The following is a 141,851-nucleotide window of genomic DNA, read 5'->3' as shown; positions in this document are numbered from 1 at the left end:
TCTGCTCCTTTGGCCCAAACAAGTAGGCTCTGGTCAGCATACATCATCGTTTCAAGATCATTCAAGCCCCCAGGAAATACCTGACAGACTTCGATCACAAGGGTCAGAACCGCTCCTGCTTACAGGTGACTCTGACCTTGCTCCTGTAATCAGATCTCAGTCCTGCCTTATCCAGCGGTGACCACAAGCTTCCTTATTCATCCTCCTTGTGGCGGTCCGAATGGGCACCGCCCCTCTAGACTCCTGTGTTTGATTGGTTGGTCACAGGGGAGTGGCACTTTTCAGAGGTGTGGTTTGTGGGAGTAGGTGTGACCTTGTTAGAGGAAGTGTGTCACTGGGGGTGGGCTTAGAGGTTTCAAATGCTCAAACCAGGCTCAGTATCTCTCTCTTCTTGCTGCCTCCTGATCTGGATGTAGAACCCTAGGTTCCTTCTCCAGCACCATGTCTGCCACGTGCCACCATGCTTCCCACCATGACGATAGTGGACTAAATTAAAGCAATTTAAATGTTTTCCTTATAAGAATTGCCATGGTCATGGTGTCTCTTCACAGCAATAAAACCCTAAGACACTCCATGTCTGACGAATACTGTGGCTTTCCAAGAAGTTCCTGAGTAATTCCTGGCATCTCTTTGAAGGTGCCCCCTCTCAGTGCATGGTAGGAAACATATGCTGAGGCATTCCCTAAGGGAACCGATGAAATGTTATCTCTATGGCTCGACACATGCCTAGATGCAGGTGGACAAGGCGGAATAATAGCAATCCATTGATCACCCAACCCCTCTCTGCCAGCCCAGTTGCCTTGAGATTTCAAGGCAGTTTGTACACCCCTCCATGTGGGTCCTTGCTTATGTATGGGTCTTTGATTAATTCAAGAGTAGCTAAAGAGTGGGCCAGCAAGATGGCTGACTCAGTGAGTAAAAGCACTTGCCACTGAGCCTGGTGGTCAGTTCTATCCCTAGGAAGAACCAGTTCCTGCAAGTTGGCTTCTCATTTCTGCACATGTGCAGTGGCTCCACCAACCCTTGCAATAAGTACATGTCAGAAAATAAAATCACAATAGAATGTATGGAGCTTTCAACAGGGTGTTGGCTTGGGAACGGCCAGAGCCCCAACAACTAAAGATGTGCAACTGTCCTTTGGAAAGTCGCAGCTAAAAAGAGACTGAATCTGAGCCGGAGAGATGGCTCAGCGGTTAAGAGCACTGGCTGCTCTTCCAGAGGTCCTGAGTTCAATTCCCAGCAACCACATGGTGGCTCACAACCATCTGTAATGAGATCTGATGCCCTCTTCTGGTGTGTCTGAAGACAGCTACAGTGTACTCACAGAAAAGAAAAGAAAAGAGAAAAGAAAAGAAAAGGCTGAATCCAGGAACTCAACAGCTGGGACCTTAGACAAAAGGACCCACACAAGGACCCCCGAGCTGCTTTGGAGGAGGGTAAAGGAATAGCAGATGTCCAGACTCTGCCTTTGGACCTCTCATGAAAACTCAAGTCCTGATCAGGTGGGGCGCTGTGGCAAAGCCTGGTGGGTAACTCTGTTTCTCCCTTTCTGAGTGAAGAAACTACGTCCCAGGGAAAGGTTACTTTGTTCCAATAACAGCATCAGTGTAAGCAACAGAGAGAGAGTCTAAGCTCTTGGGCCAGCTTTCTTCCCGAAGCCCTCCCTGCAGCTCCAGAGCTCCACTCTAACAATGCTGGGTCCTGAGCCTGATCAGACTCAGCTGCCAGAGGGCCCCATTGGCCAGGAGCTCTAGAGGAGGCTGCAAGAACCTGGGAGCCCGGCAGCAAACCTTAGCCCGAGGCTTATGGGCTCTCTGTGGCAACAGCTCCAAGACAGAAAGTCTCAGGCAGTGTAAAGTGTATGTACTGACGCCCTGTGAGCCCCCCTTTCTTCAATTACCCCCAAATCTATTGCTGACACCATCATGTACGTTTGGGAAGAAATATTTTTAAACTGAACATCCAAGAAATCTGGCTTTCACCATCAGGCTTCTGGGACCTCAGACATTGTCCCTTTTGGATACCAGAGGGAAAAGGACGGACTTTCCCTTCCCCTGGTGGAAATCTCTAGAGATGGCTCCTTCTTGGCAGCCCAGCTGCCTGGAATTCACCAGTGGGCTGAGCTACTCAAGTCCACCAAGTGAGGTGGTTCCCTGAGCTGTGTTAACCTGGGTCTTCCAGGCAGCGGCTAGCGGTCCCAACTGGCAGAACACTCCCCTCGGTTACCAACAACTTGAAAACCACATGTGATTTTCCATAGTCCAGGCTCCCTGGGCCTGGCCGCTGAGCGAGCAGAGTCAGTGCTGAATTCCTTCCACTCACCGCAGGGCAGACAGTGGGCCCAGCTGTGGGGAGACTCTCCGGAATGGGGGGTCACCACATTGAGGCAGGGCAGGCATCCAGCCCTGATGAGTAATTCTGAAGCCTCTGGTCTGGGAAGAGGACATGTGACAGTTTAGTGTAACAATCAGCCCAGTGTGAAGCCAGAGGGGAGGAGACCCCTCAAAATGGGGTCCGCGGACAAAATGAGCATTTGCTACCCCCACACACCTTCATCAAAATTAACTTCAGACAGCTTAGGATGGCCAATATTTCTTGCCCTGGATAGAAATCTTGGTTGCAAACAAGCTTTGGCCCTGTGTACAACGAGAAAGTCACTGAGGATGAAATTCCAAAGGAAACAGAACACTGGAAAAGAATCCGCATCTCTCAGGCCAGGTCAGAGAGTGAACGAACACTCCTGTGGCTTTAGGAACCAGCTGTGGCCTCAGACCAACCTGCTGTGAAGTCACTCTTTGCAACATTATACTCTTTGTTTGTCTGGGACAGGGTGTTGCTATGTAGTCCAGGCTATCCTCCGGTCTCAGCCTCCTGAGTGTAGAGACTATAGATGAGTCAGTGACTTCATCTCTGGGTCTCAACTTCTCTCTTCTGTGAAATGGGCAAAATGACACTATTAAAACTCTATGTCGGGGGGTTGGGGATTTAGCTCAGTGGTAGAGCACTTGCCTAGCAAGCTCAAGGCCCTGGGTTCGGTCCCCAGCTCCAGAAAAACAAAAACAAAGACAAAAAAACCAAAAAACAAGTCTATGTCAGGAGGGGTTAGGGGGATGTTGGCCGGGAAACCAGGAAAGGGAATAACAATCGAAATGTATATAAGAAATACTCAAGTTAATAAAGATAAAAAAAAAGAAAAAGAAAAAGAAAAAAACCTCTATGTCATGGTTCCAGGTTTTATGGAGACACATCTGGATACACTATTAAATCTCTGTCATGGTTCCAGGTGTCATGGAGACACATCTGGACACTTGTGCCTAAAAACAATAATTTTTTTGTTTTACTTTTTTATTTTGAAGACTTGCTATGTGTGTGTCACACATCTTGTAGTTCCTGGAAAGACCCAAAGTCCAGAAGGGACCGTGTCTGAGGTCCTGGAGCCTAGACGTTGAAAACCAGGTTTCTTGGACCTCCATTCAAAATATGCTTCTTCCCAAGTGTACATGGTGATGTTAACCAGTACCACTAGGGAGGCAGGGGGATCTCTGAGTTCAAGACCAGCCTGGTCTAAAGTTCCAGGACAGCCAGGGCTACACAGAAAAACTTTGTGTCTAAATAAATAAATACATGTTTATTTGTTTTTATGTGTATGAGTGTTTTGCCGTATGTGTGTCTGTGCCTGCCCCAGTAACGCTTTCACAAAGGGAAGCTGCATTTTTTAAGGTTAATTTGATTCTATTTCCTTCTTAAATGTCTAGCTTATTGAGAAAACATTTACCCAGCATGCAAAAGGACCTGGGTTCTAGACCTACTCCCCAGAGAAACAACCCCCCTTCAAAACCCAAAGAATAAAAGTGAGCTCAAAGGGCTGAGAGATGGCTCAGTGGTTAAGAGCGCTGGCTGCCCCTCCAGAGGTCCTGAGTTCAGTTCCCAGCAACCACATGGTGGCTCACAACCATCTGTAATGGGATCTGATGCCTTCTTCTGGCATGCAGGTGAACGTGCAGATAGAGTATTCATACATAAAATAAATAAATCTTTTTTTCTTTGGTTCTTTTTTTCAGAGCTGGGGACCGAACCCAGGGCCTTGCGCTTCCTAGGCAAGCGCTCTACCACTGAGCTAAATCCCCAACCCCTTAAATAAATCTTTTTTTTTAAAAAATTAAACAAAGGTGACTCGAGAAATGACTCTGTGGTTAAGAGGACTAACAGCTATTCCAGAGGACCTGGGTTCTATTTCCTCACATGGCAACTCACAGTCACCTCTAACTCAAGTCTCAGGACTACCTTCTTCTGGCCTCCAGGAGGGACCAGGTGCACATGTGGTGCACAGACTACATGAAAGCTGAATAACCATACAATATACACAAAAATAAAAAGTCTTGGGGATGGAAAGATGGCTCAGTGGTTAAGAGCACTCACTGGCTGCTCTTCCAGAGGACCTGGGTTCAATTCCCACACCAGATGGCACTCACAACCATCTGTAACTCCAGTTCTAGGGGAGCTGACACCTTCATACAAACGTGCATGCAGACAAAATATCAATGCACATAAAACAAAAGTAAATAAGTCATAAAAAAGACCAAAGCCAGGCATGGTAATGCATACCTTTAATCCCGGCACTTTCTTTCTTTTTTTTTTACTGAACCCAGGGCCTTGCGCTTCCTAGGCAAGCGCTCTACCACTGAGCTAAATCCCCAACCCCAATCCCGGCACTTTCAAGTCAAAAGGAGGCAGATCCCTGTGACTCTGAGGACTCTAAGGCCCAGGACAACCAGGGCTACGCAGAGATCCGGTCTCAAAAAGAAACAAACAAAAAATCAACTAAAATATACCAAGTAGTTTTTGTTTTCTGTCTCTTTTCCCCTCTCCTCCTCTCTATCCCACTCCTTCCTTCCTTCCTTCCTTTCTTCCTTCCTTCCTTCCTTCCTTCCTTCTTTAAAAAGGTTTTTATCATATATATGAGTGCTCTATCTACACATACACCTGCATGCCAGAAGAGAGCATCAGACCCAGACTCCGTTTTAGATGATGAACCACCATGTTGTCCCTGGGAACTGAACTCAGGACCTCTGGGAGGGCAGCCAATGCTCTTAACCACTGAGCCATCTCCCCAGCACTCTTTCTTCCTTCCTTCCTTCCTTCCTTTCTTTCTTTCTTTCTTTCTTTCTTTCTTTCTTTCTTTCTTTCTTTCTTTCTTTCTTTCTTTCTCATGTAGCCCATAGCTGGCCTTAAACACGCTCTTGTAGATGAAGATTATTTTAGATTTGTGATCCTGCATCCTCCATTTCTCCTGTGGCAGAATCACTCCTGGTTTTGCAGTGATGGAAATTAAATTCAGGAGAGAGAGAGAGAGAGAGAGAAAGAGAGATTTTGAGTTTTTGTATTGTTTGTTTGTTTTGGTTTTGGTTTTGGTTTTGAGACTGGGTGTCTCTGTGTAGCCCTGGCTGTCCTGGAACTCACTGTGTAGGCCAGGCTGGCCTCAAACTCACAGACAACCACCTGCCTGTGCCTCCCTAGTGCTGGGATTAAAGGTTTACGCCACCACCGCCCGACTACTTTGCTGTTTCTTTAACCTCAATATATAGCTTCTCTCTCACACAAGAATCAGTTGCTTATAATCCAGTCATTTTCACAACATCCAAGTCTGCAGAAACTTTCTTTAAGAATACTTTGTAGCAAGGTGTGGTGGCTGGCACCTATAATCCCAGCATTTAGTAGGGGAGACAAAAAGAAGCAAGAGTTTGGGGCTAGTCTGTACTACAGAGCAAAACTGTCTAGCTCTCCCCTGCTCTCCCAAACCAGCCAACCCACCAGTCAGGAGACAAGCAGCAAAACCTTCCACCACTCTCTAGACACATAGAGTGCCATGTTCATCCCACTGATGCTATTGGCTTTTAATCACAACTGTCTCATGGCCATGGCCAGCTATGAAATGGGAAACACAGCACAGCTTTTTTCTGATGTCCTGGGCTATCTCTAAAAAAGGAAGTTGACAGATACCAAGGAATAATTAACAGACTCTGCTACACGCGATATTCCTGCTTTTGCGTCTATTAAGATCCCTGAACTCTAAGGATGCTATATATATTAACTGGGGGAGGTGGCAGTGTCTGATGAGGAGGGTGTGAGCTGCAAACCCGGGGAGCAGAAATCAGAGGTGGAATCTGCAGCTGTGACGTGTGCATGGGGGTGGGGTAGAGGGACTCATGTCCCTGCCTGTTTGCCAAAAGCCCAGCCAAGCAAAACATGAAGTGGGCAGCCAGCTCCAGCCAGGGAGACACCCTGCAGGTACCCAGCCCAGCTCCCCAGCTCGTGCCAGCATTGAGAGAGAATATTTGCCAGAATACTGGGGTGCCCCAGTTCTAATGCCAGGACCTATAGCTGTCTGGTTACCATCTCTAACCTCTCCTTCCAGCCAAAGAGTTGTTCACACACAAACACCCATTTCCTCAGCCCCAGGGCTGTTCTTCATAGCCCAGCCAGTGCATCTCCTGTCAGAGCTGGGGTCGTCCTAGGTTTCCAAGTGCCTCCTTTATCTTCTTCATTCTGAGGCAAGGGGTCCCCAAAGTATCATTTGATCTGTTCGTTATTTCCTCTTCCTCCTCCTCATCTTCTTCCTCCTCCTCTTCCTCCTCCTCCTCATCTTCTTCCTCCTCCTCTTCCTCCTCCTCCTCATCTTCTTCCTCCTCCTCATCTTCTTCCTCCTCCTCCTCCTCCTCTTCCTCCTCCTCCTCTTCCTCCTCCTCCTCTTCCTCCTCCTCCTCTTCCTCCTCCTCATCTTCTTCCTCCTCCTCCTCTTCCTCCTCCTCCTCATCTTCTTCTTCCTCCTCCTCTTCCTCCTCCTCCTCTTCTTCCATTCTGAGGGTTGAACCCAGGGCCTGGCAAACATTAGACAAACACTTCGCCCTTCACCAGTCCCCACTGTTTTCTTCCTTTCTCATTCCTGTGGGAACACTCCTGCCACAGAGAGGACCACCCAGGCTCCCCCCAGACAACTCTTGTTCTCCATGTCTAGGCTGGACTTCATTCTGACTCCCCATCAGGGCCAGCTGCCCTCTCCCTCGGCATTGAGGAATCTGGGTCACCACTCCTAAGGTCCGCTGCCTCCCTGGGCCCGCTGCCTCCCACTACTGCGGCTGTTTGGAGTCAGTATCATGGCTGATTCAATTGCTTGTCCCATGTCTCTCTTTCCATCCCCAACTTCAGGCCATTACAAAAGCTTGTGTGCCTCCACACAGTGGAGGAAGTCCCACTCTAAGAGCTCTTAAGACAACCCTGTCCTCTATCTTGACCTCCATTTAGCCCTGAGTGGCTGGCACTGATACTTTTCTGCAATAGTTGTTCTGGTCTACTGCCTTTGAACCTCATCCCTGAAGGTCTAGACCTGCCGACTTTCATGAATTACCTACTCAAAGCCCTCTGGACTTTACCCTTTCTGCAGGGTAAAGAAGTAAGACCTGTAGAACTATCCATGAAGGCTCTCAACAGGAGAGGAGAAAATGGCTGCAGTCTGACAAGACCGACACAGACTTCCTGGAAGAAAGGCTGAGTGGGGCCTGCAAAGAAAGGGTACCCTTGGGGGTTGGGGGAGAGAATTTTGTTTTCTTTAAACACAGAAACGTTATATGAATGTTTCTGTTTTAATCCCAGGTGTGTGTGTGTGGGGGGGGGCTGTTTCAGATTGTCCACAGCAGCTGACTATGATGCGCCTCATGCTCTAGCAGGGGTGTGGTTTTGACAGCTGCAGATAGTTTCTGCAAGTGTGTGATGTTTGCCATTCTGGGAACTCTTGAGAGGATACATAAATGCCAGGGCCCTGAGAGGGGGTGGTGGCTGCTACTGCTGCTATTCCTCCTCCTCCTCTTCCTCCTTCTCCTCTTCCTCCTCTCCCCTCCTCCTCCCCTCCCTTCCCCTCCTCCTCCACCTTCTCTCTCTCCTCCCTCTCCTCCTGCTCCTAGTTGCTGGTTGCTGGTTGGAGATATCCTGACAATGAAGATCTGAAGTGGAAACTTAAGGGTTCTTTGGAAAGTTGGTTGGATGGTGTCTTGCCCGGGCAAACACATGGAGGAACGTTTAGCTGAAGCAGACACAAGTGAAAGGTTGTCCTGCTAAAGCAGGTGCGTGAAAGGACACGTAATGAAGGATTCTTCGCTAACAACACTCATGTATCGGTCTGCCTTACATTGTGTAGTTAGGCCGTGTGCTGCAGTTTGTTCTGTGGGCTTAGGCAGACTGGCAGAGTGGTGTCAGCTGAGGTGGATGCACGTGCTGAGGCAAGACCTGTGGAGGACATGTTATGTTTGGAGAGATAGGACTCAACAGACAGTGATGAAGGCTAAGCTAGGCTTGCTTATAGAGCTAGTTGTGCCATGGGTCTCGAGTCTTCACTGATCTACACTTCTCTCAAAGAGGCACAGCCCAGAACGTTTCCTGGCGTGCCCTCTGTGTCCCTCCTGCTGACTCGAGACAAGGCTGAGGTCATGTCACTGCTGTTGCTAACCTGACTCTACCAAACTGGACTGCTGAGCTTTGCAAGTGGATCGAGCCCACTTCCTGCTAGCCTGTGAACCAAACTGCCGATTTCCAGACAACACAGACCAGAGTTGCTTCAAAGAACCTGTCTAAACAGGTCCTCTTATCCCTTCTCTCCTACTTCTGGTGGGTGGTGGGCTACAAGGGAGGTTGGAAGGGGTAAGGGTACAGTAGGGTGACAGGGAAGGGAACCCATAAACTAACCCAAAGTCCAGGAGGTTACAGGAGGGGGCCAAAGAAGGAGTGAAGGTGGGTGGGAGGGGACATAGGGAGAAGTCAGCCTGAGCTCCGGTCTTCACTGGGCTGGGACAGAAGGCACTGGAGGGGCCTTCGCAGAGCAGAGAAACGGGGACGATGCAGACATTCAGCCACAAGAAATGGTCAAAGAGTTGACTGAGCCAATAGATCTTGGAAGCAGTAAATAGGATCCCAGAGAGAGAGGAGGAGGGGAGAGAAGGGAGAAGACGCCTCACCCCTAGTCTATCTCCAAGACAGTTGAAATACTGCAAACTCTTGGTGAGAGAGGGGGAGCAGACTTCTCTTAGTGGGAGGGGGGGTGAGTCCACCCCAACCAGTTTCGAAAGAAGAATTCATTCGTGTGTGGCAGGTGACCACGTGGCCTGACCCCTCCCCATGCCCCTTCCCATGCCTAGGGGTACAGAAATGGACACTGGTGACCACATCCTGAATGGTTCTGGATTGCTGGTGTCAGTAGCTGGATAGCTGGTCTTCCTTACCACCCTACAGGGCCTGGGATCCCTGCCAGCTAGGTTGACACCAAGAAAGGCTGTGGTCATGGGCTCAGTGCTTTCCTGGTAGGAAGCGGGGATGGGGCCAGGGAGCCTCTAGTGGTCGATTCCCTTTCCCCCTCACCGACATACAGGTGCCATGCAGTCTGTCTGTCTTGGCCAGTGCCTAGCTCAAGTATACACATTCATCAGGCCAGAGCCGGGGGCGCAGCATTTCCACCTTGTGGAAGCCCCTCTGCCTCCTTCCTGGCTGGGAAGTGCTGGGAACAGATCGTGCTGGCTCTGAGGACGATGGCTCTTCAAAAGACTTCTGTTGCGCAAGCACTGTGCGCTCACTGTAGAAAAATTAAAAAAACACGCCAGGACAAATAGCAAAACCACTGATATGTGTTATCAGAGTACAGGCTGCCCCTCCCCCTACCAGAGAGAACAACTGTAATCTCCCAGAGGTTTGTAAACTTGTTTAGACCTCGAGACACCTGAAGGGCCCAGCGTCGGGGGGGGGGGGGGGTGAGGTGGGGGGGGCGGTGTTCACATTCCATCAGTCAGGAAGCTTGCTCTCTCTCTCTCCAACCCCTCCCTAGCAAGATGCAGGCACTGATGTCACTCCCAGTGACAGGACATTAAAGAGGTGACATGCATGGTGTGGAGTGTTTGAGCCGTCTGGCAGCGAGCGCTAGTCAGGCTGATCTCATTATGTAGATGTGCACACCCTTAGAAACATTTTATTGTGGAAACTTCAGTCATCTGCACAAGCCGACTGCAGCCTGGGCGCGTGCGCCTGCCAATCCACTCATGGACCACCTGCTCTGCTGTGCTTCGATGAGCTCTCCTCCGAGGGCATCATGTGATTCCACCAAAGAGTCCTCCCTCCCTTCCCCCCCCCCCCAGCTCTCTTGAATCCCCAAGTGCTCTTGCACTTTGCATTTACAGTTTATTTGAATCAGGATCTATGTAAGACTCCATAGGCTGGGATTACCATGTCTGCCTCCCCTCATTTTTCTCTCTTGAACTTTTCATTGCATCTAGGCTGCTTCTCCAGAACTTTCCCAACGCCTGGACTTCGCTAACTTCTTCCTACACCAAACATCTGAAACAAACTCAGTGGTATTTGCAGTGACGACAGTTCCATTCCCAAACTCGGAATGTTGAAAACTCAACTTGACATTTCCCTGAGTGGTTTCGTTCTGGTTTTGAACACCCCGGCCTGTTACAGTCTTGTAGGGGTGCCTTCTTCCTTTTCCCTTGGCCTCTGGGGTACCAGAGGGCAAGGCTGAGCTAAAGAAAGTGGCCTGGACTCACTGTTCTGAGGTACATGCTCAGCCCTCCACACCTCACCTCATTGTAACCAAGGGATGTCCATGTGCACAGTGCAATCCCTGTCTGTCAGTTTAGCTTGCATTTGAGCCCCTGTGGGACTCTCAGGACTTTGTTCTGTGAATGAGAGAACTAGAGTTTGAGCTGTCATTTAACTTGAGTGACAAGCAAAATGACACCTTTAAGTAGATAGAAAACAAAGGGATAGCTTCTGTCAGGAGGCTCCCTGTCTCCTCAATTTCCAGCAGAACTTGGTGACACCTCAGGGATGGGTTATGGTATAGTTTTCAGGTAGCCCGCCAACTCTAGTCAGCTTATTATCCCCACCCTCCTCTTGGTGCTTCTGTATATCTTCTTTGCTTGTCCCTTGTCTCGGTGGGAACTTGCACTCAGTCCTTTCACATCTTCTGTACCTGCGTCCCCTCCTTTGCAGATCTTCTTGCCCCTGGTGCTTCCTTAGAGCTGTAGACCTCACTGCTCCAAGGTTGTGACTCATCTAGCAAGGCATCTTCGTCAGGGTTTCCATTGCTGTAAAGAGACACCATGACCAAGACAACTCTTATAAAGGATGACATTTCATTAGGGCTGGTTTACAGGTTGTGATGTGGAGTCCATTATCATCATGGAGATAGCATGGCGGATTCCAGGAAGGCAAAGCACTGGAGGAGCTGAGAGCTTTTCATCTTGTTCTGAAGGCAGACAGGAGAAGCCTACTGTCTTCCAGGCAGCTAGGAGGAGGGTCTCAAAGCCCACCTGGACAGTGACATATTTCCTCCAACAAGGACACACAACCAGCTACTGCCTGGGCCAAGCGTATTCAAAGCACCACCCAAGGTGACCCTCATCCCCTGCCCCTGATAAGCCTGTAGCTCTCAGGAGCGCAGCCCTCACTCCACCCGAGGCTCTCTACTCACAGGTGCTGGCAGCTCCAGCCTTTCTGCTGCTGGAGAAAATCTCTGCCTCTTTCCCTCTCGGCCAGAGGGAAATCACAGCATAGTCAGAAGCCTGCATTCCTCCCCAGGGGCAGGACAGTGGTCTGTTGGCGTGGTCTGCCTGCTCCTACATGTTATCTCTTCATGTTCAAACTAAAAGGGGTCAGTTCTGGCTTTGAGCCTGTCTTAGTCAGGGTTTCTATTCCTGCACAAGCATCATGACCAAGAGGCAAGTTGGGGAGGAAAGGGTTTATTCAGCTCACACATTCACATTGCTGTTCATTACCAAAGGAAGTCAGGACTGGAGCTCAAGCAGGTCAGGAAGCAGGAGTTGATGCAGAGGCCATGGAGGGATGTTACTTACTGTCTTGCTTCCCTGGGTTTGCTCAGCTTGCTTTCTTATAGAACCCAAAACCACTAGCCCAAGGTCAGCACCATCCACAATAGGCTGGGTCCTCCCACCTTGATCACTAATTGAGAAAGTGCCTTACAGCTGGATCTCATGAAGGCATTTCCAGAACTGAGGCTCCTTTTTCTGTGATAACTCCAGCTTGTGTCAAGTTGACACACAAAACCAGCCAGTACAGAGCCTCTGCTTGAAAACCCCCCTCCTTCAGAGTGAAAGCCAAAGTTCCTCTAGTGACAAACAGAGCCATGTGATCTGACTACTTTTGCCCCTCGTCCCTGCGGCTCTGCTCCAGCTGCCAGGGCACTTCCTTCTTGAACATGCAGAGCACAGCTTCACCTCACTATTTCCTGCCAAGAACAGGCCAGCAGGAGCACCGCTCAACCTTCAGCCTCTGTGCATGTGCTCTCCCCTGGTTTTGGGTTTTGGATACACCCAGTTCTGTGAGTTTCTGCTCTGTTCCTGCTCAGCAGGAGCTGGCGTCAGTGCTGGGAGCTATGATTCTTGTCTGTATGGCTCTTTCTTTCTTTCTTTCTTTCTTTCTTTCTTTCTTTCTTTCTTTCTTTCTTTCTTTCTGGCTTCTTGTTACTCATAAATGGACCAGCCTCCTGACATGGCTGTTGTAAGCCCTTGTCAATGTGGACCTTGTCCACAGGGTCACACTGTCACTTCTGTATTCTGTTGGCCAAAGCAAATTTCAAAAGGAGCCGTTGAGATGGCTCAGTTAGTAAAGGCACTTTCCTCCAAGCCTGACAACCTGGGTTAGATACCTGGGTCCCACAAGGTGGGGAGAAATGACATCAGATAAGCAACGGCAAGCCTCTACCTCTTTCCTTTTTTTTTTTTTTTTTTTTTTTTTTTTTTTTTTTTCTCGGAGCTGGGGACCGAACCCAGGGCCTTGCGCTTCCTAGGCAAGCGCTCTACCACTGAGCTAAATCCCCAACCCCCCCTTTCCAATTTTTTATCTCCAACTCTCCCACCTGCCCTAAACTCCAGTAACTAGTCCTATTTAGCCACTGCCAAACACCCCTGACCTGAAGTAGTGACCACAAGCCCTAGCTCCTCCCTAGAGACCTCACATGGTTCTACTCTCTCCTAAGCATAGCAAAGTCTGACCTCCTCCTCGACAGCTCCTCCCTCTTTCTTTCTGCCCATCAATTGGCCCATGGCTTTCTTTACTGACAGATCAAGAACGAATTGGGGAACAGGATCTTAGCATCAGAACTGCCTCCTACACGTGTATACATATACACATATAGGCATGTGTGTTTAAGTCATGCTTCTGCCTCTCTGGCCGCAGGAACCTCGGAAACATTATTTTAGCTCTAGACCTGCAGCACTAGCAACACTGTGAGGACGTGATTGTGAAGCAGGTGTAGTTTACACCTTCCCTTAGAGCACCCTGGAAGCAGAGGCAGGAGGGTTGGGAGTCCTAGCCCCTGAGCCACACAGTAAGACTTTGTCAAAACAACAACAGTAGGGGCTGGAGAGACAGCTCAGCGGTTAAGAGCACTTACTGCTCTTGCAGAGAAATGAGGTTCAGTTCTCAGCACCCACATGACATAGGTGGCTGTAACTACAGTTCCAGAGGATCAAACATCTTCTTTTACCCTCTGAAGGCAGTGCATGCCCATGTTGAATAAACATACTCTTACACACATTCAGAAAAGCTATAAAAATAAAAGCAAGGTGAGTGGTGGTGGTGCAAGCCTTTAATCCCAGCACTCAGGAGGCAGAAGGTGGATCCTGAATTCAAGGCCAGCCTGGTCTACAGAGCCCATTCCAGGGCAGCCCAGGCTATGCAGAGAAATCTTCTCTAGAAAAATCAATAACCAATAGATAGATAGATGATTGATAGATAAATGATAGATAGATAGATAGATAGATAGATAGATAGATAGAGATAGATAGATAGACAGACTAAAACCACCACCACCAAAGTGCAGATGGGTCTTAACAAATCTTCTAGTTTACAGTTTACTGTGTTCAGTTGAAATTACAGTTTGAATTTGCATCTTTCCCCAGACAACTGAGGTGCTGAATCTGATAGAGCAGCAATGACCACTTGACCAGGAGGTGACCCAGCCACTGACCTGCAGTGTGCTGGGCTCCTTTGCTTTGGTGGTCTGTAGGGCTAAGTGTAACAAATCACTTCCTACCCGGAAGATTTCCAGGTTGTCACAGGCTTGCCTTGCATTGTCCCACCACTGGTCAAGGATCCTCTACGACCAATTCAACTGATTCAGAAAGAAAATAAGAATCCGACAAGTCGGGGCTGGGGATTTAGCTCAGTGGTAGAGTGCTTACCTAGGAAGTGCAAGGCCCTGGGTTCGGTCCCCAGCTCCGAAAAAAAGAACCAAAAAAAAAAAAAAAAAAAGTCTGCTCAGGGTCGTCTCCCCTTGAAGTGGGTTGGCGCCAACATGTCAGAATGATTAAATTACTCTTGCTTTTGCACCAATCACTGCCTCGGTGAGTCTCATTCAAGAGGTCCCAGAAGAGGTTCAATTTGGACCTCACACTGCAAAGCTTCCTGCTTGCTGGTTTCCCTTTTTCCTTGACTTGGCTTGGCGCTACTCAGGACTTTCCACCCATCTACACCGTGGATCAGAAATCAGGAAAGGTGGCCAGATCTTCTAACTCTGTGTCAATAAACCAGAGTTCTCCCTCCCTAATCACGGTAAATGAGAAAATAAGTAAACGACCCTGGGTCTGATTGCTCAAGAATGAAAAATAGTGTTAGCTTCCGAGGCCGTGTGAATGAAATCATCTGTGGATTTTTGTTCGTTTGAGGCGGAGCCTCACCATGTAGACTTAGCTGGACTAGAACTCTCTATCTAGACCAAGTTGTCCTCGAACGAAGAGATAGGCCTGCCTCTGCCTCCTGAGTGTTAGCATTAAAGGTGTCTGCCACCACACTTGCTGTCTTAGTTTGAGTTTTATGGCTGTGAAGAGTCACCATGACCAAGGAACCTCTTATAAAGCCAAACACTTAATTGGGGCTGGTTTACAGTTTCAGAGGTTCAGTCCAGTATCATCACGGTGGGAAGCAGTGTGCAAGCAGACATGGGTTCTACATCTTGATCGGAAGCAGCAGGAGACTGAAATTCTACACTGGGTGGAGTTTAAGCATAGGAGAGCTCAAAGCCCACCCCCACAGTGCCATACCTATTCCAACAAGGCCACACCACCTAATAGTGTCATTCCCTGTGGGCCAAGCATTCATACACGTGAGTCTATGGGGACCATTCCTATTCAAACCACTGCACATGGCCGTCTTTGGAACTAGGGTATGCAAGCACCCTTGTCTTTATCTCCTTCTAAGCCCTTGAGGCACTCCCTTATTGCCAGCTATGCCTGGGTTGGATAGACAGACCCAAAGAGCCTTCGTTTTAAGGGTACTTTCTTTTGCTATCATCCTCTGGCTAAATCCCTAGGCAGAAAGTGGTCTCTGTGCTTTTTGACTTCCACGACTCCCATATTGCAATGGGGTCCCATACTGGTCACTGTTCCAACTGCTCACTGGGCTCTTGCATGGTACCCGGCCAGAAGGAAAGACACAAATCTTCCTTAAAAGGCAGCAACTGTTTCTCCCAAATAAAACATCTATATTTGTTACATAACCACCCAGGTCCTGGCAAGCACCAGCCCCAGCCCCAGTGCTAGAACATCAACTGCCAAATATCCAAATCTAAGCCAGGCATGGCAGCGCACGCCCATAATCCCAGCAGTGAGGAAGCTGAGGTGGGGGTATTGGAAGTTTGAGGCCAGTCTGGACTAAGGCCTGTTTCAAACAATAAAATTACACAAATCTTAAGGTTCTGACAAGTCAGAGAAGGTGGGAAAGCTATCCCCAGGGTAACGGATTGAAAAGCACCCCACCACCACCACCACCAACACACACACACACACACACACACACACACACACACACACTCACATCTATGTCATCCCAGAACTTTTTTGGAATAAGAATCCTTGTTGATATAATTAGGGGAAGAACCTTGAGATGATGGCCTCCTGAATTTGAGCAATGTTTTTTGACCAGTGTCATTCTAAGGAAAGAGGAGGGCTCATAGAAGAGCCCAGAGGGAAGGCAGCCACTAAAGTGATAGCAGAGGCACTGACCAGAGGAGGCAGACAGGTGTCTCAACTGCAGACTTAGGAACTTGACCCCGCTGACACCTGGTTTGGTTCTTTGTTTGTTTGTTCTTACATTCTGGCCTTGAAAATTAGGATAGAATTTGTTTCTGTTGATCCAATTTGTGACCATGTTACAGCAGCCATGGGAAAGGCACTCCAGAAATGAACGACTACAATGTATCAAAGAGCTTGAAGGTCCAGGCCAGTACTCCTGAGGGGCCCACCATCTCCACCCACCCTTTCCAGCAGCATCATGAGTTTAACCACAAGCCTTCCAAGTGTTGCTGGCAAGTGGCCTTTAGAGCGAAAGGGATGAAGACAGGAAGGGCAGATGCTGGAGCAGAGCGGACTCCCAGCCCTCAGCCTCTGAATGAGCCTCACACAGGTGCAAACTACACCAAAGCAGAAACCGAAGAGAGGCGCTGCTGGGGTGGGGCAGGGGCAGAGGTGTGCTGTGGGCTGTCTAGCTTTGGGAAGGTTTCCGACTGAGTAGTTCCCTCTTTCCCAACACAGGTTGGAGAGTTGGAGAGAGGGCAGCAAGCCTCAGGGCCATTGAAGGAGGCCAGCCATGAGGTAGACTGTGTAGGCTCTCTATGTGGGTGTCTCCAAGAGTAGAACGAACTGGAAGCTTGAAACTTAGATGGGAACCCCTGAGCTAACTCTACTAGAATAGACCACCCAAATCCTTCTGATGTCAGTGTTTCCCAAGAGGCACAAGAGCAGCCTGGGGGTTCTGGAGAGCGAAGGCCAGAGACTCCCCACACTCAGGTCAGGTCTCTGCCCCTGCCTATACCTGGCTGTTGCTGGGGTAATGTCGGGCGGAGCATACCTGGCTGTTGCCAGGTAACTGTGGGGTGGAGCTTAGAATGCTAACAGCCTGGGCCTGTCTCCTGAGGCCACCTGCTCTCAGTTAAGGAACTTTTGGGGGCCTTTTCCTCAGTAGGTCTGAAGGCATACACAGCATTCTTTCTACTTAGGGTTAGGCGCTCTAGGCTCATCCAGGCGATTGTGCCACATTTCCCTTTTATCTTAAGGACACCTAGTATTGGAGACAAACAGGAGTTGGCACACCTCGCTGCTGCCCCTGAGGCAGGCCCCTCCATTCTCAGACTTACTCCACCACTACCTTCCTACAATGACTGCCACAGGAGGACTGTGTGGAACTCGAGGAATGAAACCAAAAGACAGTTTCTACATGGGGATCTGAAGTCTCCATTCTATGGAGTCTTTGTTATCATCCAAGAACTACCCTCCGGGAAGGGCGACTCTAGTCAAGCACATCTTAGCAACACTGGGGCCCAGGCCTACCTGGTAACTACACATTCTGCTGCGAGTTCTGCTGCAAAAGCTATCCCCAGTACCACCATAGTCACAAACAGGTCCCTCGGCAGTCCAAGAGAGATCCTTTCCCTTCTCCACCTACCACAGGATTCCAGACCTGCCCTTTAGCCCGCTCGGGGACTCTCATAGGCACACAGCCACTAGAGTACACTTACCACCCAGAGCCGGTCCAACCTACTCTCAAAATGGAGTTCCTCCATTGGAATGCTGACAGCACAGTTATGCCGCCACCTTGCCAGACCAAAAATTTAAAGTGATATGTGGCTTCACTTGCCATTCTTTCCCTCCAGTATTCCCAAGTTGGTCCTGCTCCTTAGATCGCAAAAATATTCCAATGGGGCTGGAGAGATAGCTTAGGAGTTAAGAGCACTTGCTGCTCTTGCAGAGGGCCTGGGTTCAGTTCCCAAACATCCTTACCCCAGTTCAAGGAGATCAGACACTCTTCAGATTTCTACCCGCACCAGGCATACACATGGTGTACATACATACATTCAGACAAAACAGTTAAGTACACCATTTAAAAAATTTATTTTTAAGGGACTAGAGAGATGGCTTATCGGTTAAGAACACTTGTTCTTGCAGAGGAACTGAATTAGATTCCCCGCATTCGCAGGGGCAGCGGCTCACAACTATTCCTAACTCAAGTTCCAAGAATCTGATACTTTGTCACTCAGCGGGCACCAAGCAAGCACGTGGTGGACAGCTACACACGCAAGTAAAACGCGTAGACACATAAAATAAAAATAAATACATCTAATAAATATTTTTTTAAAGATTTATTTATTTATTTTATGCATATAAGTACACTGTAGCTGTCTTCAGACACCAGAAGAGGGCATCAGATCTCATTTACAGATGGTTGTGAGCCACCATGTGGTTGCTGGGATTTGAACTCAGGACCTCTGGAAGAGCAGTCCGTGCTCTTAACCACTGAGCCATCTCTCCAGCCCCTAATAAATATTTTTTAAAGTGAAAAAAAAAATCGAGTGTCACCAGTAGAGTTTTTGGTTTCCTTCTCAGATTTCAATGTTTGATCCATCTGGAACTTACTTAACACTAAACAGTTTGTGAGGGGGCCAATTCCTATTTTCCAAATGGACCGCCAGCTGTCCCAGTGCCGTTCGTTAGATTGGAAAACTTTCTCACATTCCACCAGCTCACACGCAGACTACTCAGACTTACATATCGGCTGCCCTCTGTATACCCAGGGGAAGCCGCGTGGGCGCCCCGTCACCAGCAGAGGCAGCAGAGGGCTGGACCAGAACTTCGCCTTTGACCCAGGATAAGACCCCGCCCCGAAAGAAGAAAAGTGCCCGCCCAGTAGAAGGCGAAGCCCCGCCTACGGACCCAGGCTCCTCCGAGGTCTGAGAAACCAATGGGGCTTTCTCCGAGAGTAGTTCAAAACAGAAGAGTCCTCGGGCATTATTTGCATAGAACTGGGGCATCCGGAGGGAATCTAAAGCATCTTAGAGGGCGGCTCGTTTGCATAGAGCAAACACCACTTCCTCTCTCCGCAGTCTTCCTCCCTCTCCTTCCGCCTTCTTTCCTGACCCTGCCTTCCTTCGTTCTGCGGCCTCCCGTGCTTCCTGAGTCGGTGTCCAGATGCTTCCGAAGCGACGGCGGCGGGTGCGAGCAGGGTCCCCACACAGCGCTTTAGCCTCTTCCACGCCTCCAGCGGCGCGCTTCCCGGGTGTAGCCATCTACCTTGCGGAGCCGCGAATGGGCCGCAGCCGCCGGGCCTTCCTCACTCGCCTGGCGCGGTCCAAAGGCTTCCGCATCCTAGATGTTTACAGGTGTGCGGCTCCCGCCAGGGCCCGACGGTGGGGGGGGGATGCCAGCCTCGTGGGGTGCTGGTGTATTTATGCCCGTCACCCCAGTGCATGGACTTAACTGTGGCCCAGGGCGAGAGCTGGCGCGCAGCTGCTGCGACAGCAAGCAGCACCTGCGGCTTTGGGTTCCAAGCCAGCCTTGGTACTTCGCGGTTGCGGTATGGTTCTCCAACCCGGAGTTCCTCTTTTTGAAAGGATGCCATCGAGTCAGAGGCTTTTTAAAGAGCCATACAAGGAGGGATGGTTAGTAAGCAATATTTGCTAGCTGCCTTCCCTCCCAGTGAGCTAGCGGTCAAGGATGTCCTGGGTTTGCAGAGGACACCAACTGGCTCCAGTAGAGAACATGCCTAGGGCAGTGGGATAACTTTGAGATTGAGGAGATTAGAGGAATTTGAAGCCTGTGTTCCTGTAGCTGGCTGGCTTGTTTGGAACTCTGCTCTCCACAAATGAAACATTCCTAAAGACTAGTGTACCTGAAGACTCACTTAAATGAGTAGAGATAACAATTTGGATTGCACGTGGCTCTGCATTTTTACCACAGCCTGACAAGATGGTTTGCATTGATTTTTCCAATGTAAAGAAAATATAAATGCTACCCTTTCCAAGGGCATACAGCTAGAGTCCGCCTACTGGGGTTTGAATAAATAGGGCAAGAGTCTCCTGTCTTAAAATCTTAGCAGCGTGGGATGCCTGTCTGCAGTCCTGGTGCAAGGGTGCTAGCATTCTAGCCTGGCCTACAGAGCAAGTCTCCAAACATCGATTAGCATTGTGATCAGAACCACCTGGCCCTGGGCACTAAGGCACCTGAGGCAGAGGGTGGAGGATACAGAATCTCAGTGGCTTGTGAGTGAGGCTGGAGGAAGAACCTGTTGGACCCAAGTGGACAGGTGTTCATCCATCAAGGAGGGGCTGGGAATGCTTTCTGGAAAGAAACAACAAAGAACAAAGTCTTGGGATGGGAGCAGAAAGAACAGCTAGGGCCCTGGGTTTCATTCTCCTCTCCTTCCAGCTCAGAGGTGACACATGTGGTGATGGAGGGGACCTCAGCCAAGGAGGCCATCTGCTGGCAGAAGGACATGAATGCTCTTCTCCCAGACTGCCCGCAGCCGGCTCTGCTAGATATTAGCTGGTTTACAGAGAGCATGGCAGCAGGACAGCCTGTCCCTGAGGAGGTCCAGCACCGCCTGGAGGTGAGCTAGTGAAGGACTAGCTCAGCTGGAACAGATGACACAATAGCAGGTCCTTGGTATCCTCAGGAGGAGGTAGGGAGTGAGGACTCTCCCAAGACTGCAGGGGGGCCTGGGGAAAGCAGTAGAGACCCCAGCAAGGATTTGGGGACTGGACCATCCCACCTTCTGGTCTAATCATTTGGGACCACTCTTAGTAGAATTAGTTTCTTCCTTAGTGAGTACTTGGGGTGAACTGAGTTGACAGAAGCCTGTCCTTGGGATGCTCTGGAGTCAGGCTGCTAGGAGACAGGAGGCAAACTCCCTCACTTTTGAGACCCCCCATCCCTATCCCATATATGTAGAGTTGGGGGGCAGAGTACAAACCAGTGCTGCGGCTTCCTGATGACCTGTGCCTTGTCTTTTTTTTTTTTTTCTTCAGGTAGCTGAGCCCAGGAAGGAACCCCCCATCTCAGTGACGATACCAGCTTATGCCTGTCAGCGCCCCTCGCCTCTCACACCCCATAACACTCTCCTCTCAGTAAGCTGCATCTATGAACATGGGGACATGGGTGGAGCTGGTTGGTAGCTGAAAGGCGGAGGCAAGGTACCTCATCCCATAACCAAGGGCCCTCCCTGCAGGAGGCTCTGGAGACACTGGCGGAGGCAGCGGGCTTCGAAGGCAAAGAGGGCCGTTTTCTCACCTTCTACAGAGCAGCCTCCATGCTCAAGTCCCTACCCTACCCTGTCACATCTTTGAGCCAGCTGCATGGACTGCCTTACTTTGGGGAACATTCCTTTAGAGTAATCCAGGTAGGTGTTTGTTGGGGTGAGCGGGTAGACTGGGGAGTCCTGGACCCGGTGGAACAGCAGGAGACTTAGTTCGAAGCCGGGTCTGAAGGCATGACAGCCACAGGAAGCCGCTGCATGGCCATGGTAAGTCTCAGCACAGATTCCCAGTGTGGGAATTGTTCCCCTGCCCTAGGGCGGATGAGTGACTCACCGATAGCAATCCCAGGATGTCTGGGGTGGCATCAGAAAGCACCCTGGAATGGTTTTTGAGGACCTAACGTTGAACCAGCCTTTTAGATATTTTTCCTTGAAGAACCCATAATGGCAAAAGCTGCTTTCAGATGAAGACATACATGTTTCTAACGGGAAACGTGGGTCTATCCTGTGTGAGGAGTGAACCATACCACAGGTTCCGTTACTCTGGCCCTGAGGAGCTTCGTAGCTGGAGTCCCTGCTACACCAGCTGCTTCTTAAAGCTCTGGTTACCTCCCTGGGCACAGTCTCCATTTCCAAGTCTGGCTGGTCCCTAACACGACAAAGCCCCTCTCTGCAGGGTACGGAGGAAGCTGCCTCAGCCTTGGGCTCAGAGTTTTGTTTTGTTTCCTGTCTCAGGAGCTGCTAGAACATGGAACGTGTGAGGAGGTGGAACAAATCCGTTGCTCAGAAAGGCACCAGACCATGAAGGTGCGAGTCAGGGGAGGGGACAGGACTTTGGCAGGGGTTCACAGCACAACCCACAGGAGCAGCCAGCAGAGACCTTTTCACCATGCCCTGGGGTCATAGATGGTCACTAAGGAATGGCAGCTAAACTGACACCTGATAGGCAGCAGGGTGGAGACATGTAGACAGAGCATAGGGAAATTTCTACATCACTCAGCACCATCTGTTTGTTTGGTTTTTGTTTTGTTTTTTTTTTTGACGGAATATTCTCAAATGTAATAAAGTGCTCACTGAGCCTGGCGGTGGTGGAACAGGCCTTTAATTCCCAGCCCTAGCCAGGGCAGAGGCAGGCGGATCTCTGTGAATTCTAAATCCAGCTTGGTCTACAGAGTTCCAGGACAGCCAGGGCTACAAGAAAGAAACCCTGCCTCAAAAGACAAAAACCACCACCACCGTCAAAATGAAAAAGAGCACACTGAACAAAACGTGTTCAGTAGGATTTGTGTGTGCACGCATGTGCATGTTGCAATCACCTTGCATCACCGGTTGCTGGTCTTGGGTACCATTCTCAGCCCTGTGGCCTGCCTGTCTGCATGAGGCACTTGTGCCTGTGCCTACTCACTGCTACCCGGATACGAAGGCCACCGGGCGCCTTGCTTTTCTCTGCTCTGACATCTTGCCTCTCCTTTTGTAGCCGGAGATTGTCAGGTGAGTGGCCTGAGATCTGTGACAGTGAAATGTGGCCCTCCTGGGAGGTGGTATTGTGGGACAGGGTGACAGGAAGGACTTGATAGAGAGTCCTCTAGTCCGGAGGCCTGGCTGTGGCTACGCTGGGTAGATCAGACATGGGGCTGGAGCTGAGGTGACCTTGATGTTGGCATAATTAAGAAAAAGGTTTCTTCATCAGCCCTAGCCCTAGCCCTAGCCCCAGCCCCAGCCCCAGCCCCAGCCCCAGCCCCAGCCCCAGCCCCAGCCCCAGCGAGGGTTTCCTGGGCAGAAGGGAGCACTAGAAGATGTTGGAGGTGTCTCTTCTCCATTCTGCTTCCTGGACTCCTCAAAGTCCTAGAAAACATCCATGCCAGCAGAAAATAGAATATACCTGTAATTAGAAGGTTTTTTTTGTTCTTTGTTTTTCAGAGTAGGGGGCTGAGATTTCTCACACTGAAGCTGAGAGAGGCCTCCAGCTAAAAGCCACCTGTCTCTGCTTCCCCAGTGCTGAGATTCTAGGCGTGGGGCCTGCCCACTTTTAAAAACAATGTATTTGTTCTCTTGGTATTTTACGTATTTTTAGATTTAATATTTAAAAATCGGTTTGTTTATGTATTTATCAGGGGGAAAGCACGCCGCCGCGGCACACATGTGGAGTGTAGAGGATAGCTTGCAAGGGGTTGTTTTTGGTTTTGGAGGACTGCATCTCTCATAGCTCAGGCTGGGCTGAACCACATTCTGTAGCTGAGGCCACCTTCCTCCTGCCTTCACCTCCCAGATGCTGAGATACTAGAATGCACCATCGTATTCAAATGTCAGGCTTTTTCGTAGGTTTATTCTTTAAATTACATATATGCATGCTCACGTGCTGACTGAGGTGGGCCCAGGTGACATCTCCTGGAGATAGGGGCAGTTGCAAGCTACCTGAGGTGGTGCTGGGGTTTAAACTCGAGCCCTCTGCATGAGTAGTACTTGGTCCTCACCACTGAGTCATCTCTGCAGCCCTAGATTCAGATTTTTGTTTTGGTTTTGTTTTTTCAAGACAGGGTTTCTCTGTGTAGCCCTGGCTGTCCTGGGACCCACTCTGTAGACCAGACTGGCCTCAAAAGTCAGAGATCTACCTTCCTTCTGCCTCCCAAGTCCTGGAGATTAAAGGCACCACCACCCCAGTCAGCTAGTACCAGGTTTTGAAAGCCAGGTTCTGTAGACTGCAGCGACAGTTTCACAGAGTTCAGAGTCAGGGAAACAGGCCTGAGACGGCTCTTTTACTCTCTGCTTGTCTACATGGCTGCTTCGTTTTGTTTGTTTGTGATTGGGGCCTTCCATAGTTCAAGGCTATGCTGGGATTCGAGCTCTTCCTGCACCTGTCTCCTATGTGCTGGGATTATAGGTGTGCACAGCCACACCTGGTCTCTCTCTTCTTCTTTTTTTTTTTTAAGATTTATTTGTTTATTTAATGTATATGAGTATACAGTAGCTGTCTTAGACACACCAGATCCCATTACAGATGGTTGTGAGCCACCATGTGGTTGCTGGGATTTGAACTCAGGACCTCTGGAAAAACAGTCAGTGCTCTTAACCGCTGAGCCATCTCTCCAGCCCTGGTCTCTCTCTTCTTGACACACATCTGTAACATCCACTGCTAGGAGATGTGTCCACAAAAGGGTTTGGATTTTGTATAGCCTTCACTGCTGTGGGGGCTGTCCTTAGTCTCGTTCAAGAGTCTCTGGTTGACCCAAGGAAGGCATGCTTAGTCCAGGACTCCATGGACCAGCTGGCCTTTGAACCTTGAGAGCAACCCACTGGGGTAGGTACAGGCTAGGCCTCTAGTGTTTATCTTGAAACCACCTCACTTTCACTCTTCCTTGGCTTTGCTGTGGAAGAAACACACAAGCAAGCTCCACTGTGGTAGGGTTTCCCCGGCAAGTAAGAACCTGGTGGTGAGCCTGTATATTAGAGTAACTCTTTGGGGTCTGTTGTAAGCACAGGCTGGGCTTGTGCGTTAAGGAGACAGACTTTTTATAAAGGTAAAGAGAGAGCTTACTGAAGTTTTTTTTGGTAGTTGGGCAGCAGAAATATGCTGTCCCTAGTAGGGCTACTCTCAGACTTTGTGGTTTCAGTCCCCTGCGAGAGTAGTCTGACTCAGGATTGAGTCCTTGTCCTGTGGCATTGGGCATGAAGATAACACCCTCAGGGGCATCTTTCTGTGGACTTTGCTCTTGACCCATCCATTCCTCCTCCTCCTTCTTCTACATAGCTCTTCACCCACATCTTCGGGGTTGGGGTGAAGACTGCTAGCCGGTGGTACCAGGAAGGGCTACGAACCCTGGATGAGCTCAGAGAGCAGCCCCAGAGACTGACCCAGCAGCAGAAAGCAGGTGAGCTTCCCAGAGCTGCCTGGACCTGGAAAGCTACACAATGAAGCCCTTAGCTCTAGGGTGGAACACGCCCGATAGCCTGAGTGCAGGGCAGTGGCTGGCGTGATATGTGGTTTTGTGCAGGCTCCACTGTGAGTGGAAAGAACACAGACCTTGTGTTCAAGTCTGCTCCTCCATTTGCTAGGTCTGTAACCACGGCTTTAAGACTAACCTCTCAGAGTCGTGGTTGCCTTCTCTGGGAAACACAGAGAAAGGAGAGCATGGGATTCCTAAGACCCTCCGAAGCTGGCCAGTGACGAGCGCACGTGCTGTCCGTATAAGCTGCTGGGTTGAGCCAGGGGTCTTGGCTGGAGACTGTGCTGAAAGGCACCATGGCTTACCGGTGCCTCCCCAGGGTGCTCCTGCTTCAGTTGCCTCTCCCCAGGGCAAGGCAGACAGGATAGCCAGCAGCCTTTCCTAAGGACTTCTGTCTGTGCCATTCCTAACACCCAAACCTCCTTAGTGGTGCCCCTTTCACAGGCAAGGAGACAGAGTCGGCCAGAGGAGAGGCGGCCAGCAGTACCCCATCTCCTTCCCGTTTTTTTTTTTAATTTTTTAATTTTTTATTTTTTTTACCACATCTCACTAATCTGGAGACTCTGGAACCTTCAAAGGGCTGGCTGCATCCTGCCTGTATTAACTCCATTGTCGCATGTAGTTCTGTGAAAGAATGTTTTGTTTGTTTTGTTGGACTGTTGGGGACTGAAGCTAGGGCCTTATAAGGCGCGTATTAACAAGCTCTCTGCCCCAGCCCTCTGGTATGTAGCCCCGGCTGGCCTGAAACTCTATCTATAGACCATGCTGGTCTCAAACTCACTCACTGCAGTTTTGTAAGATCCTGTGTTGTAGGGGAGTTGGACACAGGGGAATCTTGTTTTCTTCATTTGCATGTGATTCTACAGCTGTCTCAAAATAAGGATTTTGAAAGGAGAAGTAGGCTATTTGCAGGATCTCACTCTACTCTGGCCCCAACCTTTCTCTCCGTGCCTCTGTCTTTTCCATAGCTGTGGTAGCTGCTCTGTGCTGGGGGTGGGGCTCCATGGGGATCACAGGCTGTAGTATTACCCACAGGGCTGCAGTATTACCAGGACCTGAGCACCCCAGTTAGCCGGGCAGAGGCCGAGGTTCTGCAGCAGTTGGTAGAGGCAGCCGTGAGGGAGATCCTGCCTGGAGCCACTGTCACACTGACTGGCGGTTTCCGAAGGTAAGAGGGCCTATCCGTACCTTCCGAGTGTACTCCAGGCTCCTTCCTAAGGGAGGGACTTGAGTGGTGGACACGGTCAGGGTGGCCGTTCCTCTCACTTAACGTGACTTTATGTTGAGGGCTGAGAATCAGACTGTCTGTTTCAGGGGGAAGTTACAAGGTCATGACGTGGACTTCCTTATCACCCACCCTGAGGAGGGCCAAGAAGTAGGGCTGCTGCCCAGAGTGATGAGGTGCCTTCAGAGCCAGGTGAGGGCCTCCAGTGCCCTGCCCAGGAGTGACCACTGAGTGGCCCTCCGCCCTCCCAGAACCGTGGCACACCAGGCCACACCTGCCTCCCTTCTCCCAGGGACTTGTGCTGTACCACCAGTACCATCGCAGCCACTTAGCGGACTCTGCCCACATCCTGCGGCAGAGGTCCACCATGGATGCTTTTGAGAGGAGTTTCTGCATCTTGCGCTTGCCACAGTCCCAACAGGCAGCTTTAGAGGGGCCCCTGCATCCCTGCCCAACCTGGAAAGCTGTGAGGGTAGATCTTGTGGTCACTCCCAACAGCCAGTTCCCCTTTGCTCTTCTTGGCTGGACTGGCTCCCAGGTAAGTCGGGTGTTTCTTCTGGGGCCTGGGACTGTGGTGGACCAGCCCTGCTAAAGGAAGTTGTCCCTTCCCTCTCTCCTCAGTTTTTTGAGAGGGAGCTACGGCGATTCAGCCGGCAAGAGAAGGGGCTGTGCCTTAATAGCCACGGGCTGTTTGATCCTGAGCGGGTAAGTCTCCAGGAACTAGGGTAAGAAACAGTCCCCATAACCCTAATCTAGTCCACAGTCTCAAATATGGTGCATACCGCCAGGTAACATGACATGGTCATGGCTGCACGGCACACAATAACATGACCTGGGCCGCTAACGTTCTTCTTGTCCTTTGCAGAAGACATTTTTCCACGCAACTTCTGAGGAAGATGTTTTCAGGTTCCTGGGTCTCAAGTATCTTCCTCCAGAGCAGAGAAATGCCTGAGATGAAAAATGCCTGTTGGCTGCCATACCTGTCCACGAGAAGATGAGGGGCTGTCTCTTTCTTGACCAGGAATGTTTCTAGACAGGAGCACCGCCACCCCACGGCCTCACCTGTGCAAATGGGATTTTTTATTTTTTACCTCATCGGTTGAGTGTGACCCCGAGTCAGCTCAGTTTTCAGCCTCCATTCTCCTCACAGTCAGGTGCTCTTAGCAGTTCATGTACATCACGAACCTGTGGCAGAGTCTGAAGTCTTGGTTCTGGTCCAGCTGTGGTTGCAGTGTCTGCTGCAGAGTACCTGGTTCCGTGTGCCAGAAAACAGACATATGTCCCTGCCCCGGGCTTGGGCTGATATGGGAAGTATAATTCTGGCAATGAGGTGTTGCAGAAGAAGCCTGCCTGAGTGCCGTGTTGCACTAGAAGGTGGCCTAGGTCAGCAACATCCAGTGCTGGCAGCGCCACCCGCAGACCTGGGTACTTGTACCAGACTTCATAAGCAGCACAGCTCAGGAATTGGCCCCACAGGTGTCTTCCCTCACACTCCCGCCTAGGCTGAGCCTGACTTGCCTTTACCCACAATCCCTTGTGCATCCAGAGCCCCAGCAATGCCTTCTGGGAGGGCTGGTTCCTAGAATAGACTGTAGCCCAGTCTGGCAGCAGAGTACTAAAACTTAGCCACATCAGGGGGCAGCCGCACAGTGTTCTTCCTGTCCTGAGATTGTGAGGTGCGGGTTCCCTGGTCCTGTTTCTTAAAGACGTGTCACTCCGCCGCTCCGGACAGCGCTGCAGCAGTTCCAAACCTGCAGTCCTCACTCAGGTCCTGTGGCTCTGGTGTTTCTGTCGTCTCTTCTAGTCTCAGCTGTACTCCTCCCTTCCCCCACTTTCTCAGTTCACTTCTGGTCCCTGTTTGCAGGCTCTTTGTGACCAACTTCTTCACCTTCTCTGAGCCGGAAGCACTAAAGCGGGCTGGTCACAGTGTCCTCATATCCCTTTGCCCTTGCCTTACTATACACCTAGTGCCCACTGTCCCTGCCTCCTTCAGGACCTGACAGGTAAGGGCCTCCTAGACCCACCAGCAGATTAGCAAGAATTTTAAAAATTAGCATTCAATAAAGTGGATTCTTTTGGAGTCTAGTTTTATGAGTTTTCACACACACACATGCACACACTCACTCATTTGGCTTTGTCCTTACAAGCATGTCGTAGATGTGCAACTGAACTTTACATAAACTGTTGCTGGCCTCTCTCTTGGCCAGTGCTTCTGAGGTTCCTGCATTTGTTGCGTGGATCAAGCTTGTCTCCTGTTGCTACACTCGGTGAATGTTCCACTGTCTACTAGGCTCTGGGAGGCTCACACCGGTGTGACTGTAACCAGAGCTGCTACAGGCGTGTGTCTCAGTGTCCTCTGTGTGAACACTGCTGCAATAGTTAAGGAACCTGGGTAAGATACCCTGACAAAAGCAAATCAAGGGAGAAACAGTTTACTATGGCTCACAGTTCAAGGTCCAGCTCGTCACGGCCTGGAAGGCATGGAGCTTGAGGGAGCTGGCCACACAGTCCCCTTGCCAGGAAGCAGAGATTAACGTGCACTTAGTCTTTTCTATGCACCAGTAGGCGGAAGAGTGAATCACCCACACTCAGGGTGGGTCTGCCCACCTCAGTTACACTAATGTAGATAATCCCTCAGAGGCACAACTGGAGAGCTTGTTTTCTAGCTGATTCTAAATCCTGTCAAGTTGACAATATTAAACATCACAAATACATTTTCATTTCTTTTGGGTAAACAGGTATGGGATTATTGGATCATATGTATATTAGGGTTCTCTAAGAGGAAAAAGAACTATAGAAAAAATATGGGAATTTACACATGTGTGTATGTAAGTTATTCAGCTAGTCCAACAATGACTATCTACCAATGGCAAGTCCAAGGATCCATAGTTGTGCAGTACACATGGCTGGATGTCTCGGCTGGTCTTTAGTACATGCTGGAATCGCAAAGAAGTGGGTGCTGATGCCAGCGAAGGAATGGACTGCCAGCCAGAGTGAGAGCAAGCAGGCAAGGAGAGCTTTCTTCCATGTCCTTTATATAAGCCGCGAGCAGATGGTTTAGCCCAGGTTAAAGGTGGATCTTCCCACCACAAAAGATCTGGAATTAAAAATGGTCTTTTTTTTTTCTTTATTTCGGAGCTGGGGACCAAACCCAGGGCCTTGCGCTTGCTAGGCAAGCGCTCTACCGCTGAGCTAAATCCCCAACCCCAAAAATGGTCTTTCCATTTCAAATGATTAAGAAAAAAAAAATCCCACACAGGTGTTTCCAACTTGGGCTTTAGTTAATTCCAGAAGTGGTGAGGTTGACAACTGAAAATAGCCTTCAGAAGTTCGCCCCTTGTCAACTTGACACAGGTAATATTCCTTTTATGACATGCTTGAATTTCCAAATGAAAACAATAACCAGGCCATAATTATGCCTAACATAGTATACATACCTCCTGTACAATTACAAATGCATTATCTATTTAACCGTGTCATAACTATGCCAAACAAAATAACTATCCCTTATACAACGGCAGACACATTATAAATTTTCGAACAAGTGTCAGTGTCCTTTAGGGAACCTTCTTTTGGAATCTCAAAACTTAGATATATATAACCACTGATATTCTCTCTCTTTTTTTTAAGACTTATTTATTATATATGAGTACACTGCAACTGTCTTCAGACACACCAGAAGAGGGCATCAGATCTCATTACAGATGGTTGTGAGCCACCATGTGGTTGCTGGGAACTGAACTCAGGACCTCTGGAAGAGCAGTCGGGGCTCTTAACCACTGAGCCACCTCTCCAGCCCCCCCCACCCCTTATTCTCTTAATTGATGTTGCATTACATTATGAAGAAAACACAAATATCTGTACAAACACACTCTTAACAAAATATAACAGAAACACTTGTCAATTATAAACCTCGTTTCTGCAATTGGTCACATGGCCTTAGCTGGTATTTATAAGTACATTCCTCTACTACCTGTATTTCCTGTGTTTAATAATAAATATTATCCTGTATTTCCTCTGTCTTCAGCAAGCACCTCAGTAGGTCTTGGATCTCTTTCTGGAGGAGCGGCCCATACCTTCATTCCTGAAGGGTCTGTGCCCTCAGTCATCCTGCCTGGGTTAGGTTGTAGCTTCCTGTTAACATTCATCACTGGACATGGTAGCACCAAGAGACTCCATACACCAATAGTCTCCAGTGTAGAGAAGCATTCCAATTTCCTCATGGTAATCTGGATAAGTCATAACTCCTAACACTGTCATTCCTTTCTTACATAGCCTGCTGGCTTAAGGGCTTAAGAAACCCAAATTGGACAGAGGAAGTCTGAGCTTCCAGTTCAATAGAATCTTAGACAGGCTCTTGACAGGAGCACTTCCCCCTCAGGAACCAAAACTTCTAGGCCAGCAGAACTTAAAGTCATGGGAACGGGGGCTGGAGAGATGGCTCAGTGGTTAAGAGCACTGACTGCTCTCCCAGAGGTCCTGAGTTCAAATCCCAGCAACCACATGGTGGCTCACAACCATCTGTAATGGGATCTGATGCCCTCTTCTGGTGTGTCTGAAGACAGCGACAGTGTACTCCTATACAAAGTAAATAAATAAAATCTTTTTAAAAAATATTAAAAAAAAAAGTCATGGGAACGGGAAGAAAAATTTTCCTAGTGGGTCACTAAGGGTGACAGTGAGTGGAACTGTTCCCTTTTCCATCCCTTGACTCTGGACTCATGGGTCCTGGCTATGGGGGAAACTGTACCATATATGGGACACTGATTCGAAGCATATACTGCCTTCTGGAGAACCCTATCACAGCTCTCCAGGCTGCTGCCACCTAATAAACACTGAAACAGTGTCTTCAAAAGGCCATTCCATATTTCTACCAAGTAGCTGTTTCAGGATAGTGGGGAACATGGCAAGACCAGTGGAGTCTGAGATCAGGAGCTCACAGTCACACTTCTCTGGTTATAAAGTGAGCTCCTTGATTGGAAGCAATACCGCGTGGTATACCATGATGGTGGATAAGGCATTATATAAATCCGTAGATAGTATATTTAACAGAAGCATCACATCCTGGAAAGGCAAATCCATAACCAGAATAAGGATCTTCTCCAGGAATGACAAAGCATTGTCCTTTCCACAGAGGAAGTGGTACAGTGCAGTCAACCTGCCACCAGATTGCTGGCCAGCACCCAGGGGAAAGGTGCCACATCTGAGCCTCAGCGTTTGTCTTAGTTGTTGGCAGATCTGAATCCATATTGTTGAGCCCATCTCTGCCACCATGACCACTTTGTTCAGGGGCCCATTGGGCAATGATAGGATGGCTTAATAGGGCTTCCATTGCTGTGAAGAGACACCATGACCATGGCAACTCTTATAAGGGAAAACATTCTATTGAGGATGAGTTACATACAGTTCAGAGGTTTAGCCCATTACCATCATGGTGAGGAGCATGATGCTGGAGAGGGAGCTGAGATTTCTACATCTGGATTGGCAGGCAGCAGGGAGAGAAAGTGACACTGAGCCTGGCTTGAGTATCTAAACCTCAAAGCCTACATCCCCAGTGACATACTTCCTCCAACAAGGCCACACCTATTCCAACAAGGCCGAACCTCCTAAAAGTACCACTCCCTATGGGCCTATATGGGCCCATTTTCATTCAAACCACCACAGCTAAGAGACTGACTGTTCACAGAACTCCTCTTATCTACTTGATTATTGAACTCCTTATCTGTAGTTACCCTTTGATGAACACTTACATACAACACAAGTGTCTTCACATAATTTGTCCATTTGGAGAGATCTATGCACACACTTCTTCTCCAGATGCCTTTCTCACCAATTCTCCAATCATATTCTTCCCAAGTCCCTGTCCACCCAACTAATCTATTAGCTACAGGCCATGAGTCAGTGAACAATCCCGCATCTGGCCATTTCTCCTGTATACTGTCTGCATAGTGTGAAGAAACCATCCATAAATAAGGCCCTTATCTCTTCCATAGTCAAGTGATTTAGCACACCCCATAAGGCTAAATAGGTTCATGTGTAGCAACAGACAGCATTGCATGGGGAGTAGAAAACCATTTGGACAACTTCTTCATATAACTTGTTTGTGCCTTTAGGATCTACTCCGGTCTAGTCATATATATGCCACTTCCGTTTAATAATGGACCGCTGCTGTGTATGTCCGACTTTATGCCCAGCTCATAATGGACAGTTCAGGTTGCATGGCAACTTGATAGCCCATTGCCAAGCAGTCAGTTTCCACTAAGGCCCAAGAGCTGTCTCTTAAGAGGAAACTAATTGTCTGCAGATGAGGACAGAGCCTTGCTCCAAAATCCTAAAGGTCTCTTCAGTGATTCACCTATAGGAGCCTGCCAAAGGCTCCAGACAGCATCCTTCTGCCACGGCCACCTCACGTATCATCGGGTCAGCTGGATCACATGGTCCAAGTGGTAGAGCATTCTGCACAGCAGCCCCGACTTGTTGAAGAGCCTTCTGTTCCAGGCCCTACACAGAGCCAGCAGCTTTTCCAGTCATTTAGCATACACGCCTGAGTGAGGAATGTGCTATCTCCAGAATCAAAAAAGACCCATTAAACATGTCCCCCCCCTCCCTTGGTGGTGGGAGGGGCCAAGTGCAATAACATAGCCTTCACCTCGGAGGGAATACCTCTACATGTCTCACACCTCTGGACTCCAAAGAATTTCACTGAGGTAGTGAAAACTTGAATTTTGGTTGGATTTATTTCTCATCTTCTGATGTATAAAATGTGTTACCAACAAGTCCAAAGTGGTTGCCTTGTTCGCTTGACCAAACCAGCATCATGTCATCAATAGAGTGTACCAATGTGATATTTTTCTGGAATAGACAATCAAGATCCCTTCAAACTGTTATGACACTGGGCTGGAAAGTTAATAAACCCTTATGGTAAAACTGTAAAGGTATACTGCTGGCCTTCCCAACTGAAAGAAAATTGTTCCTTGTGGCCCTTATGAACAGGTACTGAGAAAAAGTCTTTTGCTAGATCAATGGCTGCATACCATGTACCAGGAGATGCGTTCATTTGACAAGTAGGACATCACACCTGGTGCAGCAGTTGCAGTAGAAGTCACTGTTGTGGGCTGGAGAGATGGCTCAGTGGTTAAGAGCACTGACTGCTCTTCCAGAGGTCCTGAGTTCAAATCCCAGCAACCACATGGTGGCTCACAACCATCTGTAATGAGATCTGATGCCCTCTTCTGGTGTGTCTGAAGACAGCAACAGTGCACTTATATATAATAAATAAACAAATCTTAAAAAAAAAAAGAAGTCACTGTTGTGTGTAATTTTAAAATATGGCACTCTTGCTCCAGCTAGTCAGCCCCCACAGCTAACTGAAGCCTTTCCGAGATCCTGGCTAAGCTCTGAAAACAGCTATAGCCGTGTTGCCAACTGGCTTTTTCCTGAGACCACCGCCCATTCCTCTGGCTGGTTTGCTAAGCTGCTCAGCAACTGTCCTAAGAACACGTGAAGCTAATGTAGCTGAGACCACCCTGGGGTTGGGGATTTAGCTCAGTGGTAGAGCGCTTGCCTAGTAAGCGCAAGGCCCTGGGTTCGGTCCCCAGCTCCGAAAAAAAAAAAAAGAAAAAAAGAAAGAAAAAAAGAGACCACCCTGCGGCTGCGCCCTCTCTCTTGCCCGCCTGAATTGTCTCGAATGGAAAACACCAGATGATCTTAATATTAAAATCAGCCAGATGTCACAACCACTGGGCTTGGAATCTATTGTCCTAAACTCATCAACTATTCTATGTTGGAACTCTTCCGGTGGTGGAGGCTGCCACCGGGTCTAACCTGAGCTAACCAGGCTATATGGTGCCCATGCTCCTCTCTCCACCGCTTGGCTGGAAAAGGCTTTCTCAATATCATATCCTCCTCTTCCTCTCTGGGACCCAGAAAACCTGCCTCAATATCTTCACCCAGCGATTGGTTTCTGCTGTCTTGATTTAGCTAATCAAACAATTAGGGAAACTCCCCCTACATCACTACTTGATTGAGTTGTCAGCAGTCAAGTGTCACTCTCCACGACAGGAGCCTTCTGTCTTTTGTACTGGCCAGATATACCCTGCATCTTTCCAGTCCTTGATGGTGGCACTGATTTCTGGCAATCCTGCAGGGATGTAACACTGTTTTGGCAGGGACAATTCTAAAGGCTTCCGTTTAGCCTTTCCAACCGTAACAGATAGCCCACTCCACAAGTCCAAGAGCCAATATGAGAATCCTGGCAACTTTTACACACATCTATCTCAAGTATACATCGTGGGGCAAACACGAAGACATTCAAAGCACTCAGGAGGAGATAACCATAGTTCAGTCACTGACTGGACCTCCTGAGTAGGACTTCAGCTACATCCATTAATCATCTGAACTCTGTAAGCGCCTATTTAACTGGAGGGCCACAGGGTTTCTTGGAGTTTCAGAACCAGTATCCCACAGACACAGGAAAGTCTGATTGTTTCTTTTCCCCCAGCGTATAGTTACCTTTACATAGGTCCCTCTGAGGAATGACTAGAGAAAACCTAACAATAAAACCCTAATGTATTTTATCAAGGCCCTTCCGTAGGAAACTGGCCATCTCTTCATTCAATGGGTTCTATGTTTGCAGACTGGTTCAAGTCTGGAAGTTGGTTCATGGACCAAGATTCCCTTCTGCCACAATCCAATGGAGACTTTCTTCCATTTGTCTGAGACTCTTTACACTTATACAGATCAAACAAAAATGCAGTAAGCTTCTGTGATAGTTTGTATATCCTTGGCTTAGGCAGTGGCACTCTTAGGAGGTGTGGCCTTGTTGGAGTAAGTGTGTCACTGTGGGCATGGGCTTAAGCCCTAGTTGCATGGAATTGAGTCTTCCACTAGCAGCCTTCCAATGAAGATGTAGATCCCTCAGCTCTGCCTGCACCATGCCTGCCTGGATGCTGCTATGCTCCCTCCCACCTTGATGGTAATGGACTGAGCCTGTAAGCCTCAAATATATGTTGTCCTTTATAAGACTTGCCTTGGACATGATGTCTATTCACAGTAGTAAAACCCTAACTAAGACACTTACTTTAACTGCCAACACCCTCTGAGGCTGGGATTGGATTTTCTTTATAATTTATCCGGACTTACAATGAAGGCTTTAGTTTGATTTTCTGCAACTTGAGCTCTGTGGCTGTTGAGAAGAGTCTGTTCCAGGGCACACTTAGAAGTGTTTAGACTGCTTATGTGCATCTGGAGCTGGTCAGTTTTACCATTGAGTTCATTATTATTTTTCACTGCATTCCAAGATGATAGAAGTCGGTTGTCTTAGTGTTGTCTTGCTGTGAAGAGACACTATGACCATGGTGGGTAATGAAGAAATATGTGTCAGTCTGACCTTATCCGACCACCCGGCTCCCCGCCCCTCCCCCCTTTCCCAGGGACTTTCCGAGGCCAGGTGCAGAGCGGGATGAGGAAATTGGCCAATTAAGCCAAAAACAGCCCCTTGAGTGAACCAACCAATGCCTGAAGAGATCCTTTGTTCTGTATTCCACCAATCAGAGTAAGCCAGCTAGCCCTGTTGCTGAGGTCAGCCCTCTGTAAAGTATAAAAAATGTGTGCTTTTTGAGTTCGGGGTTAACTCTCCCTGCGTGGCTGAGCAACTCCATGCACATGGATCAATAAACCTCTTGCCATTGCATCGGTCCATCGTCATATTGTGTTCTGTGGGTCTCGCTCCTGAGATAAGACCACTTTGGAGTCTTACAACAGTAACTCTTACAAAGAAAAGCATTAAAGCATTCCATTGGCACTGGCTTACAGAGTCAGAGTTTTAGTCCCTTATCATCATGGCGGGGCACACGGTGCTAGAGAAAATAGCTGGGATTGTCCACAGCAGCAGACTATGATTTGCCTCATGCTCTGGCAGAGGCGTGCTTTTGCCAGCTACAGATAGTTTCTGCAAATGCATGATGTTTGGAATTCTGGGGCCTTCTCAGAGGATATGTAAATGGTAAGGTCCTGATAGGCAGAGTAGGTTATTGGTCTGTTGTCAGGGAATTGTTGGTTGGTTGTTGCTAGTCATGGGTGGTGGTTTGTTAAGTAGTCGTGTGCAAAGAAGACATAAGAAGAAATTAAATATCCTAACGGTGAAGATCAAACTTGTCCCAAGGAACTCAATGCCCCTAATGATCAGGAGGAAGTCTAAGACAAAAACATTACCTCCTTTCTGACCCCTGGGATCTTTCCTTTCCTCTCCATCCTTTTCTCTCTCTTATCTAGTGTTAGGAAGTTGGAATGTTGGAAGAAGGGCTGGAGAGATGGCTCAGCAGTTAAGAACACTGCCTGGTCTACTGGAGGTCCTGAGTTCAATTCCCAGTAACCAGATGGTGGCTCACAACCATCTGTAATGGAATCTGGCGCCCTCTTCTGGTGTGTCTGAAGACAGTGACAGTGTACTCATACATAAAATAAATAAATAAATCATATAAAAAAAACCCCAAAAAACAAGAAATGTTGGAAGAAAAGGGGTGGAGAAGGGTGAAAGGTAGAAGACCCACAGGTAGCAAAAGACAGATACATACCCTCAGTTGTTGGGGATCAGGAATTGCCACACATACCTGTAGTGAGCCATATTGGATTTGGGCCTGGCCGCTTTGTAACTGTATGGCCACAGTTAAAGTCATGGGATTGTTGGACAGAGGCCTCTCCCATGTATTTACGGCACAGGAAGAAAAGACCAAGTAGTAAACACCCAGTGTCTCCACTGCATGACCTCTGCTGAGCCGGGCTGATGCATGTGGAACCGACACACCTGGACCACACCTGGGTGGTGGTCAATTTACTTCTGCCTTTTGCTTCCTCAGCCTTTATCCTTGAGATTTAGGCTGGTCTTCTCAGATTTCTCCCTAATTAATTCAGGTCTCATAGTCGGTCTTTTGTTACCGAAGTCACTAGCCAGGTAGTCACGAGCCAGGGTTTCCCACTGTGCTTCCCAGTTATTTTCTACCTGGAGACTTGGGTATATAAGTGGTGAATAAAGCTACAGGAGTCTCTCACTCTTCTTCCTCACTCTCACTCTTCCTTCCGCTCTTCCTCTCTCTCTCTCTCTCTCTCTCTCTCTCTCTCTCTCTCTCTTCCTCTCCTCCTCTCCTGGCTTGACACGATAACCTGTGTGTGTGTGTGTGTGTGTGTGTGTGTGTGTGTGTTTCTTTCATCCTGTAGGCTTTCGCCCGATTCTCGGTACGGTGTCGGTGCTGGCGCCGACACATACCATAGGAATTCTGATCTCATTTGAACAAGAATAGTTTATTGAACATACATTCTAATGCTGGTCAGACCAGGGACATAGCTTAGGATTATCTGAACTATGACAAAAGACATCTTTTTCTGTCAGCTTATAAAGGGAAAAAAAAAACACAAAAACCTGAAATGAGCTCATACACAGGCAGGAAGTGCTGCCCAGTGGTCAGCTCTGACCCAAGATATTTTAGACATAACAGTTCATATCGACCTTTGATTTCATGGGTCCTACCTAAAGCTTTGTGGAATTTCTTAAGATTAACAAATCTCAGAACATACCAAACATAATAGAGGATGTGGTCAGCATGATTCTGCTCTGAGTCAAGTTATTTTTTCTGTGTTAATGACTAGCAGCAGTCATATGGCAGCAACATGAAATAGCTGGAAGGCATGGAACAAAATGGCTGCAGCTATGCTGGAAGGTGGTCAGACCATAACATTAGTGACACACTTTGTCCAACAATTCCACATCTCTTAATCCTTTCAAATAGTGCCGCTCCCTTGTGACCAACTCTTTCAATCCGTGAGAATGGCTATTTTATTTAATCAAGAACAGTTTATTGACTGCACATCCTAATACTGGTTAGACCAGGAACGTGGCTCAGGATTATCTGATCTAGGACAATGGGCATCTTTCTCATTCTAACCACCACACTGGTTAATTTTATTTATCACAGAGCTCATTCTTTTTCTTTGTCAGTTTATACAGAAATGCTAGCATTATCAACTTTTCTTATCTTTCAACAAGTAAAAGTTGCCTCTCATAATTGGTGAATAAGGATAATCAACTCATTTGGCTTCTTAAGTTTGTAAAATAGTTCACACCATGGGCTTGCAACGCTCTCTGAATTTTTAGGAGAGGCTTCATTAACTGTAGGCGTTGGCATATTGGAAAACCTATTCCAGATAACTTTAAAATTAATCCATATACCTCTGTTGTTCTGGAACCTCTTCTAGTATCAAAATATATTTAGTCATGGTTCTTGAGAGAAACACAACTCATAGAATATGTCTGTCTGTCTGTCTGTCTGTCTGTCTATCTATCCATATATCTATCATATATCTATATTATTATATAGAGAAAGGGAATTAGAATGGCTTACAGTCTGTGGCCTAGCTAGTCCAACAATGGCTATCTATTAATAGAGATCCAAAAATCCACTAGTTGCTCAGTCCATGAGGCTGGATGTCTCAACTGGTCTTCAGTATACACCAGACTCTCAAAGAAGTCGGTTCTAATACCAGTGAAGGGATGGACTTGCCAGTAGGAGCAAGAACAAGCAAGTAGAGAGAGAGAGACTTGTTTTGGGTAGTCTTTGCTACCCTACCTGAGCTCTGGGAACAGGCTGCACTACCAGCCCCCACCCAGCTTCCCTTGAATCCAAGGAGAAAAGACTCACACACAGTTAATCATTTTCATGCCTTCTTGGTAAATTGTTGGGCACTATTAAACTCCAGAGGCTTGCATGCCCTTGTCAGTACTCTTAGCTCTGCACCTCCCAGTTACCTCTAGCTCCTGCTAAACTCCCCTGACCACCCACCCGCCTGTAGGAGCAGCCTGTGTGGTCACTCCATTTCTCACATGGCTGGTCGACTTTTCTCCATTTGAAGCATGGTGAACTCTGTTCTACTCCCTTGTGTCTCTGCTTCCCTCCAGGGACCCGGAAGTCCCACCTATTGCTTTTGCCCAGCAGTTCACAATTGGGGAACTGACAGATCCAGAACCAATTGGGGAATAGGACCGTAGCATCAGAACAACCCCTACGGAGACTTCTTTTTTTTTTAAAGATTTATTTTATGCATATGAGTACACTGTAGCTGTCTTCAGACACACCAGAAGAGGTCATCGGATTCCCATTGTGAGCCACCATGTGGCTGCTGGGAATTGAACTCAGGACCTCCGGAAAGAGCAGTCAGTGCTCTTAACTGCTGAGCCATCTCTCCAGCCCCGAGACTTCCTTCTTTTATGACCTTTATATTGGGTGCCCCAAGAAGTTGTGGTCCAGATTAAAGGTGGGTCTTCCCGTCTTAAAGATAAATGTTTTCATTAAGAACAAAAAGTCCCTTGGATGCTGTGGGCTGTTTGCCTGGTGGGCACAGCCAGAATCGAGCCAATATGTGGCAGAGAGATGAGAGAGAAAGAGAAGCTGAACAGCTTGTGGGCTAAGACGAGAAATGCAACTGGAGACGTGATGGTGGCAAGGCACAGCCTGACCTAAGAGGACTGCACACCCACCAGAGGTTGTGGTAATTTCTGGCCCAAGCTGCCATTGAGGGCCGTGTCTGGGTCTATGGTCCAACTGTATCCAGGGTCTGTGTTGATGATGCCCATGGCCAGAACTACCACTGAAGGCTATGCTTCTTACTGCAGCCTGAAACCAGGTTGATTGTCCAGACGTACCCCCTCCCCCACATAGCTGTAGCCATTTTGTTCCATGCCTGCCAGCCATTTCATATTGTTGCCATTCCACAATGCCTGCAAGCCAGTCATTGACACAGAGAAAAAAAAAAAAAAAAACTTGACTCAGAGCAAGGTCAATGCTGGTCACATATCCTGTTATGTTCTGGGGTTTGATAGTCTTAAGACAGTCCACAAAGTTTTACATAGGACCCGTCAAATTAAAAGTCAATATGAGCTGTTACATCTGAAATGGCTTGAGTCAGAGCTGACCACTGGGCAGCACTTCCAGCACCTGCATATGAGCTCACCGTGGTTTTTGCCTTTATAAGCTGACAGATATTCAGGGCTGTAGCCTCGGCCCTGAATTCTGAGCTACAGTCCTGATCGATCAGTCTTAGGGTGTGTTCAATAAACCATGCCTGTCTGACTCAGATCAGCGTGTGGTTTGTGAAGCGACTCCTGGACCCCAACACTTATGTCCAAGGGGTGTGATGATGTGGCTCTGCCCTCCCCTGGTCATCACATAGTAACCTCAGTGGTGATGTGGATACAGGAACATTTGCTCTGCTCCTCACCTGGCCATCAGGCCAGACAGCTTTGTTGGTGGGAGCCTGGGAAAACTCGCAGGTGACCAACTGAGCTACAAACGAGGCCCAGATCCAGGGCTTTGAGTTGGCCTCGTCCAACACCCTCCCCATCTATGACTGGAACTCAGGAAGGGGCTGATCCTTCCTGAGGATTTGTGGGGAAGCAGCAGGGTATCTGAGAGTCTCTGTGAGAGGGTCCAGTACTGATGTTGTAGCAGACGTCGGAGGCCTCGGACTAGCCTAATGTCTCCAATGACTGGGCACTCGAAAGTAAAGCTCTTTGGACAAAAGGGTGTGTGGCTGGACACACCAACACTTCCAATGCCACTACCACGAAAGAATGTGTGATGGAGAACAGGAAAGATGGAGGAGCCAAACGGTCATGCTCGGAAGGCTGTGGTAGAGAGAGGAGCAGCTCATTGCTTAGGGGGTCCGTGAGATGGCTTTTGTTGTTGTTTCTTTTCCTTTCTTTTCTAATTTTCACTTTTTACTTACTTTTTGGGGGGAGTCTACAAGGGTGGAGGGCAGCTATGAAGGACTGTGTGGGATTGGGGTGCATGCTATGACATTCCCAAAGACTCATTTAAAAGTTATATTAATGGGGCTGGAGAGATGGCTCAGCGGTTAAGAGCACCGACTGCTCTTCCACAGGTCCTGAGTTCAATTCCCAGCAACCACATGGTGTGTCTGAAGACAGCAACAGTGTACTTATATACATGGAATAAATAAAATAAATCTTTAAAAAAAAGTTACATTAAAAAAAAACTTTCGGGGTTGGGGATTTGGCTCAGTGGTAGAGCGCTTGCCTAGCAAGCGCAAGGCCCTGGGTTCGGTCCCCAGCTCCAGAAAAAAAAAAAAACTTTCGAGGAGGGGCTGGGCTTGGGGTTTGTGCTCTTCAAGTCCCCCTCTGCTTCACTGACAAAATGAAGGGCTCCGTCTAGGTGGTTCTCCAGCACCATGTCTGCCTGGATGCCACCATGCTTACCACCGTGATGGTAATGGACTGAACGTCTAAAACTGTAAGCCAGCCCCAGTTAAATGTTTTCTTTTATAAGAGTTACTTTGGCCACGGTGTCTGTTCACAGTAACGAAACTCAAACTAAGGGCTGAAGCTGTGTAGTTCATGGTAATGTATATGATATACCCCTCAAAAACTCACGTGTCGAAGGTTTGGTCCCTAACACAGGGCTCAGAGATGTGGCTTTGGAGACGTTTGGCTGATCATGAGGTGCCTGACGGAACAAGTGGCTCAAGCCACTGATGGATTAATACTATGATGGTGTTCCTTGGGTGGGCCATGGAGGCTACAAGGAAGTACGTTTCTGGGTCTTGCCCTGAAGCACAAATGCTGTCCTCATGTTTCCTGGCCCTCATGAGGTGAGCAGCTCTGCTGATCTGTGGCTCCCGTACCACACACGATTTGCTGTAAGTGACAGGAGACTGGGTCTCAATGTAGCCAAACTGGCTACGTAGGCAAGGGTGACCTTGAACTTCTGATGCTCCTGCCTCTACTCCGTAAATGCTGAGATTACGGCTGTGCAGCTCTAAGCCCTGGTCCCATGGTGCCGGAGATGGAATCCAGAGTATCGTGTAAGTGCTCAAGCCGCAGGACCTCACCTTTGCTTCTTGGGATTTTTCTTGGGTAGTTTGTCACATGCATGCGTTTTCTCTGCATGTGTGTCCATGCATCACATTTTCGCTTGGTACCAAGAGGGCATCGGATGCCCTGGAACTGGAATTATGGAAAGAGCTCTCAAAATTCACCGCACATTGAAGCTGAGGCAAGAGCGTTGTGAGTCCATAGTTAAGACTCAAAACATCAGAATCAACAAAAACAACAAAACAAACAACTTTCAAAATTCAACAGCAGGAAAACCTTAAAGCATGCAGATAGCAAACAAGCCCTGTGCACAGACTGGGCAATGTTAGACAACGGGGAAGCAGCATTCAGCCGCTCGAAGTGATCTGTGTCGGTTGCTGGATGATGAGGAGAGTGGGACTCTGTGGCAGAGGACCGACCATGCCTACCTTGGATGGGCAGCAAAGGCTGTTTGTGTCAGTGTCTAATGACACATTCCTAGAACACGGAAACACACCTGGTGTTTATCAGTTCCCCTTGTATCCTGAAGGATGGCAACACTTCATTTTAGTCAGAAGAGATTTTTGGTAGGTTCCGTGGGGTTGTTCATCATATTGTTTGTAAACGAGATGCGCACTTATCCCTTTCCAATCCTCACAGCTTCTATTTCTTTTTCTTGAATCATTATACTGGCTAGAACTTCTAATGTTGCACAGGAATAGTAAAAGTGGGCATTTTTGCTTTGTTCCTGATGTGAGGTAGAAAGAATTTAGTGTTTCGAAATACATAGGATACAATTTTCTTTTAAAGAGTTTTTTTGTTTACTTGTCTTTGTTTTTCAAGACAGAGAGTTTCTCTGTGTGGTCCAGGCTGTCCAGGAACTCGCTCTACAAACCAGGACAGCCTCAAACTCATGGAGATCCACCTGCCTCTGCCTCCCAAGTGCTGGGATTAACGTTGTGCGACACCACTGCCCAATTTAAGATTTATTTTTATTTCATGTGTTTGACCATTTGCCTGCATAGTGCCTGTGGAGGCCAGAAAATGGTGTTGGATTCCCTGGGACAGAAGTTACAGATGGTTGTGACCATCTGGTTATGGGTGCTGGGAACCAAACCTGGGTCCTCTGCAAGAGCTGACAGAGCTGACAATGCTCTCACTGAGCTTCTCCCCAGCTCTACGAGGTGGTTTTTTGTTTGTTTTGTTTTTTGTTTTTTTTCTTTGTAGATGCCTTTTATTATTCTTTATTTCTAGGGCATTTTCAACGTTTTAAAAAATATCATTACACATTTTTTTTTGTGCTGTGTGTGGGCATATGCATGCACAGTGGTGCACATGTGGAAGTCAGAAGATAACTTTCGGGAGTTGGTTGTCTCCCATCTTGTTGGGGGGGGTGGGTGGGATAACAGATTGGCTTCCTCATTCAGCCGTGCCACCAGCTTTCAAAGTTTTTATAAGGAGTGAATGCTGTTTTGCGAGCTGCTTTTCTTGGCATCCAGTAGTATGATCGTGTGAAGGTTGGTTTTAGCCTGTCTGCATTTGTCGGTTGTGGAATACTCAGCTAGCTTTCTGCTCCTGAGATGAGCTCCCGTGCTCGGAGCATGTTCTTGAGGGATGCTGGAATTAATGCTTGCTGAGGACTTTCCTGTCTGCTTTCACGAAGAACACTGGCTGAAGAACACTGGCTTGTAGTAGTGTCTGCTTTTCACACACACACACACACACACACACACACACACACACACACACACACACGGTGTTTTCTGCTACTCCAATTTTGCTTTTGTTATTTGGATTTCCTTTCTGTGTGTGAGTGTTTTGCCTATGTGTATAGATGCACATCACATGCCTGCCTGATGTGTTTGAAGGTCAGAGGAGGGTGTCAGGTTCCTACAAATTGAGATACTGCTTAGGTAGGGTTCTCTCATTTGCTAGAAGAGATTATTAAAAAAAATTACTCTTTAGACATTTAGAACTCATTAGTGAAACTGCCAGGGTCTAGAGAATTCTTTCTGGAGGCAGGATCTCGCTGTGCAGCCCTGACTGGTCTGTAACTTGCTATGTACACATCCAGCAAAAGGGATTCTTTTACGAAAGGTCTAAAGTTACGAACTAAGCTATAGGGTGATTCTGGTTTTATCTTCTTGGGTATCGGTAGTTGTAGGTCTGTTTTTGTCAAAACTGTTCATGTGTGTAGAGCTGTTAGTGTTTCTTGGTTTTCAGTGGCTGCGGTTGCTCTGCCCCCACCCCCTCCTTCCCAGGTTTGTGAGTGTCGTCATCCCCTCTCAGTCTCTCTACATTGTTTTCTTCATTGCTTTCACTTCCCTCGTTCATTTCATCGTTTCTCTGTTATCTCCTTTGCAGTGGGAAGCAAGATTGAGGCCTACCTTTGTTCTTAGCTAAGCACGAGAGTTCGACCTCCCTCTGATCCTGTGTTTTACTGCCTCATAAGTTGCTAACTTGTATTGTGGGGAAAGTCGGGGGTTTTTTTTCCTTCTCATTACTTTAGCTTTTTCTCTGATATTTGGAGTTTACTTTATGTGTGTGAGCTTTTTTGTCTACATGTACATAGGTGTATCACACACCTGGTGCATGGGAAGGTCAGAAGAGGGTGTCAGATCCTCTGGAACAGGGTTAAGGATGATGGGAAATCAATATGCAGGTGCTGGGAACTGAACCCGGATCCTCTATAAGAGCAGCAGGCACACCTAGCTGCTCGGCCCTCTCTCCGGCCTCGTTACTCTGGCTTTTTTTTTTGTTTTTTTTTTTTTTTTCTTTTTTTCCGGAGCTGGGGACTGAACCCAGGGCCTTGCGCTTGCTAGGCAAGCGCTCTACCACTGAGCTAAATCCCCAACCCCTCGTCTACTGATTTTTGAGTGTTCATTTTGCACCCTGCTACTTTGACGGCAGCTTTTATTGAGGGAGACCCCTAGGATGTCCGGGCAGGGCAACGGATCTCAAAGAGGTGAAAATGGCTTGGTTCAGACTGACGTCCTCATCCTGAATCAGACATGGGGAGTCTGATGACAGGGGGCTGACTGTCAGCATATTTAAAACACAGTGCAATTTGGAAGAAAGTTTCCAGGCCACAATCAGTCCAGTTCCAGGTGCACAGTAAAACTTAAGGTGTGACTACAGAAACCCCTTAACAAAGAACACATGACCTTGAGGGTAGGCTCTATGGATAAAAGGCAAATCTATTGTGGTCTCTGACTGAGATAACATCTATATCAGCGGGCCATAAAATACATCTCCCCTAAGGAACTTAAGACCAAGGTCTAAGGAGGAAGAGTTTTCCCAAACTCTGGGGGATTTGTGTGAGGTCTGCCTGCACAGATAGCGAAAGGTTACCAGGTCGTTAACAATATCCACTCCCGACCTTCTGGATGGAAAACAGGCAATTCCTTGTTTGAGGAGAGGGCCCTGTGTGCTTAATGTTCCTGGTTCTCCTGTGTTCTGTGGGCACAAGGATCTTTGTATCCCGAACAGTTTATCAGCTGTTCAACTTTCCTGGTGGAATTTTTTGGGGGGTGGTGATGTCAGTTATGTATAAAATTTTTTTTTTTTTGGTTCTTTTTTTCGGAGCTGGGGACCGAACCCAGGGCCTTGCGCTTCCTAGGCAAGCGCTCTACCACTGAGCTAAATCCCCAACCCCAGTTATGTATAAAATTATACCATCTGCAAATAAGATACTTTGACTCCTTCCTTTCCCGTTTGTATCCCCTTGATCTCCCTCAGGTGTCACTGCTCTAGCTAAGACTTCGGGTGCTATACTGAATAGGCAGGAGAGAGTGTCTTGATCCTAATTTTAGTAGAAATGCTTTGGGTTTCTCTCTGGAAGAGAACCATTGCTCTTAACCACTGAGCCATCTCTCTAGTACAACCATATATTTCTTTGAGTCAGGATCTTTCACTGGGACCTGGGACTCACTGGTTAGGGAAGAGTAACTGCCCACTCAGCCCAAGGGGTCCTCCCACCCCTACCTCCCCAGAACTGGGATTACAAGTCGGTATCTGTGCTCCGCCTTTTTATATGGGTTCTGGGGATCAAACTTTAGTCCTCATGCTTGTGAGGCAAACATTTTCCTAACTGAGCTATCCCCCCAGCTCCTAGTTTTCACTCTTGTATTTATATTATTAATCTATTTTGAGTAAATTTATATCAGCTGTGAGGTAGGGGGGGTCTCCCTTCATTGACTTTCATGTTGTCCAGTCATCAAAAAACTATTGGCTAAAGAGATTACTCTTTCCTCACTGGATTCTTTTGGCACACTTGTCAAAGGCCATCTTACCACAGTGTGAGGGGAGGTTTCTCACTCAGTACAGCTCATCGACTTCCGTTTATCTCACATAACCACGTTGTCTCTGTCCCTACAGTTATGGACTAATATTTAGAAACCGAGAGAATAAATGCCCCAAGTTTTTATTCAAAAAAATATTGAACTGTCTGTACTGGCTGGTTTGTGTGCGTCAACTTGACACAAGCTGGAGTTATCACAGAGAAAGGAGCCTCCGTTGAGGAAATGCCTCCGTGAGACCCAGCTGTAAGGCATTTTCTCAATTAGTGATCAAGGGGCGAGGACCATTGTGGGAGGTGCCGTCCCTGGGCTGGTGGTCCTGGGTTCTCTAAGAAGACAGGCTGAGCAAGGCCAGTAAGCAGTACCCCTCCTGCATCAGCTCCTGCCTCCAGGTTCCTGTCCTGTGTGAGTTCCTGTCCTGACTTCCTTTGGTGATGAACAGCAATGTGGAAGTGTGAGCTGAATAAACCCTTTCCTCCCCAACTTGCTTCTTGGTCGTGATGTTTGTGCAGGAGTAGAAACCCTAACGGGGGTGGGGGTGGGGGAGTGGGGGTGGAAGGGGTGGGTGGGTGAACGCCCTTGTAGAAGCAGGGGGAGGGGGAGGGGATAGAGGGTTTATGGATGGGAAACTGGTAAAGGGGATAATATTTGAAATGTAAATAAAAAAATCTAATTAAAAAAAAGAATAAAAAAAGAAACCCTGACTAAGACACTGCTCTGAGTCCCTAATTTATGCAAAGCAGCGGGTTAGGACACTACTGCTTTGAAGGTCTAGGTCACTTGCAGAAAATCACCAGCTACACACGTGCACACACACACACATACAGGCACACACACACACACACACACACACATGTCTCACTGTGTATCCCTGGATACCTAGAACTCACTATTTCGATCAGGCTGGGCTCAAACTCACATAGATCCAACTGCTTCTGTCTTCCTAGTCTTCTACGTTCTGGGATTAAAGACATGTACCTAGCTGTTGTATCTTCTAATCCATAAACGTGGGTTATTCAGAAACCCTCTAGTTTCTTCTAACAGTCTTTATAGTTTTTATTTTTAGATTTGTGTGTTTTGAGTGTTTTGCCTGTATACATGTGGGAGTACCACGTGATTGTCTGGTGCCTGCAGAGGTCAGAAGAGGGTGCCCGATCCCCTGGAACTGGAGTTACAGATGATTGTGAGCCACCACATGGGTGTTAGGAATGAAACCTGCGTCTGCTGCAAGAGCAGCAAGGGCATGCAACGGCTGAGCTCTAGTCTGGTTTTATAGTTTTTTCCAGTTTTCAGTTAGTGTGTGTGTTCATGCCTGTATGTGTGCATGCACACCAACTGTGACATAAATGTGGAGGTCAAAGGTCAACTTGTGGAAGTCCTTTCTGTCCTTCTGTGTGAGTTTATGAGGCTCAAAGTCAGTTTGGCTGGCTCAGTAGCAAAGCCTTTACCTGCTGAGTCACCCTGCTGGGCCATTTTAAGTTTTTAGAGTATACATTTTATAGACCTTTTGTTAACTCTAGTCCTAAACCCAATGTAGGTTCACCCCTCTAAGCCCTGGAGATTAAAACCTGCCCAGCAACTTCTCAAAGATGGAAAAAGCCCCGTGTGTCCTATTCGTCAGAGGCTGCATGGAGGGGGATTGTCTTTGTTAACTTCATCTTCAGATTACTTCTTTTTTTTTTTTTTTTTTTTTTTTTTGTTTTGGTTCTTTTTTTTTTTCGGAGCTGGGGACCGAACCCAGGGCCTTGCGCTTCCTAGGTAAGCACTCTACCACTGAGCTAAATACCCAGCCCCTTCAGATTACTTCTTGCTGGTGGGTAGAAATACAATGGACCTTTGCATCCCTGCAACCTTGGCAAACTCACCCACTCTTTTTTTTTTTTAAAGATTTATTCATTTATTTTATATATATAAGTATACTGTAGCTGTCTTCAGACACACCAGAAAAGGGCATCAGATCTCTTTACAGATGGTTGTGAACCACCATGTGGTTGCTGAGAATTGAACTCAGGACCTCTGGAAGAGCAATCGGGGCTCTTAACCAATGAGCCATCTCTCCAGCCCAAACTCACCCACTCTTATGTCTGAGTCCTAGGGTTTTCTGGAGATAAAGCCAAGCTATCTGCACGTGGGAATAATTGTACTTCTTCCTTTCCATCTAGATGTCCTTTAATTGTCCTGGCTTGCACCTCTGTGCTGTGTTGTCTACGGGAGTGCGAGGACCTTGTCTCTCATCTTGGCCTTCATAAGTCTGACGTTAGTTATCACTGTTTGTCCTGGATAGGCTTTTCCAGAAATGACAATGCCAGTCAACTTGACTGTAGTTTGGTAAAGGATGTATGAGGAGGGTCTTGCTTCCTAGTCAGCTATAACCTTCCTCCATGCTGTCCAGAGAGCAGAGGGCACCTTTTATTCCTAGCCTGGAAGTGCTTTTACTATGAAAGTGTTAGATTCATACAATGTATTTTCTGCATATGTTATGATAGTTGTTATATTTTTGCTAAGTAACAAAACCATTTTGATAGATGCTGTAGTCTGAATACATATTTTAACTTTATATTTATGTGTGTATGTGTGTGTGTGGGTTTGTGCACATGAGTGCAGTTCCCACTGAAACCAGAAGAGGGCATCAGATCCCCTGGAACTTGGGTTATAGGTTGAGCTCAGCTGTCGGAATTGAACTGAGGTCTTTCCAAGAGCAGTACAGGCTTCGATCACCACACCTTGCTCTGGCTCCTGTATTTTTAACTAGAGTTCATTAAGTGCACCAGCCAGGTGTGGTAATGCAGATCCTTATGGACCTCTGTGAGTACCAGGTCGGCCAAAGCTACATAGTGAGAGCCTGTCTCTAAAACAACAGGGCTGACAGTGGTGCAAGCCTTTAATCCCAGCTCAGGGAGAGGGGGCAGGGTTAAAGGTATGCACGACTGGGTTCTAAAACGTTTTCAAGCTTATCTTTATTATTTTTAATTGTGGGTGGGAAGTGTGCACATTAGTGCAGGTACCCAGTGAGACCAGACCTGTCGAGTGGCGCTGGAACTAGTTACGGGTGTTAGTTGTGGGCTGCCCGATGTGGGTACTGGAGATTGTATCTAGGGCCTCTGGATGTGCCCTTAATTGAGGAGCCATCTCTCCAGCTCTTTAGGGCGATCTGTTTTTTTTTTTTTTTTGGTTCTTTTTTTTCCGGAGCTGGGGACCGAACCCAGGGCTTTGCACTTCCTAGGTAAGCGCTCTACCACTGAGCTAAATCCCCAGCCCCGGGCGATCTGTTTTTTACTGGCACCTCAGCCCAGTATACCCTCTCTGTAGCTCTCACAGCTCAGTCCTTAGTGTTCTCCTAGCTCATCCGAGTGTCATCTGGGGAGCTGTCTCTTCCTGTGCACCCCTCAGAGCGACTGCTCCTCTTGTCCTCCATATCCTATCATGCCCCTTCCTTCCTAGCATCTGGTGCTAGTCATAGCAGGCTTGTCCAGCAGTGGTACTGTCCCAGTCACAGTTAGCTAATACAGTGGGGTTTCTAGTGTGACAAAGGGCAGAGAGACCAGGGATGGGGTCCATGTGCAAGCCTTCTCTGTGTGTTGGGACCAATATGGAGGGTTCCCTGCATACACGCCTATAGGCTCCTGTCACCGGCCCATTTTTGTTTTCTGATGGGAGATGTAGAATGCAGGAAGATGTGTGGGGTGATGTCCCCCAAGCTCAAGTGCAGATGTTCTAGACCCCATGCTGCTCATTCCATCTCAACCTATCCCTGGGCCCCTGAGAAGGGATATATGTGCCCTATAACTAATTCAGTGCAGTTGTGTACCTAGATGGTGGAGGCTTGCAGGTACCACGAATCCTATTTTCTTTTCCAAGGTGAGTCTCAGCTTGGAGGGATGAAACTGGTTTGAATGACATCTCAGACTCAACAAGGGAACCCAGGGAGGAGAGTTTTTTTGATCATTCTGGAAACCACTCCAAGGTGTGAAGGGGTGTGTGTGTGTGTGTGTGTGTGTGTGTGTGTGTGTGTGTCCATGTTTCTGCTGTCTGGTGCTGTTCTCCACAAGGCCGGACCTCTCCCCAAAGCCATGGCCTGGTACCCACTCCATTTCTACCATGACTTTTTCTCCTCTGTCTACCAAAGGACCTTCCTAGTGTGGCTACCTATGGGAGGCAGGAGAGGGCCCTGTGAGGGAGGCAGGTGGTCAGGGGCTTGAAGAGGGCCTCCAACCTAAAAAGTTCTCTACTAAGTTGAGCACGGCAACGCCAATTAGTGGGGTGGGGGTGGGAGTATCCTCGTGGTAAAAGCGTGTGCTCCTTCCCTGTTTAACCAACCCAGCAACACAGACAATGCATGGATACTGAGATAGGCACCTGGGCAGGGAATAGTCATCTGTTGCAGACACACCTATTTATTTATGCATGCACTGACCTCTTTGTGTACACACACACACACACACACACACACACACACACACACCTCAGCAATAGGCTAAATTTCTTCCTGAGACATGTTTGTGGTTGTCTTAATTGTGTTAAGAGGCTGAAGGGAGAGGCTGCAGCTTGGGTCACACGTTTAAACCCTGTCTTTAAGTATATGTATATATCAGAAATGGCCTTGGAATAGTTATGTTTCTACTGAATCAGGAAAGGGCTGATTGCGATTGAAAGCTGCTGGTGTCAGAGTGTCTCCACCTGGAGAACACCCCCAGGTTTGACCTCTGCCCTTCTCCCTGCTCCAGTTCTGTAGCCCCATGTGGCTTGGCACCCGGTGCCAGCTGGTTACAGACTTGTCATCTGAGCTGATGGTTTTGTGGGACTATTTTTATGTCCAGCTCCTCGGACTACACCCCACCCCCTGTTCTGCCACTGGTTGCCTGCCTCTGCCTGTACCTCCTGGAATGCTGATTGGCAGTTAGGGCTGGAGTGGGGGCTGGGAAGACTGTTATAAAGCCTAAAGGGCTAAGGGAGCAGCTGTCACCTGGAGCTCCTGCGTCCCCTGCCCACCATGGCCACCCACCGCCTAGTAATGGTCCGCCACGGTGAGAGCTCATGGAACCAAGAGAACCGTTTCTGTGGCTGGTTTGATGCAGAACTGAGTGAGAAGGGGGCAGAGGAGGCCAAGCGGGGGGCCACTGCCATCAAAGATGCCAAGATAGAGTTTGACATCTGCTACACGTCGGTGCTGAAGCGGGCTATCCGCACCCTTTGGACCATCCTGGATGTTACGGACCAAATGTGGGTGCCCGTGGTGCGCACCTGGCGCCTCAATGAGCGGCACTATGGAGGTCTCACGGGCCTCAATAAGGCTGAGACGGCTGCAAAGCATGGGGAGGAGCAGGTGAAGATCTGGAGGCGTTCCTTTGACACCCCGCCACCACCTATGGACGAGAAACACAACTACTACGCCTCCATCAGCAAGGTGGGCCAGGTGCTGGGAAGGTGTAAGGTTGGGAGCCCAGGGTGGGAGGGCTACCCAGTAAACAAACAGAAATGTTCCCGTCCCCTTGTCCCCAGGATCGGCGCTATGCAGGCTTGAAGCCTGAGGAGCTGCCTACCTGTGAGAGCCTCAAGGACACCATTGCCCGGGCTCTGCCCTTCTGGAATGAGGAGATCGCACCTAAGATTAAGGCTGGCAAGAGAGTCCTTATTGCAGCCCATGGGAACAGCCTTCGAGGCATTGTGAAGCATCTGGAAGGTGAGGCCCGCTCTCAGGAAAGATGCGAGACAGAAATCACTGAAGTAGATTTGTTTCGGTTATTTCACAGATATCAGGGTTTCAAAATTTGACTGCGGAATACTGTGTTGTTCTATTTCCAGTACGGAGAGGGCTCTATGACAAGGGTGGTGAATTTAGTCAGCACAGCACGGCTGGGGCACCCCATGGAAGTTGACTATAGGTAGAGCAAGCTTCAGGCACCCACTGGGGAAACAGGCCAGAGCTCTAGGTATTAATGCCAAATATTGGCTTGCTCAACCAAGCCACTTGAGCTGTTATAACTCTTGGGATCTCTCCTGGTGCTACCTGCGTTCTTTTTCTCTTGATAGTTGATGTACACAGTGTCTTAGTTGAAGATTCTTTTGCCTCAGGTGTGGGCTACAATACATAGTCCATCCACGCACACACACAAAGCTGACACATCATGTATCCTCCTTCCCCTGCCCCCCCAACCCCATGCTTCTCTAGGCAAAAACAGCTGAGTGCAGAGATACAGAGCTACTTAAAATCTCAGGCGTGTAGTGGTGCTCTGGCTAAAGAGCCAAGGCTGAAAGACAGGCCTGGAAGGGGGGCATAGCGGTGCATGGAGGTTACCAATTATGGTCCCAACTGGGTCTTAGACACCGAAGTCTATATTAGATTCTGGATGACCTTTAGACTTGCTGGGCTCCTAAGAAAGGGTTGGAGTGATCCACTTCTCCAGCTCCTAGCAGTGGCAGGAGGGTGATGCCCCTCCTCCCTTGGCCGTGACCTGGGAAAGAGGTAGGCGTGTGCTCCCAACGCCCAGGGAACATTCCCAGGGCCTCCTTGTTAGGGGTGGGGTGATGGTAATAGGGAAGGTTGAGCTGCTGCTATTCCAGGCAGGGGCTGCAGGAGCAGGCAGTGGGTCAGGTTTCCTGTTCCTCCCCAGTTCAGAATTTAGAAGCTCTAGAAACCAGATGTCATTCCTCCAAACCTTCTTTAGCCTAGCCAATTCCCGCTGTACTGAGAGTATGTGTGGGCACTCAGGTCACAGCTATTCATGGAGGACATTCTTGTCTTTCTGTTGGGCTGTCTGTAGCCAGGTATCCCTTAACCTTTAGGCACCTTTCTGTGGCCTTGCTCTCAGGGATGGGTTAACTGCCAGCACCCCAGGCCCATGACCCACAAAGGTCACTTCTGTATGAACTGAACGGAAGGGGCTAAAACAGTGTTACTCTACTTCAGGGATGTCAGACCAGGCCATCATGGAACTGAATCTGCCCACCGGAATCCCCATTGTGTATGAGCTGAACCAGGAGCTGAAGCCCACCAAGCCCATGAGGTTCCTGGGAGACGAAGAGACAGTTCGGAAGGCCATGGAGGCTGTGGCTGCCCAGGGAAAGGCAAAGTGAGAGTGGGCGGGGCAATAAAGTCACTTCTGCACAGCCACGGTCGGTATGGCCAGGTTTGGTCCACCCAGGCCAACAGGACCTCCTTGGTCCAGGGTTACAGCTATCCCCAAGTCACCATGTAGAGGCAAAGCCCAGCACCCATCCCAGGCTACTGGGCATGAATCCAGACCTTGCACACCCTTTGTAGTGTGACCCACCCCTGTAGTGGTCCCAGGGTTATGGAATCACTTCGTTCTATGAGGGACAAAAGCAATGGGATCTGGCCTTCTCCCCAAGGAACAGGAAGTACAGCTCCCGGCCAGCTTCCTTCAGGGTGGTTTTGTGCTATCCCTGTGACCTCTAAAGTGGCATACTAAGTGTACCTTCAGGGCAAGACAAGCCTGCAACAGCTTAAGTTCACAGGGCCTCCATGGCCTGTTATCACCACGGTGCCTAAAGGACAAGCAGAAGATGGGGAGGAGGAGGTTTGACAGCTGCCCGAGGTCAGGGCCTTCCTGGTGCATTTCCACTCCAGGCTGCTGGTGGGTAAATGTGGGCGTTAAGCCTGTCCACGCAACATCTCCAGGCAGATGAGCGCTGGATCATGTCACAAAGGTTCCTGGAAATACTGTAGCAGTGGCCTCTTCTGAACTGACAAGCACACACAAAGGCTCCAACATCAGTTATATCATTTATACCCCTGTTAACCCTGCCTGTCCAGGAACAGTGAAGACCAGGCTGGGCTTGTGGCCTTGAACTCAGAGACCCACCTGCCTCTGCCTCTCCCTCGTGAGTGCAGCCATGAGCTAGCTACCATTCCTGCTCACTTATGCTTCCTGGAGGAGGCTACACAGTCTGACACACGTGTGCACGCTCAGGTGTGGTGTGGGCTTAGACTTCTTCCCCACTCAGGTCACAGTGGGGCAGATGGGCTGTGGGCCTCACCATACGGCTTAGACTCATCCACCAGAGGGGCGGAGCCAGGGTATAGGACGCACCAGATGAACCACATGACGCATGTCTTTGACTTTGCACATTCCCAGAGACGGAAGCTTGCTCATCCCAGCCCCCCTTCCCACAGCACAGACACAGGGATAGGAAAGGAGGGAAGCCTCCGGTAAGAAAACCTCCCTGCTGTCAGAACCGTCAAGGTCTACTCTGACTTTGGTCAAGATTTCACTGAAAGCAGTTCTCTTTTAAGTTCATGATCTCCAAGAGCTTTTCTAAACAGCTGCAGCTGCTGCCCTTAGAAGCCACACAGAAAGACAGACAAATGTACAGTGTGGCCCCGGATGTCCAATGTCTCAGTGAGGATGTCCCTGGACAGAGGCCATCCAGAGCTGGTCACAGGTTAAGCCTGGCTCAGTATGCCATTCCCACTGGAGTCAAGTGTAAGGCTGGCAGAAGGGCCTAGAGGCTGCGGTAAGCATTTGGGGGAGCAGTGGGAGCTGCTATATCTGGGGTAACAGGAGCACTCAGGGCAGAGGAAGCCTTGTCCTCACTCAAGTCCCATTTCTGGAACAGTGCCGAACATTAACTCTTAGGCAACAAGGAAGCCACTTGTGGTAGAGAAGGACAACAGACCTCGCTCACTCTATGAGCTCCACATAGTTGGCAGGAAACATGCCAAAGTGGCCGTCAGGCCCATAGCCACGCCACCAGCCTTCGTCAATCACCTCGATGCCTGTGATTAGGTTCTCAGGGTCAAAGGAGATCTCCGTGTCGTCAGCTGCAGGAAGGGAAGTCAAGGCATGGCATTTCAGGGCCCTGCTACCCCTCACCTGTCCCCAGGGAGGCCTGTCTTTTCTGCTGTAAAGGTCAGAAACTCCGTTTCCTCCTCACAAATGAACCTGAAGTCAGTGTGACTGAGGCCACCTCTCAAGGCACAGCCTGTTCCAGAGCATGCCTGTAAAAGGCAGCGCCACAACCCCCAGCCCATTCCCCAAGGCCTCCCCCTGGAAGACCAGGAGCCACTGTGCAGGACTCCCCTCTGATGAGACCTGAAAGGTACAGAGGTCCCTGACCACAGATGCTGAGCAGCTAGCTGGAGGCACACTGCTCCAAGGCCATTCCTACTGCCAGGGCTTTCACCTCAGACATCCTCTAGAGATGACCTCCATGAAGCCCCCTACACATTCTTGTCCCCTAATCTCAGCTTCCGTGACTTGTGACGGGCAAGTGGGGGATCTTACCTGCCTGGTAGTCATACAAGGCCCGAGCGCACAGTCCTTGCCCACTGAGGTCCTGGCTCTGCATGTAGTTGTCAATGTGTCCGGAGCCAGCCCCTGGCTGCTGGACCTGTCAGAATGTGAAAAAGATGGCGCCACTCTAGACTCCGCCTTCTCCCAAGGTCAGGGTAAGCTGGAGGCTGAGGCAAGGGCACAGGACGCAGGAGGGCTTTCGGGGCTGGGGGCTGTGCTGCCTGATCTGTGCAGCACAGCTCTCATCTGGAAGGTACAGAAGTGCAGGGCAGCAAACAACCGAGGAGCTCTGGGCATCTCAACATCGATCAACACCTCCAAGTACAGCATGGCTCCAAGGCAAACAAGAGCGCACTCACTAGCAGGCTGCTTCCTACCCTGCTCCAGGCCTCGGCCTCCATCATCCACGCCACAAAACAAACAAAATGATGTTCTGCATGGGTGCCAGCCTGCACTCAAGGAGCTGTGTCCAGAGCTCTCCAGCTGAAGGCCATGGGGATCTTGTCTTTAAGAAGAAGTAAGGGGCGGTGGGGGTGGGGAGCTGGAGAGATGGCTCAGGGGTTAAGAGCACGGACTGCTCTTCCAGAGGTCCTGAGTTCAATTCCCAGCAACCACATGGTGGCTCACAACCATCTGTAATGGGATCTGACGCCCTCTTCTGGTGTGTCTGAAGACAGTGTCAATGTACTTATATAGAATAAGTAAATCTTTAAAAACAAAAACAAAAACAATAACAAAACAAAACCCCAACAACAAAAAACCGAACCCAAACCAAACAAACAAAACAACCCCATGCCTAGTACCCTACGGTGTGCCACAGGAAACTCAGGCTGATGTCTACCCCCATCCTGCGTCAGGGACCCACCGGTGGTGGTTCCTCGTACAGGGTCTCCTGCTCGGAGGGCACTTCATATGTAGGTTCATCGTCTGTCTGGGCTGAGGGCAGAGTGCTGGGTGCCAGCTCCTCGCAGACACCTGCGGCAAAGGAATAGCAGGGTGTGATCTTCTTCCAGCCGCACTCCCCTTCTCAAGCACCCCTCCCCCCAGGCACCCCTCCCCTCCAGGCTACGCAAGGGCCGTTACAAAGTCTTGCCTGCTGCAGGCCGTGACACAGGAGAAGTGGGCTCTCGGCCATAGGAAGCTTCTGGTTGAGTGAACTGCTTCTGCAGGAAGGGGCTCCTCAGCTTGCCTGAAAAGTCCAGCAAACACCTCAAGCCTCACAGCAGACACACAGACCCATGTAGGTGTCTGGAGTAGGGCCCTGGCTCCGGGGAAGGAGCCCAGAGTATGAGACCATGGTAAGAATCTGTGAGCAGAGTTCTTTGGTGGTCAGAATGGTGCAGAATGGCCATATTGCAGGACATGAGGGGACTCTAGGTGGCTCTCCTTACTTATCCTCTGTCACCCTTTAACACATGCATCGGAGGCCCCTGGCTTCCCCTCAGTCCACCCCGCTGTAAGGCAGGCCCAGAGGAGGTCTCACCTGGCTGAGAGCTGGAGACAGAGGTGGTGGACATAGCCCTTTCCTTCTGCTTGAAAATCTCCCGTGGGTGTGGGGCCTGCTGCCCAGCAGACTCCTGGGAGAAGCACAGAGCATGCCTTAACCCCGATTGCTCCTACCTCAGGAAGCAGGCCCTCAAGCTCTGTCAAGAATGTATGGGGTGATGTAGTGTGGGGACCAGGAACCAGAGGACCTGACCGGGCCTCTCCCCAGAGCTTCTGTCCTGGCTTCCCCCACTGGTTCCCTGACGAAGGGCAGAGATGTGCCTCAGGCTAAGCCTCCAATCCAAGATCAAGGATTTCACCAAGTGGCCAAGACAGATCCAAACCAGCAAGCTCCCAGGTCCAGGACGAGAAGTCTCAAGACTCACCCATTCCTGTCTGCTCCTTGAAACCACCTCTTGCTCCAGTTCACCTGTCCTGCTGGAAGGGCTGAAATTAGAGGAGCTGAGGTCCCTCAGGAGCTCCTCGTGCCGTTCCCTCAGTGGCCCTGCCTCTCAGCACAGGCAAGCATCTGGGGACGGCTGTAACCACTTGCCCCAGTGCAGGGTGGGCTCACCTTGGGGGTCCAGCTGATCTGTGCTGTTCCTGGTAGCGTTGTTCCCGTCGGGCAGCCTCCTGCAGCTCCCGCTCCCGCCGCTCCTCCTCCAGCCGCTGCTTCTCCTCTTCAGCCCGCCGCTTCTCCTCCAGGCGGCGGTTCTCCTCCTCCTTCTGCAGGAGGAACTGCTTGCTCAGCCACGTGCAGCCAGCCCCTCTGCCTGAGCCCCTGCCAGGGACTTTGTCAAGGAAGGGACACTGTAGCCCACCGTGCCCTGTGACTTAACTTACATGTGCCTTCAGTTTAACTAGTCATAAAGGATAATGCCCAGAAAGCTGCCTGTCAGTGTGCCTCTCCCGCTACCAGCACTCACCTCAGCTTTGGCCCAGAAGTTATCCTTGCCAACTCTCTTGATCTCAGACACGGCATTGGTCTTCTGGTACACAGAGCCCTAGAGACGACACAGTACACGCTAGAGGTCTGGCGCCATGTGGAAGGTCACGCATGCGATAGGGCAGGATAAAGGGGGTTTGCCAGCTCTAGAGAGAGGTGAAAGCTACTAGGACTGCACCTGGAAGGCTCAAGGGAGCCTGGCCTACCACTCACAAGGAGACACAGCAAGATGTTCAGAAAAAAGTCTAGGAGCATCCAAGAGGCTGAGGCAGAAGGTTCTTGAGTTCAAGGCCAGCCTGGCCTATGGAGTAAGTTCCTGTCTCAAAAATACAAAACAAGAGCTGGAAAGATGACTCAGCTGCTTAGAGCACTCACTGCTCTCGCAGAGGACCAGGTTCAGTGCCCAGCACCCACATGGAGTAACCTTTTTAACTTCAGTTCCAGAGAATCCTGCACCCCTTTTGTTCTCTGCAGGCACGGCACACATGTAGTGCACATACATATGTAAGCAGTCAAAACACCCATACACATAACATACAAATACATCTGAAAGACAAAAGCCCGGGGAAACCACCTGGCAAGGGTATGGTGTCCTGAGAACACTGGGTATATGTGCAAATGTGTGTGTCTCTGGTGGAGACTGGTCCTTGTTGATGGGCACAGGAGAGGATTTTTATCCTAGACTCCTGGCAGCTCTAAAGCAGGCTGCTCCCGACAGCTGACAGCTGACAGCATCCCGGAGAATCACCATGGATCCCAACTGTATGACTAACAAGTGCTGTGCGGCCATGAGCTCCACATAATGCCAGAAATGCATGCCTGTGTGGTTTTAGGTTCCACAACAAAGCCACCAGACGTCCTCCACAATGGCCACTACCAGAGGCCATCCAAGGCATGCTGACGCTGTAGCCCTTGTAGGCTCTCTCAGCTGTAGACAGTTGCTGAAGGGCCTTTGCCAAGCCAGTGGGTTGGTGCCCACCAGGGCTTAGGATTACCCTCTGAAGATGCCAGGCAGGAGGACTTAGTTACCTAGACATTAGAAACGCCATTTCTTTCTTTCTTTCTTTCTTTTTTTTTTTCTATTTTTTTCTTTTCTTTTTTTCGGAGCTGGGGACCGAACCCAGGGCCTTGCACTTGCTAGGCAGAAACTCCATTTCTGATCCCTGTTCTCAGGCATGGAGAAAGGTGGGCAGCACTCACCACTGGGGCCTGAGGCCCCACATCCTGGAAGCAGCTGCTTTCCTTATGGAAGCTGTAATTAGCCCCAGAAGCCTTGGCAACCTTCTCCATGATGCACTCAGGCTCCACATCTTCCTCAGCCCGTGCGTTGATGGTCACATGGGCACCCTAGAACACAAGCAGCTCTTACAGCATAAGCTTTGCAAATTCAGGAGAGCAGCACAGGCCACTGCTGCACACAAGACTCATGTCAGGAGACACTGGGCCTTGCTCTCCCAAGCCATGGATTACTCCCCAACACTGCGGGAGCTGAGGACTGAACCCAGGGCCTTGCACTTCTAGGCAAGTGCTCTACCACTGAACTAAATCCCTAATCCCTCCCAGCCCTGGATCTTATACAGTTCCTGATGCCAGGGCCCCACACTCTGCAGCTGTGGATGTTATACAGCTCCTGCTGCATTCACACCAGGCCCTGCTCTCCCCACCTGCATGTTATACAGCTCCTGCTGAGTTCACACCAGGCCCTGCTCTCCCCACCTGCATGTCATACAGCTCCTGCTGAGTTCACACCAGGCCCTGCTCTCCCCACCTGCATGTTATACAGCTCCTGCTGAGTTCACACCAGGCCCTGCTCTCCCCACCTGCATGTCATACAGCTCCTGCTGAGTTCACACCAGGCCCTGCTCTCCCCACCTGGATGTCATACAGCTCCTGCTGAGTTCACACCAGGCCCTGCTCTCCCCACCTGCATGTCATACAGCTCCTGCTGAGTTCACACCAGGCCCTGCTCTCCCCACCTGGATGTCATACAGCTCCTGCTGAGTTCACACCAGGCCCTGCTCTCCCCACCTGCATGTTATACAGCTCCTGCTGAGTTCACACCAGGCCCTGCTCTCCCCACCTGCATGTTATACAGCTCCTGCTGAGTTCACACCAGGCCCTGCTCTCCCCACCTGCATGTTATACAGCTCCTGCTGAGTTCACACCAGGTCCTGCTCTCCCCACCTGCATGTTATACAGCTCCTGCTGAGTTCACACCAGGCCCTGCTCTCCCCACCTGCATGTTATACAGCTCCTGCTGAGTTCACACCAGGCCCTGCTCTCCCCACCTGGATGTCATACAGCTCCTGCTGAGTTCACACCAGGTCCTGCTCTCTCCACCTGCATGTTATACAGCTCCTGCTGAGTTCACACCAGGTCCTGCTCTCCCCACCTGCATGTTATACAGCTCCTGCTGAGTTCACACCAGGCCCTGCTCTCCCCACCTGCATGTTATACAGCTCCTGCTGAGTTCAATACATGCTCAGGCACCTTCTATCTCTTCCTTTCTGGGTAGCTGACCAGTGACCTCATAAACTGTTATTATACATCTAACATGTGTGGAAGCTCACTGAGGATGCAGTACCAGAGTACTTGCCTAGTTAACACTTGAGAAGATATCTTCGATCTCTCCACTGCAAAAACCTTAAAACTTAATTAAAAGCTTAGAAGCTTCTGTCACCCACCAGATGGAAGGACTAAGGTATGTCATGTAGGCAGAAACTGAAGCCAGTCTCAAGTTTTCTTGGCAGTAACCAAGGAAATGCAAAAAGTCATCTGAAAACTTGAGTTATAAATTGTGATAAAAATGTCTTGGAAATTGGAAAAAAAATACAGCTGTAGCATGAATGACAATGGTTGTAATAATGGGCAGGAAAGGAATGCATCAGAGGATACATGGGGTGTCAGAGGATACATGGGGTGTCAGAGGATATATGGGGCGTCAGAGGATACATGGGGCGTCAGAGGATACATGGGGCGTCAGAGGATACATGGGGCATCAGAGGATACATGGGGCGTCAGAGGATACATGGGGCGTCAGAGGATACATGGGGCATCAGAGGATACATGGGGCGTCAGAGGATACATGGGGCGTCAGAGGATACATGGGGCGTCAGAGGATACATGGGGCGTCAGAGGATACATGGGGCGTCAGAGGATACATGGGGTGTCAGAGATACATGGGGCGTCAGAGGATACATGGGGTGTCAGAGGATACATGGGGCGTCAGAGGATACATGGGGCGTCAGAGGATACATGGGGTGTCAGAGGATACATGGGGCGTCAGAGGATACATGGGGTGTCAGAGGATACATGGAGTGTCAGAGGATACATGGGGTGTCAGAGGATACATGGGGCGTCAGAGAGATACATGGGGCGTCAGAGGGATACATGGGCATCAGAGGGATACATGGGGCATCAGAGGGATACATGGGGTGTCAGAGAGACACATGGGGCATCAGAGAGATACATGGGGCATCAGAGGATACATGGGGCAGGGCATTGGCAGCTTGTTCCCTCCTCCAAGTCTAGCTGCTGCTTAAATAGCCCCTTTCTCTTTTTTGTTTTTAGTTTTATGAGGCAAGAGATCTCACTGTGCAGCTCTAGCTGGCCTGGAACTCAAAGAATCTGGCTGCCTCAGCCTTCTGCATGCTGAAAGTAAAGGTTTGAGTCACTATACCATTGCTGCTAAACCACTCAGACAGCGCACCCATAACAAACCAGAATGCAGGGCTCAGCGCCCCGGCACTCCATCAGTGCTGGAGTGGTCCTTACCTTGCCCACGCTGAGCCAGCTAGAGGTGGCTCTGCCCATTCCCTGCTGTCCAGACAGAACATTGGTTACAGCCCTGCTCCTGATCCCATCCCCTGCTGTCCAGACAGAACATTGGTTACAGCCCTGCTCCTGATCCCAGTCCTTTTCCAGTTCACCTGGCCCGAGAATCTATAGTACTGGATCTTGCAAGGTCCCTGCAGGTCTCGGCCCAGTTCCTACCTTTAGGAAGTTGGCCATGGTGCTGACGTGGTTGGCACATGCTCCTTTTCGCACATCATTCACACCCTCGCCTGTCTGCAACACAAGCACAAACTGCGTGAACCAGGCCTCCTCCAAAGCCACTTCCTGGCCCATATTTCCCAGGAACCCAACAGTTTCCCTATCTCTCCTAAGAGGTACTCCCTAGTCCCTACTCCCAACTCCCAGCCAAAGCCAAAGCCATTCTCCCAAATGAGTCACACAGATGAGATCACTCCTCGTACTTCCCAAAGAGCTCAGGATGTTCTTCGAGAAGTATGGTTGCTGACTTCCCCTGTGGGAGCATTTCTCAAACATTCCTGATCCCCAACTAGGGGGATACATTCTGTTGGAGCTCCTATCGCTACCCTCCTAATGCTCCTGAACGCATCCTTAGACCCTCTGCTCCATCAGAGCCATCTCTGGGAAGGGGACAGGGTGGGGGTTTTTAATCATTTCTATTCCATTCTGCAGGAAACCATTCTGGGCTTGGAGGGGGAAGCCCAAGCAAAGCCATTTATTCCTCAGTTCACGATGTGAACAGAAGTCTGCTCTGCCCATTCACCCACTTACAAGTAACGGGTCTATCGACCTGCTGAATGGTGTAGTAAAACACTCTGTTCCCAAGATTCAGGTGAAGGAAAGCAGACAAAGGACTTCCCCAATGGCATCAAAGGAGCTGAATTCACATACCCAGTTGATGAGGACAAACTTGGGCAGGCCAGAGTTGGGGTCCTTCACCCTGCAGAAGGCGTACATCACCTTCCCGCTGTTGAGCTCCTCCACCAGCTCCTCCAGGCCTCCCTCTGCAGAGTCACAAGAAGGCTCAGAGGCAGCCTGCACCCCTGCTCACTGGTGCCTGGGCCACTTCTACATCAATGCTCACCCCACCTGTCTCAGAATCATTCTGGGACCCAGGTTTAAACTCAAACTCCTGATCTTGCTCCCTCTTGTTCTCCCCCCCCTCTTTATCTCTCCCCACTCTTCCCCCTTTGTCCCTTCTCTCTCCATTCCCCTCCCTCCTTCTCTCCACGTGCTCATGGCCGGCCTCTACCCTTCTATTTCTTTACTTCTCCCTCTCTCTCTTTCTCTGCCCTACTACCCTCTTAAATCCCATCCCCATGTCCTGAATGAACTCTATTCTATACCAAAAAATAAAATAAAATAAAACTCCTAAGGAAGAACTTGCAGCTCAGTGGTAGAGTGCCTGGCTAGCATATGTTAGGTCCTGGTTTATTCTCCAGCACCACAAAATAATAAGCAAATAAATAAATTAATATACAACCAGATTCTTGGGCCTCAACCCCACTCAGCTGATTTAGTAGAGTTGTTGGGACACAAGAAAGTGCACTTCTGACCAGCATGTTAGGTGACTTTTTGTTTTTACCCACAATAAGGTTTTCTGTTTGTTTTTTTTAAACGACTTCTCTAAACTGAGAAGGGACTGTCTTTTTTTTTTTTTTTTTTTTTTTTTTTTTTTTTTTTTGGTTCTTTTTTTTTTTTTCGGAGCTGGGGACCGAACCCAGGGCCTTGCGCTTCCTAGGCAAGCGCTCTACCACTGAGCTAAATCCCCAACCCCGGGACTGTCTTTTTAAATTGCTATTTCTATTATATTTATCTTTTCTTTTTCTTTCTTTTCTTTTTTTAAAATGCTTATCCAAATTTTTTACCCAATTAGTTCAACTCACATTCTTGGCTGGGGTCAGGATGAGCTGCCCTAAGCTAGTCTTCCTGACACTGCTTCACTCTCTAGTCCTCCCAGGCCACAGTAGACACAGCAGAAGCTAGGTCAGGCATTTCAGCTCAGGGCTCCACAGAACCCGGGGCAGGCAGCATTCCGATGAGCAACAGAGCCCTGCTTTGTGCCGGCAGGAAGCTAGGAATGCTGATATCTGCAACTCGCTGGCACCTACCATGTCACATGAAATGACCATTTGGTGGCAATTCTAGAAAGAGGATGTATCAGCAGGAATAGCTCACAGTGGAAAGGGACTTTTCAATCAACAACAGTAACTAAGACCACACTCTCATTTGCTGAGCAGAGAGCATGTTCTGGGCATCCACTTGGAGCTGGGAGTAGAGGTTAGGTGGGCCCCACGGACAGTCACGCTAGCCTCAAGCAAGGGAAAGAGTCAAGGGTTTCGGCTGACAGGTCTGTCTCATATCTCAGGTATGTCTGGATCAGCGGACTTGCCACTTTATCCCTGTGGAGGACAAAAGTACTTCTTCTGTCTTTCTGCACAGACACTAGACCACCAAATCAAGGTCCTCACGACCACTTCCAGCAGCACTGCCTCTCCCTAATGAGGGTTGGGCCCTTGGGTATAGCTGCCCAAGACCAAGGCAGGGCAGAATCAGAGAACATGGACGTAGACCTTCACCTGCATCAGCTTCAAGGCTGGCGTCCTCGACGGTGCAGTCCCCTGGACAAGGAAGGGCTGCTCATGACCTGGGAAGCTGGCCCAGCCAGAGAAGAATGTTTTCACTAACAAACACGTGGACTGCAACAGTGTATCATGACTGACATAGCTCTGGCCCTGGTCCTGGTTGATGCTGGCCCTCATACAGATCAGGAGTAGCCCTTAGTGGAACCGACTTGGCATCAGGTCTGCAGGAAAACTCAACTGGGGGAGGAAGCGTCACTGCAGCTGAGCTGGAAGAAGGAGGTGCCTGTGTACCTGAGTCCCTTCTCCCATGATGGCTTGAACATCAACTGAGGTGGCCCAGAGTTAGGCGCACTTCTCCCCGTGTCATCTCACTACGATACTGTTGTTTGGGTTCATACTCACCCCCTGTGCCAGCCACACGGATGTCATTGCTGTTGCCTTCATAGGTAAAAAGAGCCCTGCAAGGAAACACGAGTGGGCTCGGTGACCGGCACTCAGGGCTCCGTGCCTTCTCTGCACCGACCACAGCAGAGACCACTCAACAGGCTACTCCGGGGCTAGCTAGCTACAGGACTCACTCTAAGAAAGCATGGGGCCTGGGGAAAGACACGCATACACATACTTAGTGGGGATATAATAAGCAGGAGAGTGGTGTGCTCTTCCTACATGCTGGGGAATAAAACACTCAGCTGGCTTTCAGGCATAGAAGTTTCAAAAGGCAAAAGATGGAGAGACAGGAAGGAGAAAGGTGCACTGGGTACTCCTGAGTATCGGCCCCGCCTTCTGTAGCCTGAGGGCAGAGCAGCATGGCTGCCTGTCTTGAGATTCTCCTGGCAAACATGCCCGTTGCCAGGCAGATAAAGGAACAGAAGTAGACAATAATGTAACACTGAGTACCAGTTAAGACCACAGAGCCACCAGGCCTCTAACGGACAGTTGCCCAGGGGCATGTTTTCCATCTAGTGTAGCCTTAACTTGATGTGCTGACCCCAAGTTGGGTGTGCAGAACTATTCATAAGACTCTGGAGATGTAGCGCAAGGCCCTGGGTTCGGTCCCCAGCTCCGAAAAAAAAGAACCAAAAAAAAAAAAAAAAAAAGACTCTGGAGATGATTTTGGCTTATACATTTGTTCTCTAGAAGTAGTGAGGAAACACAGTAAGTCCGGGCTTCAGAAATCATTGACCAGAATGAAGGTTACTGAAGGAGATCAACCCTGAAGAGGTGGTCCTCTTCAGGCAAGCTGTACCTGAGGGTCACTACATGGGGCCCTGACATTAGCACAGTTCTTGCACTAACACTAACAACCCCAGCAAGGCCAACAGGCATGAGCTACAGGGACCGACCCAAGCAACAGCAAATCTGGCTGTTGTCTCTTGGCCTGATAAGCAGGTGGACAGAAGCTCCAGACTGAGTTCTAAGAGGTTGTCAGTGCTGTGATTGGGGCATGTCCAGAGAGTCAGATCTACCAGGCAGGGCTGCAGACAGGACTCCCAGAACAGAGAAGTCTCCAGAGTGAAGCCCTGAGCCAATGGGGACAGTGACTTGGGAGGTGCGTTTGATGCTCGGCCCGAGTTGGTAGTTGGTAGAACTCTCTGGAAGAAACAAGTCCCTTTCTCTTGGTGATGAGCCCTGGCAGTCATGGCAGGGGGACTAGAAGAAGCAGAAGACAGATGGACTCTAGCAGCAGAGAAAGGCCTTCCTGGTTGGTGTCTGGGATGTAGACTTCCAACCTCGGCCTCACATTCTCTTGTGTCTATTTGAAATCACCTTCAGAAATGTTTTCAGTTCAAGCTAGACACATTGGTGTATGCTCAGTAATCCCAGCACCAAGAGGGAGGGGGCAGAGGCAGGCGGATCACAAGTTCAAGGTCAGCCTGGACTATATGGAAAGATTCTGGCCTAAAGAAAACAACAAAACCCTATCAAGACCTAGGAGGTGCCTCCTCTCTCTCAGAAAGAGAGAAAGAAAAAGAAAGAAAGAAAGAGAGAGAGAAAGAAAGAGAGAGAGAAAGAAAGAGAGAGAGAGAGAGAGAGAGAGAGAGAGAGAGAAAGAAAGAGAGAAAGAAAGAAAGAAAGGCAGGCAGGCAGGCAGGCAGGCAGGCAGGCTGGAGAGATGGCTCAGTGGCTACGAGCCCTTTCTGCTCTTGCAGAAAGGTCCCAGGTTTGGTTCCCATCATTTACACCACTGTCTGTAAATTCAGTCCTAGGGGAACCCACATGCTCTTCTGGCTTCCAGGGGCACCAGGCGTGCACATGGTACATCAACATATATGTAGATAAACATTTATACACATAAACCTTTAAAATGTAAGGTAAGGCAGAGAGGGACTAAGAAGACTGACCCCGACCTCTGGCCTCCACACACATGTCCTGTGAACCATGTGCACACGCACACTCACACATACATACACACGCACACATACATATACCACCCCAAAATAAAATTTCCAGGCCTGAGGTTTTTTCTTACCTTCAACAGAGCCCCCACCCCTTCTTTTACGTTGTTATAAACAAGGCTGTGATGGGCTGTGTGCAGCAAGAGAGCACCTTGTCATCCAGCCACTCTCCAGGCAGCATGTGCTGACAGGACTGGCTACGAACAACCCCTGAAAAGCCTGACCCATGGACCTCACCTCCCAACCAGAGAGACAAACATGTGCCTGAGGCTAAGTACAGTCAGGGACTGAAGTACGCACAGAGTGAAAGGGAACCAGATGGGCGAGCTCTCCCAGGAGGAGGCTGAAGCTAGATTATAGACTAAAGCTATGGTTCTGGTCTACGGTGCCATGGCTAATGACTACCTTTTTTTTGACAGTTTCTTTTTCTACATGACTTAATCCAACCATCAAAACATATGACAGCTAGGCACAAGGACAGAAACAGGCCTACCTGACCATGGTAGAGAAGAGATAAGAACATATGCACGCACACACACGGAGTCCATGAGGGTTCCCAACATGTGTCTTATTTGTATCACAAGGAAATGAAACTGGAGAGAGGACAAGGTGACTCTAACTTTAGTTTCAGGGGACTCCACACTCTTTTCTGGCCCCTGAAGGTTCCAGGCATGCATGTGGCCCACATACTAGGAATTCAGGAGGACTCTCTTAGAAGACAACCCTAGCATAGAGACATGAAGGACAAGAGCCAATCAACATGATGTATAAGTATGTTCCATTCAGGGGAAGCAGCAAGAACAAAGGTTCTGTCTGATGAGGAACTGGCTTGCAGTTTTGAGGAAGAGAAAGACTTGGTACAAGGGTGGTCAGCAGGTGTGGCCAGAGTAGTAAGCAGGAGGGATACAGGAACCAGGTCAGACACAGCAAGTCTGGGCTTTACTCAGAGTGCAACAGGAAGCCACTGCAGTTATGGGCAGGGAAGTTAAGATGGCCCAGATATTTTCTTAGCTAGCGAGTGGGGACCTGCCACAAATTCTTGCTGAGTAACTACTAAAATGGTTGTGACAATGAGGGTGGAGGCCAGAGGCTCGTTCAACTGGAGTGGCAGCACGTCTGCATGCAGTACTGTAGGAAGCTGGGCAGTGGCATGGCCGCTGGGGCGGATGTACTGTATGGGGAGAGAGCATCTCCCCCTTACATGGAAACACCAAAGAGGAGCAGATGATTCTAGTAGGAGGTTCAATGTGCACTTGGGAGACAGACACAGGTGAGATCATCTACACAGTGAGTTCCAGACCAGCCAGAGCCACATAGTAAAGCTGTCTCAAAAGCAAACAAGCTAGCCCAGTGAAGAGTTATAAGCAAGGGTGAAGTACACTACTAGCGAAGTTGTGAGGTATCACTCACCAAACAGTGATGGTTCCTGAGAAAACTAAGTGGCCAAAAGATAGGGAGGAGAGACAACACAGTAGGGCAGAAGAGAGTTGGTCAGAGTCCTGCAATAGGGGAAGTCTCCAGGGAAGACTCAACACAGGCAAATTCAGTATGGCGCCCCTCAGTGCTAACCACAAGATAGTGGTGGTCCCAGCATAACTCCAAAGTCCGGTATGTACTCCCCAGAATTTGTTCACCTGCCAAACTCATCACATTTCTTGGAAACTGAAGCACTAAGAACTGGCTAATGGAAGCAGGTTAAGTAAACGGAAAGTGAAAGGGAATTACTATAGACCAGTAGGCATGCAGCAGAGAGCTGAAGAGTGGGCTCAGCAGGGTCACCCCAGAAACTTCAGATCCTATTTCACAGTACTGTAATGCCCGAGTAAAAAGAACTGCAAGCTGAAACCTATACACAGGCAGCCTAGCGGAGGATGTCCTGGGGGTGATGGAGGATGGAGCCTTTTCTCAAACAGGTGACAGGATCCCATTTTCAGTCCTCTTTCTATAGTTCAGAACCGTGATCTAAGAGAACCCAGACCCCTACTGAGCCTTGTGTAAGCTCACGACCTCAACCCCACTGCTTATGCCGCTTTCAAGGCCTGGTCCTGAACTCAGGGTTTAGACGACGTGGTTTCCGCCTTCTAGGGAGTTGGAACTGCGCGGGACCCCTTTGTCCAGGGAAGTCCCAGAAAGGCAAAGAGCCTGGCGGAAAGAAAGCCTAACCAGGCAGAGACCTTCAAGAGAATCCCAGGGCAGAGCCGACCACTAGGTGGCAGGGGAGAGGCCTTGGGGGTACTCGCTGGGGGACAGCGGTGGCGAGGGTGGGATAGCATCTCGTTAGGCTTCAGGGAGGTGGGCAGGTGATCCTGCAATACTATGGCCACGCCGCGACCTCCACCTTCCCGCTTCAGCGCCTCTCTGGCCCTGCTTTGCTGCTTACCAGTCGGTCGGGGATTTCTCGGTGACCACCCGCACATAGGCCTCCTGCAGCGCCGGCCCGTTCCGGCTCAGGTTCACCGCCATGTCACGCCCCACGGTCTCAGCAATGATGCAGCCTCAGCTTTCTGCCGGCCTCCAGTGACGGACGGAAGCCCCGCCCCGGCAGCCGGAAGCTTCGCCTCTGACGTGCAGAAGCCATGCCCAGAAGGCCGGAAGCGGAAGTAGGGAGACTGTTAGCTACTCTGCGGGTAAAATTAAGGCGGGTTGGCAGTTAGTGAATTAAAATCCGCGAGGGCCAGGCCTGCCTATAGGTCCTGGTCCGAAGTACGCAGTGCGTGGGCTTGAGTTAGAGCACCACGCCCATTCTTTTCTCATTCTTGTTTTAGTTAATGTATTTTGCTTGAGAGCAAGCTTAGATCTCCAAATCTCTCCAGACGTGTATTTCTGAACCTATATGTGCGCTCGGGCGCCCCAGAAATTTGATCTGATAGTCGGACGTGATGGCCTACGCCTTTAACCCCAGCAGCCAGGAAGCTGAAGCAGGTGGATCTCTAAATTCAGCCTAGCTCCTTGTACAGCGCAAGTTTCAAGACAGCGGGGAGCTATAGAGAAGCTCTTTCTGGAAAAACCCAAGAAGGAAAAAAAAATTAATATGCGGTGTCAGGCGTAGAGGTACGAGCCTGTGATCCTAGCACGCAGGAGGCAGAGGTAGAGGCTTGAGTTCTAGACCAGCCTGGGCATTCTAGAGACCGTCTAAATAAAGTAAAATAAAATACTTGATGCAGTAGTGGGGTAATGAGGAGAACCTGCTCTATGCTTCAGTTCTATTTTAAAACAGTTGCCTGAACTTCCCTATGAGAGATCATAATTTAGTAAACTAAAGTGAACCCATTACTTCTCTAAATTGCTTTTAGCTAGGGCATTTTATCACAGCAACAGATATGACACTAGAACAGTGGGGGTTGAAGTTACATTTAAAATGTTGCAAAAACGGTGCTGTAAGGTTGGGTTTAGTGGTTCATGTCTTTCATCTCAGCACTGAGGAGACAGAGAGAGGCAAGCCTGGTCTACATAGTTGAGTTCCAGGACATTGAGTGACCCAGTCTCAAAGACAAGGGGGCGAGGTGAGGGTGGGAGATTGGAGAGATGGTTTGGTGCTTAAGAGCACTGGCTGCTCTTTCAGGGGACCCAGCTTCAATTCCCAGCACCCATATGGCGGCTCACAACCCTCTGTAACTCGTCCTAGCCCTCTTCTGGTCTCTGCTGACAGCAGGTGTGGCCATCCATGGTGCACTAAAACAATCACACAATACAAATAAATAAGATGGGCGTGGTGGCTCATGACCATCCCTGAACCTGGGAAGCAAAGGCAGGTAGATCTCTGAGTTTGAGGCCAGCCTGGTCTGCATAATGAATTACTGGCTACAAGTGAGTCCCTGTCTCAAAAAAGTATTAAAAAAGAAACCAGCTCCATCTAGCAAATCCCAATCTTCCAAGAGAGGTAACATTGTGTGTGGTATATGCACATGGGTGGGGGTTCATATAGTGTGCTATTGGAAGCCAGAGAACAAGTGTCCTGCTCTTTGATAGTCCACCCTGTCCCTTAGAGGCAGCTCTCTTACTGAGCCTGGAGCTAGGCTGGTAGCCAGCTACAGTGATCCTCCTGTCTTGGCTGTCTCACAGCACTGACGTTCTATACAAAGCCAAACCCAGCTCTTTAAACAGGTGCTGGGTGTTTGAACTCAGGTCTTCAAGCTTGTGCAAAAACTGCACTTTCCCATTGAGCTAGCCCCACAGCCCCAACAGTTATTTATTATTCACAGATCACTGAAACTGGTGTTCTCAACCCTTCTAATACTGTGACCCTTTAAAACAGCTTCTTGTGTTGTGCCCACCCATTAAAATGATCTCATTGCTACTTCATAACTGCAATCTTGCTGCTGTTATGAATGGTAATGTACGTATCTGATATACAGGATCCCTGATGTGTGACCCACAGCTTAGGAACCACTAACTTAAACCCATGCTTCTCTCTGATCTCTGTGGTTCGCTAGTGGGGAAAAGATCCCATTACCCTATCCACAGTTGACTTTCCAGATCTGCTTCTGTTCAGTTACTGACCTAGGACTGGACTTGGAACTATATATATACAGATGTGGGTGACACGGAGCACCAGTACAATGGTTTACTTTCAAAATAAGACTTTTGGCTCAAGAACCTTTCCCCCAGGTTGACCAGATCCCTAGGAGCATGGCAAATAGGTGCCCCTTCTTGGCAGCAGAGAACCCAAAGGATTTGCCTGAGCACAAGTGGCCTGGCCAGCATAAAAGCTCATTTTAGCTTTGCAGTCAATTTTAGTCAGAGGGCTAACTTTTTACTTTCTTCTACTTATTCTCCAGTAGAGAAGCCTGGCTTGGAGATTGTGTGGAGTTATAAACTCTGCTTGTCAGGTTTATGTATGGATGCCTACAGCACTAACAACAAGTCGGACCAGGACTTTCCCCTCTGCTGGCCTCTGATGTGAAACTGTGCCCCTTTCCTGGTGAGACCATCACCTACACATCACTGTGTGATGCTGAGCTCAAGTATATGACTTCACATAGCACGTGGTGTTGAGCTTGGGAGACAGCATATGGTAACAACTTTGCAGAACGCTTCAGTAGAAAATTCTTAAAAAGCAGGAACTTAAAGAACAACTTTCTTTTTTTTTTTTTTTTTTTTTCCGGAGCTGGGGACCGAACCCAGGGCCTTGCGCTTCCTAGGTAAGCGCTCTACCACTGAGCTAAATCCCCAGCAAGAACAACTTTCAATAGGTTGAGAAGCAAGGCACAAAGACTGAGCACCCCAAAGAGACCGTTGTAAGGAAATCTTAAATGTGGGCAAATGCAAGGCTCTGCTGAAGTGGCAAGAGTGGAACTCTTCATGGGCATCAGTTAACTTCTATCTTAGTCTTCTGTGGCTGAGACTGGCTTTGAACCTCCCTCCTCCACTTTCTCCTGCATACTAAGGTTATAGGTATGTGTAACCATGCCCGGCTAGTGTTTTTAAAGCAAATCAATCTCTTTTGGCTGATTCTCAAGTGTTAGATCTGCAGATTTCTTCCACCTTGCTCTCAAAGGTCTTACCTTTTTAGCGGCCATTTTTCTCTTCTCTCCCCTTTCTGATTCACCAACCACTATTCCCTGGGAATAGACCAGCTTTATAACCAAGTCAGGAGACTAAGTCACGGCTAGGTGTTATGGGTATACCTGTTCTCTCTTGGTGCCAATAAATCTCTTAGGCCAGCCTGGACTATAAGAGCTCATCTTTAAAAAAAAATTACAGGGGTTGGGGATTTAGCTCAGTGGTAGAGCGCTTGCCTAGCAAGCACAAGGCCCTGGGTTCGGTCCCCACCTCCGAAAAAAAAAAGAAAAAAGAAAAAAAATTACAAAGGGCTGGAGAGATGGCTCAGTGGTTAAGAGCACTGACTGCTCTTCCAGAGGTCCTGAGTTCAATTCCCAGCAACCACATGGTGGCTCACAACCATCTATAATGAGATCTGATGCCCTCTCCTGGTGTGTCTGAAGACAGCTACAATGTACTTACATATAAATAAATAAATAAATAAATAAATAAATAAATAAATAAATAAAATATTTTTAAAAATTACAAAAAACCTCTGTGTAAACTCTTTGAATCTCCCCCCTCTTTGTAGTCCTTTCTAGAAAGTTTTTTCCTAGCCAGATGTGGCACACGCGAGTAAGCCCAGCTTTCAGACGACTTGAGACACAGGATTCAAGACCTGCTTGGGTTACATAAAAAAACCTTTCAAAAAACCAATTCTTTTACACACAGAGATGCACTCACCCTTGTGTTTTCCTAGGTAATTAATCTCAAAGCTCTGAACTCTTAAGATGTGTGCTGCACCAGAAAGCCAACAGAAGAGGCCAAGTAGTTAAAGCCTAATCAAATCTCTGAAGGATCTGTTAGTTTTGTTTTTTGAAAAACGAAAAAGGAGACTTAGTTGTCAATTGTCAGTTGGGAAGGAATTTCCTTTCATTTCCACTTAAGCACCTCTTAAGTGTTCCAGTGTTCCAGTCTGTGAATGGCTTATGCTTGGATTTCATGGTAAATTTCCAGTGGGAAGAGGGTAGAAGAAGCCTCATTGCATACAAAAACTTAACCCAAATCTCTCCATGTCTGAGAATTCTATCCTCTTGGGGTGGCACATGCTTTAAATGCCCTGATGCTCCTCACATGCTGTTTCCTGAGGAGAGAGAGGCAGCATAGAGCACTATGGAGGAAGGAGCGGGGAGATAGCAGAAAGTGGCAGAAGATGGCTTTCAGGGGATGCTGTTCCAATTTCCAGTAGCCTCCAGGATGCACTCAGACTCCTGCAGTTGCGGTTCTGTGGCAGACTCTGGCAGACAAAATATGAAGACGCCCACTCTGCCTGGGCCCTCAGGAAAGCACTGTGCTCTAAGGCAAAGGGCATGTGGTCAGGGAGCAGACAGGGCCCTTATCCAGTGCCACAGTGAGTAGTGACACCGTTTGAGGACAAGTACGGGAGGCACGCATGGCTTGTTTCCCCCAGACACAAGCAGTCAAACTGGAGCCTAGACGGATTTGTGTAACCGGGAAGACTGTAGATCGTAACGATGGTTGCTGATTGGGCATCAAAGGTGTGGTGCCCTTGAGGCCACAATGGCTGAAAGTGGCACCAGAATGCTGCAGCCAGAGAGGTGAGTGCCAACATGTGTGCGAACAGAGCATGTTCCGTGAGTGCCTTAGCCAATAGCTCAGAGCTTCACAGGAAGGCCACTGCCTGTGGCTTCTCTTGGACAGGCTCTCCCATGGAGCCTTCAAGGCACTTACATAGCATATTTCTGTGTCCACTCTCTTGCTAGTCTGTTGTACCTAGAAGAAAAAGCAGACGGAGAAACAACCCCACTTAAAATGATTATCCTTGCAGTGTGGAACAGAACAAGAGGGGACCTGCTGCCTGTTAGGCATCTGGGGTCGATGGACGAGTGAAACAAAGGCGACCTTGGAAAAAGCAGCACTTCAGGCATGATGTAACCTATCAGCTTGATGATTCCTGTTGTTCCTCCGTAACTGAGTGTGGTGGAACATGCAGTAATGCAAATCTCATCTTTTCTCTCCCATACCCTTCAGTATGAATACAAGATGTGGAAGGAGTTCAGCTTGGAATATTCCAGGCTGTTGGGCACACAAAACTCCAGAATGGTGGCATGGTCTGAATCCACGAGACCTGCCGCTGGCTGGGTCACCTGTGTACTAGCTCCCATGACTATTTGCCATGAAACACCATCTACTTTGTGGGGCTGTTGGGAGGACTGGACAAGTCTATATTAAATCTCATGGGCCACGCCTGGTGCCCAGGGAGGGCTCTGTACGCATGGGCATTTACTTTCACATTGTAATGAGGGCTAATGCCATACGACAGCAAATTAGAAATGTGTAGTCAGAGCATACTGAGAAGATAGTTCTATCTAAAACAGCTACTACTAATGGTAAAATAAATACAGCTTAATGGTGGGCCAAAATCCCAGCATCAAGAGGCAGAGGTAGGCAGACAAGGGCAGTCAGGGCTACTCAGTGAGACTCTGTTTCAAACACCATCACTACCACTACCAAGACCACCACCACAACCACCAAACCAAGCAAGCAAAACTCTTCAGATCCAGTCAGTTTAAACTTACTTTGATCACTCCGGGGAAACTTCACTAAGGAAATCAGATTTATAAAGACCTCAAGAAAATTCTGGTACAAAAAAAAATCACTTTCTGTACTAATCTCTTTAGATAAAAATACCTCATGAAATGAAAGACTTATTGAAGATAATCTTTTAAAAGAGCGAATAGTGGGGACTGGAGAAATGAATGGTTCAGTGGTTAAGAGCACTGGCTACTCTTCCTCAGGACCCATGTTCAATTCCCAGTACCTGCACGGCACCTAAGAATCCTCTGTAATTCTAGTTCCAGGAGAGCCAATGCCCTCTTCTTGCCTTTGTAAGCATGTCATGTACATACATTCCTGCAGGCAAAACATCTGTACACATAAAATTAAAAATCTCACAAAAAAAAAAGTCAGATCCAGAGGTACATCCTGGGCAGTGCCATTAGCAGGGCCGTCACACCTGACCCCCTGCTCAGAGACTGACACTTGATAGTGACTCCTGCATGTGCTTTTTAGCAAGCAAGCTTCAGTGAACCATTGTGCCTGGCCACCGGAGGGAGTCTGACAAATCCGGGTCTACAAACCAGTGTGTGCATAGCTGGCAGTAAGGGCTGGGTCTTCTGATCAAACAGCCACACACTTCAGACTTCTATCTTAACCAGCAAGCTAATCTTGGCAGTGTTCCCCACCTTGATGGCTCATTCCTTTGTTGGCTGACTACTGCCTTGGCTGTCCTCAGGTCAGGGCTTGACAATATTTTAGGATTCATCAAGGGTAGCTGGTGAGCTATCCAACAGGACAAAGTGCTTTTATCCCTTCTCCCTCCTCTGGTCAAAGGACATGTTAGTTACAGAGCTAGGAGGCTATGCCCAGGGCACACCCACTGCATACATGGGCTTGGCTTGGGCAGAAGATGTCTGGGAACATAGACAGCTGCACGCAAAGCCAACGCAAAGAGAGTGCATACTTCTCTCTGTTGGCCTTGTGAGTGTGGGCTATTTCTGGCATCAGAGGGTCATCATGGTTGGAGTCGAGGAGCAGAGAGCAGATGGACAGGAGAACTAGGGAGAAAAGAAAGGGTCAGTCAGCTGAGGCCCTGAGGCGCAGGTTCCTTGTGTGCCCAGTGAGCCTCCTGAAGTTTTTACTTCTCTCAGAACTCCAATTTAAGGACTCTTTTCAAGTAATGGTAATATCTGACGTTAAAATACCAGCAGGATGGGCTGGAGAGATGGCTCAGTGGTTAAGAGCACCGACTGCTCTTCCAGAGGTCCTGAGTTCAAATCCCAGCAAACACATGGTGGCTCACAACCATCTGTAATGAGATCTGATGCCCTCTTCTGGTGTGTCTGAAGACAACTACAGTGTACTTATATATAATAAATAAAACTTTCAAGAAAAAAATACCAGCAGGACACACAGTACACTGTAGTCTCAGAACATTGTTCTAGGACACCTCCTTCCTCTATGTGGTCCTGGCCTTTACTCCCCTCCTTCACTGAAATCCCTGTAGCCTTAGCTCTCACACTCTTCCAACCCCCCTAGTCTGTACCCACACCACACATCTTTAGTGTCCCAGAAGTCGTTGTTTACTGGTAAGAAAACAGGAGTTCAGAATGCTGAAGTTGAGACTCTGAACCAGGCCTGCGGTCCAGCATATCCCCACCCCATGCTCTCCCGTGTTGGGGACAATAGTAAAGGACTTGGACTAGGGGAGTGGTTTACCAGGGCTTGCTGAGCGACAGATGGAATGTTGAGAACTGTATTTGTGCTTTGCCCTAAATCCACCATGACTCAAAATAAACTGGAGTCCAAAGTCCTGACCAGTTTCCAACAGGTACAGCTGCCTGAGGGAAGGGCAGGTTCCTTAACAGACACTCAACTCTTCAGAAGTGCCGGAAGCCTGCCGCTCCAGGCCTGTGATGTCCTCCACACCACTGCCTGTCCTTTCTTAAGTGCCCTTGCTGCTATTCCCCTCTCCTCTGTCTTTCCTGAGTCCTTCCCTAAGGTGCCACTGGCCCTGGACCTGGCAGACTCTGAGGGCTGCTCTGCCTGTGCTGGGCAGTGGGGTAAGGCTGCCTAGCTGAGGAACAACCCAGAAAAGAGTCGTTCTGGCAGAATGTTGGCCAGTTTCCTAGATGTGTCACCCTGAGAGGGTACACTATGACCCTGCACAGTACAGAGTTCTGTCCTTCTGGATTTAGTCTACCTCTGCAGGCCTTTTTTTTTTTTTTTTAAGCATTCCAAAGCTTATCCTGACCATTGTCCCAATAGTCTGAGGCCTTTCCCAATGCACAAAGCCTTATGATCCACTTACCTGGGGTTGGTGGCTTGTCCTACAAGCCCATATCCAAATTCAATCTTTGTTCCAGAGTACCTATAGTTCTATAGCATGGTTTAGATTGGGTTGGTTTTTGGTTTTTGAGGTGGGGGTCCCTCCTAGGCTGGCCCTGAACTCTCTTGATCCCCCGTCTCCTGAGTGCTGATAGTAGTTGTACACCTTGAATTCTTTTTTTTTTTTTTTACTCAATACTGATTTAAATTTATTTCTTCTTCGTTCAGAGTCAATATTCAGGTAACCATCAGATCCTATTTTATTAACTTTGTTGACAAATAACATTTCCTTTCCACACCAACTTTGTCACTTTACACCTTGAATTCTTAATGTTGTCCCCCAGTACACTCATTATCACTTGTTTTGGGAAAGGAAAACTTCGTAACAGACTCTGGAGATCAGAGATGACTCACAGCCTGTGCTGGTCTGCAGATAGAAAGGAAGGAAGGAAGGAAGGAAGGAAGGAAGGAAGGAAGGAAGGAAGGAAGAGAAAAGTTTAATATTTGCCTTCTGGCTTTTAGGAGAAAATGCAAGTTGGTACTGTCTTTCTGTGCCCATTTGATAGTTTTGAGCAACACACAGCAGCTGACGACCGAGGATGACTAGGGCATAGGGACTCCACTTTACAGTGTGGAGACAAGGTGGGCACAGACTGGGTCAGGGCTCCGTGATCTGGGGAAGCTGTCTGCTCTTCCTGAGCTTCCCTCTCCACTAGTCGGGAAGGGGGAACGTGACACAAGCAGGCTGAGTATGTGTCAGCGTCTCTACCTTTGGACATGGGTAATGCTGGGGACCACTGTGACCTCAGGATGCGCAGGCAAATGCTACCATTGTTGTTGATGTTAGGATGGTAGGTTTTGGTAGAGAAAGCAACCCGTAAAAAGAAGACATTAAGTCAGATAGGCCACAGGGGAGTCTGGGAAATAATCCACGTGAAGAGGAAGTAGCTACTGCTGAGCTCTGTCAGCAAAGCCACCCCAGTTTCCGATGGGGCACGCGTCGGCAGACAGGCAGGCAACCTTAGGAGGGGTAAAAGCGCCCTGACCCATTTCTGACTGGATTCTCATTTTGAACATGGGGATTGATGCCTGCTTCCCTGTGCAGTGTGTCATGAATAACAGAGTGGTAGAATGATCCCCAAAAGCCCAAACAGCTATGCAGAAAACAACTCTAATTATGGTAACAATGAAGAAACAGCATAAAAAACAGCCAGATAAAATTCACCCCTCACTCTTTGCTTAACTACTTTAGTCTAGGTGGCTTAGATGGGGGAAAAAAAAACAAAAAACAAAACTCCAAAATGTTTTTTTGTTTGTTTTTTTTTTTTTTTTTTGGTTCTTTTTTTTCGGAGCTGGGGACCGAACCCAGGGCCTTGCGCTTCCTAGGCAAGCGCTCTACCACTGAGCTAAATCCCCAACCCTTTGTTTGTTTGTTTTATGACACAGGGTCTCACTACAGCTCTGGCTGCCCTGGAAGTTACTGTGCAGACCAGGCTGGCCTCAAATTCACAGAGTTCTGCCTGCCTGTGCCTTCCAAGTGTTGGGATTAAAGATGTGTGCTACTGTGTCCAGCTGAAAATTTCTACTTCAGTCATCATTGGTTTTGGGTGAACACCATGCATAGACATTTCGTTTTATCAAGGAAGAAAAGCACCATGGGACTAAGATGAACCATTGACAGGTAATCTCATGTCCCACCCAGTTATGATTCTCTTCTCAGTGTTCACCTTTCAGTGTTAGGCCACAGCATCTCGACCCTGCCTGACCTCTTCTGATCTCAGACTCTAAACTGGATCAGGCCTGTGTACTTGGAAAAGTCTTCAAATGCTTACTATTGGCTCTCCCACACGTTTAGGCAGTCTGTGTAGCTCAGGCTAGCCTAGAACTCAATAGGAATTTTGAACGGGCATCCAGCTTTACATCTTGCACCAGTTTCCTCAGTGCTACAGATGTTTGCCACCACAACCAGCTCACAAACCATGTCTTAATACGATCTCTCTGGGTCTGAGTTCTCTCATCAGGAACAGGCTGGTGTACCCTGGCATTATGGAATGCATGCTGCCAGGAATGGTATAGCCACTGTCAACTTGAATAGAGCTGCTGTCACTATGCACATGAGATCTTCACTGCACAGGGCCTCCTACAGGCCCTTGTGGAGGGGAGGAAGGGCTCACGAAGTGCAGAACACTGCCACTGAGTGGCCCAGGATGGGGGCTGCTGGGAAAGGGGAGAAAATTCTTTTGTTATTTTCTTTTCTGTATGATTTATTTATTTTATATATGTGAGTACACTGTGGCTGTCTTCAGACACACCTGAAGAGGGCATCAGATCTCATTACAGATGGTTGTGAGCCACCATGTGGTTGCTGGGATTTGAACTCAGGACCTGTGGAAGAACAGACAGTGCTCTTAACTGCTGAACCATCTTTCCAGCCCCCCAGGAAAATTCTTTTAAAGATTTATTTATTTTTATTTTATGTGCATGAGCATTTTGCCTGCATATGCAGTGCCCACAGAAGTCAGAAGAGGGAGTCTGGAGCCCAGAAAGTGGAGTTACGGATGTTTGTGAGGCACCCTGTGGGTGTCTGGGAGAGATCATCTTTTGATTGTATAGCCACCCCTATGTTGCCTGTTCTTGTAGCAATAACTCCTGTTCCTTTCAGTAATCCCAACTGAACTCACTGCTCACCAAGCTAGCCTTAGGTGGTGTCATTCTCCGGTCTGTTTGCCATAGTTGCCCTATCTAGGGTGAATACACACCACCCCAGGGAACTAAGCAGATACCAGAGTTGATATGGAACCCACGATTTATCCTCCACACCAAGGACAAGTTGCTTCAAACCATGTGTATTTTAACTATCGAAGGAACAGGGTGGGAATCCAGTTTCTCTTCAACCCTACTCCTACCAACTCTACCAATGAGCCCTAAAAAATACTTAAAAAAAAAAAAAAGCAGCATACTTTCCCACAAGACATGAGAAGGGCAAGGGCAGTGTGAATGGGGATTTGAAGATCTTTTACCATATGCGTTTCTCAGGTGGAGCCTAACTTCAAAGTTTCAGGTGTTATATGTCTCAAGGTCTTTAGAACAGTCACACACAGCCTTGCCCAATTTCTCCTAGTGTCAGAAAATCCTCGTCTAAACACTGATACATTTTCTTTCACTTAAAGGTAAACCCTTTACTCTTTTAAGAAACACACCAACTGTATGGTATGTGCCACTGTGCTGGGCCTTACTCTTTGTTTTTTTGTTTGTTTGTTTTTTCTTTTTTTTGGAGCTGGGGACCGAACCCAGGGCCTTGCATTTGCTAGACAAGCGCTCTACCACTGAGCTAAATCCCCAACCTCTTACTCTTTGTTTTGAGACAGGTTTTTATTTATTTATTTATTTATTTTTTTTGGTTCTTTTTTCGGAGCTGGGGATCGAACCCAGGGCCTTGCGCTTCCTAGGCAAGCGCTCTACCACTGAGGTAAATCCCCAACCTCTTACTCTTTGTTTTGAGACAGGTTTTTACTATGTAGCCTAAGCTAGTATCAAACTTGAGATCCTCCTGTCTGAAGCTTCTATATATTTGGGACCACAGATCTGTAGTAGTATTGTTGATGTGTTTTGGGTAGGGGCTCATGTAGCCAAGGCTGACCTGGAACTCCTGATCTTTCCGGATCTACCTTCCAAAAGCTGGGATTACAAGCATAAGCTATCAGGCTACCTTTTGCCATTTATTATTATTATTATTGTTGTTGTTGTTGTTGGAGGTAGAGGCCTACTTCCATTGGTTGTTTCTCAAAGGTGTCTCTGTCAGGCTCCTGAACTGATGCCCACATACTGTTTACGCAGACCCCACTCTCAGCTGTAACACTTAGGCCTCCTCTTCCCATAGGAATTTTCCCGCTCACAAAGGCTTGCTCTCTTGAGGTGTTCATTGTAGTCCCCTCCCTGCTTAAACTTATGCAGGGCCTGCTCGTTAGAGAGATATCCACTGCCACCTGGCTCTCGGTGCCAGCCATTGCTTATGTGTCTTTTTGGCATGTCTCCTCCCTTGAAGTTAAATACATAGGGAAGGATGTTAATTCAAGTCATATAAGGAGAAAGGGGATATATATATCCACAGAGATATTAATCTCCATAGAAGGGAGAATTTAAGTATTCATAGATAAATACATTTAGGGTCTTGATCTCACTATTAAAAATTAATTGTGGGGCTGGGGATTTAGCTCAGTGGTAGAGCACTTACCTAGGAAGCGCAAGGCCCTGGGTTCGGTCCCCAGCTCCAAAAAAAAGAACCAAAAAAAAAAAAATTAATTGTGTAAGAACAAGGCAGTGGGGCTAGGGAGATGGGTCAGCGGTTTAGAGCACTGACTGCTCTTCCAGAGGTCCTGAGTTCAAATCCCAGCAACCACATGGTGGCTCACAACCATCTGTAATGGGATCTGATGCCCTCTTCTGGTGTGTCTGAGGACAGCTACAGTGTACTCACTCACATACATTAAGTAAATAAATCTTCAAAAAAAAAAAAAAGAACAAGGCAGGGGATAGTTAAAGAACACTGTCTCAACGAATAATAATATTTGTTTAGATTGCTTTCAGTTGTTTTTTTTTTTCTTTTTTTCAGATCTGGGGACCGAACCCAGGGCCTTGCGCTTGTTAGGCAAGCGCTCTACCACTGAGCTAAATCCCCAACCCCGTTTTCAATTGTTTTAATTAAAACGAAATAATTATCAAAATGCACGTGGTTGTAAGTTCGGTGGTTATGATATTAAAGATCCTCTGGGAGAGAGGTCACGATGGAGCAAGCCTGAAAAAGGAGACTGCTAATGTGATCAATCTATGCCTTTGATGAGTTCGGGCTGTAGGACCAAGGGTCCACTATTGTGGGAGAGAGGCTCTGTGCTTGTGTTAATAGGAAAGAGGAAAAGGCTTTAGATCCCTTCCACAGTGATATGGATCAGACAGGGGGAAATACAGAAAACTTGGATACAGAAAAGAAAAATTTAAGAAAACCAAAGAGGACAGGTAATGTAACATGATTTGCTGATTCCTCCACATGGGAACAGCCCTGTAATTGCCTTAGACATAAAAATGTCTCTAGCCGGGGTTGGGCTAGAGCCGGGGTTGTCTCTAGTTCAGTGGTAGGGCGTTTGCCTAGCAAGCGCAAGGCCCTGGGTTCGGTCCCCAGCTCCGGAAAAAAGAAAAGAAAAAAAAAAATGTCTCTAGCCAAAACTTTAGCTAAAATTAGAAATAAATCTTGTTGGTTACGAATCCTTAAGATTCATCATGCCATCCTTCACATGGCATAAACGAAGGTTTATTACAATTGGTTATTGATCAGATTGACTCATAAAGGGATAGTTTTCTCTCACCTGCTCAAACAGGAGCAGAAAATCATCCTTAACTGATCTGTGCACCCTGCACGGTCCACACGAATGTCTCAACAGTGCCAGAAGGTAGACTGTAAGACTCATATATTGCAGAATTTGCAGCTCTGACAAGGTTCACCTGCGGGGACGCTGAAATGGCCTGCTGTTCCAGCCGCCCACCCCTTTAAAATCTTTTCATCACCCCTATTCAGCAGGAAGAAGTTGTGTACAGTCATCATCCCGATCCCTTGGGTTTGAGTGTCTGGGTATGGTTATTTTACAAATTATAGATAGGCTGTCATTTTAAGGAATCATTTGGAAATAATTTTGAACAAGGAGGAAATATACGAGATGGATTACTAAAATTATATTTGAACAAAGCATTGAATAGCCATGTTACATTGGTAGAAATCTTTATAATTGATACAAAATTGAAGTTAAAATTTCTCACGTTGGGGCTGGGGATTTGGCTCAGTGGGAGAGCGCTTGCCTAGCAACCACAAGGCCCTGGGTTCGGTCCCCAGCTCTGAAAAAAAGAAAAAAAAATTTCTCACGTTGGTTCAGAATTTATATATTATACAGATTTAAGGTTTTCATTGGTATAAATCTTTGTATATTGATACAAAATTTGAAATTAATATTGTCACTCTTAGATGGGCATTGTGTCTATGCAACTCATTTAAGAACACATGGGGTTCTTAGGGGTTGGGGATTTAGCTCAGTGGTAGAGCGCTTGCCTAGGAAGCGCAAGGCCCTGGGTTCGGTCCCCAGCTCCAGAAAAAAACAAAACAAACAAACAAACAAACAAAAAACCCTACACACACACACATGGCCTTGACCCAGTCCTTCTACAGCTGCTTTACAAAGTGTTCAGGATGAGTAAGGAATGCAAGTTAAGGGCCAGAGAGTAAACTCATGGTTAGATTAGATTCTGATTTAATTATAGTAAGGTGTTTTGAATAGTATTCAAATAGGAATGCTAAGAGTAGTCAAGGTTTAACAGTTCAGATGTACTTTTACTTTTAGAGAGTCTTCAAAGACACCAGAAGTCTACAGAACATGGCATTTATTCTTTTTTTTTTTTTTTTCCGGAGCTGGGGACCAAACCCAGGGCCTTGCGCTTGCTAGGCAAGCGCTCTACCACTGAGCTAAATCCCCAACCCCAGAACATGGCATTTATAATCATTCATTATTGTTAGATTTGACTAAGAGACACGTCAGCTCCCGACAGTGCCCTCTTCATGGCTCATCATAACCTCCCTATGGAGTTGCTCCAGTTGTCTTGTCAGGACAGGGTAAGCGAGTCCTTCATATTTCCTGCTCCACTTAAGCTCTGTCAGATGGCTATAGGTCAGAAGGCTGAAGAGAGATGCCCTGATGTTTTGAAGAATAGGAAACTGTCCAGGTAGTCAGCTGTCTCTGCAATTTGTTTAAGTTTTGGAAGCTATGTTTTTGTGTTCCTCTACATTTAGGTAATATTTAATTTGTTCTCAGATTTCCAAAGGGGTTGAAGACTACTAATAGTATCATAAAATCAAACAAGTTGTTTAGCATTGAGGAAGATGATGTACATTAGATAGGATGGTTTTTTAGATGGTAATGTAAGTTACAATTCAGGTATAGAACTGTAATAGATGTTAGAGTAATGTATCTATATTGACAAGATTGATGGGCTGGACGTTATTAGTGTATATCATACCTTATAGTTTACATAACTGCTATAACTATGTTTAGTTTATATCTGAGATAAAAGGCCTTTTTAATGGATGAAAAGCGTAAGATGTGTGGGTTGGTTCTAATGCTATTTGTGTTAATTCGACTCCCCAAACTACATGGGAACCCGCATGTCTGCCTGTAAGACACTGAGGGTCCCCGCCTCCAGTTGGCTTTAATTGGTGAATAAAAGTTGCCAGTGGACAATGGCTGGGCAGGGAGACAGAGGCGGGACTTTAGATTTCTTGGGCAAGAGAACCCCTGGGAGGAAGAGGTTTTTAGAATCGCCTGCCAGGGAAGCAGAAGATCTGGCCTGAGAGCTGGAGAAGCAGGAGTGTATAGCCATGTAAGAGCCTGGGAAGAGTGGCTGGAGGGCTCCTCCCACGAGTCTAGGGTAGTGCAGATGCAATATAATTTTAGTAATAATCCAGGAGTACTGGAGGGGAGGCATTAGCAACTTGGAAGTTTGGGAGTGGCCCAGCTGTTGAGCTCCTTAGGGCATATTAAAATAGAAGGCTGTGTGTGTGTGTGTGTGTGTGTGCGCGCGCGCGCGCGCGCGCGTGTGTCTTTCATCCAAGAATGCACAACACTGGGGCAGCAGTGAGAAGCCCCACACCTGCCGGGTTAACCGTATTTCATTATGCAGGTCTCTCCTGTTAACTGATGGAATTGTTCTCTGAGCATTTATAGGGGGAATGGTGTGATGGCCAGCTGTGATTGTCAACTCGACAGCATTTAGAATCCCCTCGGAAGAGGGTCTCAATGAAGAACTGTTTGGATCAAGATCGTCTTCACTGTAGTAACTGAAGTGGCTGAAGGCCTCCGTGGCTGCACTGTTCCTGAGGCTGAGAGCGCCCAGCAGCACACAGACAGACAAAGGGAACTCAGTTTAAGAATGCACGCACTAGCGCCGAAGGCATGGCTCACTGGTCATGGTTACCTGTTGCTCTTGCAGAGGACCCACGTTCAGTGCCCAGGCACACATGGCGACTACAAGGGGCTGCAACTCCAGTACAAAGGAATCCAACACTTTATCGGACCCCTGCAGGCACCAAGCATGCAGACAGCGCACATACATATGGGCAGGCCAAACACTCGTGTGCATAACATGAAGTGAATACTAATGTATACGTTCCGCTCCACTTTGCTTCTTTTTTTTTTTTTTTAATTGCGTCAAGCCAGGAGAGGAAGAGAGGAAGAGAGGGAGAGAGGGAGAGAGAGAGAGAGAGAGAGAGAGAGAGAGAGAGAGAGAAGGAGGAAGAGCAGAAGAGAGGAAGAGCGGAAGAAGAGTGAGAGAGCGGAAGGGAGAGTGAGAGTGAGAGGGAGAGTCTCCTGTAGCTTTATTCACCACTTATATCCACTTTGCTTCTTGATTATGGATGCAATGAGACCGGTCGTCTCCAGCTTCTGCTGCATGGCTCCCCTCAGATGACGGACTGTAACCAGAAACTGTAAACTGAAACGGACTCTCCCTAAGACACTTCTGACAGGTATTTATCCAAGCAACAGAAATGAAACCGAGACTCAGGGGGTGGCCGGCCTTTGGCTACTTGGTGAGTTCTTCTTTCCTCCACCCTTCTCCACTCTTCCCAGCAATCAGCCCACAATCACCACACACCCAAACACCACCTACCCCACCTCTCAGTGCCCTCGCATTTACACAGTCCCTGAAAATTTCCCCTGAGTTCAAAAAGTCACACAATTGAAACTACCTGCAGCCGGCAAAATCCTGTCCCTGCTAGAGCACGAGGCAAATCACAGCTAGCTGCTGTGGGCAGTCTGAAGCAGCCCCATACCACACCTGGGAATAAAATAAGAACAGCCTTATGATATTTCTGTTTTGTTTTGTTTTGTTTTTTAAGAATCAAAAACTGTCACTACAAAACAGTATGTACGTGAAGGAATGTCTGAAATCCTTTTAACAACAAAATTAACTTTTTCGGGCTCTAAAACCAGGTGTCTTCACCTTTGCATTCTCTAGTGTCGGGAGGAGAGGGGCAGTCTCAGGGTGCGGAGAATGTGCAGCTCTCCTCACTGCACCGGGCACCTTAGCACACCCATCACCCCAGAGTGTGCAGCGCCACTCCCCACCCTCACTGAGCTGGGCACACAGCACACTGCCTCCCCCAGGACCTTGTCTTAACCTCCCTCGGGCAGGACTCTGACACTAAGGAAGTCAGAGCCTGAACAGACTCTCCTACAGCTATACAGGGCATTTAAGGATCCACATTAACCTGCCTGCTGCCATCTGTGGCTATTGTAACCGCCCCTATTAACCCCCGAGTAAGATGATGTCAGTATGCAGCAGGGCAGGTCCAGGAGAAGGCGAGGCCTATCATTGGATGAGAAAGAAGGGTAGGCGGGGGAAAGTCTAGTGCGGGGTGGGGGTGGGGGTGGGGGTGGGGGTGGGGGTGGGGAGAGAGAGAGAGAAGAGGAGGAGGAGGAAGAGGAGGAGGAAGAAGAGGAAGAAGAGAAGGAGGAGAAGAATCAAGATGGATATGGAGAAGGATGACCCCGATCCGGGTGGTCTTGAATTGCCAAGGTAGCTGGGATGGATTTCTCCCACCCCCCCCCCCCACCCCACCCCCGGAGCTGGGGACCGAACCCAGGGCCTTGCACTTCCTAGGCAAGCACTCTACCACTGAGCTAAATCCCCAACCCCTGGGATGGATTTCTGTAGGCAAATTTATCTTATCTAGGTGGGTGGTTTATATCCTTATCAATTGTTTGTAATTTTATTGTGTGGATGTATTGTGGCTTGAGAATTTAACATATAAGTCTGATTGTTGGGTTACAGCTTGTTGAGTCTTGACTTTATGGGGTAGTTGGGAGTTTATACTTTAACTGCCAGGGGGTGGTTGCTGGGAGTGTGTGGGCAGTGTCAGTGGCAGGAAGCTGTGCTAGGCTATAGAATGCCTGGGGCTAGCGTGGCAATATGGCAGGCTAGAATGGCCCTAGGAACTCAATGTGTGTGTCAGGTGTGGTAACAACCCGCCAAGGGGACAGTGTGTAAAGGCGGCTGGCAGAGAAACAGCCGAAGCATGCGACTTCCCGCAGATCTGCACGGAGTGAGAATGTGCCGGAACCGGTAGCCACTGATCAACTTTTTATTTTTACTGCAACAATCATGATCTATTTTCTCCAATATACTGCATTTCCTAATACATTCCAATAGACAACTGGACAACACCTGCCTCTCGTTAGTTGCTTTATAACTGGACCTGCATATTTTCTTCTCCTTTTACTTAGTTATTTTTTGAGACAGGGTCTCACTGTATAATTCTGGCTGTCCTTCATCTCACAGAGATCCACCTGCCTGTGTCTTCCAAGTGCTGGGATTAAAGGTGAATGAAAGCTGTGCACTGTCGTGCCTCTTGTTGCCTTCCCCTTCAGACTCCTGGTACCTTCCGCCTAGGTCTTTACACTCTATAGTCCTGGTGCCATAGAAACCTTAAACGCTGTGACTTCATTAAGGAACCACTTGCTGGGCTGGAGAGATGGCTCAGCGGTTAAGAGCACTGACTGCTCTTCCAGAGGTCCTGAGTTCAAATCCCAGCAACCACATGGTGGCCCACAACCATCTGTAATAGGATCTAATTAATGCCCTCTTCTGGTGTGTCTGAAGACAGCCACATGTACTCATAAATTAATAATTTAATTATTTTAAGATTAAATAAATTAATCTTTAAAAAAAAAAAGGAACCACTTACCATACACAGCCTTGCTCACAAGAGTTCTGGTGAGCTTCCTGTCAACTTGACACAAACCAGTCCTTTGGGACTGAACTGAGAAAAATCTGTATCAGATTAGCCAGTAGGCAAATCTGTAGGGCGTTTTCTTGATTAGTGATCGGTGTAGGAAGGAAGTCGAAGTGCACCGTGAGTGGTGCTACCCTTCGGAAGATGGTCCTGGGTTGTATAGGAAAATGGGCTAAGTAGGCCATGGGCTAAGAAGCCAGTAAGCAACGTTTCTTCTCCGTAGTCTCTGCACATTCCTGTCTCCAGGTTCCTGCTTGAGTGCCTGTCCTGACATCCCTTAGTGATGGAGTGTGGCCTAAGAGTAGTAAGATGAAATAAACCCTTTCTTCCCCAAGGTGCTACTGGTCATGACATTCATCACAGCAAGAGAAACTGTAAGATAAGGCTAATCGTGAATGTCTATGGTCTCAGCAGGATGTAACCACTGACTGGTGAGGGAGAGCATTGGGAAAAGGTACACACACTGCTCTCTGTACTGTGCCAAGAGAAGGTCCTCGTACGCTGTCTGTCCGTCAGAACATGGTGGGAGTTGGAGGCAGCCTCTCCTTTGGGGGCGTGAAAGGATAATCTGCAGGGAAGTGGATAGTCAGGAAAAAAACCCACCTCCTTGGTAAGGACTGTCATTCTGGAAGGACAAGGTAGAGGAAGACGTCGATGCCTGCGGGAGAGGTGAAGTAGCAGAAACAGCCTAGAGCCGTGCGTGCAGCAGCACTACCACAGGGCCATGATGGTGGCCTGCCAGTAGAACACTACAAGACAAAGAGAGGCAGGCATGTAAGGGCTCCTCAGTGAAGGCTGCCTGTTCTACGGGAAAGGCACCACTGGGCTCAGAGGCAAGGTCCACACAAACCTGCTGGTTTCTGACACCGACTGCAAGTGTGGGGCTTTGAGACACACTCTCAAACCCGCAACTCACTAGGACTTCAGGGCTCCTTAGACGCTGCTGCAGCCAGGGTTATAGGTACAAATGTGACCCAGATCCAAACTCAGTTCCCTAGGCAGTTACTGCCGATCAGGAATGCTGGCCCGGGCAGCAGTGCTGAGCGTTAGTGAGACCCCACCATGAGCCCTTGACTGATGAGCATCTCTCAGAGCTGGGGTTACAGTTCCCTCTGATCTTCTCTGGTCAAGACTAATTCTTCTGATTTCTTTTTAAAAGATTTATTTTTACTTTATGTGTATGAGTATTTTGTCTGCATGTGTCTATGCATGTGTTCACACACACACACACACACACACACACACACACACACACCCTGCTGTGGGGGTGGCAGAGGGCTGACAGAGCTGCTCTCTAGTCTATGGAGAAGCATGTAGAAGAAAATGACAGTTACTTGTGCTGTCTTCGTCTCTTGGCAGAGGCATACAGCAGCTACTGTGGCCCTTGCTGGTCCTCCTGTCAGCATGATTCCCAGTTCTTGTCAACTAGCTGTGTACCATTTGTACTAGTGACCTGTGGGGACAACCTGTCTTCCTTCTGACTCAGTAGAGAAAGAACGATTTCTGATGGTGCAGGCTCCACTTGGAATGTAACCTGACCAGTCACACTGATATGAGCTCATGATCCCCACTGAAAAAGCAGTTCAGGCTGTAGCTTCCAGACCTTCACTAAGCTTGCCCTCTTTACTGAGTTCTAAAACTTATCTCTTTCTATCTTTACGGCCACTAGTTCAAACCTAAGCATGCTCAAACTGCCTCTTGTCTAGACTTTCTCACTGTTTCTCTGGAGAACCCACTTCCCAACCTGACCCAGAGGCTGAGCTCCACTACGGAACACAACTGCTTTCTTGAACTCTAACTCAAAACGTAATTTCCCTCTTCTCCACAGAAACTTATAGCTTGCCTGTTCTGTTGTTGTTGTTCTCAAATTCTAATACAATGGGAAATGGGCCTTAAGCTTTAAACACAAAAAACAACAAACAAAGCAAACAAACAAACAAAAAGAAAGAAAGAAAAGAAGAAAAAAATATGTAGAAAATAAAAACTTCGGGGTTGGGGATTTAGCTCAGTGGTAGGGCGCTTGCCTAGGAAGCACAAGGCCCTGGGTTCGGTCCCCAGCTCTGAAAAAAAGAAAAGAATAAAAAATATGTAGAAAGAAAGAAAAGAAAAAAAATGCAATCCACACTAGGCAAGGGGGCACACATTTATAATCCTAGCAACCTGGGGAATAAGGCAGGAAGATTACAAGTTTGAGGCCAACCTGGGCTACATTGTGTGTTCAGGTCAGCCTCAACTACTGAACAAGACGTGTATTAAAACAGCAAAAAACCAACGAAACAAAAGACAATTCATAAGCATGTGAATGGAAAACAATTGGACATCTTAAGAACTGCTCAGTGGGGAGAGTGGGATGAGGTCTGGTCCCTGATGACACACACAGGAGGTGTTGGTTGCAAGCCTTCTGAAACCTCCTGGAAAAATACAGTCGTCACCCACAGGCCTTGCAGAACACTGAGCGGGAGGATCCCTCTGTAAGTCAGTCAGTTCCTAGAACATGAGAGGCTAGAGTTTAGGTTGCTATATGCCTAGGAAGCTGACTGTATACACTAGTCCTCTGGCCATGATTAATCTGGCAGAAGCCCTTTGAGGTGAGAAGGCCAGGATGAGGTTACTTATAGAGGTGGATACAAGATGGCCAAGAGTTCATGGTGACAGACTAGAGACACTTAGCAGTTAAGAGCACTTGCTGCTCTTTCAGCAGACAGAGCTCTCTTCCCAGCACCCACATCGAGGGACTTACAACCACTGTAACTTCAGCTGTACGTGATCTAACACCCCCTTCTTGCCTCCAAGGGCGTCCTTACACATGTGTCACACACACACACACACACATACACACACACACACACACAAATAAATATAGGGTTGAAGTGAGGAACACTTTGCACAGAACCAAATGAAGATCAAAATGAGATTTTTTTGGGTGCCTGGTTATAACTTGTGAAGCCGCTTATGACGGACAGTTAGAAGGCCCACCCTACATCTACTGGCCACACCTTCTGGAGGCAGCCCACGGAAAGCCCACGTGGAAGAAGGTAGCCTTTGCTGTTTGCCTGCTCACTCTCACTCTTGCTAGCAAGGTCATCTAACCTGCAATCCTTTGCTGGTATTAGAATTTGCTTCTTTGGAATTCTAAGAACACTGAAGACCAGGTGAGACACCCAGCCTGGTGATTAAAATAACTACCAAATTCTTCACCTTTGCATAGAGAGACAGTCATTGTTGGACTAGCCACACCACAGCCTGCAAGTCATTCTAAAAATTCCCACACACATTCTCCCTTTCTACCAGTTCTGTTTCTTCAGAGAACAGAGAACTAACACACCATCTAAAAGGGATCTCACACTGTGAGCCTAGCTAGTCAAACTGCCTAGAAGCAGAATCTGCTAACATCATGGTGGAACCAAGCTTTAGAGCCAAACAGAAAAACCAGCTGAGGAGTAACCTAATGTATGAATGTCCTTATGAGCCTATCAAGGGATCCTAACAGATGTGGATTTGGACACTTTAAAATGGCCTGTTCTGGGGCTGGCGAGATGGCTCAGTGGTTAAGAGCACTGACTGCTCTTCCAGAGGACCTGAGTTCAATTCCCAGCAACCACATGGTGGCTCACAGCCATCTGTAATGGGATCTGATGCCCTCTTCTCGTGCTTCTGAAGACAGCTATAGTTACTTATAGCGTAGAAAAAATAAATCTTTAAAAAAAAATTAAAATGGCCTGTTTTGTCTTCCTGGTTGTCTGTCTAGGGCTTATACTTTTATACTAGCTCATGCCAGTTTGTGGGGAATGGAACCATTTTTCTTCTGCTTTCAGGGCTCCAATTTCACTTTTCCCTGATGTTCCTTTCCAGGTACTTCCTTTCAAGTTCCTCTCGAAAGTTCCTCTTCAAGAACTTCCTTTCCTTACTACATCAGATTGCTGTAAAAATGGGACCATTGCTGCAATTTCAGGGTTCCTTAGATGAGTCAGCTGGAAGGGAAACCCAACTGCCATCACTCATCAGTGACCCATGACCCAACAAGCTCAAAGAAGTCAGGTGACTGTCATCCTAGTTCTGAAGTGATAGCTGGGGTTTGTTGAAATAAACAGAATAAATTCCTAGCAGTGGGTTCGCTACCCTTCCCAATGGTTTAGGTTCCTGTGGAGAGCTTTGAAACTTGGCAAGAATTTGACATTGGGCCAGGATAAGAATGTAGGCTCTGGCAGGAATTTGACTTTGGGTTAGGATAAGGAAGTAAGCTTGGGCAAGAATTTGACTTTGGGCTAGACAGGGAAGTAGACTCAGATAAGAGTACTTTTGGGCTAATACAAAGCTCAAGGTAAACTCAGCAGAGGAATGTGTGGCATTCCTTTTATCTTAGTCGTCCAGATAGGCCCCTAGAAACAGTGCCCACAGGACTTTGTTGCCTTGTTTGTTCCTTGACCTAGAACTGACCTCATTCTTTGCATGTACTTAAAATGGTATAAAAGCAGACTGGGAAAAAATAAACCCGCTTCAGCCTCAGTACTGCCTGGAGACATGCTACAGTATTGTCTAATTGTCTTTTTTCCTTTCAGTCCTCATTCCCTTCCTGGAGACCCTGTTGACTGAGCTGGCTTGGTCAGGTTCCTGAATAAAAGACACACACACAGCGCTTATATTTTAATATGCCTTAACCAACATAGCTGGGCCACTGCCTACCCTCCTTGCTGTAAATCCTGAGTTATTACTAATTCCACGTGCCATCTCAGCTGCCCTGGACTCAGCTGAGCATCCCCCTGGGCTGCACTCTCCGGCTCCTTCCCATGGTGGCCGTGCCCCTCTGTCCTGCCCCTCTGTCCTGCCCTCTTCTCAGGCAAGGTGTCTCTCTTCTCCTCCACACTCTCCTGGCATGGCCCATCTCCTCTTCCTCTCTCTGCTTGCGGTCCCAAGCTCTTGAATCCTCAAATCCTGCCTCTGTCTCCCTCCCCAGTTATTGGCTGTTGGCATCTTTACCAATCAACAAACTGGGAGCAGGTTCCCAGAAGCGACACTGCAGACACTCGAACAGTTTTTTGGGGAGAATAACTAGCGTTCGTAATACCAGCAGCTACAGGGGTTAATTCTTTTGAGTGGAGATGATGGGATAGGAGATAAAGACTGACCAGACAGTTTAGGGGCAGGGATGCCAAAAGCAGCAGTTCTAGGGATGGCCTTGGCTCCTTGACTATGAAAGCCAGTTGGGAGCTGTGGCTTCTTCCCTTCTCCTGGATGAGCACCCTTGCTTGGACAGTGAGAGACTCCAATACAGACATCAATCCCTTCTAGTGAACAGCTGTGGAACTGCATGTCTTGATTTTCTTTCTTTTTTTTTTTTTTCTTTTTTCTTTTTTTCGGAGCTGGGGACTGAACCCAGGGCCTTGCGCTTGCTAGGCAAGCGCCCTACCACTGAGCTAAATCCCCAACCCCCTTGATTTTCTTGATAGGAATAGATTTTATCTATTCCCTAATCTGGGTTATCTCTTAAAAGGTTTTAGGATTACCTCTTCAGAGGAGTGAATGTTAGTGGCATTGGATGCCCCTTGAGACAGAGCCATCTCCTCATCATCATGACAATGGAGTTTATATCTGGTTTGGATGGACACCCACAATTCCAAGCTACCCAAAACATAAGAGTTAATCTAGTTGGGGTGATTAATTGCCTGGCTAAGAGACCACACTTCAGAAAGGGGGATTATCCTCAGGCCATGCAAAAGAGAAGCGTGTAATAAATTAGCCTCTTAATGAGATTTCTTTAAAAGATCTTTATTTATTTATTGTATATATGTGAGTACACTGTCACTGTCTTCAGACACACCAGAAGAGGGCACCAGATCCCCTTACAGATGGTTGTGAGCCACCATGTGGTTGCTGGGAATTGAACTCAGGGCCTCTGGAAGAGCAGACAGTGCTCTTAACCGCTGAGCCATCTCTCCAGCCCGACTTTTTTTTTTTTTTTTTTTCTTCTTTTTTTTCCGGAGCTGGGGACCGAACCCAGGGCCTTCCGCTTGCTAGGCAAGCGCTCTACCACTGAGCTAAATCCCTAACCCCGGACCTCTTTACAGATGGTTGTGAGCCACCATGTGGTTGCTGGGAATTGAACTCATGACCTCTGGAAGAGCAGTCGGGTACTCTTAACCGCTGAGCCATCTCTCCAGCCCCCGACTTTTTTTTTTTTTTTTTGTTCTTTTTTTCGGAGCTGGGGACCGAACCCAGGGCCTTGAGCTTCCTAGGTAAGCGCTCTACCACTGAGCTAAATCCCCAGCCCCCCCGACTTTTTTTTTTTTTTAATCCATCTTTTTTTCTTCCTTTCAGTTACTGGACCAAGCCTGGGCAAGCCCTTCCAACACTCTGGGCATCCTCACTCTTTCTCTGAAGCTCCACCCCCTACTCTGTGAGGCTCCTTGTCCACCATGAGGTTGCCTGCTGGTTCAGCCATGCCTAGCTCCTTTCTGTCCTTTCTCTTGGCATCAGCCTATGGGACAAACTGCTGTGGAGGACAAGGCCAGGGAAGTGAAGCTTTCTCAGCCCTCTGGATACATAAGATCCTGAGCCCCAGCCCAGGAACCATACACTGAGCTGCTATTTACACTATGCAGAGGGTTTGGGTTTTGCTTTGATTTTATTGTAACTGTGTCCTGGTTCTTCCCTTTTGGAACAATATGTCTGTAACATGATTTTATAGGAACTTAGCAGTTAGGAAATTTATTTAGTTTTTTTGAGGACAAAATTTCTGTGTAGCCCTGGCTCTCCTAGAACTTGCTCTGTAGACCAGGCTGGCCACAAACTCAGAGACCTGCCTCTGCCTCTGAGTGCTGGGATTAAAGTCATGTGCTGACATACCAGGCTTCAACTTTGGATATATTTTTTAAAGATTTATTTATTATATATAAGTACACTGTAGCTGTCAGACACACCAGAAGAAGATATTAGGTCTCATTACAGATGGTTGTGAGCCACCATGTGGTTGCTGGGAATTGAACTCAGGACCTTTGGAAGAGCAGTCAGTGCTCTTAACCACTGAGCCAGCCCTATTTTCATTATGTTTTATGTGTAAATGTTTTGCCTCCATGTATGTATGTGCATCACACGTGTGCTTGGTGACCGTGAATGTCAAAAATGGGCGCCTGACCCCCAGGGACTGGAATATGAACTGCTGTGAACCACCATGTGGATGCTGGGAATAAAGTGCAAGTCCTTTGTAAGAGCAACAAGTGCTCCTAACTGCTGAGCTGTCTTTCCACACTGACCTTTTAACATGTTTGAGGTTTTAATGACGGTGGGACTATATTAAGTTAGAAAGAGATGGATCAGTGGTTAGAGCATTTGCTCCCAACACCTACGACGTGGTGGCTCACGAACACCTAAAACTGTAGTCCAAGAGGATCTGACACCCTCTTCTAGTCTCCACAGAGTACCAAGCATGCATAAGGTGCACAGTCATATACGCAGAGAAAACACCAATACACATAAAATAACTTAAAGAACACCAAGCACATTATTTAAAAGTTGCAATGTATTTTGTATTGTGATATTATTATGAGATCTTCTGGATAAACAAAGATTTTGGTTTAATAACAGTGTATTGGTCTATCAGTCAACTTGGTTAGTTTTCTGTTAAGTTGATACAAGCTAGGGTCATTTGGGAAGAGGTAGCCTCAACCAAGCAAATCCCTCCTGTAGACGACTCTGTGGGACATTTACTTGACTGATGAGTGATGTGGAAGAGCCCAGCCCACCGTGCCCTGGTAAATAAAATAAAGCAAACTGGCAGACACCAGTAAGCTTCAGTTCCTGCTCTGGCTTCCTCTGACGATGGGCTACCTAAGAGTGGTAAGCCAAACAAACCCTTTCCTCCCCAAGCTGCTTCTGGTTGTGGTGTTTATCACAGCAATAGAAATATGATTGAGATGCATACCCTGGAGCCACTCGGTGGAAAGAATCATGCTAATGCTATAAGTTAGGATTATAGGACTGGAGAGTTGGCTCGGTGGTTACGGGCACGAACTGCTCTTCCAGAGCTCCTGAGTATGTTTCTTGGCACCTACATAAGGCACCTTACAACCATATCTGAGTGAGCAGATCTTGAGCAATAAACACATGCCCTCTTTTGGCCTCTGGAGGCACTTAATACACGCAGGCAAAAACCCATAACACGCAAATTAAAAATAAGCAAATCTTTTTTAAAAAAGAGGTTGTAAATATTATGTTACAGTATAGAAAATCCGAACCTTTTTTTTCTTTTCTTTTCTTTTCTTTTTTTTTTTTTTCGGAGCTGGGGACCGAACCAAGGGCCTTGCGCTTGCTAGGCAAGTGCTCTACCACTGAGCTAAATCCCAAACCCGAAAATCCGAACTTTTAATGCTATGTAAAAACATTGATCATAAATTAAGAGTATAATGCAGGCTATGGTGGGAGCGCACCTTTAGTTCCAGTTGTCGGGAGGCAGAGGCAGGTGGATCTCTGGTGAGTTCGAGATTGAATTTGTCTACATAGCGAGTTCAAGGTCAGCCAGGGCTACATAGAGACCCTGTCTCAAAACCAAACCAAACCAAAATGAAACAAGCCAAAACCAGCATAGAAATATAGAATAATTTTCTTTAGGAAAAGGACGAAAAGCAGATGCGCTAAAACGTTAGCAAATGGTAAAGGGTGGATTGGTGGAAGAGCAGAACAGAACTGGTTCTGTTTTATTTTTCTGCGATGCTTTCACCGGATTCTACGTTAATGGACTAATACAAAACCTTTATCTACAGGATGAAATACTCCCGCAGGTCACCCACCCTCTTTGGTTAGGTAGGCGCCTTGGGATACAGCCTCAGGGCTTCCCTAAACTCCAACCCGCAGCTGCGCGCGCACGTGACATGGTCGCGTGACTTCGCCCCGGCGGGCCGCCCGCTAGGCGTAGGCTCCCACCTCCTAAATCTGCGCAAGCGGCGGTTCTGCCTTGCGCAGGGCAGGTGTCAACGCGTCTCAGCCGCGGGTTTCTATTCGCTGTGGCAGCCCGCGGAGAGGACGGGAGGGAGGACCCCGTTTCCACCGTCCATACTTTCTGGATCCGTTTCACAACCATGCTCCCGCTGCTAGGGCCCCGCCAGCCTCGCGGGGCAGCCTGAGGCGGCCGCCTGGCCCACAGCTCTGCACCCCGGGAGCGGCAGTCTACGCGTGCGTGCCGCGGTGCACTGTGGGTAGCTTGTGCGCGCAGCAGTCCCCGGGTCTGAGAACCCTGTCGCACACGGTCAGTTACTCGGCCAGTCACTGGGCCCTGTGGCTCTGGTTTCTGCTAGGCGAGGGCCTGGGCACCAGGACGTGCCTGACACCGCAGGTGCCACACGCAATGCTCTCTGCCCCTACCTGGGCTCCTCCCCAGGCTGTCACTTAACTCCCGAGCTTAGTGGTTGTCAGCTCTGTAAGTATACATTCGCTTTTATATGCTTTCTGGGCAGAAGTGTTACAGGTATTTCTGAATACGCGTAGGTGCTGAGCACAAATGCATCTACATGTCTGGAGAGCTGCATTTTCAGTAGGACTTAGGTGATTTTAATGCACTGACGCTATTGAGCCTCAACCTGGAAGTGCACACCCCAAGGTAAACTCTGCCTCCCTTTTCCCAAGACAGCTGAGGTGTTTAAGACCAAGTAGTAATGAACTTAGTATTATGTCAGAAATCGCTGTAATAGATTATAGCCAACATCTTGAAAATGAAATAGAATGCGGTAAAATCAAAGTATCAAAGCTGATACAAAGTATCAGCTTATCACATAGTAAAGAATCTGGAATATATATATATATATATATATATATATATATATATATATATATGTTTATTTATTTTTCCCCCCAGACAGGTATACTTAATAGGGTATGCTAATGCAGTTGCTCTGGACCACAGGTGTTCTAACATCAGGCTGGGCTACATCGTGAGTTTGAGGCCAGCCTAGATTGCAGAGTAAGACCATGTCTTTAAAAAAAAAAATTGCCCCAAAGGAAAATTTAAAACAAATAGGAGTTGAGATACTAAATAAAAGTGTGGGGTTGGGGATTTAGCTCAGTGGTAGAGAGCGCTTGCCTAGGAAGCCCAAGGCCCTGGGTTCGGTCCCCAGCTCCGAAAAAAAAAAAAGAACCAAAAAAAAAAAAAAAAAAGTGCTTGTGGTGCAGGCATGAGGACCTGAGTTCATGAGGACCCACATAAAAAGTGGAGCTTGGCTGCTCATGTCTCTAACCCCAGCACTGGGTAGATGGGGTGACAGTATCCCTGGAGCTAGCTTAGCCTAGACAGTGAGGTTCCAGTTAAGTGAGAGACCTTGTGTCAAATGCAGCAAGGCACAGAGAGTAGCAGGAGACACCTGACATTCTACTCTGGCTTCTGTCACATTCCTGCACCACGTTCCTGCCCAAAACAAAAATAATGAATTGGACACTTAAATGGTTTCCCAGCCATATTCCTATATTCTATTCATCTATTCCCCTAATTCATCCTAAACACATGTCATGAACTGTCCTCTAAAATAGAAACCTTACCAAACTTCACCCTTTTCCAAAACTCTACAAGGAAGCCCTGTGGCCTGTGGGAATACATCCAGGGCTCCCTGTTATCCCTCAGGATCTGCTGTCTGTGAGCTTTGCTTCCTTAACGTTGGTTATGCTGTGGTGGTGTGGTTCATGCCTTTAGTCCCATCACTCCAGAGGCTGAGGCAGGCAGATGTTTCAAGACAGGGCTAGGGTTTCTCTGTAGCTATCCTGGAACTCTGTAGAATAGGCTGGTCTTCATTCAGCTCACAGAGATCCACCCATCCTGTACCTTCTACATTTTTAAAAAGATTTATTTATATATTTTTTATATATAAGTACACTGGAACTGTCTTCAGACACACCAGAAGAGGGCATCAGATCCCATTACAGATGGTTGTGAGCCATCATGTGTTTGCTGGGAATTTTGCTCAGGACTTCTGGAAGAGCAGCCAGTGCTCTTAACCGCTGAACCATCCTCCAGCCTCATCATCTATATCTTTATGTCTTGGCTTTTTCCTTTTTTAGATTTAGTTTATATGTATGAATATTTGCCTGTATGCCTATGTATGAATGTATGTACATATCCATCCACAGCAGTTTGAAGAGGCCAGAAGAGGAGTTGGATTTCTTGGGACTGGAGTTTAAAGGTGGTTGTGAGCCACCATGTAGTCCTGGGTCCTTTGCAGGAACACACACTTTCTCAAGACCACGTGGCCTACTTTTATCTGCAAAACTTCCTTGTTTTTTCTTGAGTAATCTTTGAAAGCTAGTTGGAACATCACTCAGATAGCTTAAGTACAGGATTTCCCTTCTGGAGTCATGTTTTCACAGGCCAGCTGGGTGCATGTTTCCAGCTGGGCGCAGAGGCTCTCATTTGTACTGTAGCTACTTGGATGCTAAGACAGGGATATCGAGAGCTGGGGACCAACCTGGGCAACATGTAGAATCCCATTAAAAAATAAACAAACAAATGTAACTGGGGTTGGTGTCTTGTGACTGTAATCCCAGCTCTTGGGAGGCTGAGACTAAGGACTGCTGTTAGTTCAAGGCCAGCCTGGGTTGCAAAGTGAGTTCTTGTCTCAAAAAACCTAACAGAGCCGGCAGGGTGGTGCACACCTCTAGTCCTAGCACTTAGGAGGCAGAAGCGGATCTCTGAGTTTGAGGTCAGCCCGGTCTATATAGTGCTGTATACTGAGATCTTGTTTCAAAAAAAAAAAAAAAATCAGGCAAGCAAAAACCAACTACTGCCTCCCTCCCTCCCTCCCAAACACACACACACACACACACACACACACACACACACACACACACACACACACACACACAACTTTGATCACCTTGCAGAGAATAAGAGACTTGGAACACTCAGCCCATATCACACCCTACTCCTCAGGAGATCTATGTCGATGAGGGAGCAGAAAGATTGTTAAAGCCTGTCAGAGTCAGAAGTGATGGATAACTTCAAGGCAAGCGTTTTTTTTTTTTTTTTTCAGACACATAGAGCAGGTGTATGTATGAACTCACAGACTGACAGCATGCACAAGACTTGCTCAAGTCAGACAATCCCAGCACTGAAAAGGGGAAGTGGACACAAAGGCCCACCCACCATAGTCAAAAAACTACAAGTGAAGGCTGCTGGCAGAGGGAAAATCAGTTTCCTTCAATGGAGTAACACTGGGTGTATCAACCACATTCCAGGAGTAGTCATTCAAAACAAGTTGGACTTCATGTATTTGTGGTTTTAGAGAAAAAGACCATGAAGTTGGATATATAGGGTAGGTGGGATGTGGGGGAGGGTAAAGAATATGATCAAAATACAGTGTATAAAATCCTCAAAGGATAAATTAAAAACATGATTAAAAAATCAGCTCATTCTTTGTAAGCTAAGTATTTGGGAGGCAGAAGTCAGAGGATAAGTGAATTTAAGGGCAGTTAGTGCTACCTAGCGAACAAAACAAAACCCTAGAGTAAAAATAAATGTTAGTTCATGGACTACCCGTCCCATACTATTTAACCCCCTGCACACATCTTGGAAAAAGTGACTCCAAGTTTTTTGTAATTGATTATGTATTTATATCAGAATATAAGTCTCAGTGAGTTGGCTTCATTAATGATTGATTTTCTTTTTTTATGATTATTTTCATTTTATGTGCATTGGTATTTTGACTGCATGTATGTCTGCGTGAGAGTGTCAGATGCCCTGAGACTACAGTAATAGACACTGGTGAGTTACTTGGTGGTTGCTTGGATTTGAACCTTGGTCCTCTGGAAGAGCAGCCAGTGCTTTTAACCACTGAGCCATTTCTTGAGACCTTAATGACTGATTTTCAAGGTCTTCCCCAGGAATTTTTTTCTTCATTTTTGCCTTTTGGTTCTTCAATACAGGATTTCTTTGTGTAGTCTTGGCTGACCTGTAACTTGCTCCATTGACCAGGCTGGCCTTGAACTCATAGAGATCTGCCTACCTTTGTCTCCCAAATGCTGAGAATAAAAGGGTATGCCACTACTGCCTAGCCCAAGAATTTGATTATTTTCATAATCCAAGAAAAAAAAAAACCTTAACCCAGACCTCCATAAAGTAAAAAATGAAAACTTCAATTTCTACCTTCTCTTGGTGACTTAGCCCATAGCTTTCTAAATGTTTTATTGTGCTTATATATAACATTTAATATTTTGTACTGCAAAATAATATTAGATATATGTATGAATTGCAGAAATAATACAGAAGGCTAGGCATGGACTGGAGAGATGGCTCAGTGGTTAAGAGCACTTGTTTTTGCAGAGGACCAGGTTCCTCCCAGCACTCCCACATGGCTCACAAACCATATGAACTCCAGTTCCAGGGGATGTCTTTCTGGCCTCTGGATACCGTGTATACACATGGTACCCATACATACATGCAGGCAAAACACACATAAAATAGTCTAAAAAAGTATTAAGTCAAAAAAGCCAGGCCTAATGACTTACACCAGTAATTCTAGCACTTAAGAGACAAACAGATCTGAAACTCATCATCATTCTTGACTACATAGCAAATTCAAGGCCAGCCTGGGCTACATGAGACCCTATTCAAACAAGCAAAACCCAACAACAACAACAAAACATCTGGAGGAAGGGGAGTGTTACTACATTATTAGATTAAATACACCTATAAAGAAATCATAGAGAATATAAAGAGAAAAGTATGAACCATTCAAAAGGAAAATGAAAGGACACAGGTGTATTCCTGAAACAACAACAACAACAACAACAAATTACGGCATCTCTACATGACGAAAACTCTAGCAAAAAACCTGCACAGCTGTGGCCTCAGCACTGAGAAGAGAAATGCAGGCAGGAGAAACAAATTGAAGGTCATTCTTTGATGCATACTAAGTTAGTCTGGACTAGGTGAGACCATGTCTCAGACAATGATAACAAGTTCAAAGTAACACTTTTGGTGGCTGGAAAGATGGCTTAGTAGTAAAGGGCACTTGTTACTCTTATAGAGGACCCTTGTTTGCTTCTTAACACCTATAAAGGCTCACAACCATACTTGTCTCCAGTTCAGGAATCCTAATACTTTCTCCTGCCTTTCACAGGCACTAGTCGTGTGCACGCGCGCGCACGCACGCATGCACGCACGCACGCACGCACACACACACACATATACTCAGGCAAGCATGCTCACACATTAGACTTTTTAAATATTTTATTTATTTATTATATATGAGTACACTGTAGCTGCCGTCAGACACACCAGAAGAGGGCATCAGATCTCATTACAGATGGTTGTGAGCCACCATGTGGTTGCTGGGATTTGAACTCAGGACCTCTGGAAGAGCAGTCGGTGCTCTTAACCACTGAGCCATCTCTCCAGCCCTAGACTTTTTAAAAGATAGATTAAAAACAATTTTTATGGGGTTGGGGATTTAGCTCGGTGGTAGAGCGCTTGCCTAAGAAGCTCAAGGCCCTGGGTTCGATCCCCAGCTCTGAAAAAAAGAACCAAAAAAAAAAACAAAACAAAACAATTTTTATGTGTATGTTGTGTTTGTACACAAATGTGGCAGCCAGAAGAGGGTGTTGGATCTTTTAGAACTGGAGTCACAGATGGTTGTGAGCCACCATGTGGTTGTGGAAAATCTAACCCAGGTCCTCTGGAAGAGCAGCCAGTGCTCTTAACCATTGAGCTATCTTTTCAGACTCCTGTAAAAGATACATCTTTAAAAATTACATTTGGGGATTTAGCTCAGTGGTAGAGTGCTTGCCTAGGAAGCGCAAGGCCCTGGGTTCGGTCCCCAGCTCCGAAAAAAAGAACCAAAAAAAAAATTACATTTATTTATTTGTGGGTAGATGTATGGATAGGTAGGTGGGTTGTCTCTCTCCTTCCACCATGTGGGTCACAGGGATTGAATTTGTTTGGTGGCAATTCCTTTCCTTATTGGCCATTTCATTTGCCTTCCTTCTCAAAGATCAATTCTTAAAGTTGTTCAGAGTTGAAAGATAATGTGGAAAATTTAAGAAAAGTATATGTACATAAGTTAAGGCAGCCTGGTGCTGGTGGTGCACACCTTTGGTCCCATCACTGGGGAGGCAAGTGAATCTTTGTGAGTTCAAGACCAGACTGGTCTATAGAGCTAGTTCCAGGACAGGCAAGGCTGCACAGAGAAACTCTGTCTGGGTTAAAAACAAAACAAAAAGCCAGGCTGGTCCATGTTTGTCTTGGTCAGCTTTAGCTATCAGCTGACTTGACACCTACTAGCATCACTTGAGGAGAATGCCAATTGAGGAATTATCTAGATTAGTGTGGCCTAAGGATATTGTCTTGATTGCTAATTGATCTGGGAGGGCTCTGCTCATCCTCTAGTAAGGTGACTTTCGAGTATCTGAAAGCTCATGAGCCTGCATGCCAGCCAATAAGCAACAGCCCCTGTGGTCCCTTCTCTGCTTCTTTGAGAAGGGAGTTCATGGTTGGATGTGATGCTGCATGGAATAGAAAGCAGGCCTGCTTCAAGTTGTGTCTTGACTTCCTTCAGTGATGGATTTTAAGTCAGTAAACCTTTTCCGGTTGCTTCTGGTCAGAGTAGTTTGCCACAAAAATCAATACAACAATGCTTAGAATCCTAGAAAGTGGAGGTAGAGGGATCTTAAATTTGAGTTCAGCCTACACTCTCACGTGACTCAGTTTTTGTATTTGAATGTAGTTCACAGTCCTGAAGACGCGTAAGGTTGGACAGCTGTAACTGCTCAGTTTCCGACTCACAGTGTTCTGTGGTGCAAAGCTGGGGAGGCATACAGTAGTGCAACAAGATAACATTTCCTCAAGAAAAGCATTCTAAAGGCTGGAGAGACGGCTTGGTAATGAAGTGACTATTGCTCTTTAACTCAGTTCCAGGGCATTCAATGCCTCTGATCTCTGTGACTTACCTTCACTCACTTGCTCAGACACACATACACATAATAAAAAGATAAAAAATCTTAAGACCTGTTTTGGAGCTGTGGCAAGCAGGTTTTGTCACCGTTGCAAGTATCTGAAATAAAGATCTCAGCAAAGTCTGTCCGGTGTGCTGATACATATCCTTACCTCAGTCCTGGGAGGGGGAGCCAGGTGCATCTCTAGGGCTGAAGGAAGCCTGGGCTGTGTAACCTCATCCCCCAAAACAAACAGACAAACAACCGCAGTCGGTTCACACACGGTAGACCATCCGCTGGTGTAGGACCTGTGGTAAGTCAGTATATAATACAAGCCATGTGGGGAAGACATAGCTGTTCATCTTACTGCAGCCAGAAAGTGGAAGGAAAAAGAGAGAGAGACTGCTTGTCCCATGATCTCCTTCAAGGGCACACACCCTCACTCCAAGTCTCCTGTATGGGCCAGCAAATTGGCATAGCAGGTAAAGGCACTTGCTTGCTGCACAAGTCTGGTGACTTGAGTTAGGCTTCCAGAGGCCACCTGAAGGAAGGAGAGAACTGACTCTACAAGATGTTTTCTGATCTTCACATGTACACCCACACATGTGTGCATGTATATGCCCAGTATACACAGCACACACACCAAAACCCTGCAAATCTTTTCTCCCACTCTTGTGCTTTCTTAGCGAAGGTCTTACACAGCAGTGCTTGCCCTGCACTCACTGTTGAGATCAGGCTATCCTCTACTCCAAGTCACCCCATGGTATATAAAACAGTGGTTGCCAGTCTGTGGGTTGCCCTGAGAGAACTTTTGTAAGCAGCTTTGAAGGATCTTGCTCTGGATGTACAAGTAAACACCACTATCTGTCAACAATAGGGGTAGGTACCACCCATGCAGCACAAGCTGATTAATGACTGACTCCTGGCAGAAGAGAGGGTGCCATCCTGTAAATTTATTGGGGTGAGTTGAGACCCCAAACAGATTAGATACCAAACAAATTAGGCTTAAAAACTCTTCTGACATAAGCCAGCCCAGGGAAAAGGTCCTCAACCAGGACCCCAAAAAGTGGTAGACATCTAGCCTTTCAATGGTGATGGCCCACCTCCTCTACTACCTGATGCTTGGGTGTGTATCAAGGTCCACAGACAGACAGAACTCTGGACTGTTCTTGGGGCCTCTGTGAGTCTTGGTCCACTCTTGACATGAACTACCTGACTGCTGCTAGCCGTACTGGCTTGCTTCGTCTATACCTGAACTGCCCTTAGACCTGGTTCTGCCTGTGGCCTGGTGCGGGAACTCTGCAGCTTTCCTTTCAACGCTATCAACAACAGCTTCTTTCCCACTGTCTTAGTCACTGTTCTGTTGCTGTGAAGAGACACCATAACCAAGGTAACTTGTAGAAAGCATTTAATTGGGGCTTGCCTACAGTTTCAGAAGTTTAATCCATTGTCATGGTGGGGAGCACAGTGGTATATAGTTCATGCATGGTTCTGGAAAAGTAACTTAGTTCTACATCCAGATTTGCAGGCAGCAGGAAGAGAGCCCCTGGCTGGGCCTGGCTTAGGCTCTTGAAACCTCAAAGCCCACTCCCAGTGGCACACTTCCTCTAATCAAGTCATCCCTCCTAATCCTTAGGTATCACCACTCTGATGACTAAGCATTCTACTACATGAGTCTAGAGCCATTCTTAGTCAGACCATCACACCAGTGCTTCACTGTGCTGTCAGGACAGATTCCACTTGTACATCTCTCAGCTCACTTTAACTGTTACACAGCCTCCCTAACTTGTATTTTTTTCTATAAACTGAATATATGCATATATGTTATGTATGTGTGTGTGTGTGTGCATGTGTGCGTGTGTGTGTGTGTGTGTGTGTGTGTGTGTGTGTGTGTGTGTGAGAGAGAGAGAGAGAGAGAGAGAGAGAGACTTGGGAGGCAGAAGTGGGTAGATATCTGTGAGTTTGGGGCATGAACAACCAGGAGGACTACGTAGACCACATTAAAGAGAGAGAGAGATTAGAATAAAGGGGCTAAGGTATTACTGGTCTTTGCTACTTTGTGGGTTCTTCTTTTCCTACCCTGTATCCCCTTTGTTTCATCCTCTATCACTAGATGTAGAAACAAGGATACAAGGGAAAGAGAGAGGAGTTAGGAAAAATCCCTGAATCTCATTTCTTTCCTTTTGTTTCTTTTTTGACTGTGGTTACTAACAACCACAACCAACCTCATCCACCCACCCAAAATAGGGGCTCTAGCATTTATATATCCTCTGAAAAGTTCCCAGAATTCCTAGCATCACAAAATCATAGAAAGTATCTGCAGCTTGTGAAACCGTGCCTCTGCTAGAGCATGAGGCAAGCCATAGTTGGTTACTGGGGACGGCTCAAGGCAGCCCCACATCCCCACACCTGGATTAAAATGGAAGCACATTCTTACAATGTTTTTATGTTTTCAAAGAAACCGAGTTCCAAAGTTGTCACCACACAGAGACGGCTCAGCCGTTAAGTGTCTGATTAGCAAGTGCGAGGACAGGAATTCTGATCACCAAGGTAAATACTAAGTGGGTATTGCAACTTCAGTTTTGGCCTCAGAAGGCGAAGACAGGTTATCCACCAAGCAAACTGATCAAGGAGACTTGGCCCAAGCTCTGGGTTTGATTGAAGGACTCTGCCTCCTTGAATAAAAATAATTGCTGGTGATTATTGATCTGAGTTCTGCTCCACTACAAGGCATGGCTTCCTGGAGGTGAAAAGTTTGGCTGCATTTACCCCACGCTGCCACCTGCAGGTGCAGGGATTCAGGGAAGGGCAGAGACACCACTGGGGGAGGGGTGCAGTCTGAGATGTGGGGATGTCAGAGCTGGTAGTCCCTGACTTCTGGGCCCCCAGTCGCCGCTGGAGAACCACATAGAGAAGTCAGGAACGAAGTGTCATGGGTTCCCAAGTCTGCGATGATGCCATGGTGATCTCAGACTCTAGGATACCAGGCGCTTCTGGGAGTCACAGAAGAGCTGAAAATGGAGCTGGGGGCCTGCAGGCGGCTGTGAGGATGGAGGGAAGCTCTGGCTTAGCTCGGAGGTGACTGTCCTTAGCTTGGTGGTGGTTGGTTGGGAGCGCAGAGGGGCCTTCTACGGGAGACTTAGGCAGCGGCTCTGCAGTCAAAGACCCCTCTGCTGCCCACTGCGATTCTTGATGAAACAGACAGCCGATGGTTCTAAACTGTTTACTGACTGTCACCATGGAAAATGGGTGGCATGTACCGACTTCTTAGGGCGGACCTTAAATACCCACTCCAGGGAGGGATGTCTGGGAAGCGAAGCTTATTGGCTGGCCTCAAACTGTCAGAGATCTACCTATACCTCCTTCCAAGTGCTGGCGGTTTCAGGATTTCTGTAACTAAATTCTGAGGGAATGGGTCCATAGGTTATTTTCTTTATATAGCTTTATTTATTTCATTCTCATTTTTTGAAGAGTTTGAGCAGGATTGAAGTTAAAATATCTAAAAAAAATTGGAAGAACTCACCAGTAAAGACATTTGGTCTTAGACTTTGGGAGTTTCTAATAAGTGATTCAGTAGTTTTACTTCTTATAGGGTCATTTGGATTTCCAGGGACTTTTCTTCATTTAGTTATATGTGTGTGTGTCTGTGGTCATGTCCACGGAAGGTCAGAAGCCAGCTCGTGGGGGTTGGTTCTTCCCTTCCACCAAATGTAAAATTGTCTTTTACCTGCCAGATGTAATTGTTGTCTTGGAGGCTCAGTGCTGAATAAACTCACCCTTTCTAGCTCTTTCCGATCTCTTCATGGCTGGTTCAACTCAGCTGCTCTGGAACTAGCTTCACTCTGCTTGTTACTAAACTGCTCGGCTCGGCTTCAAACTCAGTCTGGCAATCTGTTCTAATCTTCTGGCTCCTTCTACTTTTTTTTTTTTTTTCCTTTTTTTTTTCGGAGCTGGGGACCGAACCCAGGGCCTTGCGCTTCCTAGGCAAGTGCTCTACCACTGAGCTAAATCCCCAACCCCCTCCTTCTACTTTTCTGACTTGATTTGTCTTTTGCTGCAACCCTTCTCTGTAAGACTGTTGTGGTAAAACTGCCCCATCTTCTCTTTCTACGATGTGCTCTCTCTTTCCTGTGCTGTTCTCCTGAGAGATTGCATACCCTAACTCTACTCATTCTGTCAGATCTTTCTCTGATTCATCACTTTGTCTGCCCCTCAATTAGATATCACTTTCAAACATGGCTGCTTCCTTCTACAAACTGACTTCATTGTTTGGGATTGAAGTTATGTGGCATATCTGCATTCCAACCAGACCATACCTCTGGATGTGATCCGTTGCCAGAGCAGCCATGTTGCTGGGTTAAAATTCCTCTACACATCATGTGGGTTCTGGTGATCAACTTAGGTCCTCAGTCATGGGATTGTGCTCCATTTCTGATTTTACCTTTACCCATTGAGCCATCTTGCAGGCCCAGATTTACTTACTTACTTTTCTTCCTTCCTTCCTTCCTTCCTCCCTCCCTTCCTTCCTCCCTCCCTCCCTCCCTCCCTCCCTCCCTCCCTTCCTTCCTTCCTTCCTTCCTTTAAAACTTGATTTGTTACAGTTTGAAAGTGAAATGTCCCCAATGGCTTACGTGTTCGCATACTACTGACACAGTTTGGGGAGTTGGGGAGCCTTTAGGAAATGGGGCCTAGCTTAGCTGAAGCAAGTGGGTTATGACTTCCCAAGGGACCTTACGAGTTAGCTTAGCTTAGCTTCTGGCCAAGTCTCTATTCCCTGGTAGTCAGTACAATATAAACAGCTCTTTTATGATCCCGCCACCACACTTTGCATGCCATGATAGCCTTTGTCTCAAATGAACAGAGATAAATGTGTCCTTTCTTAAATTGTTATTATGTATTTTGTTACAGTGATAAGAAGATGATTAATAACTTCAAAAATAATCTATTTCTAGAAATTTGCTCATTTCATCTGGATTATCTAATTCGTTGGTGGACAACTGTTCTTTTGATTCTGTAAGATTAATAGCAATGTCTCCATTAATGTTTCTGATTTTAGTTGTGTATGCCTTTTCCCCCTTTGTTAATTTGGCAAATGTGTGCCAACTTTTGGTTTTCAAGAAACAAAACTTGCTTTTTAATTATGTTTGTGTGGGTATGTGCATATGATTTTGGGTGCCCACTGAGGCCAGCAACCTTGGATCTTAAAAGCGCAGGGGTTGTGTCAGGCTGCAGTTAGCTGACTGACATGGGTGCTGGGAACTGAACCCAGGTCCTCGGGAAGAACAGTATATGCTCTTAACTGGGCTATCGCCAACCCCAAGAAACAACTTTGGGGCCTGGTGATGGAGTTTAGTTGGCAGGATTGGCCTAGCACACATAAAGCCCTAGCTAGCTTCAGCTCCTAGCAACACATAAACCTGTTGAGGTGACTCATGCCTGTAACCCCTGTACTGGGGTGGAGGCAGGAAGATCAAAGCCATCCTTGACTTAGAGCAAGTAGGGAGGGAGGGCCAGATAATACATTTTGGGTCTAAAGAGTCAGATCTGTCGTTAAGCGCACTGTTACTTTTGCAGAGGATGTCATGTCCAGCTCCCACATGACAGCTTATAACTCCAGTGCCAGGGGATCCAATGTCCTGTTGATTTCTGCAAGTATTAGGCATGTATGTAGTGCACAGACATACACAGGTAAAGCACTCCTAATATAAAACAATAAACAAATCTTTTAAAAGTTTTAGTGAATAAAATAAATAAAAACTTTCATTGAGTTGTTCAGTGGCAGACCATTTGCTTAGCGTATGCAAGGTCTTGGGTTCAATCCTAGCACTACAAATTAAATAAATAAACTTTGTTGGTTTTTAAAATATTGAATAGAGGGTTGGGGATTTAGCTCAGTGGTAGAGCACTTGCCTAAAATATTGAATAATTCAAGTTTACAGAAATTTCTTACCATACCTATTCTTTTTTTTCGGAGCTGAGGACCGAACCCAGGGCCTTGTGCTTGCTAGGCAAGCGCTCTACCACTGAGCTAAATCCCCAACCCCCCTTTTATTTTTTAAAAACGTTTTACTTATTTGGGGGTGGGCATAGGAATCATTTGTGCAGGGTCCATTCGTAAAGGTCAGAGGATAGCTCGTTACAGTATTCCTCTTACAGCATTACATGGGTCCTAGGGGTTGAACTCAGGTTGGCAGGCGTGCTCTCAGGTGCCTTTACTCACTGAACCATCTCACCAGCTCTTTTTTCTTTATTTACTTATTCACTTTACACTCCACTATCAGATCTCCTCCCAGTGCCCTCCTTTCGCAGGTCTTCCTTCCCTTTTCTTCTGAGAAGGGGGTACCCTCCCTGGGTGTTACCCCCATCCTGGCACATCAAGCCACTGCAGGACTAGGTGCATCCTCCCTCACTGAGGCCAGACAGAGCAGCCCAGCTAGGGGAGCAGGGTCCACCGGCAGACAACAGAGTCAGGTATAAGCCCTGCTCTAAGGATCCAGGTTAACTAACTGTTGCTGGTCTTCCTGTGGAGTCCCTATTCTTTTGGAGTCCCTCAATCCTTCCTCCAGTTCTTTTCTTTTTTTTTTTTCTTTTTTTTTTCTTCTATTCTTTTGTTTTTGGAGCTGGGGACTGAACCCAGGGCCTTGCGCTTGCTAGGCAAGCGCTCTACCACTGAGCCAAATCCCCAGCCCCCTCCAGTTCTTCTGTAAGACTCCCCAGCTCCATCCAACGTTTGGCTGTGGGTCACTGCCTCTGTTTCGGCCACTGGTGAGTAGAGCCTCAGAGGACAGTCGTGCTGGCTCCTGTCTGTGAGCACAGCAGAGCATCACTCATCGCCTTGGCCATCCCCTCTGTCTCTGCTCCATCCTTGTGCTTGCACTTCTTCCAGGCAGGGACACATTTTGGATCAAAGGTTTTGTTAGTGGGTTGCTATCCTTATGCCCCTGGAGTCCTGCCTGGCTACAGGAAGTGGCCACTTCAGGATCCACATTCCCCACTGTTAGGAGTCTCAGCTAGTTTAGCAGTCCTGGCTGTCCTGGAACTCGTTTTGTAGACCAGGTTGTTTGGAACTCAAAAAGATCTGCCTGCCTGTCCTGCACCCCCAAGTGCTTGGGATTAAAGGCATCACCATCATGCCCAGGTGCCAGCAAGATCTGACCTTTAAAAAAAGAAAGAGAAACAAAGAAAATAATAATATAGTTGAAAAACTAGAATATCCTAGACTAGATTCCTAACTTTGAACAGGACTCTGTGACCTTCCTCTAAGGGGGTAATTAGCATTAAATAAGATCATAAGAATAAAGCCCTAATCTGATAGGATTGTGTGATTATAAGAAAAGAAGATGGACTGGAAAGATGGATCAGAGGTTAAAAGCCCTTGCTGCTTGTGACTGTTTGAATGAAAGTGGTCCCCATAGGCTCATATGCTTCAATGCTTGGTCCCAAGTCGGTAGAACTGGTTGAGAAGGGGTAGGAGGTGTGGCCATGTTGGAGGAAGTATGTCACTGAGGATGGGCTTTGCGGTTTCAACAGACCATACCATCCCCCCATTCTCTCTCTGCTTCATGGTTGTGCCTCAGATGTGAGCTCTCAGCTTCTGCTCCAGTGTAATGCCTGCTTGGTGTCATGTTCCCTGCTATGATGGTCACAGACTCTAAACCTCTGAAACCATAAGCCTCAAATAAACTCTTCTCTAAGCTGCGTTGGTCATGGTATCTTATCATAGTAACAGAAAATTAAGACAGAAGCTGGTACCAGGAGTGGGGTACTATATAGCCTGACCTTGCAAAAAAATTTTTTTTGGAGGAATGTGTAAGTTTGGGGACTTTGGACAGGGAAAGTGGTTGGAGCTGTAAGCGGGAATTAACAGACTACCCTAGTAGGAGTTTAGAAGACAATAGTTCTGAGTGTGAACTATGTATGAACTATGTAGGCCCTGGCTCAAGAAGTTTCAGATGGGAGCAATATTAGCAAGTGCTAAGAGGCCATTTTTGTGATATTCTGCAAAAGATTAGGGCTGTTTTTGTTTTGTTTTCTCCCCTGTATCCTAAGAATCCACCTTAGGTAAATTGAAAAGTAACAAACTATTCTTTTTTCTTTTTTTGGTAGCAATTTCAAGACAGCCTAATATTGACTTTATCATGTGGTTATTCACAATTGTTCTTATGTAGTCTACAGTGAAACAGAACAAACGGGGCAAAAAGACACACAAATGTACAACAGATGTAAACACACACACACACACACACACACACACACACACACACACACACACACACACGGAAATGTAATGTTGGCACCAAGGCTGGTGTTGAAAGAGAGAAGGTGTGAATTAGAATCCAGGGAGTGGTGCCCTTGCATCAAGACCCCACCTCACTCAGCTTCTGACTGTGCAGTTAAAAAAAAAAAAAAAAAGCAACCGCAAACTGGAGCTTGACCCTGCTCTTGCAGAGGATCCAGGCTTGTTCTCAGCACTCATGTAGCACCTCACAACTGTCCAATGCCAGTTCCAGGGAGTCTGACGCCGCCCTCTGACTTTCACAGGTACTTCACACATCGATACAATTACATCCCTGCAGACAGAGCACCCACACACATAAAAATAAGACGTCCCTAAAATGACGTCAGCAGCTTAAAAAAGAAAAAGATGAGAAAACACCACAGAGAGCTATGTTCCCTCCTTATTCATGCTTTCATGTATGAGCAGAGAAACGGTTCTATGAGGGCACAAGGATCTAACCAGAAAATAACAAATAGATTTTAGAACTCCTGCCACGTTGACTATGGCACCCAGTCTGCTGATAATTTTTGGTAATCTGAGCAGACAAAACACAAAAAGATGAACCTTGAATACATTGTGAGCAACTATAGTTAATAAATTGGTGGAGCCCAGTTGCCAGCCTAATATTCTAATAACTGAAAAGAATTTTATTATAGGTAAGTAAAATTAGTTGGTCATAAAGGACAGTTATGATCCCATTAAATAGATCCCTAGAAAGAGAACATTCAACAGCTATAGCAGAACAGAGCTTCTAGGTGGGGAAAGTGGGAATAGAGAGTTATATCTAAAGGGTCAGTTTCTGTTCCAGATGATGAAAATTTTCTAGAAATGAAAATGGTTGTAGTTACTTAATGTTGACAAGTTACTTCACAGCACACTTGGGCTAACATGGTTAGCATAGGTAAAAGTTTTGGTTTTTAAAGTGAGACTGGGAGTAGATAACTAAATATATTTCTAAATAATACTATTTGTCAATTAAAATGAATATGCTATTTTTTCATTTTACTCAATATAAGATGTATAAAGTGGGATACATTTTTTTCAATGAATAGCATTATATGTCTCTATTGTCTAGGCAATAGGCATACCTCTGTCACCATTAAGAACGCAGCACAAGGGGCTGGAGAGCTGGCTCAGCGGTTTAGAGCACTGGCTGTTCTTCCAGAGGACTTGTGTTTCTGGCACCCACATGGCGGTTTACAACCATCTGTAACTCTAGTTCCAGGGGATCTAGTGCTCTCTTCTAGCCCTTGTGGGCACTGCACACATGTGATAACATAGACATATATGTAGGCAAAGCACTCAGATGCATAAAAAATAAATCTTAAAAGATGCAATCGGAAGGCTTGAGAGATGAGCGGGTTCAGCAGTACTGGACCTGCTGAGTACCCAGGCTGTGTTCCAGCTGGTGTCCAGTGGCTTCCAACCAGCTGCCTGACTCCAGGTCAGGGGACACAATACCTCAGGCCTCCATAGTCATCTGCAATCGTGTGTACACAGCCACACACAACACACGCATACTTCATTAAAAGTGATCTTTAAATCTTTCAGGGCAAGTGTAAAACAAAAAGTGCAGGAGTCCTAGCACTGAAGTGGGCAGGCTGGGCAGAGTAAGCCACATTTAAAAATAAAGATTTAAAAAGTAAGTTGAAACTATGAGTTGATTTACTTATTTTTATTTTGCCTTATTTTTTGAGATAGGGTCTCACTGTGTAGGCCTGCCTATCCTAGAACTCACTATGCAGATTGGCTATGTAGGGCGGGGTGTCTCTGGGACCTTCACAGAAGGCAGTGAACTAGTAGGAGGCGAGGAGAAGAGTTAATTTGTTAATTTGTTAATCTGTTCTATACTTCCTGGCGGGAGCCATGCACTTCTCACTATTGCCCCAATGTTCTAGATTCCCAAAAGACACACACACACACACACACACACACACACACACACACGCACACAGCTTTATATTTCAAGTAAGTAAACAGCTTAAACAGCTCGGTGATTGGGCCATTCCATAACTCCATGTGGCTAACACACAGTCCCCTCTGATATTCCTTAGTTAATACTAAAGCTATATTTTATCTTTGCTCCCCTGGACCCTGCTAGGCAGCCCTCCTGGGTCCGCTTTCCTCCTGCACCTATATCGTGGTCTGCCTCTCACGCTCTCCTCACGGTGGAATCTCCTCTTCCTCCTTCGCTGGCCCCTTCGAGGGAATCCTAAAAGTCCCGCCTCTGTTTCCTTGCCCAGCCATTGGCTGCCCGTAACTTTATTGACCAGTCAAAAACCAACTGGAGACAGGCTTCCTTTGGTACTACTACTTGGGAGGTGGGAGTGGGGAACATAATTAGCATGAGAACACAAGCTGCTACAAGGAGACAGTTCGGTTAACCTACGTTGGCTCAACCTTCAAGGGTCTGACTACGAGTGGGTAATTTTAGGTATGTATAAGTACCTAAAATTTACAATTCGGTAAAAACTGTGCTGGTGATAATTAATCCCACATGTACAACAAAGCCTACATACATCTTGAGGAACAAAGTAAGCTAAATACAGAGAAGATGGGACTACATTGAAACCCTTTGTATAGTTACATAAAGATAGGTTATATAGGTTCACTGGGGATTGGGGGTATCCAGTGCTGGGAAGTCTCTGGACACGCAGATAATGCGCACATTACCAGGCTAGATTCAGTCTGTCCTCGTACCCATAGAGATCCATCCACCTGCTGTTGCTGCTTCCTGAGTGCTGGAACTGAAGGCCTGCACTACTTCAGCTTGGCTGAAGAGGCTTCCTTCTCTTGCACAGTCCATTTAGGTGTTTGTTTGTTTGTTTGGACTTGCTTCAGTCTGGCCTCCTCTAGTGGTAGTCATTATTGCCATGAGAATCCACCTCAACCTTTCTCAAAATCTATGGATTTGTACTTTGTATCGGACCTTCCCAGGCTACATTTGTCAGCTCTCTCCTTTGTTGTCCGGCAGCACTGACTGGATTCAAGGATGGAAAGAGAACCAGTACCAAATGAATACTCATCTATTTAGTCCTCAAAGAAGAGAATGAGGAATTGTGGCCCTGGAGAGGTTCTGTCTTATTTGGGCAACCCAGTTTCCAGCCTAGATGTTCTGGTACTGAACGAAGTGTTTAATTATCTCTTTGGTATTCAATATTCTTAGTGGTGAAAAGAATACTAATACTTAATGTTGGGCCCTGCACTCTTACTCTCAGCACTCTGGAGGCAAAAGCAGGCAGATGGAACTCTATGAATTCAAGGCTATCCTGGTCTACCCAGCAAGTTCTTTGCAGGACACTGTTAAACAGAACCTGCCTCAATAAAAATAAGGAGAAGGAACATGAAAGTGGGGATGATCTGGGAAGGGAAAGCATATGACCAAAATGTATGAAAAAAAATTAATTGAAAAAACAACTTAAAATGTGATAACACAAACTTGCCACCAGCAGTGGTTTGCACTACACAGTCCAGAGGTTGGTTGGTTGGTTTTTTTTTTTTAAATTAGGTATTTTCCCTTAAAAGATATAATTTGTCTTTGAAACTAGCTTCAAAATTTTACATGCCCAGGTATTCATAGCTTGTAGGTGATGCTAGGAAACCCCACTGCACAAATTCTAAACTTTTTATTTCTACGTAATACAATATAAGGCTTAATATTCACACTTTTTTTTTAAAAAGTGGGTAACCAGCTCGGAGGCCAGCTGCGAACTAGTAACAGGAGAGACACTGTTTTTCATAAGAACAGAAATAACCCTGTACACCCCAGAGGTAGATGAAAGGGCACTTCTTACAGAAATTAACATCAGAATACTGGGACTAGAGGGTGGCACCCTGCAGTCTGGCAGCTGTCAGTGGCCCCGGGGCAGGTCTGGCTCGGCAGGTGAGTTCCAGCCTGGGGCAGCGGTCCGGGCTAGTGGCTGCAGTTGTTAGTCCTCCCGGGCCTGGGCGTCCTCTCCCTCGCCCTAGGCGCCCGCCTGCACTCCACCGGGAGCTCGGCCCACGGCGCCCGACGCCCGACGCCCTAGCGGAGCGGGCGGGGGCGGCCTGCAGGCCCCTCCCCGGCGCCCAGCGGCAGCCGCGCAAGCAGCGGAGGAGGCGGGAGCGCCCAGGCCGCTGCGCTCATGGCGTCGCCGGGGTGAGTGAGGCGCTCCGGGTGCGCGGGGGGCGCCTGTTGGGTGAGGGGCGGGCCGAGATGTGCGTGTTCATGACCCGGCGCCCCCTTGGCCTCGGCCGGACCCCGGCTGACTCTGTCCGGCCAGGTGCCTGCCCACGACCCGCGGCCTCCCCCGCCGACCTTGGGCGGTCGTAGCCGGGCCAGGGTCTTCCCGCAGGGCCGCGGGCAGGACCAGCCAGGACAGCAGCCGGTCAGGGCTGGGGAGACGGATCCTGGAGCGGGGCAACAGGGAAGCTGCGGGAGGGGACTCGGGGTCCTAGGGCTTGGCTGAGGCCGCAGAGCGGCTTAGCAGGCCTGACGTGTGTTTCTGGCGTTTGGACTTGCTTGCGTTGGAAGTTGATGCTTGGGTTCACTGTCGTTAGGGGACATCCCCAGGATGTTCCGCAACGTCAGGGTAAGGGGGCTCAGCTGGACTGGACCACTGTCCAGAGTAAAAAAGCGGATTCGGGATCTAAAACCCTGTCTGTGTTGGGGTGGGGGTGGGGGTGGTTCTGTGAGCTGGCTACACTTGTTCTGGTTTTACCTCTTTCCTAGTGTTCTTTCTTTCTCGCTCAAATAATGTTCTTAGGAGATTACAGTGACACATATAGTTTGTATTTTTTCCCTCATTTTCTCAACAGTTCATTGCTACTGTTTTATTTGATTTTACTGGTTCTGAGATCTGAAATGACATAATTGGACTAATGCTTTTATGTCACAGAAAGGAAAATGGGTCTCAAGGTCATAGCTGTAGTCGGTAAACAGCTCTTTTGACTGTACTCCATCATTCAGAGGGTCTCGGATCCAGCAGTGCAGGTAGCAGTCCAAGCTGTGCATCTTTGCAGTTAGAAGGCTTACAGGTGCAGGAGGACTTCTGGGGGAAGCAGAAAGAAGTTAGTCTCCTACAAAGGCAGACTCCGCTATGCTGTGGAGTGATTTGGCTCGATACAGTGGTCTGAATGACGGTGAATGAAGCAATCTGAACTTGATCCAGGCCTGCAGGCGCCAGCCAGATCATGGGCAATTTCCACCTGCCTAGTGCCTTTCTAGGCTTGAGGGCAGGCAGGCAGGCAGACAGGCAGGCCAGCACTTCTGGGACCATGCATTTTCCAGTGCCAGCTGGGTATCCAGTACTTTGAGCTCATAAGGAAAATAAACAGTGACCCATCCTGGGCAGGCCAGGCTGATGGACCCACAGGGTCAAGGTCCCCCTACATTCTTGCCCTGCCTCTTAGGGAAGCGTGAGGGAGTGTTTGAGCCTTTTGGCAGCTGTCTTTAGGCTTGTAAGACATCATAGTCATTTTGTGTCTAAGCACACTGCTCTGTAGACAGGGGTCAGACGAGGACCTAACTAGCATTAATAATTCTATGAGCCTGAACCCACAGAACTGTTGTACTGTCTGATAACAGAAGAGTATAATGCCTGAGCCATGGTCTGTATATAGGTATTAATATTGGGGGGTTCTCATTGTGAGTGACCCAGTTAATTTGGGGTATATAGTAATCTGTAATTTCCTAAGGGGTATAAAACTGAGGTCACAGAACTTTTATTTAGTGTACTCCATTTAAGGAGACAACTGCGTGCTTGTTTTGATACACTTACTGCAGTTTACATCTCTAGATCTTACTCCAAAGGATTCTCTTTAATAAGCTTCTCTGGTAGGTGAGAGAATGCCTCCTGGACTCCCCTGTCACTCAGCTAGTTGTCTGTATCATCATCACCATCATCATCACCATCATCATCATCATCATCATCATCATCATCATCATCATCATCATTTTAGCTAGGGTCTGGCTAATGTAGCCATGGCTGGCCTGGGGTCTCAAGCTCATAGACATATCCGTGCATACGTGCACACATGTGCCCAGTAACATCACTAAACCTACTGCATTAGGTGTTTTAGAGAGCAAATGTAGATCAATGCATGGCAGAAATAGAAGTAGCTGGTGGGGGGGGCACAGGGGGTGTCTCTAAATTTCATGTTCTTTGCCAAGTAGCAGTGTCAGTGATACTGTGATAGAACTAGAGAGGAAAGAAAACAATCTTTGCCTGTTTGGAGGACCTTACAGATGTGCTAGGTATTTACCGCAACAGATGTGTTTCAGAGATGACCCATAATCCACTGTGTCTTGGACTAAGTAGAATCGAGACAAGAAGAGAAGGAAGGGACCATGGGCTCTGCCTACCACTAAAGGGCATTTCCAGTCAGCATCATCACAGCTCTGGGAGAATCCCTTCTAACAGCATTGTAGAGGGAGAGGACACGTGACACAGCTCGCCCATCTGTTTCCATCCTGCCCCCTGTGAGCAGGTCTCACTCCTATTAGCAACCAGCCTAACCAAAAGCACTTTACTTCAGTCCTCAGCACCACACAAGCTCGGCCTGGTGGCTAATGCTCTGGAAGTATGGGCCAGATGATCAGAAGGTCACAACCATCCTGTGTTAGAAGACGTCAGCTTGGAATACACGAGAACCTGTCTTAAAATAAAACTGAACTTTGAAATGTTACTGTCAGTTTTAACAGTGCTTACGTTTGCCCACTCCCCAGAGGAGGGGTAGAGAGATACCTGCCAGTCTTGCTCTCACTCTGGGTTTGTTTCTTGTCTCCACCCATGTGGACTTCCCACCTAGAGAGCTTCCCGTCTAGCCTTCTCTTCGATAGCTGGGGTTTCTCTGTCGTCCATCTCTGCTCATCTCAACACATGTGTTCTGCATTGTCATGGTTCTCTCTGTGGACCACACTGTTGATTCGCAATTCACATGTAGGTTTCTAGGAGCCTTGAAATTGTATGCAGCGTTATGGTGGTGTGTGTTATCCTGTAAACAAAATCTAGCTGTTGTTGGGTTCAAGACAAGGTATGTGTGACTGTCGCTCAGGCAGGCCTTGAATTTATGGTCCTCCAGCTTCAGCCTCTGAAATGCTGCGATCACCGGCCTTTACCCTGTGCCCTACTTGTCCTAGCATTCTCATTCTCACCAGGATCTCAGGCCATCCTAAATTCCCTGATTCTAAAGTTTCCCTTTATAATGTGTGTGTGGAAGTTAAAGGAAAACTTTATAGAGTCAATTCTTCCACCTTTGTGGAAAGTTCTAAAATACTAGTGTTGCTTTCCCTGTTATCTTGAGAGGGTTTCTTTTAAGACACCCAGCAAATGTCTGAAACTGGCTAACATCAAACGATTTGAGACAGGGTCTCATGTAGACCGAGCAGGCCTCAAACTTACTGTAGCAGAGGGTGACCTTGAAGTCCTGATTCCCCTGCCTCTGTCTCCAAGGACTTGCAAGTACCACCTCCCCCCCCCCCCCCACCCCAGCTAATGCAGCAAACCTTTAAACTTTTCTTCTTTTAAGATTTATTTATGTGTATGAATGGTTTGCATGTTTGTGTATGCACCACATGCACGCCTGGTGCCTAAGGAAGTCAGAAGAGGGCGTCAGATCCCCTCAACTGGAGTTACAAATGGTTGTAAGTCACTAGGTGCTGGGACTTGCACTCAGGTCTTCTGCAAGAGCAGTAAGTGCTCTTAACTCTTAGCCCCTGAGCCATCATCTCTCCAGTCCCTAGCAATTTTCATTTGCATTTTTTCTTATATACACACCCCTATGATAAAGTTTAATTTGTAAATTAACAACTAATAATAAAAATGAAACATTCATACAATATACTATAATAACAGTAATTTGGGCCATTTGTAAGTTAAGTAAGAGTCACTTGAATACAAGCTGTGATACTATGACAGTTGACCTGGTAATCAGGGAGATTTTAAGTGACTAATAGGTTGCTGACATACATCACAGATATGTGAGCAAAAGGGATGATTCATGCCCTGGGTGTGACTGGACTGGAGGCAGGAGACCTTCATGCTGTTGAGAACAGTATGAACTTTGAAACTTAGGAATTATTTATTTATTTTTTTTATTTCTCAGTTTAGATGTCTAGTCTGCAGTTGGTCACAAGGAATGAGAACTCGGAAAAGTGAAATCCCCTTGTGTGTGTGTGTGTGTGTGTGTGTGTGTGTGTGTTTTATGTAGTCTGTTATATTTACACAACCATTTGGGGGTATCTAGGGATTGATTGAACCCATACAAGCTAAGTAAGCCTTCTAAATCTGAAGTACATCTTATTGTTTTTTAATCTCACTACATAGTTCAGGCTAGCCTTGAACTTGTGATCCTTTTGTAACTGCTCTGGAACAGCTAGTCATATAGGCATATGCCACCCGAGCCTGCCTTTCAGTCTGTAGAAGCTAAAGAGTGTCATATTGTCTTACTGTTCTGTGTTCATTTGATTTGGCCAACAATGCCTATTTTTCTTTCTTTTACATTTTATTTATTTTATGTGAGTACACTGTCACTGTCCTCAGACACACCAGAAGAGGGCATCAGATCCCATTACAGATGGCTGTGAGCCACCATATGTTTGTTTGGATTTGAACCTGTGGAAGAGCAGTCAGTGCTCTTAACAGCTGAGCAATCTCTCCAGCTCCTTGTTTTTCTTTCAAGAAAGGGGTTTCTCTATGTAGTTCTGATTGCCCTGGAACTTGTTCTGTAGACCAGGCTGGCCTCAAACTCAGAGATTCTCCCATGCTGTCTGCAGGGATTAAAGGCATGAGCCACCACACCTGGCTTGAAATTCTATGACAAAAGAAATGTATACCCAAATGTTGACAGTTAGGTCAAACTTTGAGACAGGTCACAGTGTTCAGTTAAGAATGACTAATTTTGTCTGAGGTAATGCCCATTCGTGTCCGTAAACAGTTGAAGAGCAGAGACGAAGGCACTCTGTAGGACTGTGGCCACATATCTTTAATCCAGCTACTCTGGATGCAGAAGCAGGTGAGTCTCTTGAGAGTTTGAGGCCAGATTGGTCTGCATAGTGAGTTCCAGGCCAACCAGGGCCACACACTGAGACTTTATCTCCCCCTCTGAAAAATAAAAAAAGGGAAAGAATTGGCTTTTTATTTTAGGTAGATATCTTGGCCATTTTAAAATTGGTACCACCAAAGTATTCTGTAAATGGCACTATTTTGCCCCTTGCTGTTGATTTTTAAGAGTTCCTTATACCCACATACACATAATAAGCTACCTAAGAAGTGGGAAGCTTCCTCTTTGGCCTTGGTATTTCCTCAGTGATATTCAGCCCAGTTTATTTTGTTCTGATAACATGTGACTCAGTTCATAACACTGAATTCTGAGCACCCACATTCCACAAGGAACAGCTGATTTTCGTGGAAAGTGAACCTGCCCCTCACCTCTTGGCTCGGGCTGCAGCGACCATCACCCACAGTGAGGAAGAAGGATATGGATGTGAGAGGAGCTGCATGGGGAACTTAGTGAAGGCAGGAATGTGAGGATGGAGTGAGAAGAGGCCAGGGTAGATAAGAACCCAGGCTGGTGCCTTCTCCTTCCCTTCTTCTTCCTTTCCTTTTCCCCAAAGCACGACAGTCTTTTCTCTCTGCCAGTTTTTAAAAGATTGATTTATTTAGTTTGTTTTATGTATATGCGTGCTTGCCTGCATGTGACCATGGGCAGGTCATAAGAGGTGTTAGGGTTCCCTAGAACTGGAGGGAAGTAGATGCAAGCTCTTTGCCATGAGCTTTCTCTTCAGCCTTTCTCATTCTGCCCTCTTCCCCTCTCATCTCCCAACACCTCCCCTCCTCTCAGCCTTGCTCCAGATCTGATCTCTGCTCAGGTAGTTGATCTCGATAACCACCTGGAGACCTTGTGTCCACTTTGCCCACTCTCCACAGGACATCCTCACTACCCAGGCTTCTCAGAGCAGCTAAGAGCTGTTGCATTAACATTTTCTGGACATAAAAAGGTACCCAAGGATTAGTTTAGTCTTTTGCTCTTCCTGTCTGGGAAGATACTCAACCCAGCATATGTGGGAGTGAGGGGCTTGCCTTTCATACTAGAGTCTGGCTTGGACTGAGTGGGCCAGATATTGGGGGTTGAGGAAAGAACAAAGAGATGCCACAGTTGGAGGAAACAAAAGATGCATCATGCTTTGGGGAAACCTGACAGGAACACCTTCACTGCATAGACGGACATTGTGACCTCTGCACATGGGGCGTGGCTGGTTGTGCCTTCAGCACTCAGGCTCTGCAGTGGTCTGTGAATCTGAGGTCCCCACGTGTGTGTACTTGGTGATTTGTTGGGGTACTGGAGGCTGGCGTGTTCTGGCTCCGGGGCCAGTTCTTCACCATCAGACCTGCTCTTGACCTCTCTGTGCCTAGAAAAAAACCAGAATCTCAGAGTCAGGGACTTTCCAGTCCAGAGACTATTCTTAAATTTAGATCCGGCCCACTTCCAACAAGTGTGTTGTCAGGCCCGTCCTGAGTCTTTCGGCTGTCAACTAATCCTCATGGCAAGCCTATGCAGAGGGCAGAGGGTGCTGTTGCTTCCCCTTCCCACAGAGAAGGAAGTCAAGCCCAACAGAGCTTTAAAGTAGCACCTGCTCCGAAATGAATTTGTGTGTGTGTCTGTGTGTGTGAGTGTGTGTGTCTGTGTGTGTGAGTGTGTGTGTCTGTGTGTGTGAGTGTGTGTGTTGTGTCTGTGTGTGTGAGTGTGTGTGAGTGTGAGTGTGTATGTGAGTGTGTGTGTCTGTGTGTGTGAGTGTGTGTATGTGTGTGAGTGTGTGTGTATGTGTGTGAATGTGTGTGTTGTGTCTGTGTGTGTGTCTGTGTGAGTGTGTGTGTCTGTGTGTGAGTGTGTGTGTCTGTGTGTGAGTCTGTGTGCGTGTGCGTGTGTGTGTCTGTGTGTGTCTGTGTGTGTGTCTGTGTGTTTGAGTGTGTGTGTGTCTGTGTATGTGAGTGTGTGTGTGTCTGTGTGTCTGTGTGTGTGAGTGCGTGTATGTGTGTATGTATGTGAGTGTGTGTATGTGTGAGTGTGTCTGTGTGTGTGTCTGTGAGTGTGTGTGAGTGTGTGTGAGTGTGTGTGTGCATGTGCGTGTGCGTGTGTGTATCCGTGTGCGTGTGTGTGTTACTTTGTATGTGTGTGTATGTGTGTACATGTGTGTTCTGTGTGTGTGTGTTACTTTGTATGTGTGTTGCAGTGCTCTGTGGAGGCCCACAGTTGAGTGCCTTTCTCAGTTGCTGTTTTTCTTTCCTTCTTTCCTTCTTTCCTTCTTTCCTTCTTTCCTTCTTTCCTTCTTTCCTTCTTTCCTTCTTTCCTTCTTTCCTTCTTTCCTTCTTTCCTTCTTTCCTTCTTTCCTTCCTTCCTTCCTTCCTTCCTTCCTTCCTTCCTTCCTTTCTTTCTTTCTTTCTTTCTTTCTTTCTGACCAGGATCTGCTTGTCTCAGCCCCAGCTTCCCTCCAAGGCCGAAGTTTGGTGCACCCAATGTACAGAACAAAGGAGCAGGTCCACTCTAGTTCACTGGGTTAATTATAGGAACTTGGGTGATCCAAAAGCAGCTGTGTCACCCAGAGATCAGCATGGGTGGTGACCCTGGTGGCTGCATCCCTGGAGCTTACTGCACACTTTGTGTGCAGCCCCACTGTTATTTACTGCTTTTGTCCTTCTTTATCTTGTGCTTTTGTTTGTTCTGTATGTGTGTATTCGTGAGCGTGTGTGTGTGTGTGTGTGTGTTTTGTGTGTGTATGTGTGTGAGTGTGTGTGCGTGTGTGTGTTGGCACTGCAGGGCATGCCACAGGGCATGTGGAAGTCACCTCCCCTTCCGCCGTGTGAGTCCCCGGGATGGAGCTCAGGCTTCCCCTCCTGACAGCCCACACCTTCACCTGTGGCACTGTCTCACCGCCCCTTATTCTTACCTGTTTAGTGTGTGTGTGTGTGGCATTTGTTTGTATGGCGTGTATACCCATGTATGTGGAGACCGGAGGTCCATGTTGGGTGTCTCTTTAACCACTTAATTACTTTTCTATTTTGAGTTTTAATCATGTTTACATGTACGGCAGAGTGTGGGTTTGTGCATGAGTGCAGTGCCCAAGAGGCTAGAAAACCAGGGCGCCCTGGCTCTAAAGTTAAAGGTAGTTGTGAGCCACCCCATGTAGCAGGGGCACCCAAACGCAGGTCTTCTGCAAGAGAACACAGGCTTTTAACCTCTGCGCCATCTCTCAGCCCCTTGCTCACTTTTCACTGTATTCCACGACATCAGGGTCTCTCCCTGGACTGGGAGCACGCTGACCCAGGGAGGCTGGCTAGGTGTGAGCCCCGTGGACCTGCTCCCACAGTAAGGAGTAGCAGATGTGTGCATCAGTGCTTGTGTGGCAGGGACTTTACTGACAGCCATCTTGGGGCTGCTGTTTATTGCTTTTGGAGCCTGGGGAGGGGCCTGTGGTTCTTGTAACGGCTGGGCTTTCTGAGCCTTGTGAGCTCCCCTTCCCTCCAGGAGGAAATGTCTCAATTTGGAGGAAATAAGACACAACAGATGATTTCAGCCCAGCCCTAGCTTCGGTGCTATCATAATCTGACTAATGTTCTCCCAATAAGATATGTTGAAGCCGGAGACCCCTGTGAATGTGGCTTTGGAAACTGGATCTTTGTAGGTCTGATTAGTTAAAATGAGGTCTTATACAGGATTAGGGCAGGCTCTGGGGTAGTATGACCAGGGTTTGTACATGGAAAAGAATCAGGCACATACAAAGAAGACTGTGGGGCTAGAGAGATGGCTCAGCGGTTAAGGGCACCAATTGCTCTTCCGGAGGTCCTGAGTTCAAATCCCAGCAACCACATGGTGGCTCACAACCATCTGTAATAGGATCTGATGCCCTCTTCTGGTGTGTCTGAAGACAGCTACAGTGTACTTTTTTTTTTTTTTTCCGGAGCTGGGACTGAACCCAGGGCCTTGCGCTCGCTAGGCAAGCGCTCTACCACTGAGCTAAATCCCCAACCCCTACAGTGTACTTCTTATACATAATAAATAAATCTTAAAAGAAAGATCGCTGTGAAGATTGGGTTGATGAGGTGACAGCTCTTGAAGCACACATAGACTATGCTGTCCCCTGTAGCTGGTGTCACAGGGTACTACTGTTGTATGATGGACTTTTCCTGGGGAGATGCAACACACACATCTGTTCACCCCAGATTGTGAGGCCCATGACAGCAAGCACTGATACCATGGAAGTCAGGTTCGATGAGCCACAGAATTTTATTGGGTTACTTTCAGAGAATGGGTAGGGAGTTACTTATTATGAGCGGAAATGACTCAAGGACAGCGGAATCACCAAAGCCCACCGGATCATGGCTGAGAGCCCACAAAGCTGGGAGCTAAACACACTGCACGGCTACAGGAGGCAGATGGTCCGAGCCTCTCCTGCCTCTTCCGGGCTGCTGGGCTGGTCTCAGACCCTTCTGTGCAGCTAGACTTGTCCAGGAGAGCCTCTCAGCAGTCTCTGCTCTTCACTCCTGGGAGGGAGGAGCCAAGCGAAGACTCGGTTTCAGGGGCTGTTGAAGCTATTTTAAGTTGTTTACTCTCTGTCTTGAGGGAGTTTTTCTGAAAGATGGCGTGTTCCACCTTGTCCCAGAATGTCCTCATTTCCCTTTACAACCCCTGTCCCAAGATGTTTGCCTCCAAGTTGGAAGATTTGAATCTAGGAGGAGAATTGCTGTATAACAGCTCTAGAGACACCTGACACAGTGTTTATCCTTTCACTGCTGGAGGCTTTAAAATCCCAGAATTCTGAAGGCTGCTGACATCTGACGTCACTGCCATCTTCACCTGTCGCTGTCCTTCGAGTGTGTCCAGTTTCCCTCTCCCTACCACGTCATGACTTATTCATCTTTTGTTTATTCTGAGTCAAAATCTTACTCTATAGCTCAGGCAGACTTGGACTCAGCAGGTGGTTCAGGCTGGTGTCAGACTTAGCCATAAACCTCCAGCCTCAGTATCCCAAGAGCTTGGGTTACAGGCATGAACCACCGTACCTGGCTGTGACCTCATCCCTGTTTAGCTAATTAGACCAGCAAGGATCCTGTTTCCAGTTAGGATCACACACGGTTCAATCCTCAAGACATCCAGAGCGGTTTACATATTTCGGTCTCATAAAGCCAGGCTTTGGGGCAGGATAAATTTCTTGGGATATTATTTTAGTTTAGGATAAGAGTCCACAGTCAGCATCAAAGAAGAGGAACCTTTCTTGCCACTTTCTGGAATTGTAGGGCATAAGGGGAAGGGAACTTTAAAAACAGAGGTGTTCTTACTACCCAAAGCAGTCAGTAACCTATCGATGTGTGGCTCACCTGTGCTTGTCAACTCTCAGCACCACTGAGATGAACCAAAAGCTGAAAAACTTTGCAAACTCATAAAAAACAGACAATGTGCTAAAAAGAAACCAGCTGACTTTGGGTTCCAGCCATGTTTGGTGATATGGGCAGGTCTTTGCCACATCTCTCTGAGCCCTGCTTCCTACCTTGTAGTGTAGATTTGGGAGTTTCATGAGCTGCTGTAAGGCACCATAAACTGGTTATAGCTGATGATTCTGGGATATAGCAGGTAGGTTCAAGAGATTCGGTTTCTGGTGAGGGCCATTTCTCTGTGTCTGCAGGGGGAGAGTGGGCCTCCTCTTGGAGGTCACCAGTCCTGTCACATGAGGGCCTCACCTTGTAGCCTTATTTCATGCTAAGTTACTTAAAGATCTCAAGTCCAAATTAATCACATTGGGTGAGGACTTCAACATACTAATGTTGAGTAACACAGTCAGTCTGTTGTTCAAAGGCATCATGAGTTCAGTGAGGCACAGGGGCAGAGATGGACCCCCAAGCCTTGCTTTGCACATCTCTGTTGACATGGTTTGCAAGCTAGAATGAAAACAGAACGTGCCAGCGAGTATGGTTAGGAAGTCATTCTTTGCTGTTTGCTTACTGCTTCCTTGTGTGGAATAGAAAGGGGTGAAGTCTAATTCCTGTTTTGAGTACTGGCCAGCGTGTATATATATACGTCCTGGGATGAGTGTCCAGCCTCGGAACATGGCTGGAACTATGTCTTGAGCTGTAGAAACCTGTTGTGTGGCTTAGCCTGTCTATGATCCTCTGGCAGTGTTCGTGAACCTCTGAGGCAGGCAGGCCTGCAGCCTCTGTTCTGAGGGACTATGTTTAACCAGACACACTTCTTTTATATGTTACTTATTTAGTGTGTGCATGCGCACAAGTGAGAGTGTACTTGTGTGTACTCCTGTGTGCATGCAACAAACATATGGAAGTCAGGAGACAACATTTCCTTCCTTCCATCATGTGGACTAGAAGGATTGACCTCAGGTTGTCGGGTTTGGCCGCAGGTACTGTAACTTGCCGAGCCATCTCACGAACCTCCTTACAGTCAGTTACTCTAGTCCTTTTGTGCCCTCTGAGACAGGGTCTCTGTAGTCCCGCTCTCACATCAGGACCTTGCACACGCCGTGCATGTGCAATACCACTGAGCCACAGCACCAGCCAGACTCTGCTGTTAGCTTAGGGCCTCTTCTGTTGTTGTTGGGTTTTTTTTTGTTTTTTTTCTTTTTTCTTTTTTCTTTTTTTCGGAGCTGGGGACCGAACCCAGGGCCTTGCGCTTGCTAGGCAAGTGCTCTACCACTGAGCTAAATCCCCAACCCCTCTTCTGTTGTTTAATAAACCTGTTCTTGGGAGTTTCTCTAATCACCTTCCAACGCCCCACCTCCAAATGCCATTGTGTTGGTTTTAGGCTTTCAGTGCAGTGACCTCTGAGATACCAAGTGCATTCAGTGTGTAGGGAGACTAGTTGCTCGCTTCCTGGTGCTTTCCCCTTAAACCCTTCAGTATCCGTTTCCTAAGAAATAAGATACTCTGTTATATAACCACAGCATTGACGGGACCTACATTTCATTTTCATCTCACCCCAGAATTCCTTCCTCAGGATATAATCTAGGATCATCTGCTGCGTGTGGTTTTCTGGAATGTTTCCTTTGTATTTGAGATACTTCATCTCTCATGCTCCAGTAGAAGGTCACTGGTCTTAGTGTGCTGTGAGGAGGCCACAGAGGGCACACACTAAGGTCTGACCTCATTATTAAGATTCATTTGGCTCAGCTTGAGCTCTGCTGTTGGGTTTTCCTCACTGGCACTTCCTAGGGAGACTCGAGACAGAGCAAGCACAGTGGAGAGATGGTGCTGTTCTCGTTTGTTTGCTTTAGAGACAGGGTTTCTCTGTGCAGCCCTGGCTGTCTTGGGACTCACTCTATAGACCAGGCTGGTCTCCAGCTCACAGAGATCCACCTGCCTCTGCCACACCCGGCCTCATGGCTCTGTTGGTGTTCCTCCCCTGCACTTGTATCATCTGTTTCTTGAGCTGTTTGTTACGTATATGGACAAATCATTTTGTTCTTCAGTGTTTGTTTCTTACTGCTGTTGCTGGTTTGGAGACAGCCTCACTATGCAGGCCCAGGTGAGCTCACAGTCATCTGTCTGTCTGTACTTCCTAGATTGTTTACCTTTTGAGAGTTATTTATACATAGTAGTGTTGTGTGTGTGTGTGTGTGTGTGTGTGTGTGTGTGTGTGTGTGTGTGTGTGTTATGTGTACCATGTGTGTGTCTGGGGTTAGTAGAGGGCCCCTGGAATTGTAGCTGGGGATAGTTACACACCACCATGGGATTGCTGGGAATAGAACCCAGGTCCTGCAAGACCCAACGATGCTCATAACCACTGAGCCATCTCTCCAGCTCTCACTGGTTTTAATTACCATATTTCATTTTTTTCCTGCTCATGTTATCCCAGCTTTGGCCAGTGGGAGACCCTTGAGCTGCTACGTGAATGCTGAGACATTCTCCAAGACTTTGCAGAGCTTCCTTACCCACATGCTCAAGTCTCTCTCCTCTCCTTCTCAGTCCTGGTGCTAGCCAGCATCTCCAAGGAGCCCTGAGTTCTTTTAGCGTGGACTCTCTGAAGGTGTTCACATTGCTTACTGCTGTCTTTGCTTGCTGGCTCGTTCAGCAAACACAGGAATAGACATGTACATACAGACATACATAGACTTAGGCACGGGACACATACGTATGTATGTAGAGGCCACAGTTTACCCAGGCACCCCTGCAAGTTTTTTTAAAAAGATTTATTTATTATGTATATGAGTACACTGTAGCTGTCTTCAGACACACCAGAAGAGGGCACCAGATCCCATTACAGATGGCTGTGAGCCACCATGTGTTTGCTGGGAACTGAACTCAGGACCTCTGGGAGAGTAGTCAGTGCTCTTAACCACTGAGCCATCTCTCCAGCACCCCCTGCAAATTTTATAAATTTTGCCCAATATTTGTGTGTTCATCTTCCAGTTAGAACAAGGCTTGCTTGCTCTCTTTAAAAAAATTTTGCGTGTGTGTGGCATGTGCTCAAGATCATGTGTATTGTACATGGGTGCATATGCACATGTGCACACATATATGCGTGTGTGTGTGGGTGAGCGGGCACATGGGCGTGTGTGTGTGTGTGTGTGTGTGTGTGTGTGTGTGTGTGTGTACAGGTACTCTTACGCCACAGTGTACTTGTGGAGGAGTCGCTTCTTCCTTCCGCCTTGCTTTGAGATGGTGCCTGTCGCTCCTCTGCTCTTGCTATCCTCTTTTCTACCATTGACTGGCTGGCCTGTTCTCCCCTCTCTCCTTTATCTACCGTCTCGTCAGAGGAGTTCTGGGCAGAGGAGTGCTGCTACCTCTGGCTTCCCCCGTGGATTGCCAAGACTGAACCCAGTTGTCAGATTCATGAGGCAAGGACTTTCGCCTGCTGAACCATCTCTCTGGCCCATGTTGTTTCTACGATACACCTAAAATAATTTCGAATTTTAGAATTTTATTTTATCTTTGGATTCAGGATGTAGCTTGGAACTTGTGATTCTTCTGCCTTGCCTTCTGTAGTGTTGGACTGGGAGTGAGTGGGTTACAGAGCGTTTACCGTGTGGGAGGCCCTGGGTTTGTACCTCAGCACACACAGTGAAAACAAAGAGGACACACCTTCTTGTCTGCACTGTTTGCTTTCTACAGGGATTTGCTCTGTCGACCAGGCTGGCCTGGAAATTGAGATCCTCCTGCTTCAGCCTATAAAGTTCTGGGGTTACAGGTCTGTGCTCTCCCACACAGTTCTATAGTGTAGACATTTTCGTTCTGTGTCCCCTAACTTTTGATGAACATTTCTCTATCTCTCACAAAACATACAACATTTTATCATATTTATATTATACTATTCTGTAACTTGATCCCTACTAATTTGTACACCTGAAATTGACTGTGTTCACAAAAAGAAGCCCAAAGAATGTTTTGTGCTGGCCATAGAATAGGACTGAATTCCCTCTCTTTTACTGGGCTTGTAATGGGCACAAAGCTTTTGCTCTTGAATGTCAAGCTCACATCAACGTCTTTGTAACTAAATCTTATTCTTTTCCCTTAGGATAGAAGTGGAATTACTGGTCAAAGGGTATGTATCTTATGTCTTTGTGAGTGGCTGGCAGCTGTGTGAGTGAGTGGTGGCATTTCCAGGCTAGTGTGTATAGGGCTGTCAATTGGAGTCGTAGTGCGTATTGCACAGGGGCCCAGGATCAGCTCCCAGGTCTGATTTCAAGGATTTAGGATGTACCCAGCGTTTGTAGCTCTGAACGACTACATTATAAGGATATGTGGATGTTCCGGGCCCTCTAGATGAGCAGTATGTGCTCTTTAGCACTGAGCCATCTTAACAACCTGAGGTTGTAGTTTACAGACGCTCCCTGAGAGATTTTATATACAGCCAATTTGATTAGGCGAAAGTAGTAGTGAACTATTTTGTTTTTTGTTTTTGTTTTTTTTTTTCCAGAGCTGGGGACCGAACCCAGGGCCTTGCGCTTCCTAGGCAAGCGCTCTACCACTGAGCTAAATCCCCAGCCCCATGAACTATTTTAATGATAATTTTCTTCTCAAAAATCTTCAGGCATTCAGACCTGGGAGAAGTGGCCCCAGAAGTAAAACCTTCAGACAGCCAAACATCTGTGGCAATTGCAGGTAAGATTAGCCCTGTTTTTAAATAGGTTTCTTCTGGCTGTGGGATTCTGCACTCTGACTTGGCTGGGGACTGTGGGCCTCTAAAGCCTAAGCTCTTCTTCTTCTTTCTGTAGAAAGATTACTCCATCTCAGCTTCTTCTGATAAAAATCTGGAAGTCATACAAATTCTAGATCTTTATTTGAGACATAGATATATACTATGCAAATATTTTATCCCATCTCCGCTCTCCCATGTTTGTCTGTCTGTCCCTGTGTTTATGTGTGCTAGTGTATGTCTATTGTGCGTGCGTGTGTGCGCATGTGCGTGTGTGTGTTTTGTTGCTGTTGCCGCTGGAATTCAGACCCAGGGCCTCAAATCGTAGTGGTAAGTGCTGTGCCACCGAGATAGCCCCTAGCTCTGCGTTCAGGCTTTTTAAGACAAGCTCTCACTAAACCGCTTGGCTGGCTTGGAGTGTATTATGTAGGTCAGGTTGGCCTCAGGCTCAGAGAGATCTGGCTTCTGCTTCCAAGTGCTGGGAGTAAAGGTCACCACGCCTGCCGGTTTTCACTTTTTTTTGGTGTTGTCTTTTGATGCACAGGTTTTTTACTTACCTTTTGCTTTGCCAGCTATGTTTTTAGTATCACATCGAAGAAACTAGAATGAAGTCCAAGGCTGTGAGGATTTTCTTACAGGTCTCCTAAGAGTTTCATGGCTTTTAGTTCTTTTTTTTTTTTTTTTTTTTTTTTAAAGATTTATTTATTATATATGAGTACACTGTAGCTGTCCTCAGACAGACCAGAAGAGGGCACCAGATCCCATTACAGATGGTTGTGAGCCACCATGTGGTTGCTGGGATTTGAACTCAGCACCTCTGGAAGAGCAGTCAGTGCTCTTAACCGCTGAGCCATCTCTCCAGCCCGGCTTTTAGTTCTTACGTAGACTGTCCATTTTAAGTTAATTTCTTGTGGATGGTGTGAGATAGGGGACGACCTATGAACTATAGCCAGCACTAACAGTGGTGATGTGTCCATTTAGTGCTCGGGAACAGTATCCTACCTTGATGGAAAACTAGCCAGAGTGTGTTGGATGCTGTGATGCTCAGGGGGAGACCACTCGGTGCCAGTGAACGTACTTCAGTGCTCCACTTTGAGTCCCCCACGTAGGCTTGGAGCAGTTCTCACAGCATGGGACTTCCACGGTGTAACCTGGGCCACGCACTGCCCTTGTGTCCAGTGAGACCTGGAGTGTGGGCTGGCCACTGAGTCACAGTCACACCCTCCCTCACCCTTTTGATTTTTAAGACGTGTTGTTAAGTTGTCCATATTGGTCTGGAACTCTGTGTAACCTCGTCAGTCCTTTAACTTGCTACCTTCCTGATGAGCAGCCTGGGATTACAGACACTCCTGCCTCTAACAGATTACCAACCCTGTGTAGTGATGCACATCTGCTACCCCAGCATTCAGGAGTTGGAGGCAAATGGATCTCTGTGAGTTCAAGGCCATCTTCACCTACATCACAAGTTCTAGGACAGCCAGAGCTACATAGACCTTGTCTCAAACAGCAGCAACAACAACACAAAATTATATGTATGAGTGTTTTGCCTGCATGTATGTTTGTACACACATGTGCACAGTGCCCACAGAGGCCAGAGGAGGGCACTGGATCCCTGGAATTGGGCCTAGTGTTAGGGATTGCACCAGGCCCTCTCTGTAAGAGCATCAGGTGACCTCTTGGTTTCTCCAGCACCTATACTGGGCTCTGATTTTCTTCTAGTTGTTCTTTCTTTTCATACTGCATTTTGAATTCCTAGGGAATTTTTTTTTTGTAGTATCTTACTTTCACTTTGAGTGACATTTCTTTCTTTTTTTCGGAGCTAGGGACCGAACCCAGGGCCTTGTGCTTGCTAGGCAAGCACTCTACCACTGAGCTAAATCCCCAACCCCTTGAGTGACATTTCTTAAAAGATTTATTTATTTATTTTCTGTGAGTATACTGTCACTATCTTCAGACATACTAGAAAAGAGTATTGGATTCCATCAGATCCCATTACAGATGATTGTGAGCCACCACGTAGTTGCTGGGAATTGAACTCAGGACCTCTGGAAGAGCAGTCAGTGCTCTTAACCACTGAGCCATCTCTCCAGCCCTTAAATGAGATTTTTAATTGCTGGACATTGTGGGTTGATGCATGAGTCCTTCTGTGTTTTCACTCATACCATCCTGCTTCCAAAGTTACACGGAAGGTAATTTTTTTATCTTCCTGATATCACATTCAGTTCAGACTTCATAGACAGGTTCTAGCTTGCTGATGAGGTGAAATGCCTGTGTCCTTTCTTTCTAGATTTGGAATGGAGAGAAATGGAAGGAGATGACTGCGGGTTCCATTATGGAGGTAGGGGCTCCAGGACTTAGACACACTGGGCTGGGAAAGGAGGGTGCAGGGAAGAAGTGAAAGGCACTAGGAGGGGTTGGGGATTTAGCTCAGTGGTAGAGCGCTTGCCTAGCAAGTGCAAGGCCCTGGGTTCGGTCCCCAGCTCCGAAAAAGAAAAAAAAAAAAAAAAAAAAAAAAAAAAAAGAAAGGCACTAGGACCCGGTGGCTTTACATTTTATATTGTTAGGATTCCAGGGAATTGCAATTTCGGTTTTAGTGGAGGCTCTACTTAAGCTACCTCCTGTCATCCAGACGCACCCTATTGATTAATCCCCTTTATTTTCCATTGCTTTTTCTTACAGATGGTACAAATGAGGCTCAGGACAATGACTTCCCAACAGGTATTCAATTTCTCATTCTAGCTTTGCATTCTGTTGAAGGGGAGGACGGTATGGGTGGCTAGTTCTCATACTTGACTCCATCAAATCACCCCTTTATGAACTATTAATAATGTTGCTAGAAGAAAACCACTTGGTGAAAGTTACTAGCTATAAAGTAACCAGTGTTTCCTTTAACTTGCTACACCTCCACGGGGGGCCTTTGTAGGTGAAGGTGTGTCTTATTTTTAACAAGCTCCTGAAGGTACTCCAATGCCCAGTTAGCTACATTTAGAAACACTAGCAACAGGGGTTGGGGATTTAGCCCAGCGGTAGAGCACTTGCCTAGCAAGCGCAAGGCCCTGGGTTCGGTCCCCAGCTCCGAAGGAAAAAAAAAAAAAAAAAAAGAAACACTAGCAATAGCTTTTTTTGCTTATCGGCAGACTTGGACCCAGAGCTGCTGAATGGTCTCCTAAGGGCTGTGTGGGGTGTGGTACATACATAGAGAATGAGGCTGCTGTTCTGTGGTTTTCCCAAGTTGCTTTGATGGATCATGCTCTTAAGCAATAATGGTTGATGTACATCCCTGGCTTCATTTGGTCAAGGAAACCCAAGTAATATAGAACTGTCACAGCCCTGTCTACACAGCCCTGTGTAGTTCTTCTGTTGTTATTTATCCATTTATTCTTATATTACATTTGTGTTGGGGCTGCAGAGCTGGCTCAGTGTTGAGAGGACCTGGGTTTGGTTATTGTGCCCTCTTCTGGCCTCTTTGGGCACTGCATGCACATAGTGTGTACACACACATACACACACACACACACACACACACACACACACACACACACACACCCATGCACATAAAAACAAAAACTTTTTTAAAATTACATTTTTAAAAACTTACTTTTTATATTTGTGTGCACATGCGCAGGTGTATAGAGCTCAGAGGACAATTGGAGAATTTATTCTCTTCTACCATGTAGGAATGAGGATCAAACTCAGGTCATCAAGTTTGGAGGCAGCTGGTTTTATCTGCTGAACCATATCATCTGACCAGTTGTTCTGTTTTTAAACCAAATTCACAGCCCCTTTGAAACTTCTCAAGTGGGCCTTCAGTCGTATTGCTCTAGAACTTGGAGCCCTGAGCTGACAAGACGTCTCAGGGGTAAACATGCTATCTGCCAAGCCTGATGACCAAAGTTGTAACATTGGGATGCCTTAGCTTTTCTCTCGTCTCTATACATATGCCATGGCTCATGCATGCAAATAAATTTACAATTCTGGGCCCTAAAATCAGTGCTATGGGACGCTTATGGTGTTGTATGCCCAAGGTAAAGGCAGGAAAATTGAATCCATTCACAGGTTTGAGAGAAGACTGGGGAACACCCTCATTCCTCCTCCAGTCTTGAACAAAAAAAAAAACAAACAAAAAAAAACCCTCAAAAACTAGGGGTATCACTCAATGGTGAAATGCTGTCTAGCATGTGGATTTTTATCTCAGTTCTGCAAAATAAATACATACATACATACTTACATTAGTAAATTGGTAAGATATCAGGCCAAATCCCCAGAACAGTGAGAACTTTGTGAGCATCAGCTTATAAACGTCTGCAATACATAGGTTGGCGTTTGAATATCTTAATCATTCTGTCTACAGAGCAACAGTCAGCGCCCAATGCTTACTGCATGAGCCAGGGTTCTCTAGAGTAACAGAGCTCAGAGAGTGAGTCTGTGTGTGTGCCTGTGTGTGTACATATCTATCTATCTATCTATCTATCTATCTATCTATCTATCTATACATACATATGACATAATATATATGTAGTTGTTCAGTCCAGAAGGCTGGAGGTCTCAGCTGGTCCTCAGTATATGTTGGAATTCTCAAGAAGTGAATGGCAGTGAAGGAATGGATTTGCCAGCAAGGTGAGAGCAAGTGGCAAACAGCAAAACCTTCCTCCTTCTGTGTCTTTATATAGACTTCCAGCAGAAGGTGTGACCCACACTGGAGGTGGGTCTTCCCAACTCAAGAGATTGGATCAAAGGTGTTTTTCCACCTCAAAGATTTGGATTAGAAGTGGATCTTTTCACTTCAAATTAAGCAAAAATCTCTTACAGATGTGTCCTCCATTTTTGGTGTTAGTTAATTCCAGATGTCAAGTTGAGAACCAAGAATAATAATCACAGTCACTAAAAGGCAAGTGTTACAGAGGGAGTGGTGGCCTGCAGATATAGTCCTAACGATTTCAAGAAAAGCGTGAGCTACATAATGAAGCTGTCTTCAAAATATCAAGAGCTTCAGGCTGGAGAGATGGCTCAGCGCTTAAAAGCACTGAGTGCTCTTCCAGAGGCCCTGAGTTCAATTCCCAGCAACCACATTTGTGGGATCCTTTGCCCTCTTCTGGTGTGTCTGAAGACAGCTACAGTGTACTCATATACATAAAAGAAATAAAATGTTTTTAAAACAGTCAAGTGCTTGCTGGGTGTGGTAGTATATCTCTGAGACAGGTGGGTCTGTAATTTGGGGCCATCGTGGTATAAATAGATTAAGAATAGCCAGGGCTACAAAGTGAGAGTCAAGAGAGCCAGGGCTGGATAGAGCGACCTGTCTTAGAAACAAAATAAAACAAAAAACCCAGAACAAAAATAAAACTTAAAAATAAAATGATAAGGGCTGGAGAGATGGCTCAGTGGTTAAGAGCGCTGACTGCTCTTCCAGAAGTCATGAGTTCAATTCCCAGCAACCACTTGGTGGCTCACAACCATCTGTAATGGCATCTTATGTCCTCTTCTGGTGTCTGAAGATAGAGACAGTGTACTCACATATATAAATTAAATAAATAAATCTTTAAAAAAATAATAAAAAGTTAAATATATTTACCACATCTTGATCTCTAACTAAGGTTGGAGATAATGACTTAATGGTAGAGCATTTGCCTGGCATACAGAGGGTGCCCCGTCTTCAGCGCCAGAAAAATCCCAATTCACAGCACAAGCCGGAGCCCTGAATTGCTGGCCTTAGATTTGCAAACTCTTGCCAAGATATGGTTGCTATTTTCTTTTAAAAAATCTTCTCCAGTTTCTTGACAAATAAAGAGCATTTGACAGATAACCTGGAGTGTGACTGCTGAGTGGCCATACCCCCTTGGGAATTTCCTCCAGGCTCCGAGGCAGGCCCTTGCCGTGTCTCATGCTGGTCTTGACTTTACAGCCAGAATTATAGGTCCACAATGCTTCCAGATTCCTGATTGGGCTGGAGCATGAAGGGGTGGGTGTCCACGAGGCCTGGGTTGAGATCTGAGAAGTAGAGTTTGCACTCAACACCTAGGAACATGTGTGCTCTCTCTAGTCACTTAAGGTCTAGCTCTGGCTTAGAAAAACTCGAAAAACTAGAAATCATGGCTTCTACATGAACGCTCTTGATTCTTAAATCTAACTCCTAAGTTTCCCCACCCCCCTCCTTTTTTTTCTGTCTTAGCTATGGTCTTATAGTGAGATCCTGGCAGACCTGGAATGCCCTGTGAAGACCAGGCTTGCCTTGAATTCATAAGAGATCTGCCTGCCTGCCCCTGTCCTGTCTCCCCAGTCCTGGGATTAAAGGTGTGCATCGCCATGCCTTGGTGCAGCTTAGTTTTACCTATGTGTGGGTTTTGTCTCTGTGTGGGTGCATGCAGAGGCTGCAGGATTCTCTGGAGTTGGCGTTACAGTATGAGCTACCTGGCAAGGGTGTTGAGAACTGACTTCGGCCTTCTGGAAGAGTAGTGTGTGCTTTTAACTACTGAGTCATCCGGCTACCCCATTTCCCGCTGTGTATTCAGTGTCTCTCTCACACATGATATTTGGGGGTGCAGTTGAGACAGGATTTACCCTCTACCCTGACCACAGGTCAGCCCAGCATATTCGGGGTCCCTTGGAACTACGTCCTATTCTCAGAGATGTCCTCCAACCCTTCTCTGGTCGTCTTTTCCTACCCAGCTCTGCTCTGGCCCTGACTTGAGAATGAAGGCTAAACATTTATGTCTCTGTTTTTTTACAGTGGAGAGAAGCAGGCTTCAGGAAATGCTGTCCCTGTTGGGACTGGAGACATACCAAGTACAGAAGCTCACCCTCCAGGACTCCCTGCAGATCAGTTTTGACAGCATGAAGAACTGGGCTCCTCAGGCTCCCAAGGACCTCCCCTGGCATTTCCTCAGGAAGCTGCAGGCCCTCAATGCTGAAGCCAGGAACACCACCATGGTGCTGGACTCGCCTCCAGAGGCCTGGCCCACAGAGAAAGGGGGCCAGACGGAGGAGGGGATGATGTACTGGGACCCGGCTGAGGACGTCGCTGCTGATATCTACTCTTTCTCGGAGCTGCCCATGCCCGATACACCTGTGAACCCCCTCGACCTTCTCTGTGCCCTCTTGCTGTCTTCAGACACCTTTCTGCAGCAGGAAGTCCTGCTGAAGATGTCCCTCTGTCAGTTTGCACTCCCACTTGTGTTGCCTGATTCTGAAAACCACTACCACACCTTCCTGCTCTGGGCCCTTCGGGGTGTTGTGCGGACATGGTGGTTCCAGCCCCCACGGGGCCTTGGGAGTTTTCTTCGAGAAGACAGTGTGGTCCTGTCCAGGGTGCCCACGTTTGCCTTCGTTCGCATGGACGTCAGCAGCAACTCCAAGTCCCAGCTGCTCAATGCTGTCCTCAGCCCTGCCAGACGGCAGTGGGACTGCTTCTGGCATCGGGACCTCAACTTAGGCACGAATCCCCGAGAGATCGCAGACGGGTTAGTAGAGATCTCCTGGTTTTTCCCCAGTGGTAAGGAGGACCTAGATGTTTTCCCGGAGCCCATGGCCTTTCTGAACTTGAGGGGTGACATTGGGTCCCACTGGCTGCAGTTCAAGCTCTTGACGGAAGTCTCCTCTGCTGTGTTCATTCTGACTGACAACATCAGCAAGAAGGAGTACAAATTGCTGTACTCCATGAGGGAGTCAACCACTAAGTACTACTTCATCCTGAGCCCCTACCGGGGGAAACGGAATACCAACCTGCGCTTCCTCAACAGGCTGATCCCCGTGCTGAAGATCGACCACTCCCACGTGCTGGTGAAGGTCAGCAGCACCGATGGCGAGGGCTTCCTGAGGCGGATCCGAGCCATTATGTGCAGCGTGGCTCGCTCCCCCTGCAGGAGGATGTCTGTGGAGGACATGGCTCATGCCGCACGGAAACTAGGCCTCAGAGTTGACGAGGACTTTGAGGAGTGTCAGAAGGCCAAGGACCGGATGGAGAAGATCGTCAGGAAGATCAAGGATGTGGACGCCTACAAGAGAGATGAGCTGCGGCTGCAGGGCGACCCTGCAAGGAAGGCAGCCCAGGCCGAGAGGGAGTTCTGTCAGCTCCAGTGGGCCTCGGAGCCCCCAGAGAAGCACCGGGCTGAGTTGAGACGCCGGGCCCTAGAGCTCCGGGTGCAGCAGAATGGCCAGGAGCCCACCTCGGGGGTACAGGAGTTCATCCTGGGAGTAAGCAGCCCCTCCCCGAGTGAGAGGCAGTACTTCCTGAGATGGATGGAGTGGGGGTTGGCTCGACTGGGCCAGCCACGGCCAAGACAGCCTCCAGAGACCCTTCTCACCCTGAGACCAAAACTCGGTGGGCCCTCGGACTTGAATGAGCCACTCTGGCCTGAGCCCTTGGGGGTGGAGCACTTCCTGCGGGAGATGGGGCAGTTCTATGAGGCGGAGAGCTGCCTGGTGGAGGCAGGGCGGCTGCCTGCTGGCCAGAGGCGCTTTGCCCACTTCCCAGGTTTGGCTGTGGACCTGCTGCTGGGTGGGCTGCCCCTGGAGCTGGTCGATGGTGCCACTCTGAGCATCCCTGTTAGATGGGTCACTGGGCTTCTCAAGGAGCTGCATGTCCGCCTAGACAGGAGATCTCGACTAGTGGTTCTCTCTGCTCTGGGGGTGCCGGGCACAGGGAAGTCTACACTCCTTAACACCATGTTTGGCCTGAAGTTTGCCACTGGGAGGAGCTGTAGTGCCCGAGGGGCCTTCATGCAGCTCCTCCCTGTAGCTGAGGGCTTCAGCCAGGACCTGGGCTGTGACCAAATCCTAGTAATAGACTCTGGGGGTTTAATCAGTGGGGCCTTGGCCTCTGCTGGAGACAGGTTCGAACTGGAGGCTTCCTTGGCCACGCTGCTAATGGGGCTAAGTAATGTCACTGTGGTCAGCCTAGCTGAAACAAAGGACATCCCACCAGCCGTTCTTCATGCGTTCCTGAGGCTGGAAAAAATGGGACACATGCCCAACTATCAGTTTGTGTATCAGAACCTTCACGACCTGCCTGTTCCCAGTCCTAAGCCCAGAGACAGGAGGCAGCTCCTGGACCCGCCCAGCGACCTGAGCAGGGCGGCTACCCACTTGGAGAAGCAGGGTGGCGGCTTCCGGACACTGGCGGGTCTGACCGAGAGGCAGCACGTCTGGCACATCCCAGCCCTGTGGCATGGAGCACCACCCATGGCCGCCGTGAGCCTGGGCTACAGCGAGGCCATTTTTGAATTGAAGAGATGCCTATTAGAAAACATCAGGAATGGCTTGTCCAACCAAAACAAAAACATTCAGCAGCTCATTGACCTGGTGCGGAGGCTGTGACGTTCGGACTACAGGGCCTCTTGCCTGTTGTGACAACAGCCAGTAAGGCTGCGCGTGTCTGGCACCCGAGGGTTGGCTGGTACTTGCTGCTCATGGGGCAGCAGGCCAGTGACAGCCGGGGCTGAAGGGCCCCTTCACAGTGTTAAGCAGCAGCCTCCGACTAGCTCAGAAATACCGGAGACACCGGAGGTCGGGGTGGGGTGATGCAAGCAGTAAGTTGCTCTCCGTTCCTAACCCACGACAAGGCTCCTGGCAATTGGCCCTCTGGGTAGCTGCTCCTCCATTGGCCCCTGAAAGTAGGGCCCATCTCCCTTAGTCACTGCAGATGCTGGCAGACAGGGATATTTCGGGTTGTCCCAAGGAAGCAGAAGCCACACAGGTAGGTCCTTCATGGACCAGCCGAGAAGGTTTTGGTGGTGAGGCACCGCCATGGCACTGAGCTTGCACCGGTGTGTGGAGCACTCCGACCCTCGCCCAGGAAGCGCTCCTCAGTCACCGTCTGTGGTTCCAGCACTCTGTCATCCTTCCTCAGAACCTCACTGCACATCGTCACCCGTGTTACTGTCTGCCCCTAGACTGTGAGCCGTTCCAGGGCAGGGCTGAAGCTCTCGGTCCCCAGGGCCTGGCACACATAGGCGCTTAATAAATGTTTGTTGAATTAATGAGTTGAATGAATGTGCAAACGATAGTAGTGTGAGGTTCTGCCTCTCCAACCCTTCACTGTCCTTGTACTCGGGACAACGGCCTCTGCCTGATGAGGGTCCCGGGGAACAGGTACAGGGAAAGAGTACCTTCCTATAACCTCAGCACGGGAGTCATTGCCCCATTTTGTGGTTGCCAGAGGGAAATCTTAGACTGCACTACCCCTGCGTAGTAGGACACGAGAGGATCTGCTGTAGATTCTGAAATGTCTCCACAGCAGACTAGCCACTGCTGGGGACAGATGCTTGGTCAGGGACCTGGGGCTCTTCTCTGTTGATCTTCAGCTGGATCAGCTGTCAGTCTCTTCAGTAAGCTTCAGGGCCCTGGTCCACTTCCATCCAGGCCTAGACTTTCTATTTAGCTGTGTCTTGCTGCTGAGATCTTGGGCTTTCCTTTCATCTGATTTTTGTCTTCAGAGAATTCAGGCAGTGGTC

The 141,851-nt window shown here is 47.7% G+C and overlaps 4 protein-coding genes, 1 long non-coding RNA gene and 1 pseudogene across 25 annotated transcripts; 4 read left to right on the top strand and 2 right to left on the bottom strand.

The window, feature by feature from the left end:
- Positions 1-18,758: 18,758 nt before the first annotated feature.
- On the top strand, positions 18,759-28,330 carry Polm (DNA polymerase mu). 8 transcript variants are annotated; one of them, XM_087582604.1, is made up of 11 exons: positions 18,759-19,043; positions 20,261-20,436; positions 20,855-20,953; positions 21,055-21,225; positions 21,817-21,888; positions 24,830-24,950; positions 26,061-26,193; positions 26,340-26,442; positions 26,543-26,788; positions 26,872-26,955; positions 27,116-28,330. In XM_087582604.1, exons 2-11 carry the CDS (start codon positions 20,278-20,280, stop codon positions 27,200-27,202), a joined length of 1,275 nt encoding a protein of 424 aa, XP_087438730.1. In that variant the 5' UTR covers positions 18,759-19,043; positions 20,261-20,277; the 3' UTR covers positions 27,203-28,330.
- A 16,069-nt stretch (positions 28,331-44,399) lies between these two features.
- Positions 44,400-46,890, top strand: LOC120096651 (uncharacterized). Its single transcript, XR_015637541.1, has 4 exons — positions 44,400-44,520; positions 44,898-45,074; positions 46,487-46,653; positions 46,787-46,890. It is a non-coding gene; the product is annotated as an uncharacterized LOC120096651 (long non-coding RNA).
- A 4,491-nt stretch (positions 46,891-51,381) lies between these two features.
- Pgam2 (phosphoglycerate mutase 2) lies at positions 51,382-53,492 on the top strand. Its single transcript, NM_017328.3, has 3 exons — positions 51,382-51,811; positions 51,907-52,087; positions 53,315-53,492. Exons 1-3 carry the CDS (start codon positions 51,398-51,400, stop codon positions 53,479-53,481), a joined length of 762 nt encoding a protein of 253 aa, NP_059024.1. The 5' UTR covers positions 51,382-51,397; the 3' UTR covers positions 53,482-53,492.
- A 640-nt stretch (positions 53,493-54,132) lies between these two features.
- Dbnl (drebrin-like) lies at positions 54,133-69,416 on the bottom strand. 5 transcript variants are annotated; one of them, NM_001277211.1, is given in 13 exon segments: positions 54,133-55,189; positions 55,653-55,758; positions 56,527-56,636; positions 56,755-56,850; positions 57,145-57,238; positions 57,533-57,593; positions 57,721-57,872; positions 58,073-58,150; positions 59,293-59,439; positions 62,086-62,160; positions 62,797-62,909; positions 64,893-64,948; positions 69,267-69,416. In NM_001277211.1, coding segments are annotated over 13 exon segments (1,311 nt in total). In that variant the 5' UTR covers positions 69,350-69,416; the 3' UTR covers positions 54,133-55,049.
- Ube2d4l-ps2 (ubiquitin-conjugating enzyme E2D 4 like, pseudogene 2) lies at positions 74,116-97,176 on the bottom strand (annotated as a pseudogene).
- Positions 97,299-141,377, top strand: Urgcp (upregulator of cell proliferation). 10 transcript variants are annotated; one of them, XM_087583439.1, is made up of 6 exons: positions 97,299-97,341; positions 130,783-130,809; positions 131,299-131,369; positions 133,691-133,741; positions 134,083-134,121; positions 138,131-141,377. In XM_087583439.1, the coding sequence occupies exons 4-6, from the start codon at positions 133,708-133,710 to the stop codon at positions 140,713-140,715; spliced, it is 2,658 nt and encodes an 885-aa protein (XP_087439565.1). In that variant the 5' UTR covers positions 97,299-97,341; positions 130,783-130,809; positions 131,299-131,369; positions 133,691-133,707; the 3' UTR covers positions 140,716-141,377.
- Positions 141,378-141,851: the final 474 nt, after the last annotated feature.

This window comes from Rattus norvegicus, chromosome 14, assembly GCF_021556685.1.
Source record: "Rattus norvegicus strain SHRSP/BbbUtx chromosome 14, alternate assembly SHRSP_T2T, whole genome shotgun sequence".
Taxonomy (NCBI): domain Eukaryota; kingdom Metazoa; phylum Chordata; class Mammalia; order Rodentia; family Muridae; genus Rattus; species Rattus norvegicus.
The sequence above is the reverse complement of the archived record's forward strand: the minus strand, read 5'-3'. Positions and strand labels throughout refer to the sequence as shown.

What these genes read in the sequence shown, in the direction of transcription:
- Urgcp (XM_087583436.1), top strand. An exon ending in AACATCTGTGGCAATTGCAG is followed by an intron (nt 131,370 to 134,082) that starts GTAAGATTAGCC and finishes TTTTTCTTACAG; the next exon opens with ATGGTACAAATGAGGCTCAG. An exon ending in GGACAATGACTTCCCAACAG is followed by an intron (nt 134,122 to 138,130) that starts GTATTCAATTTC and finishes GTTTTTTTACAG; the next exon opens with TGGAGAGAAGCAGGCTTCAG.
- Dbnl (XM_087584421.1), bottom strand. Translation starts at nt 62,862, where the DNA reads ATGTACGCCTTCTGCAGGGTGAAGGACCCCAACTCTGGCCTGCCCAAG. An exon ending in AGTTTGTCCTCATCAACTGG is followed by an intron (nt 62,161 to 62,796) that starts GTATGTGAATTC and finishes CTTGTGTTGCAG; the next exon opens with ACAGGCGAGGGTGTGAATGA. An exon ending in CAAGGAGCAGACAGGAATGG is followed by an intron (nt 57,239 to 57,532) that starts GTGAGTCTTGAG and finishes TGCTTCTCCCAG; the next exon opens with GAGTCTGCTGGGCAGCAGGC.
- Polm (XM_087582597.1), top strand. Translation starts at nt 18,793, where the DNA reads ATGGGGCTTTCTCCGAGAGTAGTTCAAAACAGAAGAGTCCTCGGGCAT. An exon ending in AGGTCCAGCACCGCCTGGAG is followed by an intron (nt 20,437 to 20,854) that starts GTGAGCTAGTGA and finishes TTTTTTCTTCAG; the next exon opens with GTAGCTGAGCCCAGGAAGGA. An exon ending in CCCATAACACTCTCCTCTCA is followed by an intron (nt 20,954 to 21,054) that starts GTAAGCTGCATC and finishes CCCTCCCTGCAG; the next exon opens with GAGGCTCTGGAGACACTGGC.
- Pgam2 (NM_017328.3), top strand. Translation starts at nt 51,398, where the DNA reads ATGGCCACCCACCGCCTAGTAATGGTCCGCCACGGTGAGAGCTCATGG. An exon ending in ACTACGCCTCCATCAGCAAG is followed by an intron (nt 51,812 to 51,906) that starts GTGGGCCAGGTG and finishes CCTTGTCCCCAG; the next exon opens with GATCGGCGCTATGCAGGCTT. An exon ending in CATTGTGAAGCATCTGGAAG is followed by an intron (nt 52,088 to 53,314) that starts GTGAGGCCCGCT and finishes ACTCTACTTCAG; the next exon opens with GGATGTCAGACCAGGCCATC.